The sequence below is a fragment of the Lepisosteus oculatus genome, chromosome 16 (assembly GCF_040954835.1).
Source record: "Lepisosteus oculatus isolate fLepOcu1 chromosome 16, fLepOcu1.hap2, whole genome shotgun sequence".
Lineage (NCBI taxonomy): Eukaryota > Metazoa > Chordata > Actinopteri > Semionotiformes > Lepisosteidae > Lepisosteus > Lepisosteus oculatus.
In genome coordinates this window covers 9,595,206-9,720,615 of record NC_090711.1, presented here as the reverse complement: position 1 = coordinate 9,720,615, position 125,410 = coordinate 9,595,206, and the positions used below count along the sequence as shown (strand labels likewise).

The window sequence follows — 125,410 nt, the reverse complement described above, 5'->3', positions numbered from 1 at the left end:
CTGGATGTTTATGGAAACAATTATTAGGACAAAACCAGAGGATCATCTATGTGGTTATACAGTATAACCTAGACCACGTATAGTGAGCAAGGAGTTAGAAATGAGAGGTCTTCCCTAACCTTGCCTAAGCTAAATTCTTAATGAAAGATTAATACTCAAATTATAGGCTGGCATTCAGGAAAATGCAAGTCTGCGGACTGAGAATTGGTTAATACATAACGGAGATCTCAGATAAGGGGTTATTACTTAAATTGTGGAGATGTCATGAGAGATCTGTAATAGGATTACTCTTCCTAATCTATATCAGTGAACTAGATTGTGGTACAATTAGAAAGATTAGCCAAACTTAAAGATTATACCAAAACAGCAGGATTAGCAAATACTGTAGAAGCAGTAAATGCAATTCAAAAAGGTAAAAGATAAAAATAAAGACTACGAAAACACCTGGCAGGTGACATTTAAAGTAGACGAGATGTACGGTAGGCAATTTTAAATGCAGGTAACAAAAACATACTGTAAATATAGATATAAAATGGGAAACACAGTGAGCTATATGAGGCTACTTATGAAAACGTATGAAACATCTTCTTGACAATGTGGGGAAGCAATAAACAGGCAAACAATTAGGATGTACTGTATAGTTAAAAGAGTAGAACTTACATCAGGGGATGTTATGTTAAAATTGTATCATGCACAATAATAGCTCCATTTAGAATAATGTGTACACATTGGGTCACCATGTTATAGAAAGCATATTGCTGCTCTGCAAACAGTCCAGAGAACAGCACCCAGATAGAGTACATTCTGGCGCTGAAAGTAAAGTCTTGCACAGAATGTTTGAAGGAACTGAATCTTCTTAGTCTTGAAAAGAGATGATTACAAGGGGATCTAATCCAAGTATTCAAAATCTGGAAGTCGACTATGAGAACTGGAGGCACTTAACTTTGCACATGGCTGTGGGAGTCTGGAACAAGCTACCCAGCCGTGTTGTTGAAGATGATACGTAGGTTTCTGTGTGGAAATGGCTGGATGAGCTCATTAGATCAATTAGCAACTAACTACCAAAAAGGCTACGTTGGCCAATTGTTTATAACATCTTGTTTATAGCCTGTCCCATAAACATAAATGCACTGAGTGCACATGTCCCCAAGTAATGAAACACATGAGGAATTGCAATGTGGAAAAGTGCTGCATCCAATGAGTAAAGTAAGCAGTAGCAAGTGACAATTAAGTAAAGTTACAATTAAGCAGCTGACAGCATTCTCAGGTGAAGCCTCCCTAGATCCATCAGACAGTAGATCATCTTGAAAAACACACACTGCCAGAGCCCCATGGTGCTAGTTTTTCTTTTAACTCAGCCCAAGGTTTGCCCCAATGAATGTCTCAATTTCGATGCATCTTACGTTTATTTTTACACTGCCGAAGATAAAAAAAAAGTTTTACATGTGCAGGTCACAAGATGAAATATGAAAATCTTAAGAAGTATGTGATGAATGCTGAAAGAAAACCTGGACATGATGGAGAACTACTGAAAGAAAGGGAAACAGGAGACTTATAAGACTGACGTAGGAGAGCAAATGGAGAATGTCTTCTTATTTTTATTTTTTGTTGGTTTATAAGCCAAACTGTGGTCAATCTTCTATGTTATTATATAATGTACTGCAGGCAGTAGCGATACTGTATGTGTACAGTGTTTAAAAAAGTCTGTGAGGGTGCTGTGAAATTCACTTGTGCTGTGCAGACCAGCTAAACCAAGTGAAAACCTCAAGTTAATATCACCCTGCTACAGCGATGTTAAACCTGATTTGCATAACAGTGCTATGGTCTTGAACAGTGCTAGGAGGAAACTTTTCCACTGCAGAAACAAGCTCCATGAATAAAGGCTGTTTTCCATCCTTTTTTAAACAAAAATCTAGAAAAGGCATTTAACCAAAAAGGTTTAAACAGCCTACAAGTAAACATTTTTCCTTAAATACAGACATTTTAAAACAGAACTGTGGTTACAATTGTTTGCTAGCAACATCATAATTTGAGGATATCATGAAGATGATTTTTAAAATGTTATCTTCATTGTGTTTGCCAAAGTACATTGACAAATATTTGTATCTCTGGAATATTGAAGTAATTGTACTGTGAAAACCTTGTTTTTGAAACAATGTCTACAAATAAAACAGGGGACTTATTGCACTTAGAGTCTTGTGGTGTTAATTAGCTCACATTGAGATCCATATAACCTGAGTTATATACAGTATATACTATAATAAGAGCACTGTTACTAAGTGATACTAAATGGCCTGCAGTTTCAATTGGCCAATAAAAAAGAGTCAATTAAAAATGTTGTCATCCTTGTTTCACACTAATGCTGAATAATTATCTCGCAAGGAAAAAAAAATACATATTGCAGATACAGACAATGAGCTAAGCAGATACTGAACATAGTGAGCAAGAAAACAGATTTCAAAAAGAAAGTTATTTTTGTCTGAGACAGTTTGCTTTGTTAAAGAGGTTGTGTCCTGGTCCTAGCTCCTGTCCTTCCAGTCTTTAAATGCGAATTTGTATCAATTACTGTACACCATTCGGTTAATTTATGACTCCTTAACTTCAAGGCCCAGTGTACAGTATGTTTTCTATACCAAGCAAAGTTCACACCAACAGTGATTACAATCATAAAATCATTTATTCAGCTGGCAGTGTGCAATCTCCTTCAGATACCTAAATTCCTGGGCTCAAACTGATCAAGTTTGCCCAAAGCTTCATTTGGCCTTCAGAGTCAACAACACACAGAGGAAGAGGCACTCAAGAATCTCAGAGACCATTGTTACATAGTTTTTCAGAGATGATTGCATGGAATGGAAATAATTTAATTTTTATTTGCTTACATTATCTGGAATACCTCTTGCGGAATTATTTAAAAAAACTTACTTATATCAGATTTGGAGGTGAGACATGATGTGCACTCCTGCTACCTGATGCTCCCATGATTGGCACCCCTAACTTTGTAACCAGTCTTCAAAGTGTGGGTTGCTGAGTGACACAGTTGCATTGTGAGATCTCACCCTGACCATGATTCGCCTTTAGAATCACCACCACTTAACCCAAGGTGGGTATGAGACAGCTATTAAAAATCAGGCAGTATAGTTCTCTGTATTTTGAATGTTAGCTGGCTCATTGCTCTGGGGAAATGACTTCACTGAGCTTTTTCCAAAGCTCAGAACAAAAAAAAGCCTTTAATTTAATGTTCAATTATGGCATCCATTGGTATTATGGTATCCACTGACTTCACAAGCCTGACAGTGTCCATGCCTGCTCAAGCTGATTTCCAGTTTTTGCTGTTTAGCAAATTTTATTTTTCAAAGCAGAACAAGAGATCAAAACAAAAAGGACAAATCCATGCAAAGAACTGAGCCTCAAATTAAAAAAAAATGGTATGGCTTACACAATGGAAAGTAATTACATATTTTTTTTTAGATAATAAAAGGTGTCTGAACAGGTGCTTTAGTAGAACAAAAAAAAAAACTAGCCTTTTTTCTTTATAATAGCAATTACTGAAAATGAATGCAAACTAGAGCAATCAGAAGGTATCTTAGTCTGCACCCAGCCCCCTAGGTCAGTTAGACTCCGACTCTGACTGTAGATTAGATCTTTCACATTTTCAGAACACAAGAATAAGAAAGTTGTAAATGCAGAAAAGCACAAAATTCAATATCGGACAGACACCAAATGGCGTATGATTTATTGGCTGTGGGGCTTTTACTTGGCAAATTATATTAATTTAACTTCATATTTTTAATTCTGCCATTTCTACTCTTGGTGAATCCTTGTAATATTTTGTGTTCTTTACGTTTTTTCTTTTACGCCTGTGCATCTGTTTCCAGCGACTGTCCTACTTCAAAGCCGAAAGACTCACGCATTTTTATTTTCTTGGTACATTGGCATGAATATTTTTTTCCCAAATTGTTTTGATGAGCTAAGGGCGACACCCAGTGCTTAGACCCTAGAAGACGGCATTACCTCGTGTCACAGAAAAGGGTTAATTTTGTACACGCTACCAATTTACCCGAAATGCATTGCACTTTGCAACGTAGGCAGGTAGGCACCGACAACATGGCTGTTGTCTGATACAACACTCTTAGGGACTTTTTAAAATATAATTAACAGAATTTACCAAGACAGCTTCTTTCCCAGCGAGGGCCTGCGTCGTATTTTTCACTTTGAACTTCGTACCCCAAGTTAAAGGTAAGAAACGTAATTTTTGCTGTAAAAGGAGCATGCTTTCTGTGGGTAATTGTTAGCTTTTGGTAGATACCGGTCTGTTCTCTAAATTAGCGCACATCTTGTGTGCTGAAGGCAGATCAAAGACAATGTACAGTTATAAATGAGTGTTCGTGCTTCATTTACGTGTAGCTTGTCCTCTCCTCTCCTGGAGCAAAATATTTTTTTTGTACTATAATGCTGCGTTTATTTTTTTTTATACCGGTCGCCAATACATACCACGAATTTCCCTATATGAAAATGACATAAAAATGTGATTTACAGGGGTTGCAGGGCTTTTAATAACATTAGTTCTTTATGTATTTTAAGCAGTAACTAATGCACTTGCATTTAATAAAGCCTGTTGGTCTATATTGGAAATGCGGTGTTGTGTAGAATGTTGTTGATTTCATATCCCGTCTATTGCTACTTCAGTGGTAAAAATGTTGCTAGATTTGAATTAAGCGATCCTGAGTTAAACAAATTCTACGATGAACAAAATCGGTTCAAGTCGCTTCCCTCAGTCTGTGGGCAGTAAAATTACATCCATACAAAACGGGTCTACAGGTGTAATCCACCTCTATCGGCGGCTCAGAGTCTTGACAAACCAAACGCTTTTCGACCATTGCTGTCGATTCCATCGCGAGTTGCGGTGGCCGGGATGTTTAATTTATAGGATCGGAGCCGAGGCGCATCTCCCGACAAGCCAAAAAGTCCGTGCGTCATCACCGGAAAGAAACCCGCAAGCACGCCTTAATTTGAGAAAAAAAAATGAAACTTGCTGATCTGTCACTGCTGCGCGAGTGTAATAAGAAGGGACGAGCATCCTTTATTAAACAAATACCAATTTATGTGGGCAATCCTGAAATGGACCTTTAGAGATTTGTTTCTGCTACTTTCGTGGTATTTGTATAAAATCGTTTTTTTTTTGTATTGCTCTGTTTCTGACCGTTTAAAGCTCTAAAAAAGTAAAGGCGACATGAAGGTATCACGTATTACCCATTGCTAGTATTCTTCAGACATACGAACAGGATGCCATGTCCTCAGTACTTTGTGTAACTGCCCATTGATTGGAGAACTCCTGCAAGTGCCTTTATGCTGTAGCAGTCTATTTTCATCTGGTAACTTCCTTCAACGGAGAAATCTCCTCAATACTTTATGCACTGCAATTTGTATCCATAATGAATCACAGTTGCCAACTTTCTTGGCTCTTTAATACTTGAGGGGTTAAAAAGACCTATTTATTTAAAAGGCCTCCTATTTATTATGCAGCATTTTGTAATGTACAGTTACATTGTGTGATGTCGTCTGTTGTAATGTATCATTGAGCCTATCATATGGAGTTTGTATCTTCACTCTGTGCTCACATAGGTTTCCCACAGGTGAAAGACCTACAGTATGTAGGCTAATTGGCTTCTGGGACAATTGCCCTGGGTGTGTCTGTGTGTCCTGCGATGGACTGACGTCCCCCTCCAGTGTGTATCCTGCCTTGTGCCTATTGCTTGCTAGTATAGGCTCCAGCTCCCCTGCAACCCTGAATTGGATGAAAAAATTAAAAGATGATCTAGTTTCCAGAATGAGTAACATTGTATATCATTGAGGAATCTGCTGACCTCCACTTTGTTTTAATGCCAGCTGGTCGTGTTTCCTGTATAGCCACTGCTCATGTTGTGACACCACCTTCATCTGCCCCCTCTGAGCTCCTGTTTCCAGTTGCTTGATGGTCTGCAGGCCAGTGGAGTTTGTTTTCGAAGATAACAGCATATTTTTTTAGAATATGATTGTTTATACATTTTTTTTCTCTTCAGGACAATGGCTAGTCCGAGGACAAGACGCGTTCTGAAGGAAGTCCGAACCCAAGATGAAAACAACGTGAGTTTCGCTTTATGGTCCTTGAAATTATTACAGTCCTAAAATCGCATGTTAAGAATAATATTCACTTTTTCCTGGTACACTAGTGCCCTTTTGCAATTAATGTAATCTGTGAGACGTATGTAAAGGTTTCACTGTGTTGAAGCACGCTAATGTGGTGCACCCAGTAAGAAGCATGCTACACACAGCTATGAAAGGCTTTCTGCTGAGCTCTGAGTGATGGGAGCTGATAGCCTAAGGAGATGCCTTGCTGGTGTACAGATCATAGGAGAGTGAGGATAGTTAAGTTGGGTTCTGTTTAACAAACGAGTACTAACAGTTTGATTCTTCATCTTAAACATTTTAACTTGCTTTAAATTGCTTTATTAATTGTATATTAACTTGCTTTAAATTACACAGTATTTGTAATACGATCAGCAATACCCGTGCACTTCTGCAGAACCTTTCATAAACCAAGTGCTTGTTCTGTCTTGGGTGGATACAAGACAGCTTGGCATTGTTTTGAAATGTGTTATGAAAAGCTCTCTGGAAAGCTGAGCTGAGAGAGTCACCTCCTTTCTCACGGGAGATCACAGGCATTTCTGAGTGCGTGGTACACCTTAGACCAGTGGTTCCTAATCCTGGTCCTGGTGACCCACACACCTGTTGGGTTTGGTTCCGGATGAGTTACACAATCAAGCCCTTCATTTACTTAATAATAAGATTAATCTGGACTGTTCATCCCCAGTTCTTAAACATGCTAAGCTTTATCTGTTGTATTTTGTAAGTGAAATAAAATCCCCAATTTGTGACTAAAAAGAAAATGCAAATAATCAAATGAAGCAACATTTTTAGATCTGTTAAGGCTTCAATTATCTAATTAAGCTGAGAATGGGATGAACACCTGCAAGTGTAAGGGTCAGTAGAGCCAGGACTGGTAATCACTGCTATAGAGACATAAAACAGCCTCCCATGTTACCATAAATGCTTAGTCAGAGCAAGCCCCTTGGAGCACTGCTTGTTAAGCACATCCCAGTTAAGAGATGCCAAGTGATTAGTGGCATCAGTAGCTATAAATGGAATTAACATCCTCAATTTACCACTATTACTTAATGGAGAGTCATGGAAGTTTATGGGTATCTGGGATGATTACTAATGAGACAGCAAAATGGATGTGGCAGAATTTGTAACATCCTTGCATTATATTGGGGGGCAAATAACATTCCCATGTCAACAGGCTGACTTGGTGTTTAGCTTAGATCCCCGAGAAGAAAGGTCGATTTTGCTCATAGATAGCAATGTAGTGTTTCAGAGAGGAGGTTAGGGAAATGCTGTTTTAATGGAGGCTGACCTAATACAGTGCCGGTATCGCAATCACTTCTCCTTTTGCTCCTGCTTTATCCAGACGTGCTTCGAGTGCGGGGCGTTTAACCCCCAGTGGGTGAGCGTGACGTACGGGATCTGGATCTGTCTCGAGTGCTCTGGCAAGCACAGGGGCCTGGGGGTCCACCTCAGGTGAGTCGACCTGCGAGCCGCCTTTTCAGGGGTGTCTCCTGGGCCCGGAGAATAGCAGGAACATTCCGAAGGAAGTTCAAGGGTTCGAGTGGGGAGTTGCGTCAGCGTGTGGGCCTTCTGTTTTTGTTACCTAGTGGTTTTGATATCATTAGTTTGTACCCTCCCAGTAATTAAAACGGAATTGCAACACCATTTTCATATTTCGAGGAGAGCAGGTATTAGCATTGATGAGTGCATTTCAAACCACAGTAAAAGAAAAATGTAACCTGCAAAACCTCTAATTTACATCACAAAATAGATTAAATATCCGGGTATGCGCAGCGCCATGTTCTGCGATTCAGAAGGAGGCAACAGAACTTGCAGTGACATGAAGCGGCGCTAAGACATTGTAAACAAGCTGGCTTGTGAATACATCTCTTTTAATCCAATAGAAATATTGCTCTCGACTTTGTGATGGTTTTGCCAACAAATACTACTTACTGGTTAACCCTGCATGAAATGTCTGCTGCACAGCCTGTACTTATTCACTTGTAATATCGCATTACAATAGTCATTAGAGTGACTAGTGAGCAGGAAGGGCTGCATCACGTCACAGTTCATGGGAAGTGAAATGTGAGTTTGTGACAACATGGCGACTTATAGAACTCTCGCAAAATTCGCGATTCTGTGCTTCATTTGAAATGTGTCATTTTTTGTCACGTCAATTAATTCATTTTGTTACTGAGATTTAATAACTGGTCTGAGAAATTGGGACTCCAGTTCCCCTTTAACACAACTGTCCGGTTACCGCCTTTGCTTGTCGACTCTGTCCAGCTTCGTGCGCTCCGTCACCATGGACAAGTGGAAGGACATTGAGTTGGAAAAGATGAAGATGGGCGGAAATGCCAAGTTCCGCCAGTTCCTGGAGCAGCAGGACGAGTACGACCCATGCTGGACCCTACAGGAAAAGTATAACAGCCGAGTAGCTGCCCTCTTCAGGGACAAGGTAACCTCCCTTCACAGTTCTTCATATGGAAGCTTCATAGCCAGGTTACTGGCCAGCACATGTGCATCCATGACTCTGTACGCTCGCTGATGGTATCTGTAGATAAATCTATAAGCTCTTTAGGGCTGTTTGCCTTGCCAGTTTTACAGATAATATAAAGACAAGAATGATGTAAAATGACATTATTACCGCCAAGTGTCATGACCGAGCTGAACTTTTTTCGTCTTTAACTGTTTTATTTCAGTATATAGATGCATACGTATTCATAAATGAATGCCAAAGCTGATGACAAAAAACATATACTGCTGTCCTCACTTGATGAACTGAGCAAATACTGTAACTGTCTCAGTTCTCCAGTACAATAAATGTCAAACTGCTTTTGTCATGACCAATAACCTAACCTTCTAGAGCATTGCAGTGTGAGTATTTAGTAAAGCCACTGGTTTAATTGATATAGCTAAATGGGAAGCTCCTCCAGTAGAATGAATTGGGGAACTCTGATAGTTTTCACTAAGGAAGGAGAATTAAAATAAATTCCTGTTAAGTAGTTTGCAGTGCAGGATAGTATGGGTTTGTTAACAATGGAGGATCTATGAGTCCCATTGTGCTGTTTATGTTCTCTAAATTAAAAAAAAAAATAGGTCCCTCAGGGAATTCAGTAAACTATTATATGATGCCCATTAATTCCTTATGAGCCCACCAGTATGATCAATTATTAAGTTCTTTGAGGAAGATTAAATGTTGTCATAATGGTCAAATTATTGTTACTGCCCAATTACATTTGATGTAGTTAATTGGTATAGGCTCGGATTTAATATTACCAAGAATTTTTATTTTTCGACTGCCGTGCCCCTTACAGGTGGCCACCTTAGCAGAAGGCAAGGAGTGGTCACTGGAGTCATCCCCTGCCAACAACTGGAGCCCCCCGAAGCCCAAGACAGGCCTCTCCTCTTCTCACCGGTATACAGCCTTTCTGTGCCACAGTGGTCTTGCAAACAAGATAACTTGCCGTATAACAAAGGGGGAGCTCTATCAGCAATGCACACTTCGCCCTGAGAGTTTGACTTTGGCCTTATGTGAAGCTAGGGCGGTAGATAGCAACGTTAACATTTTAACTCAAGAACAAAAATGTGCTTGAAATAGGCATGCCATTCAGCTGAAAAAATCAGATACAACTCACTTGTTAAAGAGGCTTACCTGGCCTCTTGTTCGATGATTAATCTTTTCAATAGTCTCAGAGATCTGCAGTGCCATGATTGACTCGACTGTAAGCACTCAAGGAAAAGCAGAGATTTATTTTCCCTATATGTCACAGCGAAAGGAAAACTGGATTTTGTGAGATGATTAAAAATGAAAACTCTTACCGTTTCTACACTAACAACATTTCTAATTAACTACAATAAATAAGTGTGGTTTACTATGTTAAAACTACAGCAGTTGTAGTACTGGTTTAAAATTAAAAACACTATATGCCGAAATTCCAAAAGAGGTTCCAGTTTTCTTAAAGCTTTGCGCTAGTGGCTGAAATGATGTGCGTTACTTTGCTCTTATAGGAGCTCAGCAGGGACAGCCCAGAACTCTGGCTCTTCATCAGACAAGGCATTTGAAGACTGGCTGGGTGATGATATCAACTCCTACCAGAGGTGAGGCAAGATTCCAGTGAGAGAGGATCTTCATTGGTGAATTCATCCGTCATCCAAGCAGCTTCACCACAGGAAACTATTCCTAGAAAGAGTACCACACAGATAATAGCTGCTCTCCATATCTGCAGAGCTAGCAAAGGCATACAATAGCAGTGCCTATCTGTTTTCAGGGGATTACAGCAACTGTTTTAAACTGTCCTGTGTAATTCTGGTGTCCCATTCAAAATGAATCGCTTTCATTTAGTTGTTTATAATAAAGTATATACTCCTGGGTCATGTTTGTAATAGGATTCTGTACTCTTTATAGGCACAAAAACACCGTAATATATTGGTTGAATTTACAGTGTTTGAACATTAGAACAAGGTGCCTTGTGGCACAAATTTGAAAATTATTTCTGCACATACTGAACTTGGTACGTTCTATCTAGTCTACAAATACAAGATTTATGTCATGTTTTCATTTGTCATGCATTGCTGTAATTGCTTTTCAAACCATTCTAAAAAACATGTTGCAATAGATTAGGAACAGAAGATTAGAAAGCAGGTTTAGAATGCTTTTGCTCTGTTTTGTAAGCTTAAATTAAAAATGTTGAGTTCATGTTCTGTAATATAGTTGAGAATGTTGTTTTTGCAGCTGCCTTAGAAGATTCTGTTTTTTCTGCGTATTCTGAATGTCACGGTATTTGAACATGCTTGTGCACCTTGAGTAAGAACTTGCAGCATGTGCTTGGGACTTACTCATGGTAATACAGACGTCAGGTAATCAATTCATTCCATGTATTCTGTGAAGTATGCATGAATGACAGTTCACTGCAAGCCTGCCTGTCTTGCAGTGGTGGTGGTTACAGCAGTCAGGAGAATCGCTATGTTGGCTTTGGGAACACAGTGACACCCCAGAAAAAAGATGATGATTTCTTCAACAATGCCATGTCCTCCATTTACTCGGTGAGACTCTACTGGAGTTTGAAATGTGGAGTACGGTCTTGCAAGTTGGTCTCGTCGCAGATTTAATTCAATTAATTCAGTTCAGTTTAAGCTTCATTATCACCTGGAAGAAATTTGTTTTACAGCACAATCCGAAACAGTTATTCAAGGACAGATGAACATTACCAACTGAGAAGACGATACAGTAGAGTCTGAGTCTTTTACACCCGTTGACACAAAGGCGTCTCCCCGATGGGAGTAGTGTAAATTCACAATGGAGGGGGTGAGACGCATATACTCTTCTGTACAGCCTTTTATTTGTAAGGGCTATTTAAGTTTATAAACTAAAAATATCACATAGCTGATTTGCACAAAATTGCAGAACTCATCCACACACATTTTGTGCACTTGTTCTGGCTGCGTGGTTAAAGCTATTATGAAAAGAAGGTTCATTCAGTCATCAGCTCCTCAAGTCACTTTACTACAGGACAATGATGATGGACAAGCATTTTTTAGTAGACAATATGTATCATTTATGGACAATTTACATCTTAACGTCAACGAGAAATGAAGAAAACAGAAAATTCTCCAATATTTTATTTAAATACAGTGAATAGAAGACAAAGGCCTGCACTGTTTCATAATTACACCTGAAATAATCTCAGAATTCCTCTTTCTTTAGGGCTGGAGCAGTTTCACTGTTGGAGCAAGCAAGTTTGCGTCAGTTGCGAAAGAAAATGTAAGTATCTTACAAATGACCAAAACAAACGTACTGTACGCCACATGGATCACGTAGACCTAGGATTGACAGGGATGAGAAAAACTGTAATGGGATTTTACTGCAAAATGGGAGGTCAGATGCATTTAGTTTTTAATTACAAATACAGCTATACCAATGGCGACAAGTGTTCTTTGTGCCTCCTCTCCGTTGATGTACAAATACAATGCTTACAGAAGACATGGGAAGGCACAAACACTGCATACTTTGGTGACTGTTAGTGCCCTTTAGTATATACTGTCCATGGAAATGTTTTGTTCATTGTCCCAGTTGTATATAATTGGTGAATACTATTCCTCTCTAACTTTTTTTTTTAACTATCACACAGACATCAAAAATTGCAAACCAGGCAACTCAAAAGGTAATGACACTTAATCATAACTGTTTTTTTAACTTGTTGTAAAAATGTTTTCTTGGGATGTGTCTTCTTTTGCCAAGCAGTGTACTAAGTATGTAATTTATTTCTGTATTTAGAATGTAGGCAGATAAATGTAGGAAAAAAAGACAGTTTTAATTGGATGGGGCATATTCATATACTCGCTTACATTCAGTAAACCATAAATTTATCGTTTGGATAATATAACTGCTTGCAATATGGAGATGTTTTGTATCACTTCTTGTCTTGTTAATCTAGAAACTGAAGGATTAACCAGTATTGGATGGTATATCAGGATAATCATACTTTTATGAAAATCTTTATATTAGAATGGTAGCTTCTTGTTCTTACTGTTTACATGGAAAACAAAACTTTTTTTTGGAACTATAGCTACAAGATGTTAGGAAAAGCAAACGAGATCTTAATGATAATTTAAGACTTTAAGTGTGTTTGATTAAGATATTAGCAGTTCAGGGGGGTAGCTGTGTCAGCATCCATAGGCTGCAAAGGAACAAGTAATAGGTTTATTCCATGCTGAAAAGAGAAGAAACTCTTCTCTTCAGGTGACACCTGAAGAAGGCTCCACAGCCAAAACGTTGTTTTCTTTCTTCTCTTTTCAGCAGGGAATAAACCTATTACTTGTTCCTTTAATTCAGATATGCATAATTTCCTGCCTCACAAAGTCACGTATTTTTAGTTAACTACTTGATAGTGCATTGAGTAATTTGCGGGTCTTATAAGCCCATATTATATCTGCAGATAATTATTGAAGTTTTAAATGTCGTTCCTTTTACTTCTGGCTGCTTTCTCTGTGGATGTAGTTCTGGGGATATAAACCTCCCCCAGAGCCGGTAAAACATTAAAACCTGTCTATGCATGGCTTCCTGTCTGTCTTTCTTCTTTCTACTGTCTTTTTAATAGAGATCGCTGTCTTTATGTGGAGTCCTCTGGGAGTGGTTCTTAAATTCAATGCAGTACAAGTGCCTACATGTGGAAATGGCTTTCAGAACAATATGAATACTTGCTAACTGATAAAAATGAAGTTAAAAAGCTTTGATAAAAGTGAGTCTTGAACTTGGATTCCTTAACTGTCACAAGATAAGACTAAATACCCACTACTCTTCCTGCACTACAGAATTAATAATTAATGGCTACTTTTGAGCAGTACTGAAATAGAAACTCACAGTTGTCAAATGTCTTGGGGTGGGATGATCTATAGATGTTGCACATATGCCCCAAACTGAATAGAAGAGGGGCTGCAAATTCAGTCTGAATTTTTACTGAGGACTGTTAAATGGCAGATGTTTTCACAATTTTTAGATTCAAATGATACCGTTAAGGTTTCAAAAAAAAAAACTTGCGAATGTGTAACTTGGTTCAGGTGTTTAAAATCCTGAAAAGATTTGTGCTAAATTGACTTCTAACAGTTGTTTCTAGATAAGAATTAAGTCCAGGGAAGTGTTTTAAGGACAGAAATTAAAGAGGGTCTTTGGGGCAGAATTGTGGGTGTTTGGAATCAACTAATTGCCTTGTGTAAGCTATTTCACAGAGGATAAAGGAATGCTAATTGGTTCTATAGATCCCTTTGACCTGCTTTTGGCTCAGATACTGTACATCATATCTATATATAGAACATGTATTGGAAATGCAGCTGAAAGAAGATTGAATCTTCTTTTTAGTCATTTTGTAAAGCTGTTTCTGTTAGAACAGCTAAAGGTGTTCACTCGTGTTTACCTTAGCTGGAGACAGGGATGTTGTGATTACACTCAGAAACACTTTGCAAATAACGGAAAATGTGTAGTTATTATTTTCATTCACAGCTATACTCAAAATGCTTTACTGTCTTTCCATCGCTTCTTACTTATTTCTCATCAAATTGTGCTGACATTTTGACACATAAAAGTTTTTTTATAGTGTTTTTAATATAGTCAGGGGCTCAAGTGGAAAAAAATCTTGAAATGCATATGTTATGAAAAAGTAACATTTTTACTATGATTTGCATAAAAATATTAGTACAGAGAGTAAATATTAATGTTTTTAAACAGTATCAAAAAAAGGTGTGATTTTACTCCACTGTGATTTGACATTTATGAGTGTGGAAAGGCATCTCATATGTAATTGTGAAGGAAGAAATGTGACAACATTGTGATACGATTATTTGTGCTATTCTTCAGGGTTACAGAAGGTCAGACATTGTAGTTTAGGATTTTAGTTTATGAATTTCACAAGGCATTCGGATCTCATTGCGAACTGTTGTCTCTAACTGGTTATTAGTGCGCTATAGTAACTTTATAAGTTTGAAATGTTATTTATGTATTTTAATGCTGTTAACCATATGTATTATGCATTAATTTAGTCATGCTGAAGTTTCTGAAAAGTCTAGCAATGCATGTCGGCATGTATCCACCTCCCTCTCGAAATGACGGCAGGGTTCAGCCCTCAGGGCTGCTGTCTCTGGCCCCAGCACTGGCTCCCAACCTGCTGCAAACCTCTAGCTGCTGTTTCTCCAGCAGCTGTGAGTGTGGGCAGTTGCACAGCCGCCTCTAGCACAAACCCACTAATTCGGGAAGGGGGGCTGACATCTTGCCTGGGAATATGGTGGATGTCTGCCTTTTCCAATGTTGCAATGTGAATGATGAAAAGAACCATTCATGCCTTTCCTTTGCTGTTGCAGCAACACATGTTGTTGTAGAACTCTATGCTTTTCTAAAGTTCACTACCTAGTCCTGCAGTCTTGCTCTTCATTTCCCAGCTCTTTCTGATTTCCAAGATAAAAGATCGTTGACATATCTAACATGCCTTTATCGCTATATGAAGCCCACACATATCCCACTATAAGAATGGGGATTAAAATTACCCTTATAGCGACTTGTCTGCTCAGGATGTATTAACATTATTTCAACCTGTTTGCAATTAGTCGTGCTAAGCCTTGTGTTTCTTGAATGAATGCTATGCTGTGGATGGCTGTTGGATTGCGCAGTGTCCTCTGTCCCCAGTCTATGAAAGCTGTAACCTGCCATGCTTCCTGCCAAGCATGTGGGCCTCTCTCTGTGACAGGGGGGCAGTCTGTGTGCAGGGCATAGGTCATGTACTGGGCTGAGAGTTTGCATCAGTGAAGTCGTGCCTGATGCTGATGGAAAATCTATGCTGACATTTAGTAGTGTTACAGGGTTTTAAATTCGTTTATGGTTATTATTTTACACTCAATTGAATTGTTTTCCGTGAAAAGTCTTTACCTATGTTGTCTAACGCACATTGAACAGGATTCTCCATCAGCCGAAGGTTATACAGTATTTTCTTGTGGTTCAATCTCCTTGATCTCTGTGCACTGTTCAAGCTTCTGTCCCTCCATTGTAGAAGCACTGTGTGGGTGCCTGGTCCTGTCTCTGCCTGCAGTGTCAGCTCACTGTCTTTGCTCAGCTTTAAAGTGTACAATTGCTTTCAACCTCTTTCCCTTGAGTCATATGTCTCAGAAAGGTACTGCATGCTTTACATCTGAATTGTGACTGTATTGATGACATATTTTCATCTTTTTTCCCCCCTTTCTTCACTCTGACCAGGCTGCTGAGTTAGGGCAGACTATAAATGAGAATGTTATTAAACCAACGCATGAAAAGGTAACCCTGCCTTTAAAGTTCCAACTAATCTGGTGGCGGGCTTGAAACACAACTGCTTTAGTAAATTAAAATTAATATCCAGATCAGAATGCACTGATAACATTTCCAGATATCCTTCAGATGTTGTTCAAAATAAATGACAGGAAATGAATAATTTCAGACTCAGTTTGCATCTGTGAAAAGTACTAAGTATTAAAATAAATATAATGTATTTAGTAATGCTGAAATTTCTGAAGGGTAAAACAATGCATATCAGCGTGTATTGCATCAATAGATTGTTTCCAACTTAGATTTCAGTAAATGTTTTACGAGTGAAACATTTGCCTTTCATGTTTACTTCTTACAGTGAAAGCTTCAGCTTTCAAGGACAGGTGATGTGTACATGCCTTTGTGCATCTGGGTGTTTTTCCATCCCGATATATCAGACGTACGGTTAAAGAAATGTAGCTAGACCAAGTGGAATTGCAATAGAATAGCATTGAAGCATTGTCTTCATAATCACAAACACCTTTAAATGTGAGTCACCTCTTTTGCAGTTGTTCAACGTTGTTAGCAGAGGCACCTGTGGTGCCTTGCTGTGTCAGTGTGAATGTTGCGAGTTAATGCGTTTCTTCTCACCGGATTAACAGTCATTGTTTGACTTGTTCAGGTAAAAGATGGAAAAATATTAGATGAAGTCACAACTGGCATTACTGGGCTGGCTAATAAGGTAGGGAGGCAGGTCGCTGCCCAGGAGAAGACACCCAGAGCCACGCTCCACATCAGCATGAATTTCAGAAAATGTTTTTTTATTATTGCAAACCAGGGCACAAATGAAAATATAATGGGACTTAAAAAGTGTTACGGAATGTATTTTGAACATTTCCAGCTGGTGCTTTGCCAGGGTTTCCCATGAGATGCATATTTCTTCAGCTTTTTCAAGGATGGGTTCTAAAGTTAGAGTTCTTCATACAGTGAATAACAAGTGTTTGGAACAAGCTGGAGCCATAATGCTCCTTTCCACAGCAGCTTGATGAGGATGAGACACAGCAGTGTGCTGTGTATCTGAGGGTGGGCTAGCTTCTTTTTCAGAATAGGATCCTAATAAAGACCTGCAGTCTTAATCTCTGGGGGGAAAAAAAATACATCATGTTCTTAAAATCTTTTTTGGTTTACAGAATTGCTAGCATTTATCTTGTATTAAATTTCTTCTGTCAACCTGGCTGACATTTTTATCTCTGCTCCATTTGGCTAAAATATGCATACCACAGCATTAGAGTTTTGTGGCACAGTTGACCAATTAGTGTATCATGCAAGATATGCATTATGTATAAAGTTCTTCTGTAATATGTTTTAAGTCCTGCTTTTAATGGATTCTGGAATTTAGTGGATTGTGTGTTCTTATTGGTGTTTTTTTAACTGTATTAGTTTAGCCTAATTGTCCAAACTGTACAGGCAAAGCAGATGTCCATTGTTCTCTGATATGGAGGCTGGCTTGGGTATAGTTTTGTATACATTTTTTTCTGAAAGTACTAATGATAATTTGTCTGCTTTTATTGCTGCATTATAATTATGATGGTAAGTGTAGCAGATTGGTTGTAATCAGATCTAATTAGTAGCTTACCCTGTCTTGTCAGATTTTTATACTCTCAGATTTTAATTGCTTTGCATTGTATATTGTATATTGCTGCATTAAAATGAAACTGCTAAAATTTCCACAGCTGTGTTAAGCTCTGTTACAGCTACATTGTCTTTAACATGGTCTGACCTGTTGCCCATCCTGAGCTGTTGATTAATATGTCTTGTCTGATTGGCGCAACTGGACAGATTTAATGCTAGTGTGTGCAAAAATCAATACTTTTGTTTTAGAAAAATAAATGTATCACCCTGTTGATGAATAAGGAAAAAAACGCTCTGGCTGGTTAAATTGGGTGGTTTAATTTCAAAATTTTGAAATGCCTAACTATATAAAAGATAATTTGTCAGATTTGATAAATATACAGAACACAGCTTACCACAGTGTGATTTTACGTTTCTGTTATACTAGGTTTGTTACAAGCCATCTCTTTCTGACATTTTTTGCTGTCTAACGTGTTTGTCTGCTTGTTATAAAACAAATAGCGTAGTCTTTTGTTCACCTCATTAGGTTGTAGGACCTTGAAGAAGAGTGAGTGTGCCTGTTCATGTTTCTCACAGGAGAATGTCGCTAGTCTTTGTAACTATGTAACTGTGTCTTGAAGGTTCAGGGAGTGGGTACAAAAGGCTGGAAGGATATGACTTCTTTCTTCTCTGGAAAATCGGAAAACCCTGACAGGTAATCCGCTTGTGCCTGCTGTGTGTGGTGTTAAAACTGAAGATTTTGTTTGGCAGTTGCTCGGAGTGCCATATAGACCAGACATCACCAGTTCGAGTCTGGGTAGTGTTGTGAGCCTGCAGTCGAGGATTCCTCTAGTGGTGATGCAGTTGGCCAGGAGCCCCCAGGATTTCCTTAGCCAGCTCTCCTCAGACCTGCTGCACGTCTCAAGGCTTGAAATGATGTTGGCAAGATCCAGATTGCTCTTGACAGCTGGGCGTGTCCTACATAAAGACATAATTCCACTAAACCCTTACATGTTTGGTACAAGTAAATATATCAGTTAATCTGGTTTTTGGAGGTTCTTATATTCTGATTGAATATTTTCTGCAGAAAAGCATTTCTGACGCATGCGTTTAGCGAAGTGAATTCCTGTGAAGTAAACCAATTGCCACTTAACTGTGCGCTCAATGATCTCCAACAGGCCCTCGACAGGAGATAGCTACCAGAACATGGGCTCCTCGGAGGGGTACCAGAACAGCGACCCGGTCGATAAGGACTTCTGGGAATCCTTTGGCAGTGGCTCCAAGACTAAGAAGTCCCCAAGCAGCGACAGCTGGACCATCCCGGACAACAACTCCGCCGGAAAGAAGAGCACGGATAGCTGGGATAACTGGGCCTCGGAAGGGGCCTCCAACAACAAGCACAGCACTGGAGACAGCTGGGAGGCCTGGGAGAACAACTGGGAGAGCGCCGGTGAGGGGAAAGTCAAGAAAACCCCCCCAAGACAGGCCGAAGAAGGCTGGGACAGTACAAAGTGGTAGATTCAGGGCTGCAGCAGCCCGTAGTCTCATAGTCACGGATGTGTTGTCTGTTTGGGAGAAGTTTAAAATGGTGCTAATTGGTATGACTTAGTGCTTCACACTGAATTACAACCTGAACTCTGTTTGATTTGATCTCTTTTGGGGGAAAAAAATGTGTGCACCTCTACCAATGCCTTTTTTTAAATACAAATGCAAAAGTCCTCAAATTTTGTCCCAAAAGAGAAAATATGCTGAATATAAGCACTATTTCATCTGAAGGAAAAAATACAATTATGTGTGCAAGGCTATTTTAAATCCCTATTCCAGTGGGATCGCTACAGTAATGTTTTCAGAGGGCCGACAGCTATGCAGGGTGACCTGTGTGCAGTCAGCCCTGATCATTTTCTGAAGTCTTAAATCACTGCCAATCAGCACTGTTAAACTCATCCCAGAAAATTCAATCTTAAAGCAACAGGCACATACAGCACTTCCTTCCCCCACTATCATCACAACAAGAAGTGTCAGGGTGGACAGTCATATGGCATTCATCTCATCTTCCTGTACTGTACATAGGTAAGGTTGTGTATTTATAAAGTGTGGGCGGATGTGTGTGCATGGTTGTGTGTGTGTGACGTGAGTAAATGATATGTTGGGTAGCTCAGTTTAAGAAATCTAAGGCTTCTGACACTTTAGACTGGATCTTTTTTGCAGGAAGCCATTTTCATGAAGATTTAACGCACAGTTGTCATTGGGGGTGGGGGGGGGTCGGAAATATGTAATCTGGTTAAAGCAAATTTCGAATCAAGCCTCTGGTCACAGCTAGAAGGACATACTGTAGGACAGTGTGCCTGGCCATGCTTTCCCAGCTCTGTGGTTAGAGAGGGCTTAATTTCTCAGCTTTTCTGTTCAGACCTGTACTTTGTGCTTTGGAGCAATTAAATTTTAGACACATGCAGATGGAACCATGGGAAATACAGTCCCCATAAACAGTAGCTGTACAAACCAGAGAGCCGTTCATCTCTTGATGAGCTGGTGATTTTTTAAGAACTGTAAAGACACTATAAAACGTTTATCTTGTATTTACAGCAAGGGCATGTGCCCTTGCTGTATAGCAATGTCAGTGCCGTCACTGTCCATAGGAACATTTCCCGGGGTGTCAGTTGGCTTGTGAAACCCAGTTTCATTTTCCCACTGTGCACAGGTTTGACAGGCTCAGCATTTGAGTGTGCTAACTTTCACAAGTGCTTCAGCAACTCGAGAAAGTTTTGAAATCCACTCCAGTGCTCTCGTTCAGTTGTCGCGTTATTCATCGTAATGTAACTGAGGCCCTAGTGCCTGAGCCAAGTGGTGTTCTAGCACAGGGCAAGAATTTCAAAAAAGGCAAGAACAAGTTTGCACATCGATGCTCACGGTTTTTCACTAAAGAAAAATCAATGAAAGTTGACATTTTGTTTGTAATGATTAAAACAATAAGTGCATTAAAAATTGCTTGTTAATCTTTTTTTAGCAGACAATGTCTGTTCTGCTAATGTTCAAGTTCTGTATTTTTTCCTTTTATCTCAAATTAGTGAGATTACCTTTGGGTCTTATTTTAAAAAATCATGCAATACTTTTTACTTTCATCCTACTGCATAGCACAGCTAGCATGGTAATCATTAAGAGCTGAGACAAAACCTGCACCTTAACTTTAAATAAAGGGCAAACCCTTCCAGTTTTGTTAAGGGTCAGATGAGAACCAATTCAGAAATGTTAAATATGAATTACTTTTCAGCTTCTGTTTTGTTTTTATATCCCATATTGCAATTGCAAAATCGTGTGTTCAGTTTTTCAAATGTAAATGCATTTTGTCTCCAGAACTAAAGTCAAGCATGTTGTTACTGTGAGATGTCAGCGCCTTGCACCCACTACCGTCTTAAGAGTGACGTTCTCTCTCACTGAAGATGGCCTGTCTAGAAGTGGCTTAATGCTTTGTTCTCAGACTATTTGCCTAATTGTACTAATTATGGTTTTCAAGATAGATGCCTTTGGATATTTAGAAAATATTTCAAAATTGCAATACAGAGAAACCTGTTTTAAAGAGGCAAATGCAGGATACAGAGACCGATTTAAATTAGCCATAAAGTGACATCTAAGTATTATTTGAACTTAATATATTGTGTAGGTATCTGACTTATAATGTGGTTGTCAAACATAGGCATGGAATTACCAGAAGAGTCCATATTTATCTGTTATTCTTTGCTGGAAACATGACATTATCCTCTAACCCGTTATTTTTTCAAAAAACTATCTCAGCTGTTTTTTTTTATGCTTGATTTTTGTAAACCTCTGAAGAGTCCGGTGTTTGGGTATTAAGTCTATAGTACACCAAACAAAACCGTAAATATGCTTCTCACGTGGTAGGAACTGCGGGACAAGCTACATATTTTTACTACTTACTAGGTATTTTTTCCTATCTAACAGACGGCGCAATTGGAAATAGTGCTTCTCTTTCCTCTACAGTCTGGAACATCCCCTGACTTCCTTACGTCATTGTTTTTTTTTCCACTTTTCAAGTTAATTCAGGCCAGTCGGTAGGGTTTTTATAGTTAAGAGTTCTAAACCACATTAGTTTCTTCATAGTACTTTATATGGCATATACACTACTAGTTATTTAGAATGCATATTTGGCATTTATGGATTTTAAATGAATAATTTTTATGGGGTAAAATGATCATGGTTTCATAATGGACTGGTCAATTTTAATTAATGTAACATCTATCGAGCTGTAGACTAACTTTGGTATTCTTACTAGGTTTTGACTGGAGCGATACAGCTGTCACAGTCTAAACTGATCTGATAATATTTCAGAGAACATTTTTGCTCCTTAACTACCCTTTATCAATATAGTTAACTGAACTCCACTATTTGTATATGTCTCTCCTTTATCTGGCTTTTAGTATCCCATCTGCTACTCTTAGGCATCCCCTTCACAGAGCAGTTTTAAAGTATGTGGTGGTTGTAGGCAGGTCTGCCAGTGTGTCTGCATTGTTTGGTCAGTCAGTTGTGAATTTCTCTGCCTATCAATCCTCAGCTTACCCATACCTTCAGACTCCATCACTGCATGTACTTGTTCTTTGTCTTTGAAAACAAGTCTTACTTCCGTTTCATTAATCATCTGAAAAAGAAATGTGAACTTCACGTTATTAAAGAGAAAAGATTGGGGAGCACTCTTGAAAAGTATGTCCTCTCTCAGAGATGAGGAAAAGGATCGTTTTAGGAGTGTTTCGATGAATGGGTCTGACGTAGCCAGGCACATTCAGGACTTAGTGATTCTGTGGTATTTGTATACAGTAGTGTACGTTTCCTTCCCTTCATTTGTTTGAATGAATTCAGATGTTTTAACGCTTTCAAGCCTTAAGTGTCCACCCTGCCTCTTTCAGACTGAACCTTGACTGCATTGGTGTTTACAGATAAATTCTGTCAACCTCAACACAGTGTTGTAAGCTTAACATTTCCTTGCATTGCCTACAATCGCATGACAGGTTTTTTGATTCAAGTACTAAGTAGAAATCAATCAAATTTTGCTGTTTTTTGACTTTGGTGCATTGTTCCTTCTCTTCCTTCAAATAATGCCTTTAATTAATAAGTATCAAACATTTTAACCTTTGTAGATTGACTACGAATTTCCTTATGATAATGTTAAATGCCCTAATAACCTTAATGGAATGTCGCTTTTCATTACGCGAGCATGGTTTTATTGCGAATACTTCATCAGGAGACTGAGATAGCAGCTTTGACTTCCAGCATATCCCACATATCCTGTGATTTAAGCCCTTTACCCTTTCATTTCATATTCCAAATTCAATTCCAAAATTTCAAACATGAGGCTGAGGGGGGAAAACTGCACATTTTTAACCTGAATTAAGGGCATCTCTTCAATTCCAACTAAAAGTCAAATAAACCCACTTGGAATGCCAGAGAACACAAAGCTGATGTCTAGTGTCTTGATTGTGCTTTGATGATTTGTCACTTTCACCTGTCAACGAAAGTAATGCTGTTACAGGTATTTTGAACCAGATTTGGTTTTGTTTTTAAGCTGCTGCCTGTTAATTCATCAGTATTCCATTTACTAAAATGCATAAAGCAGGATGTGAGCAGACATGTACGAGAATTCATTCTGAAATACCCCTGCCAAACCCGACAGTTTTCCTTCTTACTTTCTTATCCATTAACTAGCCTATTTCTTAAAATTATATACAGTACAATACATTGATTGAAGACCCTTAAGTTAACTATGTTAATGATATTTATATTCATTGAGGATAAACATCAAATTTTTTGCAGCATTCTTTTATAATTTGTAGTGTATGTTATAACTTGTTTATTACTGGGTTTATAAAATCAGTCTTATTATGTGAAACTAGGTCCCAGGAAAGGACAGATACTTCACCTCTCAGTTTTAAATAAAGATTTACATCTTCCCCTTTCAATCTATTGTAAAATGTAAAGGCCTGGAAGTTGTACATATAGAAGTGTATAGCATATCAAATTATATTTTAGAAATCTAAGCAAATGACAACAATATAAAATGGAGCTTTTTTGGGGAGTAGGTTTAACTCCACTGGGGTTTTCACCCACTGCTAGATGTTGAGTGGATTTACTGGTTGATTCTCAACTCATATGTCTCCTGCTGCTTTCAAGCACTTAGTGGTTTCAAAGTGAAAGAAAGTTTGTTGACGTACCTTGTGAAGTGTCCAGAAACCTTGTAAATGTAGTGTCTGTTATTTCTCTGCAACTTCAGTATTCGGGATTCCCACCCCTCCAGAATCAGCACTGCATACATTCCATGGGTGCCAGGACATTTCTCCATCACTGTGCCGAATTTCTGTGCAATAGTTCTCTGGCCTCAGAAAACCGAGAGTTTTTTTTCTTTACCCTTAACTCATGCAGGGCAAGGAATCACCAAACTGGTGTGCAGCAAAAAGCTCTTGGATTTCTTGCTCTCTGTTATCTCTTGTTTGGGGGAAAAAAAGCTTAATAAAGCTGATATAAATACATTCTGTTTACTGGCTGTCTTTAATAGCATAGCTTACCATGTGAAATTAGTGATTAGTAGTGTGGTACCAAAGTGGTTGCTGTTTGCAATGCAACTGTATCTAGGATGTGAGGTTCAATCCTTTTGCTTGGAGATATTTCTTATTCCATCAAGAAAGTTCGCCTGTGCTCAAGCACAGTTTCTGTGGTTTTTGCCAATATGTACTGCTGCGTACAAAATCAAGGCTGCTGGAAGTTAGAATTCCCTTAAAAATACACAGCAAACTTTTCAGCACCTAAGCCTTAAGTCCTTTGTTACTGACACTTTTTCCTTTTTGTTCATTCTTCTGCACTGCTTTCTCTGGGGAAAGTCAGAGAAATGGACAATGTGGAGTGTGTGTGCAGGATGGAATTGGATGGCGTGGTGAAAGGACAAAGTTTCTGAGCTCTTTCCATGCTACTGAAAGCTGTTACTGGTAGGTTTCTGTTGTGTTGGTCCACAAATGGGTAAAAAGCTTCAAAGATGTGCATCCGGTGAGCAGAATTTGAAGCTGCGTAGCTATGCCCCTAACTATTTTCAACTCCCGTACATTAACACCACTTGGTCAATCCCAGCCAGCTGCAGCTCAGCCTAGACAAAGGGAAAAGGAAATGCAGATGTCTTGGCACCTTGTGTTTATTTGCCATTATGTGAAATAAAGTAAAGAAGCAATATGAGAAATATTGCTTAAATCATTTTGTCCTGAGGATTCGTAAGATTATTTGAAACCGAGACAATGAAGAGTGTAAGATGACTGATGTCGGTAACGCTGGATTTTTCTGCTTCACACCATCATCATTCCATCACTGCAGGCTGGCTGAGGAAAGGAAACCAAAAGAAAACCGTTCTCCCACTGCGACTAGTTTATTCCTGACTGTTCTTGTAATGCTGAATCAGCAGGGCTGTCCTCAGGATCTCTGGTGACTTGTTACCTATTACAGTGACTGTACACCGAGGGACTAGGCAACAGGTTCGGATACTCTGGGTTTCCTTTTTCAGCCTCTTCTGTTGTCAACAGTACAAGTTTCCTGGACCCGACCCCCACCCTCAGGTGCCCTACACCAGGAGGAGGCGCGATGAGCTGCAGTTGTGAATTTGATGTTGCGACGGGAATTTTTCTTGTCATCTTGCACTCTGCAATGGTATCGCTGCTTATGGTTATACAGGCCTTGTGATGTTGAGGCACTTTCTGGTGATTCTATGTATCTACTGAATGACATTGGGAATATCTTAGACTGCATTGTGTAACATTTCATTAGTACAGGGTGCAATACATTTATAACATCATTTACATCGCTTTGATCATTATTTCTAAAACCATATCTCTGCATTTCTTTGGCAAAAATGTAAATAATGAGTTCATGAAAATTGTAGTGAATTGGAATGAAAGAAGGCTAAAAGCATGCATGATCACACCATCATGATAGTTCCATGAATAATAGTCATCTGTATAGTACCAAGATGGCTGAGTGGTTAAGGCATTTAGATTTAAATTCCAGTATACCCAGGTCTGTGAAGGTCTGAACCCTGCTGCTGGAAATGGTTTTGTTATCATCCTCAATAAAGGTCAATCAAGCCTTCATCATCTTTCAATCATGTCATGGGTATGAATGTCATCTTCATAATTGGGTAATTCTGAATTACAAACCCAGAACCCAAACAACCTCAATGAGTTATCAATCTCACCCCTCCTTTTGCTCTGTATTAGTTTCAGTAATCGCAGTAATCTGTAAAAAGGAAGAGTATTCCATTTAGATTGACACTTTTATAATTGTGGTAAGGCATACTGTTCTGATTTCGGAATGATATAGTCTAGTACTGACAGCACACCAAAGACCTTCACAAACATGCTGTAGATGAGATTTACACCTGCTTATGGGACTTTTTGTCTAACACTTGGCCACTGCTTCCACGGTACAGAACTTTTAGAATATATTGGAATGGAATAGAAAACATGAAATGTCATCTTGCAGGTTATGGTACAAAGTAAAAAAATAAATGGACTTTCGCATAACATTGGGGAAATTTACGTTTTAGTTGGACTGAAGTCACTTATGCATAGGTCTCTGGATATGCATAAATCAAATAATTTTACTGTAATTTCTTCTGAATTCTTCAGCTTTTCCACACATTTCATGTTACCAATATCAGCAAGCTTCGCACGTTCCTATTGGTATACCCCCCCGTTGTTCAGCAGAAATATCTCATAAATTGATAAAAATGACACAAAACTTTGTTTCAGGTATAGTTTTTATTCCATTTCTTCTTTAAATATCTTCACAACACTTTCGTAATACAGTAGTTAGTATTCTAGCTTATCAGTCAATAATCAAAGTAAATTAAACAGCAGGATAAAGATGCTCCATGATTTCAATTATAACATCTTAATTATAGTAATCCACCTTCATCAATACCAGCTGTTCAGTAACTCACTATCATAGTGTTCAGACAATGTTAAATTGCCAGCGTCGGGTTTTCACTAACTAATGTGTTGACCAGGATGCAGAGTACGGTATTGTTATGCTACCAGTAAGAAGTTGTGCTCTGACACATACAAGCACAGAGCATCATCAGTGTAACTGCTGGACATCTCAGACTCTTGACCAGTGTCACCTGGACCTCATTGGAGACGTAAGTGAAACGGATACAACATAATCAGATACTGTACATGTAGTTAAAGTCTACCTTGAACTGTTTTTTTAAGTCCATGCCTTTTAATTTCATAATTTTTTTTATTATATTTTGTTTACTTACACTATTCAGATTACATGGTTTTGTGAATTTGGAATTAGTCTTTTCAAGGACTGCTTTTGCTGTGAGAACCTCTTGCTGTGGAGGATATTCTCCAGCTCCAAAAGAGGTTTTACTTTGCATGAGTCATCATATAAAGCACCATCATCACCATCGGGTGATTGTTTTAACAAACCTCTTTGTATACATTTGCCCTTATTTAATTTCTGAATTAATCTGTTTGCTAGGCTGTTGCTTCAGTTTGTGCCTGTTGTCCAATCTTACTATACCGCTAAGACTTCACAGGCTTGTTTCTTCTTTATTACAAGAATATCAGTGGGGACTAGCAGAAACCTGGGAACAGAGATTTGAGCATCATGAGGTTAGTGTGCATAAAGAGTGGAAGAGCTGTAGTCGATTTCGGAGAACGATGAAGGAAGTCCTGAAGAACTCCTACTAAAACATCCAGAAAGCATTGTACTGTAAAATTACACGACTGTTACTGCTGTTGGCTTTTCTTTCACATACAGCAGATAACTATCCTTTTTGTATTTTTAAGAAATGTGTAAAAGGTACAAATTTAGTATAATTATAAGGTAAAAGATAATTCAAGACAAATTTAGCGATACAATTATCACGATACAACAGGAAATACAAAAATATTGCTTTGAGTAACATCTTTAGATTTCATTTACTCTAATTTGGGTTAAACAAAGACTAGCATACACTACATTGTTTTTATACAAAGTATCTTTAGCATAAGATATATTCACAACACATACAAAAATAATCTAAACATAAAATGTGAGCAAATATTTTCAGTGCTTAAAAATAACAATCTTTTTTAAGACTTCAGGTATGGTAGAAATTGCATTTAGGGAATCCCATGAAAACAAGATTGCTGTCTTATAAGGATATCATTATGAATATTATTTCAAATAAATATACTTTCAAAACATTATGTGTTAAAGAAAAAAAGTATTAAAATACATCTACTGTTTAGTTGTTGTTTTTTCATTTTGACTACAATTTGAAAATTGATTTAAAGGCCAAAAAAGCTATAAATGATTAAAAAGTACTGAGAATTATTTAACCCCAATACAACTCCATTTTATACACAGTAAACTTTAGTGTACAAATAGTATCTGATTTAGATTTTTAAAAGAATTGTGTGCTGGATTCTCTTATGCCCAGGGGTGATGAAATATACTTTTATTTCATTTTGTTCTCTCTAATTCTATTTGTGCTTTTATCAGAAATAAATACCTGTTTTGATTAATATGCCTGCAAGTCAATCATTTAATCACTGTCTACATTGGAAGCACTTGCACAGTTACAGGGAGCGCAAATTGCTAAAATACTGAGTGAGATGTTTTTCTTAGTTATATGGTTTGGGCAACTTTTTTAGGTTTGCTGTGAAATATGTCCGCTGTTGTGATTTTTAAACTAAAAAATAGAACAATAGGATATATCATGAAGAGCCTTATTTTCTTTTCAACTAATGAAGACTGTAAATGGGAGTTACAGTAGGTTATATCATACATTTGTATGCTTTTTAACAGTTGGAACCTAAAATGTAATTGTAGAATTAGAGGCACTCGAGTGATTTATACTACAGATACTGTAGATCAGTCAGACTTCCTACTGATGGATGATATCAATTAGCAACACTGGCAAGAAAGTGCATTATAACTGCTTGCTGTACAGATTTTTTATACAAATTAAAAATTGTGCAGATAATTAGATGAGCTCAGCTGGATAGACTTACTGTAAATCGCATTTGTTTAATTAAGGCTAGGATCAGACTGGACACCTTTCTTCTTCCTTCCACCCAGATATTTGAAGGTAGGTGAAAAGCTGATTTAATGGGCAACAGGACCATGTTGTGGATCAGAATGTGTTGCTCCTTCCTCATGGCTCCTGGGTTTGACACCCTTGGGTGTGGAGGTCAAATGGTGTCCACATGTTAACCTCTGAGGTTTTTGCCATGTATATTCCAACTTCCAAAAAATGCTACCTAGGTTTGATTGGCTAGTCTAAATTATCCATTGTCCAGTGATGGACCGCTGTCCTGCCCAGGCTGAGACCCGTCCTGATTTGCATCCTTTTCCTCAGGATACATGGCTATTGATGAATAGAGCATGCTATTTAAAATACCAGCATTTTTATGACTGGGTAAGATGCCAGGTACTTAGGGACTTTTGAAATGTGCAATGGTGCAATCTACTGTAAGATCATTCTAGGTACAGTATGCTTATACTACCAATTTTGAAATGAAACCAGAGGATTTCAGATGTTAATGTTACACAAGAAAAGAACTTGTGATAACTTTTTAATCATTTTGGAAATATGTTGGGTAATTGGAAAAGTCGGTTGTGCATCATAGGAAAAGTTTTCCCTCCACTTTTCTTAAAATTCTGACACTCAAGCAAGAGTGTCACAAACAAATATAGTTTAAATATTATTGAGAATTTACAGCTAGAAAAGCAGAGCAAATTTTGGATTGGAGAACCAAACTTTGAGCTTTAAGTAGCAATTGCAGAGTCTTATTTGTAACTGTGCATAAATGTTACTTTTGTCCTACTGGCATATGTATCAGTGTGCACAATAAAGATCTTGCCACCAGCATTGAAAAGGATGAAGGCGTTGTACACCATATTGTACAGTCATCAACACACACTGTTTCATAGTTCATCTGGCATTAATGACTGTGTTGCAGTTCAAATGAAATCTTTTATGTTTCTGCCTGTCATAGGGCTTTTTAACCCAACAGAAAAGTCTTTGGGAAGTGCAGTCTGTCCAGGTTCAAGGCTGGAACATGAAGTATTCTTGTCCTGGAAACAGAAGAGACAATCAAATCTGTGCAAAGGTGCTTTATGTGTGAATGAAAGTGACAAAATATCCAACAAATAATGAGTTATTTGAAGACTGGTAATCGGCCAGTTACAGGCAGGGATCCAACATTTAACTATTAACCTCACCATGACGCTTACCAGGGAAACCAGCCTGAACACTGACGGATGATATGATTCTCAAATTAGCATTAATACTTTGATTGCTTTATTTTTTCTCTTATAAGGACCAACAGGTTTGTGTCTGTGATTGTCAAGTGGTCATCAGCTGAGTTCCCTGCAGCAGCCTCTGCACCTGAACTGGAACAAGGCCTGGCTTTGACAGGTCCTTCATGAAATCGATTTTGCCTCAATCGACTGCACTAATGGAATATTGCACATTTTCAATGATCACGAATTAACTCACTCTTTCCTCTCAGGTGCTTTACAATTAGCAGCTGATGCAGCGAAAGCAACACTTGAGTATAAAAACCCAAGTGACTTCCCCTCAGAGAGATGGTCATCTTGTAGAAAATGGTCTTCATTTTTGTTTGTTTTGTGCAAAGATGGTCTTGACCAAAGGTAAGCTGTGAATTTAGTGTTTCTGGAGGCATTTGTAATGTGCAATCCAGACAAGCTGGAGTTTCAAGTGTTCATTTTTGTTTTGAGGTGTATGTTAAATATGCCCCTTTAGTACTGTGCATGTACTGTATGGTCCCTCTATGCTGAGTGTGAGAAGTGTAAAACCAAAAGAATGGTATTTTAGGTGTGTGGGCCCTTGATTCATATTCCCTTTCAGTCTGTTACTTGTATTATAGACAGACCTCATTCCTGTTGATGTTTAGTCACAATCCGTGTACTCCTGACCAATATGTATGGTTGGGCAATGCAGGGCAGATTTATTAATCCAACAGACTGAGTAGGGTTGTGTGGACAAGCGTCCTCCTAATACAGTTACATTTTTTCACCTGCATAGACACCCAGGTCCATGAAAAATCTTGCTCCCCCCAGTGGGTCTCACCTCTAGGATCTCTCCTTTGACAGCCCGTGTTGTCACACAGCCCTGGTGGGCCAGGTTCCCCAACAGGCCCTGTGGCCCCCAAGAGACCAGGTTTCCCCGGCTGGCCGGGGTCTCCCCTGGGTCCTGGTGCTCCAGGTTTCGACTCCCCCGGGGGACCTACGCAAACGCAAAAGAGCTCAGACTTGAGGACAGGGGAGGTCCCTTTACCAATATCAGTCTTCTAATACATACACGAGGGAAAAGTAGAATGTGGTGAAGTCTTAATGGCAGAAGGGGGTAATCCGTGGGATAAAAGCAAATGGGGCATAAACCTCTTTTCCACAACATCAAGAATTCAAGGACATCTTCCCCTTAGCACTAATACTGTATGGTAAAATCATGATAAATGGTGATATCATGATACTGTCATATTGTGTGTTTTAAGGATGTGATAATCATGGTTTAAAATCTGTCATGTTTGTATAACTCCTATCTTGTGAACTCGCTTTCCTTTATTTCTAGACCAGAAGTGGATTTCCACAGTCTGGTAAGTGGATTGTGAGGAGGATGTCAGTAAGAAACCTCTGATACTTGTATATTAAGTTTGAGTAGGGAACTGCATAAGCAAAGAGAGATGATATTTTGGCCAAGACTTGGTCTCCTTTCTTTTCCTTTCAGCATGGAATAAACCTTTACCTGTTCCATTATTTATTCATATTTCACATCTTCCACAGGCTTTACAATCTGATATCTTTATACTGTCTAAAATGTCTTGTCTGTTAAAGGCTCCTGTATAGAGTATAGGACGAGTTCAGTTGTGTTGTGTTTTAGAAGGCGATTACTAGACACGCAGTGTCTGTTTTCAGCCGATTAAATCCTCCCTTTTTTCCCTGAGGGGAGTGTCGGATAACTGGAACCAAATCAACAGCTTGACTTCGTCCAATGTTCAAAAATACAGGAATTTCAGATCTCCATAAAGGTTTACAGCACAAATATTTATATATAAATTTAATTTCTTTAATTTTGTGCTTTTTTTGTAATAGAACTACAATGTAGACAATATTTATAGTATGAGTTATACTATCAAGTTTCTTCATGGGGTTTTTCCATAGATTTTATTGTCTTGTTTCAAAATGAGGTGAACTGTGTAGGAGCCTGTATGCTGTCACAGTGAGTGCTGTAATACTGCTTTACTGGGGAACAGTGTTTATGTGCTCTGTGCACAGCTGCTGATGTTACCTGGGAGTCCCCTGGGTCCGTGTGGGCCCTTCACGCTGTCTCCCACACTGCCCTTCTCCCCTGGCTGCCCCGACCTTCCTACGCAAGGCAAGATGAGCACAGATCAACAAACGGGGTTAAAACACCTCTGGAGGGGCATTCACAAAGTTTCAGAAGGTCAAATCACCTAATTTCCATTGCTTCAATTTAGCGTAACATACTGTACCTTCAGTGCACTGACTGAATTGACTGAGCTTTCTCTCCATTACCTGACACCGCAAGACTTTTGCATGTGAATCCAGCTTCTCTTGCCCTGTTTCCTGAAGGTGGGGTCTCAGATTTCAGAATCCGGATTTTCCCCATCAGTTCCCCAGTGATATCATTCTTTTTTTGAAATCTCAAATTCCACTCCCATTGCAGTGAAAGATTTGGGGCAGAAAAGATAGAGGAAAGTCCTGACAATTCTCCTAAGGCCTGCTGCAGTAGACCTTGCCTCACCTTGTTCCCCCGGATAACCTGATTTTCCAGGATCTCCAGTGGTTCCTGGCCGGCCTGGCCTACCCCTGGGCCCTGGGGCTCCCTGAGGTCCGGGGATCCCCGGTTCTCCTGGTGGCCCCACTGGCTCTTCCACGGGGACAGGCTTCTGGCTCATCTCGTTGAGGAACGAGTCCAGCTTCAGCACCTCATCTGCAGAGAAACACCACCTTTCTTGCAGCAGAGCTGTGACACAAACCCGAAATGGAGGCCATCTCCATACGCCCGAGCCTCCGCTGTCGGCTCGCGCAAGCCACGTGTTCCTTCTCAGCCAGCTATGAGTAATCTTGGCTTCGTGTACCAGAAGAAAGGTTACAACAACATGGAGGCTATCAGGCCTATTGTGCGTGATTGATTGCTAGAAATTGATTGATCTGAAGACGGCGATCGGGCACCTTCTTGGACCCTACCAGTAAATCGGTGAATCTGTAACATGATCAGTTCGTTGGCTCTGACAGCTCAGGAGTGATCAATAATGTACATGCCCCCTACTTCCACTCCTAAATTTGTGTAAGTGCCCAGACCTCATGAGCCTCCTGTGGAGAGGTGGGCCAATCACTATGGTCTTCATTTCTGCCTGCCTGCCTGCCACAGAGGGCTGTCGGGCTGGTGCTGAACTCCAGCATTAGTTTTCTCTTTCAAGGAAGGTGAAGGTGTTCTTTGGTTAACTTGTACAGTATAAAAACATTGCGTAGGGTATATGTAAGAACCGTTACAAAAGGAGAGGAGGCCACTTGGCCTATCTGGACCATTTGGTAGGTGGATTAAAAAATATTGGCCGATATTGCCTAAGTTAACTTACTGTGTACCAGTTGCTCGCAGGCTTCAGTAACAAGCTGGTAAACGGTGGCTAAGGACTGTGGCTCCCCCTGCAACACAAAGCAAGCAGGATATAAATGGTCATCTTTGAGGTGAGGGTCATCAGTATAGTGGATTGAGTGTGTCTGACTGATAATTTAATAGTGACACTGTCTTATTGTGCAATTTTGTAGGGCAGCATGGTGGCAAAGTGGTTGGTAATGCTGCCCTGCAGCTATGGGGCCCTGGGTTTAAATTCTGCGGTGCTCTCTGTGTGGAGTTTGTTCGAATTGCCCCTGGTGTGAGTGTGTGCCTTGTGATGGACTGGTGTCCCATCCAGGGTGTACCCTGCCTTGTGCCTGTTACTGGCCAGAATAGGCTCTGGATCCTCTGTGACCCTTTATTGGATAAAGTGGTTAGAAAATGGATGGATGTTACAATATATTTCACAAGCATGAGTTTTTCCTCTCTACTGTAAAAAAAAACATTTTTTTTTTCATTGAATTTCTCTCAGAGGTCTCCCATTCCAGTACTGGCCTGTACTTCTATCATGTAGTAAAAGGAGCTAGGCTGATGATGATTCATTATGTAATGCCCTTTACAAATTGTAGTTTATATTTCATTATAATATTATGGCAATTTTAGAACATATTCAATGTAAGAAATGTTGAAAACTGAGCAGCGCAGTAATGATTTTGAAACATTAAAGGGAAAGAGAGCTCAGTCATTCTGGTGCAAAGTTAATTCACCAGATTCAGAGCAGAGGCATGTTATGGGTCTTAAAAGCTTCTCCTTTCACTGCACATATATCTTCCTTTTTGCAGCTGAAAGGAGAAAGAACAACTCACCTTCTCTCCCTTCTCTCCCTTGTGACCAGAAAGCCCCTGTGAAAGTAAAACACATGCATTTCATGGGCCCTTTGCTGTTTTTCTCTTGTCCCAGGATCTAAGAGCATGGGGAGGCTTAAAAACACATAAAGGCAATTTGGCCCATGCTCCTAAACTGGTTTCTAGCTGCTGTTTGATTGAAGTATCTTTTGTAAAATCCTTTCTTAAATGACCCAGAGGAGTCAGCTTCATCGGTAATTTACCAGAACACTCTCTCTGATTGATGCCTCCTTCTTTTCAGGAAGAGGCGCTTAGACCCAGATTAAATCAAAACTTTGACTTGCCTACCAGCTACAAATTACTGTACTATCACTGTATTAGACAGCAGTTTCTTGGGAGAGGAGTCTTCTATTTACCCAATGGTAAGGGCAGAGATCTCAAGGATTTGCCGTACCCCTGAATAAAGTGCCCAGTTGCTCCAGTCTGCCCAGCTGTATAAATGAGTACCAGCATTGCTGGAGGGGCTTCATCCCTGTGCAGCACTAGAGCCCCGCCCAGTGGTGACCAGGGTGAACTCTGGCCCGATGAGCCAGTGTGGCTCTGGTCTGACCTGTATCACATCTTGGGCCCAGGATGGAAGTGTCCCAGTTGTGCGGTCCAGTGCTTACCGTGGGCCCCACCTGCCCTGGGTGGCCCCTCTCTCCCACTACACCTGGGATACCTGGCATGCCCTGGAATCCCTAGACAGACACAGAGGCCAACATCAGGGCTGAGGGCATGAGAGAATACAGGGAAACGCTTGTCCATTGATGGACAGGGGAGTGTTCATCTTGAATTCAGTTTAACACTGTTCAACAGCAAGAGCTCAGCGGGTGAGAGGCCACACGAACTTTGCTTCAGAGTGTATGAATTTTATGTGTAAAATTTTGTCTTGGGTTTCTTCACAATTGTGCTATTAAGTCATTGGAAAAGCACGTTTTCTTCTGCGTTTTTAGGACTGGAATTTGTTACCTGCAAATGAGATGTAGAGGTATTTAACTGATCAGAAACTTGACCTAAATAAATTTCCTTGATCATTATTTTGCCTGTTTGCTTGACCTGTGCAGACAACTCAGGCACAACTAGTTTAATGTAAATGAGAGCTTTGACGCATGGAAATACCTTACCAGTTTTGTCATTTGTTTTTGCCTGTGCCACATTTTGTGCTTTTTTTTTTAACAAACTCTAGGTACAGTCCAGGAAAGCACATTTCAGCCTTCAAAGGCGAGGTGTTTTAATCTGAATCAGATTATTTTCCCTATGAGCTGACAAGACCTGAGTGCTCTTTCATGCTGTCAAGCATGTGTCTGTACTTACTCTCGGGCCAGAAGGGCCAGGGGATCCTGGACTGCCCTCGGCCCCTCTGATTCCCTGGGGAGACACGAGAGACACCACACATCAGGAAAATCCGAAAGCAGCGCTTCCTTCGCCCTCTTTTCAACACAAAGCAAGAGAGCTCCCCATAACAAAGACAGCATCTGTCACAAGCCCTCAAACAGGCACAATGAAGGCTGAGGCCAAGCTTTCAGCTTCGTCCAGCATACAACATGTTCCGATGTACTCGTGAGCAACACCTCTTGTCCACAAGAGACAGAAGGCTCCCGTACGTGAGACTCTGCCAGACTGGGCCAGAAAGAGCTGGTTTGCTTTGCCCCTGCAGGTTCTGAGTAGTGCAGCTGACATCCCACTACTCTGTCTCTATCAACGCCCATACACTGATGGTGCCAGAGATCACAGGATTTTATCCAGATGTGCTCTATGTTCCATTTTTTTTTTGTCTGAGGCACGGGTTTATGTAGATCTGTTTTAATTTGACAAATCCAGGCGAATTTGATTTCATTTTCATACCAGAAAGTTTTCATGGTGTTAAGTCTCCTATACCCCTCCAATCCCCCACAGGCATCAAGACATTTTTACAATGTGGAATTTAAATCGTAATCATGCTCAGCGAGTGCAAGACAAAGACCCTCTCTAACATATGGTGTAATCATTTGCTCATGAGTGTGATTATGCGATCATCCTGTGCCAATATGAAAACGATGTTGACTTCCACACCCAGGTAAATCGCAGGCGATCACACGTGTTCAGGCGCAAATGGAACATGATTTAAGTGGAGATGTTCCACAAAGCCTAAGTGTAAATACAGTGCTTGTCATTGACATTTTCAAGTATTTCTACTTGTGAAGGTTATGATTCTGAAAAACAGTTGTACAGACCATCTAAAATAATCATTACAAAAATTGCGTGACAGTTACTTTTATTTATCTTTCAAGTTATCTGTTCTGATTATCTTATGCCGCGAAGGAGGAAACAGAATATTTCCTGAAGTGTCACAGCAGTTTGAAGGCTCACCTTAGGGCCTGCGAACCCCTCCCTCCCTTTAGGACCTGGAGGGCCAGGCAATCCCTGAGTAGGGGAAAGAGAAAAACATTGCAATGAATCTAACAGCAACATTACTGCTCTGGTTAGACCTCTGCAGCAGAGCCTGCTTTGTCCAGACCCTGGTTTGGAAACTGTTTGCTGCTGTCTGTGATGTTGGTAAACCAGTAGGTGGCACTCTTCCCCCTGGTCAGAATTTCTAAATCCTCCCAGAGTGGTCATAGGACACTGTGATGCAGGAGGTGCTGCTCTTTGGATGAAACCTCGAACATAGAGTTGGTCCTGACTAGTTGCCCATTCAATTTCCCATGGCATTTTGCATGGGATCTTGCATCCCAGTGCAAGATTAGTGTAATGGCTGAATTCCACTTTGGGCTTGCACAATCTTGTCGTCCTAAAGATCTCCCTTCATTCAACTCCTGTTGGTAAACTGTTGTTAATTGTTAAACTCCTGTCCTCCACAGGTAGGCAAATTGGGTCTCCCCCTTTATGTAAGGCCCCCTGGGTTAATTTGGAAAGACAGAATTGATGAAAACAATTCATTCTTGATTACTATTAATAAAAACAGTGACCAAATGTGTCCAGCTCCCTTAGGCCAGAGCAAGTTCCTGGAGACTGTGCTCAAAATCATATTAAGTGCTAGTGGAATAGAACAAGCAGTGTATTGGTAAGTTTAGACCGCTCAGCTGACGGTATTTTGGTAAGAAAGTATTTTGCTGATTGTTGGCAATCTGTGACATCTGACCTGATCCATCAGCAAAAGGACAATGTTACTGTACCTGGAGTCCAGGCTTTCCAATGTCTCCCTTTTCCCCTCTTTCACCAGGAGGTCCCTTCAAAATATAAAAGGAAGAAAGTAAGATACTACACTGTATTGACTGTGTCGGGGCTGGGGAGGCTGTTTCTGGTGGGCAGCTGGGAGACACAAGACAGGTATTTGATTAGCAGCATAATTATTACAGAATTCTTCACAAATGCAACAGAACTTGCTCAGTGTGGAAGATAACACTTCCAGGCTTCAACCACTTTGGGTTCACTGAAACTTACACTAAAAAAGTAGCCAGGTATCTTTTTCCAGGACTCCCCCAAGACTATGCTTGAAGAAATACTTCCTATTGTCAGTTTTAAATGCAAATAAATGAAGATGTCTGTCGATATAGTATCACACCTGCCAGAGGAACACTTGTCTCCTTACCTTGATACATTAGACAGGCAATAGCCTCACATTCACTAATATTTGGGGCCTGTATTTCCCCTACTAACTGGCTCATGGCAAAGGTGTGTGATTATTTGCGTATAAACCTGTTGAATCTTCAAAGATAACACAATACCTTCTGTGCTGTCTCTCAATTATCTATTACAAATAAGTCTCATGAGGTATCTACTTTACTTCATAATATGGCACTTTGGAGGCATTTGATGTTTGGGTATTTATGGATTTTCCATTTTTTTTATTATTTTGATCACTAATCATATCCAAAGCAAAACGGGGGATGAAAAACACTCTGATCCAGGATGTAGTCAGGATTTGTGCTTCTAATATAGATACTGCAGCTATTGTGGCTCATAAAAATAAAATAAAAACCTCAGTGCAGGAAATGAACATTTGGTCTGAAATCCTACAGAAATCCTAGACCTTAGAAGCAACAAAATGCAGAAGGAAAGACTCTACATGCATCTGATAGAGGAGTCTTAAAGCCAAGATTCCGGGTAAACGAAAAAAGGCCATCAGCCCCGTTAATTGATTAATTGGATTAGGGTGCCTACCGCTCTTCCTCGAACCGTCATCCCCCTGGGTCCCCGGGCCCCCAGGGGGCCGCTTGTCCCCCTTGATCCCAACTTCCCTGGAGGTCCTGCCTCTCCCTGGGAGAAAGGCCACAGTGTAAGAGCACAGGAAAGGGAAAACAAGTGGAGATTAAGCAGCTAATTAAACAATTAAGCCCTGTTGGCATTTTTGGTTGTGAGCAGCTCATCAGTCTAGCAGATCTCAAGCAGCTGGGGGACTGCCCAATGAATCTCTGTAAATCATCAACAGCACGAGACCCTGGGACTGGGTTGGACCAATTGAATTTTTTCTGCTCAGGTATTACACTGATGATGATATAAGGAGATCTACCAACGGACTCTCGATCTCAAAGACCAGACCAGGGGAGTTCTACCAATTAGTAACATGTAGCTTAGGTGTATTTTTTAATCCACAAAAACGCCAACACATTTTTTATTTAAAGCACAAATAATAATAGCCATATGCTAAGTTTCATGAATAATTCCACATTTTGAAGGTGACATTAAAGCTATTAGCTATGCAGATGTTCATATACAAAGTAATTGTTTCAACTATAAAGCACAAAATTAAAATAATTACCTGAGGTGCAAGCAAAAGGAAGTTTGTACTTCAGTACTTTTAGTTTTGTAGCCATATAAAAAAAACAGTGGATGCAGGATGAAGGAACACCAGGCTTCATTTTGCTAGTCAGGTAGTCTCATTTTCAACTTTTCCAGTGTACAGTGAATCTACAAGACTGGACAAAGTGTTGGAGCCCTAAAGAGAACTGACCTTCAGCCCCTGTTCGCCTTTCTCACCTCTCTCACCCCTGGGCCCAGGTTTGCCCTGAGAAAAACAATTAACATAAACCACTATTGAGCACTATATTCTAAACATATTTAGAACAGAGCTGTAAAACACTACAATATATGTTAAACATATATTGTTGCTTTTCTTTTTAGGTAGGCCCATGCTTCAAAAACACTTAATAATAACACCACCAGGTTAATAATAATTTAAAATATCTCTTATAATCCTCAAAATCTGGGACTAGCAGGTGAGTTTATTTACAGCACTGGACTAATAAAGCACAGGATTTAGAAAACACTGACTGGTGGACCTGGAGGCCCAGGGGATCCTGGGATATTGGAGGTGCAGGTACAAGCATAGGCAGGTGGTGGGCAGCCCTCCTCATCCCTCTGCAAAGACAAAATATGTATTAGAGTAGAGCTTCACGAAACAATGCAACTTGGTCAGCACTCAATCAGGCTTGTGTGGGATGTGGCCACCAGTGGGTGGCGCCCTCCTGTTTGGATTGAAAATTGAAGGGGTTACTAGAGACACAGTGATGTAGGAGGTGAGATATGAGACTCCTGCTTGCTTTTGGTTCTAAAGATCCCGGAGTACTGTTTTATTGAGTAGGGGTGCAATCTCAGTGCCCAGGATAAATTTCAATTCAGTTTCTTCTCTTTCAGGGCTACCTGTGCTTCTGTGCTGTTTATAAGATTCTCAAAATACTACAGGCCCTGTATTATTGTTCCTCAGCCTGACCTTCAGCAGTCTCTAGGCAGAAAGGTAAATAAAATAAGTGAATAGGCTTGAAGCTTGTAGCATTTTGATGTGATCTCCCAAAACACTAAACTTCATGGGCTTTTAGAAGAGGTTTGAATAGGGATCTGTGTCAGCATGGGCTGGCTGCATACATGTTTATTTCACATTTCCACACGAGAATTAAAATGATGGAAAAACATTTCAGCTGTTGAGCCTGTTGACTCTTGAAACAGGCTTAAAAGCTGAAACGTTGTGTTTCTCCTATTTACTTTCCAGGGTGGAATAAAGCTTTACTAGTTCCTATTGTCTTTTTAGCCCAGTTTGACATGTTCAATATTTTATGATCTTTTAAAAGCTTGACCCGAATGACACACAGGATTCATAATAGAGTAGGCAACTAAAATTTCCAGTACTCAGTAGAAGTGTTACAGTATTTCAGTTAATCATTTAATTAGACCAGTTAATTGAATTTTTAGAGGAAGCAAAGGTCAGAAGAATGTATAGCCCTGCAGGAATGTAGATGGACAGAGTTCTGCCAGGGGGATATTCAGGGCTGTATGCTGTATATAAGTGCTGTATATTCGTGCCACTTGGAAAGGAACAGAGAGCTTCACAATGAAACACTCACCTTAGCTGGGATATCACAGCAGGTATCCTCAGATGCCCAGGAGGTGTTACAGATGATCTCAAAAGTCTGCAGCTGAAACTGTAAGAAGCAAATCACAGCTGAGTTATTAGAAATCCCAACTATATAAACATAATTAGGGCTTTATATAATAAACACATTGTTAGATTACATTTTATATTTGGACTGTTACTGTAGATATTGTCTGATTTATTACCTTGGTTTTGTTGATATGATTACATACAGTGAGGGAGAGTCACTATAAAAGTTACTATAAAATGATCCACAGTGTCTGAAACTATGAATATTGCACAATCAGCAACTTACTGTGGATGTTTTAGTTATTACATGTTGTTAATCAATACTTCCACACATTTCACTATCGATAGCTTGAATGGTTACTTAATCCATCCATCCATTTACTCACTGCTTCATCCGATCCAGGGTTGCAGGGGAGTCAGAGCCGATCCAGGAAATCAACAGGCACAATGCAGGGCACACACAGACACACACTCACTCACACCGGGCCAGTTTTCCCAGAAGCCAATTAACCTCCCAGTATGCACTTGGACTGTGGGAGGACACTGGAGTACCGGCAGGAAACCTTTACAAACACGTGGAGAACAAATCAACTCCACACAGCTACTGTAGCACCCCAGGGCCAGAACTGAACCCAGGGCCCCAATCCTATGAGGCAGCAATGCTAACTACTGCGCCACAGTGCCGCCTTGGTTACTTGATGCACTTGATTCTTTGCATATAAGTAAAGTACAAGGAAAAGAGTTCCTAAATGGAATGGCAGCTGATTTCATTGTAGAAAAGGCTTCCCACCTTTGTCTAAATTGAAGGCAAAACACTTTTCGTTGTTACTTGTACCGCAGTCACAAGTGAGTCATACAACATGGCAAGGAATGTCAGCGTTGAACAAATTTATTTTTCAGATAATAGTGAATAACTACCAAAAAAATAATACTCGACATGAATGAAACTTCTCTTGTTGTTGTATTATTTTTTAAAATCTCTGTCCATATTAAAATGTTTTTGTGTTTTTTAAATCACAGCGCAGTAAAAATAAGAATCCGTCTTGAAAACAGAAAATAATGATTCCTCAACATCAACCGTAGAACTTTTATTCACGCAGTCTTGTGGAAATTGGGGTATCCTATGGATTCAATGTTCTTGATTCATCAAGTAACTTACCGGCGCAGATCCACTGTGTGGTCCTCTGCTCTTTACCAGTTTGCCCAGCATCTCAAAGCCATTGGTGGGTATTGTGCCCAGAGAGTTAGCTGGGCTCTCAGCGACAGGTTGGCAATCAATATACAGGCTGACACTGAATGGACTCACAGCCAGGTGAACCTGGAAAATGAGGTAGCAACAATCAGTGCTGTCACTAAATGGCAGTGCAGAACAGCTTTGGTATTTGCAGGCAAAAATTATTGAAATGAAAAATTAACATACTGCATGTCTCTCTTTCAGACACAGGAATCGTGGTGGCAATGGATTGGAAATCCTACACCAAAGCCGGCGAGCCCAGAAATGTGTGATACCTCAAAGATACTAGGCGCTACCGTTGACCAAGTCATCTTGGGCCACAGTAAGAAAAATATCTTCTGTCATGCTTAAGACAGACAGTAGTGAGGGGTAAAGTGTAAGGGGCTTGGGTGGCTTAGATGGTTTGAACATGGACCTTTCTGTTTCAATGTCCAGGGTTTGATCCTCATCTGGTTCTGATGACCAAGGAAGTTACCTCATTATCCATTTCTGACAGGTTCCCTTCCATGTTAATATGACTTCAACTATAGTATGTCATCGGCTGGTCCAGTTCAGCACTGACCTTGTGGAAGCTGCCATAAAACAGCTTGCGAACTTGGGCCTGGTCAAAGTTCACTTCCTGAATATCGCCTCTGAAGTCCAAGCTGAAATACTGGATGATTTTTCTCTCGGCTGCAAAATCCATTAAAACATATTAAAAAAACAAAATGATTTAACAAAACAATTGTTGCTGTGGTTAAAAAGGAAAGCATGCAGCTGAGCTAATTGAAAAATTGTAAGTTTAAATTCCTGTAAAAATCATTAGAGCAGGATTCTTCATCTATTTCATCAAAGATATTTCATAATCATTTTCTTGCTGCATCTTTAAAACAACTGTTATCAAGATCTTAGAATGTTTGTCTATGTACAGTATAGTGACTGATTAATGTTTGGATTTTTATATTCATTTATGCAGAGGATGTATTTATGTTTTTCTGAATGTTCTTAATGTAATGGTTATAAAATGGGTCAGAGGCTACGGAGGAGACTGATGAAAAAAGTCCAAATTTCCCTTCCTGTGCTTGGCATACCATTCACTCTGTAATTGGCAGACATTACATGAAGTAAATGGTCATTTTTAAAGCAAAAACAAACCAAGCTTTCTGATAAATAGAAAGGAAATACCTAATGGCATTACAGATGTAATCCATTTTCAGGGTGACTATTTCAGAAAGAGCCATTTCATCCTCACTTTAAACTCTTTCCTAAGATCAGCAAGTCTCAAAACATTTGTCATATACAGTACTTGTCATTGATTTATGGAACAGTCAATACTTTGTATGCATAAAGCTCAAATTTGAATCTTTTTTCTAAATATAAAACTAACACAGGTTCTCATATTTGCCACGGGAAGCTAAATTAAATAGATATTGATTTATAATTGTTTTTTTCAGCCTGAAAAACCTGGTAGCCTGTTTGCACTTGTAGCAAAACAGAACAACATGCATAACTAATTCTGTGTTCAATGTTCTGCTCCTGAAATGGAATTAAGAGTCAATGCTCACGGTCTAGGATGACCCCGATCTTGGGCTGGAAATCCTCGTCTGTCAGCTGCCACACAGCGAAGGGCTCTTTCGGGGTGTCCTGAAGGAGCCTGAGTGTGAAGCTGATGGTGTGTTCAGGAGGAAAGCCTGCAGGGTGGATAAAGCTAAAAAGACCAGGCAAATGAAAACAGGCGAGGAGATACTGTAACTTATTTCTATTCAGACCTGCACTTATCTCAGTGCGATGGCCCCATCTGTCCTCCACATAGACTATACAATAGCAAACTACTGTATATGGATACTTTGGGGTCTTTTATACTCCAGTCCCTGAGAGGTCTAAATATTGGATGTACTGTACGAGAAATGCTGAAAGCCATTACTGCATTTTGAATCCATGTGCAAAAAAGGCTAGGGCAGGGGACAGTCCCATTTAATGTCCATAACAGTAACTGTAAACAGGACAGTTATTAATATTTTGGTTGGAGTTGACTTTTCCATACTGTGTATAAAGATGACCTAAATATCCTGTGAATCTACAGTACTGCTGTTCTTTTCAAAATGGGTTGATCAGCAGTTCAATCTCACCTGGTGCTCTGTGTCAGCTGGACATCTCTGAAGATGCTGTAAGAGGGCAGAGTGTTGAACACAAAGGGCTCAGCAAACACCCCTTCTACAGAGGAGTATGCACTGCTGGTCAGACCAAAGGCCTCCATCATATCGAACCCTGTTAAAGAAATAACGGCACCTCATAGTACGATATATGTAAAACTGAATGGAAGCTGACAATGAGAATTCAGAACCTAGCGACTAACTGGATTACCCTGAAATGTTATTGTATAATTATAATTTTTGGCCTGACAGTATGTTGCCGTAGCTACACATCTGTTATTCTTCTTTCAAGAATTCCAGAGCCAAATTGCCTCCTTTTATTACTGTTATGTATCCCAGTTGCTTTATTCTATATCCCAGTTTTCTTGACTGGTCTCTTTGGCATTGCACTAGGCAACCTATTTACATTTATCTTGAGCGTATAAAGTTTACTTTCACTGATCTATTGAACTGTAATAGAAAACAAATTAACAATAATGATCCCAGTAACGTATGCATCAAACAAAACATTTTTAGTGCTAAGTATACTGGGAATTGTAACTTGGGAAGCTAGGATGAGTAAATGATAATAGAAGAAAAATAAAAATTGGCGTGCTCCTACCTTTTAGAAATGTATTTCTAATGGTCACCTCAGGGCACACTAAATAAGAGGACAGACAACGTAAGATGTATTTGTAAAATTTGGGAAAATATTTCAGTTACAAAATACAACAGTTAAAGCTCCAGCATGTTTAAGAACCTGGGAACAAACAGGTCAAATTTGTCTCATTAAGTCAGTGAAAGGTTTGACTCTGTACAGTAACTGGTGAATGGGCTGAAAGAAAACGCAGCAGGCGTGTGGGTCACCAGGACCAGCACTGGGGAGCCCTGTGCCAGGAATATGGACTGGGAGAAGGATATAAATTCCTCCTGAAGCCCACCTTCATTCGGACGAGGAGAGGACCTGGACGGGGGAGCCAGTTTCACAGGTCCAGAGGGTCCAGTGGCTGTGTGGACATAACATTAGGACTGAGAGTCAGGGGCAGACTCAGTGCCTCCCTGGTATTGAAATCAACAATAGTGGGCATAAAAGATGGCAACTTTGATCCATATTACTGTTTCTAGCGTACTGTATTGAGTGTCTTTCCCTGTGGCCCACCTTCCAGATAAGTGACTGTATAAGATACAGTCTTATCTTAATAATGTAAGGGTCAAACATCTACCCAATAGAATAAATATAAAAAGCTGTACATCAGTTTCTATCAGGTTAACTGCAACACTATATCCTGTCACTATATCCTTGTCTCCCTTCTAAAGTACTGCATTCTACAGTGAGAATTTGAGAGACATACAAATATGCAGTATCGTCTATCTGGCACATCCTGGTCTTGAGTTCCAGTGAAAGGAAAGCACGGATGGTTACCTGTGAAGTGCAGCACGGTGACCGGCGTGCCCTCCACCTGTTGGACCTGGGTGTACACACTGATCTGGTACACCTCCTCAGGCCGCAGGCCGGTGAAGCAGTGGCTGCTGGACGAGCTGTCCAGTTTCTGCTCCTCCATCGTCTTGTCTTAAAAAGACGTGTACACAAAGTCAAGACACGACAGAAATCCTTTAAAGCAGTCTCTGCCCCACTTTTACGTCCTGATCATACACTGTATGGGGCATGCAGAAGCCGAGGCATCTACTGTACCTTTCAGAGACTGGATAACTATTCTGTATCCAGTAGCAGCGCCGTGGGGCTTCCAGGAAACGCAGAGGCTGGATTGCTCTGACTTATAGACGTTCAGACTGCTGACTCGCAAGCTCGCTGTGCACAAAAGAAAATTAAACCGCACTTGGTGATACTCAAATAAGGACGTCAAATCTAGCAATGCAGGACCACACTAGAAATGTGCGTACAAAATCATACAGTACAACTCACAATTCCCAAACCACTGGATTCCAAACCATGTTCTTTTGTTCCAAGGGTAGGAGGTTGACACTAACATGTTCTTGCAAATCCCATCTTATTGTCTCTGACCATATTTACAACATGGCTGTAGGAACGAAATAATTACTTGTTACCTATTCAGCCACCTAATTCTAATTGCCCCCTTATAGGTGTTAAGTAAATTAAGTAATCACTTATTATTTCATATACATTGATTCTAAAGTATTTATTTTTTCTTCATATACTAATGTGTCCCAAACACTGAATAGATGAATATAAACCCTTCTGGTTGAAAAGACTAGTGTCAGTTAAACAGGGGCATCACAGTACAAAATTGTAATTCCCCTAATTATACAGGGGTTCAGCAACTGTTTCGTGGAACTGTTGGCCCCTGATCTGAATATTGTGACCTGGCCTTTTTGAGATTGATCAACACAATCTCTGAGGAATAGACTGCTGATCTAGAATATTGTGACTCGGCCTTTTCGGAAAGATCAACATCGTCTTGAAGTCACTGCAGTGACTCTTTACTTTAATAAACCCATGAAAAAAAATTGATCGATAGGAACAGGTAGATTCCCTTGCTCCGTGTTATTTTAAGCTCTCTTTCCAGGCCTGTGCTGTATGGAACCAGACATGTCAGAGATCAGAAGGATTTTCTACTTACATGTTTTCCCGTGTGCTGAGGCACTCCCTCCCTCTCTGTTCCTGTACATGGCAGTGACCAGAACACTGTATTTGGTGTCTGGGAGCAGCGACCTGAGTCGAACACTGTTCTCTTTCCCAGGGACAGACAGCTAGAAATGCAGGTCAGAGAACGTCAGGTTCAAAGCTCATCTTTTGGGGATCTGAAACTGCAACTCCGAAACAATGGCTAACAATGTATTCAAAAATCAGAGCAAGGTTAAGATGTGATTCAAGCCACAAACCAGGCTTCTACTATATAAACCTCCAGAGACATTACAAAATGTTGGAGGGGACATCATACCAGACGGAAATTGACTCTTTTTCCAGAGGCAAGAAAGTTTGAACAAATACAGGTGTGAAATAGATGAGGGAAAATTTATCTCAAACGAGGGCCATTCCAAAGTTAAACCTCAAGGTCAAAATATCTTGATTTAAATATCACCTGCTGCACTTACGGTCTCTTCAATGGGTTCTCCTTTCATTGCAGTATAGACCACGTGGTACTCAGAAACATGAGCATTGGGGTGTTCCCATCTCACCAACAGGCTGTTCACTGTCTCCCCCTCTATTACAACATTGGAAGGACCACCTCCAGAAACTAAAGACAGATAACACGGCAGAATCATTTGATCTTATTGTTTTAGAATGACTGACTGTTTCAAAGCAAGGTTCTAGTGGTGGAAAGCATCAGGATCTTTTGGTTTTAATTTCAGATGCTTTTTCAGTTATAATAGTGTCCAACAGGAGTGTCAATGTGTCCAGTTAGCATCCAGTGTAGCATCAACCTGACCTTCTGATTGCCTTTGAAAAGGGGTTTCGAAGTATGTTTTCAGCATGTCTTTCTTATCAGAATATATTGAGTACTAGGACATCTTATCTTATTAATTGTGCTTCAATTCATGCCCATGAGCACATATCCTATTTCCCTAACCATTAGGCCTGAATCTATGCAGCTCATTGAACATGATTTTGATTAGGACTCTTAATCTGTTTCTCCAGGGTTACCAGGTCCATTGATAATTTTATACACTAAGTTTTTCTTGTGTTTTCTTGTGCCCAGGGCCACCGGCCCTACTCCGTATTCTGTCTGCATCCTGGAGTGTTACCAAGACAAAGTGTTCCTTCAGCGTTCAAAGGCACAGATCAAAGACTTGTGGCGCTACCACATCTTTAAATCCCGCAACTGTCACGATTTACACCGAAGGGTGTGAGTAAACCATGTAATAAAAGGCCGCAGTAACATGAATAGCTTGAATTCCGTCCAGTGCTAAAACACTCCCTCCACCGCAGCGCAGTGGCAGGGAGCCTGGAGGAACAGAGGTGGAATTGTCCAGTTCAGAAGGGAGTACCAGCTACAGAAAACAGCCTGCAGCGCAGTGGACAGCGCCTGGGTAGAGCATCTGCTTACAAAGCAGAAAAACGGGAGATCCCTTCAAATTCCCTCAGAGGGCATTTTGTGTCCAACAGGAATGCTGCCCTGATGGGAAACTGAAGGAATTTGCAGCAACTGGCACTGATACCCTAAAGGATTTTGCCTCAGCAAGAGCTGAGACTTGTGGGTGGATAGTGGAAGTAACGTGTGGCCCCGAGCGAGCCAGCGAGTGAGCGGCCCTGCTCTACTCACAGGTGCTGTAGCGGGTGGCCACCGCCTCGCTCTGCGCCCCGTCGGCGTACAGCGCGGACAGGGAGATCTGGTACTCGGCATTCGCCTCCACAGCCTCCAGCACCGCCGACTCGCTGCCCCCGCCCACCACAAGCTGAAACGCAGGAGGCGCGTCACAAAAGCTTGCCCAGGTGAGTCTTTCCCAGCGTGGGCTCCGGGACAAATTCAAAAACATCTCCTCACCTTTAAATATTCGTTATTCCAATCAACAGAGTCTACTCAAGGAAAAGCCTGTAGGATGCTTTCACTCAGTTGATAAAAAGCCTTCATTCTACTTCACAATCTTTTAAAAGAACATAGTTGTGCTCATTTACCCAAATGTTGTAATTAGTTATTCCCATATTTCGGTAATGTTCCTTTGTGGCAGGCCAGCTGTACTGAGGATAGTAGTTTCAGACCTGCAACTAGATGTCGTTAAGGCCTCTAATGTTTGTACAGTATATAGGTTTACATGAGGTGTATTGTCTAGTTAGTTAATTGGTGAGGGAATGAGAACTACATTTTCACATGGGGCTAAATTAGACTGCTGCAGGTTTATAAGGGGCTTCTGGTGGTAGTTGGGTTGGTATAGTGCAAGTATTGGTCTTGTGTATACAGCAGATTGTGTGTAATAAAGACTCCCTTGCAAGATACCTTTACTGAACATTGTGCTTTTTCGTGTGCTCGGGCCTCACAAGCTGCAGATCTTCTGAACAGTGTTTTCTGATCTGTGTTATGAAGCCGGCCGTACCCTGTGACTGAACTGATCAAGAATCCAGAGGGTGGCGGGGCACCCAGAACGGAGGCTGTCTAACCTGGTTCAGTTTCCCCCCGCTGAGAGAGATCCACTTGAGCAGGTAGGAGATGACATCATCGGCCGCCGGCTTCCACTGCACCTTGATGTCGCTGCCAGTGAAGCCGACGACCCTCAGCTCAGAGGGCGAGGGCACTCTCACTGCACAGACACAGTCAGTGAGAACGCCAAACAGTTTTAGGACAAGACGAGACCCTAAAACTGGAAACAAACTGCTTCCCAGCGTAGTTCCAAATGTATTCGTTCAGAATGACATTCAGCCTAATTACTATTATCTTGTTATTAGTATCCACATACCCTGTGAAATAAACTCTCTGGGAAATAAGATACCTTGCAGTACAATACACCCAAGTATTATTTGGTATGACTAGTTCATCTGGCTGCAATATTCTCAAAGCAGTGGAGAAACTGTCTGTTCTCAAATGCAGTTGATTGCTGAATCAAAAGAGCAGTAATCAGAATATGTAATGTGTGTTCTATTGTGTAAACTGGTGAAATAAACTGAGTTAATTTTATGTTTTTCAGGCTAATGATGTTTGCTGAATAAGTACTAAATGTGACTATACTAATTGCACTTCCTAGGTGGGCAAAGAAATTTCTGTTATTCCAGCTGAACTAGTTTTAATCATCTGTTTCAGTGACTGGGGTTCATACTTCTCTCTATAGCATTTTTACTTAGACACCATATTTTAATCTTCATCTCTGGATCACTTACAACCTGACGATCCACGCAGCCTCAGTGTCCAGCTTTGTTCCCCAAAATAACAGACAAAATGTGACCTACTGTACTCTTTCACAGCTAGTCTCTTCAAGAATTAAGTCAAAATGTATACTCATTGCTACTTTTTGATCTCAATAGGAAAAATCATATTTTTAAACGCTACCAATGGTTCAGGTGTCTGAACCACATAACTCCTCAGAATTAGGAATGTCAAATTGAATAACCTCCAGCCTGCCCCTAACAATTTTAAAAATTAAAGGAATACCCGAGTAAAGCAGACATTTCTTTTAAAATAGAAAGTGTGCAGTAGCTTACAGGTGGTGATGTTGCCAGTGATCGGCATGGAAAGCCCCTCTTCATACACTGAGCGCACAGCCACCACGTAGTTAGACAACGAGGAGAGGTTCCTGAGGAGGAGGGCAGTTGTGCCCGAAACGTCCACCTTGAGGAGGAAAGAAGTTGAAATGGTGAAGTAGATCTTCAAGCGGAGAGAGCAATGTACTTGCCACTCATACATGACTTCCACAGTGAGACTGACTGGGATTCACTCCCAGAGCCTTAGTGTACTTCAAGATTCTTGGTGATAATAACTTATCTGTGGTGTTTTTTCAATAACATGATATATATATTTTTCATCCACCTAGAAAACAAGATCTTGTATTAACTTAACTTAATTAGATGAAGAATCGATTCCAATGCTTTGATGAATACTATATATTTGATTCATGACAAATCAATGTAACAAAGTACAGCTCCATTTATCAATTCCCCCACTGTCTAGTAGCTTCATCCAATTCAGTATTGTAGGGAAGCTGGCGCCTGACCGAGCAAGCAATGGCTGTAAAGCAAGATACACCCTGTACAGGATGCCAGTCCATCGCAGGGCACAAACTGACAGAACCACAAGCATGTAAACACTTATATCAGGGCCTGCTAACTTCCCAGTTGACATTACCTCTGCCATATACCACACAGCTTGGACAGCCTCAGTTGATTTGGATAATAATAATAATTATTATAATAATAATTGCTTACACTTATATAGCGCTTTTCTGGACACTCCACTCAAAGCGCTTTACAGGTAATGGGGACTCCCCTCCACCACCACCAATGTGCAGCATCCACCTGGATGATGCGACGGCAGCCATAGTGCGCCAGAACGCTCACCACACACCTGCTATCAGTGGGGAGGAGAGCAGAGTGATGTAGCCAATTCATAGATGGGGATTATTAGGAGGCCATGACTGGTAAGGGCCAATGGGAAATTTGGCCAGGACACCGGGGTTACACCCCTACTCTTTTCGAGAAACGCCCTGGGATTTTTAATGACCACAGAGAGTCAGGACCTCGGTTTTATGTCTCATCCGAGGGACGGCGCCTGTTTACAGTGTAGTGTCCCCGTCACTATACTGAGGCATTAGGACCCACATGGACCGCAGGGTGAGTGCCCCCTGCTGGCCCCACTAACACCTCTTCCAGCAGCAACCTGAATAGGCTGCTGTTTGCATTATCAGAACTGTACCAGAATGCAAACATTTCAAATGCTAGTTAATGTTGGCCATGAAGTCAATGCTCTTATCTGAGATGTCGCAAAGGGGAAGGAACAGAACAACATCACTGCCCAGAATCCAGCGGGCAGAGCTGATACTCACTTGTTTGACATCACTGCCGTGATTGGTGCTGTAGGTGAGCTGGTGCCCAGGCACCCTGTCTGAAGCAGGCACCCAGCTCACACTGATGGAGCTGTGGCTGACCTGGGGGAAGAGTAGCTTCACAGGGGGGCTGAGTGGCTCTGCAAGGAGGAAGGAAGAGCTTCAGGACAGGAACTCACAAGTCTACGGGATAATACTCCTTCACACGATTTGAGTCATAAGAACTTCAGGACATGTTACAAATGGGAAGAAGCCATTAATCCTCAAAGGTGTAGATGACTATGCTGTCTATTTTGAGAATGTACTCACAGTCCTTGAAATGATGGTGCAGAAATATTTGCAGTTTGACCATGAATTTTTGTCTTGGTTTCTTTAAATTAGCAACTACTAAAGAGCTGGTAAAACTGTTCAAATGAATGATAGGCCCAGTTAAGAGTGAGGCAGTCAACTAAAATGAAAATAACTGCAAGGCTTGAATTTGTTAGCATTCGAAATCACAATCGGAAACATCTAATACACAGTAACCATTAACAGAACCGTCAAGACATCCAGGAACAAAAGTAATTGCAGCTCCTCCATGTGTACTCACGTGTTGCTGCCATGGCAGTGATGGGATCGCTGGGGTCCTCGTTATAAAGGGCATACAGAGTTATAGAGTAGTCTGTCGAAGGCTGCAGGCCAGAAATCTCAACATCTGTCTGTTCTGCACCGAACTTCACCTGTCAGTTCCCATGGAAACACAAGGCTCTTAATGTCTTTCAGCAGCATATTGGATGTAGGATGATGTTGTCCAAACAGCACTGATGACAGACTAGACTTATCTGAAGCTCTACTGTTTCCACTTTCTAACAGCGTCTGGTACTGTAGGCCTGCAAAATCTGTCTGAAGGCCGCAAGAATGAAGAGATTCACGTTAACACAAACAGTTGCCACAAAAAGCAGAATTGCAAGAGGCATTCAGCATAGTGACTGCAGGTATTTATCGAGGCTGTACCACCTGCCAACCTGCATGTGAGTCTCAGTTGGTGTCTCCGAGCTCCATAAGTACTGCTATGATCAGGGAGAGGCAGACTCCATTTAAGAGATGGGAACCTCTTAAATCTCTGCATCTTCTCCACGGAAAGATGAAAAGATTGTTCTTTGAGGCATTTAGATCTGTCTTCCCTTGTGAGCTGCATGAAATCATGATTTGGTTGTTCTGGGAGCAGGATAGGATGCTATTTCCTGAGGTGATTTAAGTTGAAAATTTCTGTAAATTAATCCTTAATTGAAATGTTCTTAATCAGCACTTTATCATAGAAGAATCTGATCCATCTGACAAGAGTGGAAATGTATTTTTTCAGACATGCCTATGAAAAACCATCCATGCATTTTCGTACTGCTTTATACAGTACACATACTGTACCTATGAAAAGCCATTGTAATTTAGATTCACTCAGTGGTGTTACTGGAATATCCTGCCACCCAAAGCCTGCAATTTTATAACCCTTTAATTTTAGCCCCATGCTTTATAAATACAATATTTTTGACTACAGATATAAATCATCTAATCAGTTCAAGCAGCTCTGTTTCCATCTGACATTGAATGTAGCAAACGGCAAAGTTGCCTTGCCCCTTGACCTTTGACCTACCTCTTTGGCATCATCAGGCTCTCCATCAGCCAGTGCGGAATAGAGCACCATGTACTGAGTGGCGCCCTGAGCCGGCTGCCAGCGCACCCGCAGGCTGTTGTGAGATGTGGAGTAGATCTGCAGGTACTGCGGAGGCACCAGTGGCACTGGAATGGCAGAGGCAGGGTAGGAGTTAGGAGAACACTGCTTTCTCCAGGCAACAGGACTAAGCCTAAAAGAAGGTCATCTTCATTTGTCAGGCTACGGCAGTCTTCTTTGACCCTGGGCCCTGGCTCCAGTATTTCACAATTGTCAAAATCATGTCAACTTTAATTGGTTCAGCTGAGGAGAGGAGAATTTAGTAAAAATTAGGGTTAGACCCATCCAGAGGTGTGGCAGTGACACCACTCCCCTAAAATCTACATGGATATTTGATCACTCTACGGTCACTCACACCTTCTAGACTTCATCCTGGATTAATTGCATTGGCCAAACACTGATGCTACACCTCTGTTGACTCATTCCCATCAGGTAGTGGTTTTAGACACGTACATGTTGTCACCGATCCACGAAGGCCACTGCCAACGCTGTTGTCGTAAACGGGGAAGACTGAGATGTGATACTCTGTCTGAGAGGACAGGCCCTCCAGCAGGACACTGGACACTGTGCCATTCAGCACCACCTACAAAACATCCCATTAACAGGCTGCTGAGCCGGAAATAAAGGAAACGTGTCAATTATAGTTTTGGCATTTCAGGGAAATTCCCAAAATGCAGACTACTTTAAGTAATACTTGTATTGTTTTTGTTTTTTTACTAAATAAAATTTAAAATAGTTTAGAATACAATATATTCTCCAAACATTCATTGCTTCAACAAAACATGGGTGGGATGGAGGTAAAAGCAGTATATATAAAATGCAAATTAAAAGATGAAAACAATTCTGAAGGAAAAACCTGTCTAAATCTAACTATAAATATTTATGCTGCTTTCTGACAAAAATGCCCAGAACACCTGGTTCTAAATTACAGGAATGTAAGGGATTTACACACATTATACAACTAACTGACTACAGAATACAGAGAAAAGTCAGTTATATTTACACACACAGTAAATCTTCCTGTAGAGTACATAATACAACTGAAACAACATACCATATCACTCATAATATGTGAAATCCAGATTAAGCACTGGTTTGTAATAGAGCCACTCGACATCTGGTTTTGTAATAGTAACTGGTGTGACTGGTGTATCAAAACACAGTGCTATTGTGAAATCTGAAGACACATTGCTGTAACTCTTGTGTTTTTTTTAATCTTTTTAACAGTGTTCCAAACTTGAAACAAAAAAACTGTCCTCCGGCAGCATTTTAACGTTTCAGCAATTTATTGTGAGAAAAGTCAGTTTTTACATATATATTATATATTCAAACTAAGCGCACAAGTCTTGGCGTGTGTTTAAAATGATCCATTAGTAATGTATCTGTGACCAGGCTGTAACGAGATTAAAAAGTAGATTATGGGCCTTTGTTCACTGTCAAAACTCACACAATGATCCAGAGTAAGGATGGAGATTGCTGTTCTGCAATGTACAATGGTGTAAATGTTGGTCAGAGTCCGACTTTTCCACCAGAGCGACGTCACCAATGAAGGACTAACCTCCTGCGGGTTCTCTCCTTCTGCACTGTGATAGACGACTCTGTATTTGTGCACTGGCCTGGACGGTGGACTCCAGCTCATCCTGAACTCCCGAGACTTCACTTCGGAGAAGAGCAGGTTTGTGGGCCCAGGAAAAGTCTCTTCTGCAGCCTGGGTAGGTTTCTCCGTCACTGCAACACAGGAACGCATTGGGTCAAGGGGGGCTGTCTCTTGAGCCTTGTTATCATATGGGAGAGCAGAACAGGGGGTAGGTGCGTGGAGCTGCATGGCAAAATCCAGCCAACCATTTTCAATAGCATCTTAATCCAATATGGGGTTGTAGCAAGACCGATACTGTATGTGGTATAAAATCTTTTTGCATATGCATTCACTGCAGTTTTGTTAACATAAGAAGCAAGTACATATAAACACAAAAGATCTACCATGTGTTGCTTAAAGAATACTAATCCCCACTTCTATACAGGAGAGCCATAAGTTTCAGGTACATGGGCTTGTGTGATTTTAATTCAAATTATGGTGGGGGGGGTATTCATTTGTAACATTTTTTCAGTAGGTCAGTGGTACATGGGGCTGGTCAGCTGTGAAAAATCACCAAAAATGATGTTCCACCCTTTTTTGGCAGCTCCAAAGAGCATTCTCAAAGAGTAGTTCACACAGTGTCTGTTTTCTGCTACCTCTCATATATTGGATATTAGAATGGGCAAAACATCATAGACAACACTACAGAAAGGGGGCAGTGGCTTATCCAGCACAACCTGGGATTCAAGAATGAACTCCCACCCGTGACAATATGTACTGTATGACAGGTAGATATTGAGATTCACATTCACATTGCCCAGCTGTTACTATACCACCAGAAACTGAAGAACAAGGTGTTTATGTATGGTAGGAGATGGCATTCACTGTAAAAACATTGTCTTGTCAATGCAAACCTTTCCCAAGTTTAAGCTTTCTAGTAACACCTGTAATAAATTCAAAGTACAAAAAATGCTCTAAAGAGGGCCTCCAACCCTGGCTATAAATTTTTTCAGCCTATTGACAGAATAGGACAGCCCACTAAATAACCCAGCACTTAAAGTGAAACATACTGTAACACTTAAATCAGTCACTTCCAAATGTGCTGGATAAGATACATGAACCTGTACCATTTCTTACAGTATGTTCTCATGTTGTCAACACAGAGAAGAATTGCTGTTCTTCTAGGAAGAAACCCTACCCTTTGCTTTGCTTTTGTCCTCGATCCTCAGACACAGAGTGCGGCTCAGCTTGTCCACCAGCTTTCGGAGAAGAGGGAAGTCGTTCACATTGAAGACATTGAGCTCAACGGGCTCCGAGGCGATCTGCTTCAGCTCAGCCTCGTCTGCGTTCTTCACCCCTGCACAGCAGATTCAGTTTGGAAAAATACACTTCAAAAACGGATCACCAGTATAGGGATTATGTTAAACGGTAAGGACAGTAAGAGCAGTAACTCTTTACAGCTCAGAGAAATGCACTTCCGCACCAATTAAATATGTTTATTGTTATATTCAATTATTATATTGAAAGTTTTTATTTCTCTCAGTTGCCCAGTTGACATATGACTGCAGGGATACTAATGTATATATTGGCGTTCTGTATCTTAAATGAAATATTTCACTAAAATGCTTTATTAAAATGATCAATAATTTATTATCAATATCATTGACAAATATGCATTGCTTAACAACATTTATTACACTTAAAATAATAAATAACCTTGTTTCTGATATGGAAACAAATGCATTATAAAGCCATATGCATACAGTATGCTGTATATATACACATACTGTAATTTAGAAAGAGAGATTTACCTAAACAGGAAGGGGGACTTTTTGATGAACACACCTGACAAACGTTCTTTCTGCATTTTATTTTTCAGCATTGAATTAACCTTTACTTGTTCCCAATTTTAGTTAGCAAGTTAGTTTGACTCGCAGACAGTAATTTATTGAAGTTTCACCTGCAAATGTCCTGCAAAAAGCCTTTGTAATAGCAACTGTAATAGTAATGAAAACCTGATTACAACCAGATGGTATCACTCTTGTTATCTAGATCTGCCTTATTTTTGTTTTATGATTCATCTCTAGATAATTCCTGCACAGTCCTTTGGACCTTTTCTCTATTTCTTTTCCACGCACAGCAATCCCAAACCTTACTTATGAAACTTACTTATGAGTGGACAAAAACGCTTTTAGTTCTGTTGTTAATAATATTTATAATCATACACAGGTACAGTATGTCAATTGGAGGAAATTGTTAAAACGACAGACTTGAAAGGTGCAAGCAGACCTGGCTCTAGGGCATGTCTTACCCACGGTGATGATCTCAACCCCAGCTTGCTTCAGCGTCCTAGCCGCAAAGATGGCATCGTCCTGGGACTTGCCATCAGTGAGCAGAACGACAAACTTAGCAGAGTCCAGCCGGGCTCCAGATCCCACCTGAAGATTCTCTTTCAGGACGTGCATCAAAGCCTGACCTAGCCGAAAGTATTTATATACAGTGAGACCCAAAATGACCCGTCCGGCCCATTTGGTAGTTAGTAGTATTTAATGGATCCAAGTCTGCTGTTTCTTGACAGAAACCAAGGAATCGAGCTTTATGAACATGGCTAGGTAGCTTGTTCCAGACTCCCACAACCCTTTATGTAAATATGTGTCTCCTGTTTTTGGATTTAAATGCATTTCCAAGGAGTTTCCTCTTGTGCCCTTGGGTTTGTGTCCCACTGTTCATTCTGAAGAAATCCACTGAGTTAATGTTGACAATGATTTTGAAAACTTTTACCAGGTCTCCTATCAGTCATCTCTGTTCAAGACTAAAAAGTTCCAGTTCCTCCAACCTGTCAGTGAAGGAAATTTCTTAAGGCCCAGAATGTATCTGGTTGTTCTTATCTGGACTGCTTCCAGAGCTGCAATATATATTTACTCTAACAGAGTGAGCAAAAGTGTAGACAATATTCTCCTGGGGTCTTACTTATTACTTATTTGTATTACACAAAAGATGTGTCTACATAAACACCAAAGTCTTTCTGAGACATTTCCTCTGAGAACAAACAGACAGTGGGCTCCTCAGACTGCTCTTGCAGCGCAAAGAAGAAATACAGTGTAAAACCATTAAGGGTATCTTTCCATGGACATAGAATATAGCACAGTTTCTCCCATGTTTAACTTTCCCCATTTCAATTCTGTAGTGCCCGGAGTCATAAAAGAGTATGAAAACTACATTTCCCAGATGGCCACAGCGTATTAAGGCCAATGGGATGTCTGCCCTGAATTAACTGAGCACAGGTGCTGTCAATGAAGGATTGTGCTAAATGTATATAAGGGGGAGGGGGCAAGGAAGTGCAAATCTGAGTTCAGATTTGGTGGCTCTGTTATATTTTGGTTCTTGACTAAGGAAAGAATTACTTTCAAAAGGAGTAAGTTGTTGAGGAAAAATAGTTTTGTTTTGTGGAAAAGCTGGCGAGTGGATTAGCCACCCAAACAGTTCCAGAAAAGCAGGGGAAAAGGACTAGCAGAGCTCTAGTAGAAGGAGCAGGTTCTCTTGTTTTTGGGCTGAAGTCTAAAAGAGTTATTTTCAAGAGTTAATAAGAAGAGAAAATACTGAAGACTGAGGTGCAGCTGCTGGCGCAGGCCTCACTGGCTGAGTGAATGAGCAGTCACAAACACCAAAGAGCATGTGAGCTCTCTAAAAAGCAATCTCAAAGGCACATTCTAGTTCAGCCAGCTGCCTGGAAGAGCGGAACTGCGGATCTAGTGCCACGCTTGTTCATGTGTAGTCAGTGCTATGTGAGCTTCCAGAATAAATGTGCTTTTAAAACTTGCTCTTCCACACAGATTTTGAATAACCAAGTGTTGAAAAAGCAATTGCTTTTTAAGTGATTAAGTGAATAGAAGAGTGTTATTTTAAATAGGACTTGGGCAGTAAAATAACACCTGTGTGTAACTTCTGTATTGAAACTCTGTTGCCCTGCACTAGTTAATGTCACTAGTAAAGTATAACACCACTGCACATTATTATGCTGAAGTATGTATTCGTTATGCAATATTAAAATGAGCAGTATTGCATATGATCTTCTGCCACGCAACAATCAGCTGCCAAGCACAATACTCAAACAGTCAAAGCGATCATTTGCTTTCAGACATCCAACAGCTACAAGTACTTTTCCATCCTTCAAAGTGTGGTTTTGCCCTGTAACTTTCATGAACAAAGGAATCAGACAAAACAAACGTATTGCAGGCTGCTATTGGCTCCAGGCTTTAGATCGGTCAACGGGTTTAAGGGCGCTAGACGTGAAAAATAAGAAATACTTGGGGGCGTAAATGTCTGGCAGAGTCACCTCTCTAAGAATGTACCCTTCCCAAAGATTGAGTCATTTTCAAAAGCTGGGAGCCAAACAGTTGAGATGTTCAGACAGGGAAAAACTGATTTATGTTGAAGCAGCAATTTCATAGCTTCTAGAATTTTGCCTTTAAGGGATTGAATTGTAGACTGTAAGACAATACTATTGCTGGGCTATTTGCTGGCTTTTTGTGTTGCCATTCCTTATTGAGTTTTTGCATTTGTTTGTGAAAGCTCAGCGATGTCTGGGTTCCACTATACCTAAAGCTACTAACCTGGAGTGCTTTATAAAATCCTGAATAGATCAGCAGCTAAAGAAGTGTAAATGTTTTAAATTTCAGACAACTAATCCACTAATTAATTCAATTAAGTGATAGGAAGTTCAGAAAGCCTGAGAGACAGATGTGACAAGGAGTCCTGATCTGCTATTGCAATGAAGTCCATGGCTCCTGACATGTTCTTCAATGGTCCCCATAAGAGCAATTGTTTCCATTTATTTCTTTGAGTGAACTAGACGCTTTCCTCACCTCACTAGGATGAGACCTCACTGAACAGGTCTAAAACCCCACCAGCAAGCAAGTCTTAAAGCCATTTCACTGTACCAGTTAGCATGCCAATGGTATAACAATGAACTGTCACACGGTTGGAAGATACAGTGTGCTATTAATAAAATAGTTCACTTTATGTTTAGGATTTTCACAATCTTCACAAAGATTGTTGTGCTACTGTGAATTAAAAATAAATGTCCTACTATAATTGTATGTATTTAATATTTTAATATTTTATTGAGTGAAGTAAGTCAGTTAATGCCCAAACTGGGCTAACAGCACTCTTTTAACAGGATCAGTAGTAATGGAACTATACAAACAGTCACAGATGAAGCAGTAAAGCCAGTGACTGAGCTTGGAGTCCCTAACTGAAGGATAAAAAGTGGAGATGCAAAATCGGAGACAGAAAAGTAAAGCTACCTGTGAAAGTGTTTCCTCCTTTGTATCGGAAGTTCCTCACAGCCTCGACCAGCTGGTCTTTGGTGGTGAAGTTATTCAGGTTCCACTCTGTGCGTGGATCTCCACTGTACTGAGACAGTGCTGGAGGACAAGAGCAGTACGAGAAAGAGCTGCATTACCTACAGTACATGTGCACAGATTGTTAGACCCCAAATATCTAACATAAGAGAAAAGCACCTGTGATCCCTTCACGAGCAAATTTGATGAATATGCTGTTTGGACAGCACCCTGCTCAGTGTTGTCTACTGGGCCTAAACCAGCAAAGATCACCGACTTCTTTTCTCAAATATAATATCAAAAAGTTCGATTACATTCGTGTGGTGTAGTGATGATGAAGCCATTATAAATGTAGTGTGCTCTATTGGTAAGAGCAGAACTGATTACCACAGTTCAGGCAGCCCCCTACATCAATACATGATATCCCCACACCCCCACCAAAAGTGATTATCAATTTTGATAATGCTCTTTGTTTCATGGGTTGCTAAAGGTACCAGTATAATATGCAAAATAATTGTTTCTTCAGTTCAAGACACAACAGTCAAGAAGTCAATAATTCCAAAATTAAAATATAATTAACATTTAAATTCACAAAAAAATGCTTTGAATACTCATTATGTAGCAGAACAATAGTAACAGCACTGGGATTCACACACCTGAAAGAACAGGAGCAGAATTTTTAACACCGTGTTGATCAGTGACAGGCAGTATCGCAACTTTGTTCTAATTTATTTTTTTTGTTGTGATATGTAGCGGTTTGTTACACCTGCTCAGAAAGTGTGCAAGATGTTGATGAAATGAAAAAAACATTCTGACCAAGGAGTATATACTGTACAGTATTATGGTTCAGCATTGCGCATGTATTGTCTTTTTTCATCTCTCATGATGACATCACTGTTGACGTATATTGAGTGGGTGTTTAAATGTTGGGTGTATGTTTAAATTATACATTATTCCCGTAACTCTTGTAGACACCTCAGGTTAAAACCCCTGCCATAGTGGGACAAAAAGTTAATTTTACAGACTTCATAGGGTTTGCACATTTTCTAAGGCTCTCTTGAGGCCTTCCCGGGTAGGTTAAAGTAAAAAGACATTCGGAATGGATTTCTTATACCACCACCTACCTATCCTTGTTTTGTCACTGGCAATGTTGAATGGTGTGATGAGGTTTTCTAAAAAGTCTCGCACCCGTTTGAAATTTGTCCGTCCGATACTCCAGGAGCCATCGACCAGCAGAACAACGTCTGCTGGGGCTGTGGTCTCACAGAAAAATGTTTTCTTTGCTGGAGGAGGACAGGCGATACAAAGAAATAAATGAAGAAATACATCACGTGCAAGTTAATCTCAGAATGCTTAAGATTCAGCTGCCCCGTGTGCAATTGTCGGAAAGGCAATGGTTGTGATGTTTTTTATAGGAAAGCCTGTCTGATGCTGAAATTTCCAACAAGAGCCATATCATATCCTCCCACTACTTCTCTCTCCTGTGAACGCTCTGCGACTCACAGGGGGAAAGCTGGAGGAGGACTCAAGCACAGCGAAACACTGTGGAATAACTGGCAATTCCAAATTGGGTAGGTGTGAGCGAAAATGTGCGATTCCTGAAATTCAGTCAAAAATAATTAACTAGAACTTAAAAATCGACCTTTTATGCTGGATGCAATTCAAACCTGAGACCACTTACTATCTGCTATACCAAATATTGGGTCTATAACTAAGCATTCATGGATTTCAAGTTGTACAGTCATTTTATCTGGGCCTCTGTAACATCCCCCTACTCTATTTAACAAATTAAAGTCATTTATCAGATGTTTTTTTCTAACCAAATCTACAGAACTGAGGTGAGGTGCATTTCATCAGAGCAGAGGAAAGCTTGCTCCAGTGAGTCAGTAGCAGTCCTTTACCTGAAACTCTAGACTACCCAGGCTCCTTATTACAGCTTCTGCGCCCTAAAACTACATTATACTGCAGCTTCACAGCTCTTCATTCACCTTGCAAACAAATCTCTGTACAACACATTCCTTTGCTGCAGGCGGGTCTGGCTTATGCAATGCCTGGATAAAAAATGACCTCACTGCAGGAGAATGCTGAATATTCCAAGAGAGGATATCTGGGAACACAGTGAAGTGGCATTTCTGCCCTGGAGCTCTTAGGAGAATGTTCACATATCGGAATACCTGGATTTATAAATAGTATTTTCCTGTGGTTAAACTAAGTCACTAGTGAAATATACATGCTACTGTACATATACTGTAGCTTTTCTTTAATACCTTTACATACAGTATTTAAGAGAGGATTAAATGCACCTTCAGTCACCCAGACGATTATTAACGAAAACAAATGCTGTGATTTGATCAAAATGTTTAGTTGTCTAAAATGGTGTTTCTGAACACTAAGTTGTCTTCACCATAGGAAAGGTGCTCCAACATGGAGACCACACCTGTCTCGGGGCGGGTAGGCACTGTCTTTGCTGGCGCATCTTTGCGGGAGTTCTCCTTCTCCGCTTGTTGATGGCTCTGCTTCTCTCCGGCGTCGGGGGTTCGAGAGCGATCCTTCTTCCCGCCCTTGGAGCGCTTCCTCACAGGTCCGTCATCTGCGCTGGCTACAGAGGGGCCACCAGGCAGGAAGGCGAGAAGTCGTGTGAGAGGCACTCAGACTTGGCCAGTGTTTTCTGCTGTCGTTTCTGAGACGAACAATACCATGGTGCAGCCAGCTTTCTTGGCCAGAAAGCATCTTTAGTTCAAGCATGGCATTATTATCTGGGCTTGGCAGGATTCACAGATTATATACTTGCCGCACACAAAACAATCATATGATATACTGTACTGTAGGTCATTGTTTTGTTCAAGTCAGCTTTGACTCCTGCTCGTTATTATCAGAATTGAACCAGAGGCTGGGGGAGCTTCTTCAGCTGCTCTTGATAACTTTTGATTTGTTAGCTGTTTATTTTGGGTGCGTTTGTGTGTCTGTAGTTGAAACGTCAAATCAAAGCAGTATTTCATCACAGTGGGAGAGAATCATCTTTTTATCCTTTTGAAAAAAGGGGAATGACGAATGGTTGCATTTTCTGAAAAGTAGTTAACAATTCATTATGAAAATTAACATACATTTGTTCACATGTATATAGCTGGACACTATACCGGGACATTCTAAGGAACATTACTCGCCCAGTGACCTAACAGCACTGTCCCGCCTGAAAATTATACCACAATTTTCAAGTCACCGTATCCGAAACCCTAACCATCACTCTGTGAAGAAACAAATAGTGATTTTTTAATGTAAAGTCTGAACTAAATAATAAATAAAAATATTAATTATCCCGGAGTTTGCTACATGATATTCCACCAGTACGTCACAACTTTATTTACTGATATCTACAGTATCAGTTTGCAATTAAAAAGTTGATTATTATGTGTAAAACAATTGTGTTATTAAGAATAATCCAGATTCAGACATGTTATGTGATGTTATTTTTATGCAGTAACTAAACAGTAACTAAATCACTATATAAGAGGAAAAGGAATTAGTGATATTTCTCTTTTTGTATTTAATACATGTACTTTCACTGGATAGCAATGCTTTAGGGCACATGTTCATTCCTGAGCCTAAAGCAGTACCTTGACACCTAGATTATATAGTAATAGGGGATGTGTCAATCACAGCCACTCATCCATCACTGCTGCGATTTGTTCTAATCATCAATCTGTCACTCTTGCAAGCCAGTGGGAGCAACAGAAGAGAGCGTTCTGGAAAAGGCTCCAAGACACAGTGACAGACACTGACTCACAGGCTCACAACGAAAAAAGCGGACACCAAGCATCAAACACTAAAGCGTATAATTTTGTGTTTCTTTTCCCCAGTTGTGGGAATATACTGTATCAAGGAATGCCTATTCTATTCTTACAGGCTTATTGCAATTCTCAGTATATGACTGTAGCGAAAATGCAGCATTTACACCAAGGAAGGCTCTGCGGAATCCAAAAAGGACTTATAATTAATTATTAAATTAATGTAATTCTACTAAGAGAAATTTAATTTCAAAATTCCCTGGGCCCGAAGCAAAATATTTTTTTTTAAATCAAATGTATTTTTTAAATCAAAGGAATTCATTTTTGATGCAGTTTGGACACAATGGGCAGAGATGGGGATTGTCGGGGAAGCAGTTTGTCGCTGACTAGTTACTGGTTGCAAAGTGAGATTCTTTATTTTTCATTATGTAATTCACTGTTAACCCCCCCCTCCAGCATTTTTCATTTAAATTTTTAATTACATTTAATTTTTTTAATATATTGTTTATAGTCAACAGAATAATACTGCCTCTGGGAAAACAGATTAGTGATGCTTTCTAGGAGTAGTATTACTAGACTGTTCGTTGCACTCTGTGAATCTTCTGATGCTGAAGACAGCGACTAGCTGGCAGACTCCCAGTGCTGGGCTCCAGGCGGCACTGCGAGGGACACTGGGCCTACCTGCCTCTGAGGACTCCCTGACAGCGGTAGCAGTGGACTGCAGGACTTGCGTGGAGTTGACTGCTGTTGAGCCTCCAGAGCCACCAAGCCCCTTTCTTCTTGTGTCTCGGGCTTCACTGCGGTTTCTGGACTCCTCTCTCAGCCTGTCAACTGCCAGAGCAACAACAGCTTCTGAGGACAGCAGCATGTTTTCTATGAGCACTTACGGTCCATAATTACATGTGTCAGCTTATTCAACACTTTCCACCTTTTCAACAGTCTAAACCTCTGTGAATATCTTGCTGTTCTTGGTGCACAAATCTTGACTTGTAATATAATTGCCCGTAATAGTGTCAATAATATAGTGGCAGGCATTACTGTGGGCAACATGGTAAAATATATAGTAATTATAATCCCATCCATTCATTTTCAAACCACATCTTCCAAACTCAGGGTCATCAGGGAGACAGAGCCTATTCCAGTGTGCTGGGATGTCAGTGTATCACAAGGCACACTGATGCAGACACAGACACACACACTCTGACCAGGACCAATTTGATCTAATTAACTAATTAACCTACCAGTTTGAATAGGAGAACATTCAGACTGCTCACAGACAGCACCCCAGGTCCCGAACTGAACCCAAGACCCCAGCATTGGGACCCCAGCAAGACCACTCCATCATCATAGCAGCCTTACAGCTTTAATGTTTTGATTTCTTCTTGGCACAAGAGAGCAGGTGCAAACATGAGTATGAGGAACAGGTCATATAAATAAGGCCGTGTTCCACGGTCATAAAGAAGCAGAGACTCCCTCAACACAAATCTAACCAGGAGTCCAATAAAAACAGTTCTATTCAATAAACAAATCCTGATTTATGTACAGTGACCAAAGTACTTCATATTTTCTAAATGGATGATCAGGTGGACCAATTTGCAGACCTCAATTACCAGTTGCCTGCAGTTTTCACAGAGCTCTCTGACCTTAACTATGATGAAAATGCTTTGTGTCCTTTTACTGTATACCCCAGGGAGACATTAAACCTTCGGAGGACTCTGTACAGCTCCTGAGACTACCACTGCCCTCCTAAAGAGCAGAATGATATTGTAGATTTCGATTTTCTGAAATTTATTTAAAGCAATCTTTAGAAGTGAGAATAAATGTGAACTTATTGTTTTCTGGAATTCACTTATTCACAGTATGGAAAATATTATTTTGTTCTCTGCAATTATGATTATACAGATTACAGTATAATATTATTAGACATTTTAAGTGAAACACATTATCCAATTTGTAACTCAATCTGCTGTATGATGTTTTTTTTTCCCAATTTCATCTGGGGTATGAATAAATCTGGAGGGCACTGTATACATGATAATTTGGAACAAATATCCACTGTTTTGAAACACAATATATATTTTACAATACAATATTTTGTTAGTGTGGCGAACTGAAAGTACCAAAATGATCACACACCAGGATGAAGTTTATAATCATGTTAAGAGTATACGATCATATTTTCTCCATTTACCTACTGTCCTGAATTCCACAAACTCCTTTTACAATTTCACTTTAAGAGCAATGCTCACACAATAAGATAGTCTGCCAACTAAACTGGAGGAAAAGCAAAGGAACCTATTTACTTAATTCTATGTAATTTGAGGTGTTTGTTTTGTCTTAGTGTGTTTCTGAAAACAAAACAAAAGAGTTATAAAGATAGTGGGGTTAGACAGATAGGCTTGCACTTTAATTCCTGTGCCTTCTGGGTGTTTTGGCCTGAATTATTGTTATTGCTTTCCAGAAGCACACAAAACATGCCAAAGAAATACATCTTGAAACTACATTTTAGATGTATACTATATAATGCAAAATAGAGGAACAGTCAGAAATACAAATGAACATTTACTGAATACATTTATAATAAGACTACATACATTTTATGGCTTTTCATTCATATACTGTAACACTATTTATATATATATCATATAACACATAAATATGACAAATAACATATCAACACATATTTATGTGAAATTCTCATTATATTCGCAATGTAAAAATACTGCATACTGTACATAGAGTATTGGTTCTGAAATATACCTGAAGCATTTAATTTTATATAACCTTATACTGTATGGCAATATGCACTGCAATGCCCTAAAAGGGAATGTTGTCTATACTGGCCTGAAAGCAAAAGAACCTGAGTAAAATTTTAAAACTCTTCCATTTTCCTTTTATTCCAGAGAGGTATAATAAAAAATAAATTGAGTATTTATTGGGTATTCCTGACTCTTACCCTAGCTAAGCCCAAAACAATGTTCATTGAGGACACCACTGAACATGAGATTTCTATTAATATACTACTTGACAAACAAGTCAAGGTTTCTGACTGTTATTGTCATTGGCTGAAGTATATTTTCCCCTGAAATGGGTAGAAGGTGGTATTGATATTTTATAGGTCGACTGACCCTAACCCTAACCTTCCCAATCCTTAGCTAGGGTTAGGGTTAGAATTCCCTCAAACCGTACACAAGTTCTGATGGCATGGCTGTATTTCAGGACTGAAAAGAAATGTAGGAAAAGTGGTATTTCTAAGTTAGCTTCACATTTGTTTTCTTCCATATATGGCTTTGTGCACTGCAATGCCTATAAGGGAATGTTGTCTATATTGCCCTAATAGCAAAAGTTTGAAAGAAACTGAGTAGTATTTTCAAACTCTTGCATTTGCCTTTCATTCCAGAGAGGCATATTATCAAATAAATTGAGTATTTATTGGGTATTCCTGACTCTTACCCTAGCTAAGCCCAAAACAATGCTCATCGAGGACAACATTCAACGTGAGATTTCCCTTATCAGATTTCTTAACAAAAAACAAAATTTAAGCATTGATGATGTTTTCTCATTCGTTTGGGGAGGTTTCTATGTCAGTTCTGACTGTTATTGTCATTTGGTGAAGTATATTTTCCCCTGAAATGGGTAGAAGGTGGTATTGATATTTTAAAGGTCAACTGAACCCTAACCCTAACCTTCCCAATCCTTAGCTAGGGTTAGGGTTAGAATTCCCTCAAACCGTACACAAGTTCTGATGGCATGGCTGTATTTCAGGACTGAAAAGAAATGTAGGAAAAGTGGTATTTCTAAGTTAGCTTCACATTTTTTTTCTTCCATATATGGCTTTGTGCACTGCAATGCCTATAAGGGAATGTTGTCTATATTGCCCTAATAGCAAAAGTTTGAAAGAAACTGAGTAGTATTTTCAAACTCTTGCATTTGCCTTTCATTCCAGAGAGGCATATTATCAAATAAATTGAGTATTTATTGGGTATTCCTGACTCTTACCCTAGCTAAGCCCAAAACAATGCTCATCGAGGACAACATTCAACGTGAGATTTCCCTTATCAGATTTCTTAACAAAAAAACAAAATTTAAGCATTGATGATGTTTTCTCATTCGTTTGGGGAGGTTTCTATGTCAGTTCTGACTGTTATTGTCATTTGGTGAAGTATATTTTCCCCTGAAATGGGTAGAAGGTGGTATTGATATTTTAAAGGTCGACTGAACCCTAACCCTAACCTTCCCAATCCTTAGCTAGGGTTAGGGTTAGAATTCCCTCAAACCGTACACAAGTTCTGATGGCATAGCTGTATTTCAGGACTGAAAAGAAATGTAGGAAAAGTGGTATTTCTAAGTTAGCTTCACATTTTTTTTCTTCCATATATGGCTTTGTGCACTGCAATGCCTAAAAGGGAATGTTGTCTATATTGCCCTAATAGCAAAAGTTTGAAAGAAACTGAGTAGTATTTTCAAACTCTTGCATTTGCCTTTCATTCCAGAGAGGCATATTATCAAATAAATTGAGTATTTATTGGGTATTCCTGACTCTTACCCTAGCTAAGCCCAAAACAATGCTCATCGAGGACAACATTCAACGTGAGATTTCCCTTATCAGATTTCTTAACAAAAAACAAAATTTAAGCATTGATGATGTTTTCTCATTCGTTTGGGGAGGTTTCGATGTCAGTTCTGACTGTTATTGTCATTTGGTGAAGTATATTTTCCCCTGAAATGGGTAGAAGGTGGTATTGATATTTTAAAGGTCGACTGAACCCTAACCCTAACCTTCCCAATCCTTAGCTAGGGTTAGGGTTAGAATTCCCTCAAACCGTACACAAGTTCTGATGGCATGGCTGTATTTCAGGACTGAAAAGAAATGTAGGAAAAGTGGTATTTCTAAGTTAGCTTCACATTTTTTTTCTTCCATATATGGCTTTGTGCACTGCAATGCCTATAAGGGAATGTTGTCTATATTGCCCTAATAGCAAAAGTTTGAAAGAAACTGAGAAGTATTTTCAAACTCTTGCATTTGCCTTTCATTCCAGAGAGGCATATTATCAAATAAATTGAGTATTTATTGGGTATTCCTGACTCTTACCCTAGCTAAGCCCAAAACAATGCTCATCGAGGACAACATTCAACGTGAGATTTCCCTTATCAGATTTCTTAACAAAAAACAAAATTTAAGCATTGATGATGTTTTCTCATTCGTTTGGGGAGGTTTCTATGTCAGTTCTGACTGTTATTGTCATTTGGTGAAGTATATTTTCCCCTGAAATGGGTAGAAGGTGGTATTGATATTTTAAAGGTCGACTGAACCCTAACCCTAACCTTCCCAATCCTTAGCTAGGGTTAGGGTTAGAATTCCCTCAAACCTTACACAAGTTCTGATGGCATGGCTGTATTTCAGGATTGAAAAGAAATGTAGGAAAAGTGGTATTTCTAAGTTAGCTTCACATTTTTTTTCTTCCATATATGGCTTTGTGCACTGCAATGCCTATAAGGGAATGTTGTCTATATTGCCCTAATAGCAAAAGTTTGAAAGAAACTGAGTAGTATTTTCAAACTCTTGCATTTGCCTTTCATTCCAGAGAGGCATATTATCAAATAAATTGAGTATTTATTGGGTATTCCTGACTCTTACCCTAGCTAAGCCCAAAACAATGCTCATCGAGGACAACATTCAACGTGAGATTTCCCTTATCAGATTTCTTAACAAAAAACAAAATTTAAGCATTGATGATGTTTTCTCATTCGTTTGGGGAGGTTTCTATGTCAGTTCTGACTGTTATTGTCATTTGGTGAAGTATATTTTCCCCTGAAATGGGTAGAAGGTGGTATTGATATTTTAAAGGTCGACTGAACCCTAACCCTAACCTTCCCAATCCTTAGCTAGGGTTAGGGTTAGAATTCCCTCAAACCGTACACAAGTTCTGATGGCATGGCTGTATTTCAGGACTGAAAAGAAATGTAGGAAAAGTGGTATTTCTAAGTTAGCTTCACATTTTTTTTCTTCCATATATGGCTTTGTGCACTGCAATGCCTATAAGGGAATGTTGTCTATATTGCCCTAATAGCAAAAGTTTGAAAGAAACTGAGTAGTATTTTCAAACTCTTGCATTTGCCTTTCATTCCAGAGAGGCATATTATCAAATAAATTGAGTATTTATTGGGTATTCCTGACTCTTACCCTAGCTAAGCCCAAAACAATGCTCATCGAGGACAACATTCAACGTGAGATTTCCCTTATCAGATTTCTTAACAAAAAACAAAATTTAAGCATTGATGATGTTTTCTCATTCGTTTGGGGAGGTTTCTATGTCAGTTCTGACTGTTATTGTCATTTGGTGAAGTATATTTTCCCCTGAAATGGGTAGAAGGTGGTATTGATATTTTAAAGGTCGACTGAACCCTAACCCTAACCTTCCCAATCCTTAGCTAGGGTTAGGGTTAGAATTCCCTCAAACCGTACACAAGTTCTGATGGTATGGCTGTATTTCAGGACTGAAAAGAAATGTAGGAAAAGTGGTATTTCTAAGTTAGCTTCACATTTTTTTTCTTCCATATATGGCTTTGTGCACTGCAATGCCTATAAGGGAATGTTGTCTATATTGCCCTAATAGCAAAAGTTTGAAAGAAACTGAGAAGTATTTTCAAACTCTTGCATTTGCCTTTCATTCCAGAGAGGCATATTATCAAATAAATTGAGTATTTATTGGGTATTCCTGACTCTTACCCTAGCTAAGCCCAAAACAATGCTCATCGAGGACAACATTCAACGTGAGATTTCCCTTATCAGATTTCTTAACAAAAAACAAAATTTAAGCATTGATGATGTTTTCTCATTCGTTTGGGGAGGTTTCTATGTCAGTTCTGACTGTTATTGTCATTTGGTGAAGTATATTTTCCCCTGAAATGGGTAGAAGGTGGTATTGATATTTTAAAGGTCGACTGAACCCTAACCCTAACCTTCCCAATCCTTAGCTAGGGTTAGGGTTAGAATTCCCTCAAACCTTACACAAGTTCTGATGGCATGGCTGTATTTCAGGACTGAAAAGAAATGTAGGAAAAGTGGTATTTCTAAGTTAGCTTCACATTTTTTTTCTTCCATATATGGCTTTGTGCACTGCAATGCTTATAAGGGAATGTTGTCTATATTGCCCTAATAGCAAAAGTTTGAAAGAAACTGAGTAGTATTTTCAAACTCTTGCATTTGCCTTTCATTCCAGAGAGGCATATTATCAAATAAATTGAGTATTTATTGGGTATTCCAGACTCTTACCCTAGCTAAGCCCAAAACAATGCTCATCGAGGACAACATTCAACGTGAGATTTCCCTTATCAGATTTCTTAACAAAAAACAAAATTTAAGCATTGATGATGTTTTCTCATTCGTTTGGGGAGGTTTCTATGTCAGTTCTGACTGTTATTGTCATTTGGTGAAGTATATTTTCCCCTGAAATGGGTAGAAGGTGGTATTGATATTTTAAAGGTCGACTGAACCCTAACCCTAACCTTCCCAATCCTTAGCTAGGGTTAGGGTTAGAATTCCCTCAAACCGTACACAAGTTCTGATGGCATAGCTGTATTTCAGGACTGAAAAGAAATGTAGGAAAAGTGGTATTTCTAAGTTAGCTTCACATTTTTTTTCTTCCATATATGGCTTTGTGCACTGCAATGCCTATAAGGGAATGTTGTCTATATTGCCCTAATAGCAAAAGTTTGAAAGAAACTGAGAAGTATTTTCAAACTCTTGCATTTGCCTTTCATTCCAGAGAGGCATATTATCAAATAAATTGAGTATTTATTGGGTATTCCTGACTCTTACCCTAGCTAAGCCCAAAACAATGCTCATCGAGGACAACATTCAACGTGAGATTTCCCTTATCAGATTTCTTAACAAAAAAACAAAATTTAAGCATTGATGATGTTTTCTCATTCGTTTGGGGAGGTTTCTATGTCAGTTCTGACTGTTATTGTCATTTGGTGAAGTATATTTTCCCCTGAAATGGGTAGAAGGTGGTATTGATATTTTAAAGGTCGACTGAACCCTAACCCTAACCTTCCCAATCCTTAGCTAGGGTTAGGTTTAGAATTCCCTCAAACCGTACACAAGTTCTGATGGCATAGCTGTATTTCAGGACTGAAAAGAAATGTAGGAAAAGTGGTATTTCTAAGTTAGCTTCACATTTTTTTTCTTCCATATATGGCTTTGTGCACTGCAATGCCTATAAGGGAATGTTGTCTATATTGCCCTAATAGCAAAAGTTTGAAAGAAACTGAGTAGTATTTTCAAACTCTTGCATTTGCCTTTCATTCCAGAGAGGCATATTATCAAATAAATTGAGTATTTATTGGGTATTCCAGACTCTTACCCTAGCTAAGCCCAAAACAATGCTCATCGAGGACAACATTCAACGTGAGATTTCCCTTATCAGATTTCTTAACAAAAAACAAAATTTAAGCATTGATGATGTTTTCTCATTCGTTTGGGGAGGTTTCTATGTCAGTTCTGACTGTTATTGTCATTTGGTGAAGTATATTTTCCCCTGAAATGGGTAGAAGGTGGTATTGATATTTTAAAGGTCGACTGAACCCTAACCCTAACCTTCCCAATCCTTAGCTAGGGTTAGGGTTAGAATTCCCTCAAACCGTACACAAGTTCTGATGGCATGGCTGTATTTCAGGACTGAAAAGAAATGTAGGAAAAGTGGTATTTCTAAGTTAGCTTCACATTTTTTTTCTTCCATATATGGCTTTGTGCACTGCAATGCCTATAAGGGAATGTTGTCTATATTGCCCTAATAGCAAAAGTTTGAAAGAAACTGAGTAGTATTTTCAAACTCTTGCATTTGCCTTTCATTCCAGAGAGGCATATTATCAAATAAATTGAGTATTTATTGGGTATTCCTGACTCTTACCCTAGCTAAGCCCAAAACAATGCTCATCGAGGACAACATTCAACGTGAGATTTCCCTTATCAGATTTCTTAACAAAAAACAAAATTTAAGCATTGATGATGTTTTCTCATTCGTTTGGGGAGGTTTCTATGTCAGTTCTGACTGTTATTGTCATTTGGTGAAGTATATTTTCCCCTGAAATGGGTAGAAGGTGGTATTGATATTTTAAAGGTCGACTGAACCCTAACCCTAACCTTCCCAATCCTTAGCAAGGGTTAGGGTTAGAATTCCCTCAAACCGTACACAAGTTCTGATGGCATGGCTGTATTTCAGGACTGAAAAGAAATGTAGGAAAAGTGGTATTTCTAAGTTAGCTTCACATTTTTTTTCTTCCATATATGGCTTTGTGCACTGCAATGCCTATAAGGGAATGTTGTCTATATTGCCCTAATAGCAAAAGTTTGAAAGAAACTGAGTAGTATTTTCAAACTCTTGCATTTGCCTTTCATTCCAGAGAGGCATATTATCAAATAAATTGAGTATTTATTGGGTATTCCTGACTCTTACCCTAGCTAAGCCCAAAACAATGCTCATCGAGGACAACATTCAACGTGAGATTTCCCTTATCAGATTTCTTAACAAAAAAACAAAATTTAAGCATTGATGATGTTTTCTCATTCGTTTGGGGAGGTTTCTATGTCAGTTCTGACTGTTATTGTCATTTGGTGAAGTATATTTTCCCCTGAAATGGGTAGAAGGTGGTATTGATATTTTAAAGGTCGACTGAACCCTAACCCTAACCTTCCCAATCCTTAGCTAGGGTTAGGGTTAGAATTCCCTCAAACCGTACACAAGTTCTGATGGCATAGCTGTATTTCAGGACTGAAAAGAAATGTAGGAAAAGTGGTATTTCTAAGTTAGCTTCACATTTTTTTTCTTCCATATATGGCTTTGTGCACTGCAATGCCTATAAGGGAATGTTGTCTATATTGCCCTAATAGCAAAAGTTTGAAAGAAACTGAGTAGTATTTTCAAACTCTTGCATTTGCCTTTCATTCCAGAGAGGCATATTATCAAATAAATTGAGTATTTATTGGGTATTCCTGACTCTTACCCTAGCTAAGCCCAAAACAATGCTCATCGAGGACAACATTCAACGTGAGATTTCCCTTATCAGATTTCTTAACAAAAAACAAAATTTAAGCATTGATGATGTTTTCTCATTCGTTTGGGGAGGTTTCTATGTCAGTTCTGACTGTTATTGTCATTTGGTGAAGTATATTTTCCCCTGAAATGGGTAGAAGGTGGTATTGATATTTTAAAGGTCGACTGAACCCTAACCCTAACCTTCCCAATCCTTAGCTAGGGTTAGGGTTAGAATTCCCTCAAACCGTACACAAGTTCTGATGGCATGGCTGTATTTCAGGACTGAAAAGAAATGTAGGAAAAGTGGTATTTCTAAGTTAGCTTCACATTTTTTTTCTTCCATATATGGCTTTGTGCACTGCAATGCCTATAAGGGAATGTTGTCTATATTGCCCTAATAGCAAAAGTTTGAAAGAAACTGAGTAGTATTTTCAAACTCTTGCATTTGCCTTTCATTCCAGAGAGGCATATTATCAAATAAATTGAGTATTTATTGGGTATTCCTGACTCTTACCCTAGCTAAGCCCAAAACAATGCTCATCGAGGACAACATTCAACGTGAGATTTCCCTTATCAGATTTCTTAACAAAAAAACAAAATTTAAGCATTGATGATGTTTTCTCATTCGTTTGGGGAGGTTTCTATGTCAGTTCTGACTGTTATTGTCATTTGGTGAAGTATATTTTCCCCTGAAATGGGTAGAAGGTGGTATTGATATTTTAAAGGTCGACTGACCCTAACCCTAACCTTCCCAATCCTTAGCTAGGGTTAGGGTTAGAATTCCCTCAAACCGTACACAAGTTCTGATGGCATAGCTGTATTTCAGGACTGAAAAGAAATGTAGGAAAAGTGGTATTTCTAAGTTAGCTTCACATTTTTTTTCTTCCATATATGGCTTTGTGCACTGCAATGCCTATAAGGGAATGTTGTCTATATTGCCCTAATAGCAAAAGTTTGAAAGAAACTGAGTAGTATTTTCAAACTCTTGCATTTGCCTTTCATTCCAGAGAGGCATATTATCAAATAAATTGAGTATTTATTGGGTATTCCTGACTCTTACCCTAGCTAAGCCCAAAACAATGCTCATCGAGGACAACATTCAACGTGAGATTTCCCTTATCAGATTTCTTAACAAAAAACAAAATTTAAGCATTGATGATGTTTTCTCATTCGTTTGGGGAGGTTTCTATGTCAGTTCTGACTGTTATTGTCATTTGGTGAAGTATATTTTCCCCTGAAATGGGTAGAAGGTGGTATTGATATTTTAAAGGTCGACTGAACCCTAACCCTAACCTTCCCAATCCTTAGCTAGGGTTAGGGTTAGAATTCCCTCAAACCGTACACAAGTTCTGATGGCATGGCTGTATTTCAGGACTGAAAAGAAATGTAGGAAAAGTGGTATTTCTAAGTTAGCTTCACATTTTTTTTCTTCCATATATGGCTTTGTGCACTGCAATGCCTATAAGGGAATGTTGTCTATATTGCCCTAATAGCAAAAGTTTGAAAGAAACTGAGAAGTATTTTCAAACTCTTGCATTTGCCTTTCATTCCAGAGAGGCATATTATCAAATAAATTGAGTATTTATTGGGTATTCCTGACTCTTACCCTAGCTAAGCCCAAAACAAGGCTCATCGAGGACAACATTCAACGTGAGATTTCCCTTATCAGATTTCTTAACAAAAAACAAAATTTAAGCATTGATGATGTTTTCTCATTCGTTTGGGGAGGTTTCTATGTCAGTTCTGACTGTTATTGTCATTTGGTGAAGTATATTTTCCCCTGAAATGGGTAGAAGGTGGTATTGATATTTTAAAGGTCGACTGAACCCTAACCCTAACCTTCCCAATCCTTAGCTAGGGTTAGGGTTAGAATTCCCTCAAACCGTACACAAGTTCTGATGGCATGGCTGTATTTCAGGACTGAAAAGAAATGTAGGAAAAGTGGTATTTCTAAGTTAGCTTCACATTTTTTTTCTTCCATATATGGCTTTGTGCACTGCAATGCCTATAAGGGAATGTTGTCTATATTGCCCTAATAGCAAAAGTTTGAAAGAAACTGAGTAGTATTTTCAAACTCTTGCATTTGCCTTTCATTCCAGAGAGGCATATTATCAAATAAATTGAGTATTTATTGGGTATTCCTGACTCTTACCCTAGCTAAGCCCAAAACAATGCTCATCGAGGACAACATTCAACGTGAGATTTCCCTTATCAGATTTCTTAACAAAAAAACAAAATTTAAGCATTGATGATGTTTTCTCATTCGTTTGGGGAGGTTTCTATGTCAGTTCTGACTGTTATTGTCATTTGGTGAAGTATATTTTCCCCTGAAATGGGTAGAAGGTGGTATTGATATTTTAAAGGTCGACTGACCCTAACCCTAACCTTCCCAATCCTTAGCTAGGGTTAGGGTTAGAATTCCCTCAAACCGTACACAAGTTCTGATGGCATAGCTGTATTTCAGGACTGAAAAGAAATGTAGGAAAAGTGGTATTTCTAAGTTAGCTTCACATTTTTTTTCTTCCATATATGGCTTTGTGCACTGCAATGCCTATAAGGGAATGTTGTCTATATTGCCCTAATAGCAAAAGTTTGAAAGAAACTGAGTAGTATTTTCAAACTCTTGCATTTGCCTTTCATTCCAGAGAGGCATATTATCAAATAAATTGAGTATTTATTGGGTATTCCTGACTCTTACCCTAGCTAAGCCCAAAACAATGCTCATCGAGGACAACATTCAACGTGAGATTTCCCTTATCAGATTTCTTAACAAAAAACAAAATTTAAGCATTGATGATGTTTTCTCATTCGTTTGGGGAGGTTTCTATGTCAGTTCTGACTGTTATTGTCATTTGGTGAAGTATATTTTCCCCTGAAATGGGTAGAAGGTGGTATTGATATTTTAAAGGTCGACTGAACCCTAACCCTAACCTTCCCAATCCTTAGCTAGGGTTAGGGTTAGAATTCCCTCAAACCGTACACAAGTTCTGATGGCATGGCTGTATTTCAGGACTGAAAAGAAATGTAGGAAAAGTGGTATTTCTAAGTTAGCTTCACATTTTTTTTCTTCCATATATGGCTTTGTGCACTGCAATGCCTATAAGGGAATGTTGTCTATATTGCCCTAATAGCAAAAGTTTGAAAGAAACTGAGAAGTATTTTCAAACTCTTGCATTTGCCTTTCATTCCAGAGAGGCATATTATCAAATAAATTGAGTATTTATTGGGTATTCCTGACTCTTACCCTAGCTAAGCCCAAAACAATGCTCATCGAGGACAACATTCAACGTGAGATTTCCCTTATCAGATTTCTTAACAAAAAACAAAATTTAAGCATTGATGATGTTTTCTCATTCGTTTGGGGAGGTTTCTATGTCAGTTCTGACTGTTATTGTCATTTGGTGAAGTATATTTTCCCCTGAAATGGGTAGAAGGTGGTATTGATATTTTAAAGGTCGACTGAACCCTAACCCTAACCTTCCCAATCCTTAGCTAGGGTTAGGGTTAGAATTCCCTCAAACCGTACACAAGTTCTGATGGCATAGCTGTATTTCAGGACTGAAAAGAAATGTAGGAAAAGTGGTATTTCTAAGTTAGCTTCACATTTTTTTTCTTCCATATATGGCTTTGTGCACTGCAATGCCTATAAGGGAATGTTGTCTATATTGCCCTAATAGCAAAAGTTTGAAAGAAACTGAGAAGTATTTTCAAACTCTTGCATTTGCCTTTCATTCCAGAGAGGCATATTATCAAATAAATTGAGTATTTATTGGGTATTCCTGACTCTTACCCTAGCTAAGCCCAAAACAATGCTCATCGAGGACAACATTCAACGTGAGATTTCCCTTATCAGATTTCTTAACAAAAAAACAAAATTTAAGCATTGATGATGTTTTCTCATTCGTTTGGGGAGGTTTCTATGTCAGTTCTGACTGTTATTGTCATTTGGTGAAGTATATTTTCCCCTGAAATGGGTAGAAGGTGGTATTGATATTTTAAAGGTCGACTGAACCCTAACCCTAACCTTCCCAATCCTTAGCTAGGGTTAGGTTTAGAATTCCCTCAAACCGTACACAAGTTCTGATGGCATAGCTGTATTTCAGGACTGAAAAGAAATGTAGGAAAAGTGGTATTTCTAAGTTAGCTTCACATTTTTTTTCTTCCATATATGGCTTTGTGCACTGCAATGCCTATAAGGGAATGTTGTCTATATTGCCCTAATAGCAAAAGTTTGAAAGAAACTGAGTAGTATTTTCAAACTCTTGCATTTGCCTTTCATTCCAGAGAGGCATATCAAATAAATTGAGTATTTATTGGGTATTCCAGACTCTTACCCTAGCTAAGCCCAAAACAATGCTCATCGAGGACAACATTCAACGTGAGATTTCCCTTATCAGATTTCTTAACAAAAAACAAAATTTAAGCATTGATGATGTTTTCTCATTCGTTTGGGGAGGTTTCTATGTCAGTTCTGACTGTTATTGTCATTTGGTGAAGTATATTTTCCCCTGAAATGGGTAGAAGGTGGTATTGATATTTTAAAGGTCGACTGAACCCTAACCCTAACCTTCCCAATCCTTAGCTAGGGTTAGGGTTAGAATTCCCTCAAACCGTACACAAGTTCTGATGGCATGGCTGTATTTCAGGACTGAAAAGAAATGTAGGAAAAGTGGTATTTCTAAGTTAGCTTCACATTTTTTTTCTTCCATATATGGCTTTGTGCACTGCAATGCCTATAAGGGAATGATGTCTATATTGCCCTAATAGCAAAAGTTTGAAAGAAACTGAGTAGTATTTTCAAACTCTTGCATTTGCCTTTCATTCCAGAGAGGCATATTATCAAATAAATTGAGTATTTATTGGGTATTCCTGACTCTTACCCTAGCTAAGCCCAAAACAATGCTCATCGAGGACAACATTCAACGTGAGATTTCCCTTATCAGATTTCTTAACAAAAAACAAAATTTAAGCATTGATGATGTTTTCTCATTCGTTTGGGGAGGTTTCTATGTCAGTTCTGACTGTTATTGTCATTTGGTGAAGTATATTTTCCCCTGAAATGGGTAGAAGGTGGTATTGATATTTTAAAGGTCGACTGAACCCTAACCCTAACCTTCCCAATCCTTAGCTAGTGTTAGGGTTACAATTCCCTCAAACCGTACACAAGTTCTGATGGCATGGCTGTATTTCAGGACTGAAAAGAAATGTAGGAAAAGTGGTATTTCTAAGTTAGCTTCACATTTTTTTTCTTCCATATATGGCTTTGTGCACTGCAATGCCTATAAGGGAATGTTGTCTATATTGCCCTAATAGCAAAAGTTTGAAAGAAACTGAGTAGTATTTTCAAACTCTTGCATTTGCCTTTCATTCCAGAGAGGCATATTATCAAATAAATTGAGTATTTATTGGGTATTCCTGACTCTTACCCTAGCTAAGCCCAAAACAATGCTCATCGAGGACAACATTCAACGTGAGATTTCCCTTATCAGATTTCTTAACAAAAAACAAAATTTAAGCATTGATGATGTTTTCTCATTCGTTTGGGGAGGTTTCTATGTCAGTTCTGACTGTTATTGTCATTTGGTGAAGTATATTTTCCCCTGAAATGGGTAGAAGGTGGTATTGATATTTTGATATTTTAAAGGTCGACTGAACCCTAACCCTAACCTTCCCAATCCTTAGCAAGTGTTAGGGTTACAATTCCCTCAAACCGTACACAAGTTCTGATGGCATGGCTGTATTTCAGGACTGAAAAGAAATGTAGGAAAAGTGGTATTTCTAAGTTAGCTTCACATTTTTTTTCTTCCATATATGGCTTTGTGCACTGCAATGCCTATAAGGGAATGTTGTCTATATTGCCCTAATAGCAAAAGTTTGAAAGAAACTGAGTAGTATTTTCAAACTCTTGCATTTGCCTTTCATTCCAGAGAGGCATATTATCAAATAAATTGAGTATTTATTGGGTATTCCTGACTCTTACCCTAGCTAAGCCCAAAACAATGCTCATCGAGGACAACGTTCAACGTGAGATTTCCCTTATCAGATTTCTTAACAAAAAACAAAATTTAAGCATTGATGATGTTTTCTCATTCGTTTGGGGAGGTTTCGATGTCAGTTCTGACTGTTATTGTCATTTGGTGAAGTATATTTTCCCCTGAAATGGGTAGAAGGTGGTATTGATATTTTAAAGGTCGACTGAACCCTAACCCTAACCTTCCCAATCCTTAGCTAGGGTTAGGGTTAGAATTCCCTCAAACCGTACACAAGTTCTGATGGCATGGCTGTATTTCAGGACTGAAAAGAAATGTAGGAAAAGTGGTATTTCTAAGTTAGCTTCACATTTTTTTTCTTCCATATATGGCTTTGTGCACTGCAATGCCTATAAGGGAATGTTGTCTATATTGCCCTAATAGCAAAAGTTTGAAAGAAACTGAGTAGTATTTTCAAACTCTTGCATTTGCCTTTCATTCCAGAGAGGCATATTATCAAATAAATTGAGTATTTATTGGGTATTCCTGACTCTTAGATTCAATTCCTGGAGCACTACCTGAGGCGAGTTTGGACATTCTCCCTGCATTTGCGTGGTTTTCCTCCGGGTGCTCCCCTATTCTCCCACAGTCTAAAACCATACTGGGAGGTTAATTGGCTTCTGGCAGAATCTGGCCCTGGGGTGACTGTCTCCGTGTGTGTGCCCTTCAATGGACTGGCATCCCGTCCAGGCTGTACTCCGCCAGCTTGCCGAGGTTAACGAGAATAACGAGGCTTTGGCGCTCTTACTGGATAAAGAGGTTTGAATAGAGATAGAAGGAAGGATGGATAAAGGTTGGTGCTGAGCTTTGGCCTTACTGGTGAAGCTGCGCTTGGCAAAGAGGCGCTCCTGGGTGCCGTTGAGCAGGAATATCTGCAGCGTGTACTCCTGCGCGGCGACGAGGCCGGCCACAGTGGCCTTTGCGCTGCTGGTCGTCAGCATCATCTCGTGCTCTGTCTCAGCTTTCAAAGGGCCAACATGGGGGGCAAAGAAACAGAACAAACAGGAGATGACTCGGTCTGTGTCGTGCAGTCATACAAGCATCCTGGGAACAAGCAGATCTGTTTTCGGCACAGGGTCTGGGTCCGCAGTACAAGGCGTTCTTCAGAGGACTCTTTCTTCAGAGGCTGGTTAAACAGTGGCTCAACAAGACAGCTGGCTCAAGCAGGGAGTCTGACTTGCTTGTCCAACCCCCTCAGTGGACAGATCATTAAGTCTGTTACTAATTCATCCCAGTTTTGATCAGGGATTTGTGTTAGCATTCTTATTTTCCTGAATGGAAAGTGTCGGTGGAATTTGTTCTAACTTAACTGCAAGCCTACTGTATATAACTGCTAAAAGAAACCACGAGAAACATCTTACTTTCCTAGGCAGCCACCATGCTAATTTGTGCTAATAATGTTTGTTTGTGTGCTTTGAACTTCCCTTTCCTTTTGATCTCACTCTCACTGTAACATCTCCCTGCCATAATTTTGCCTGTCGCCACAGATCCATGTGACAGTGACAGAGGGGGGAGCATGAAAGATGCACAGGAACTCATTCAGAATCTAAAGAACAGCAGTTCTTTCAGTAAAATATGGTACAGCATATGGAATTGTGAAAAGAGCTTATGAAAAGCTCTCTGCAGTCCTGCATTGGACTAAGCTGCTATTGAAGACTCCTTGGACGAATACTAATTTGCTCTCACCATTTCACAGCACTAGAAAGCAGAAACAGCCTAGAGTTAAGTCTGCTTCATGCATATTAAGTCAAAGTCAGGAGGCACAGACAGATGTGTTACTCTCATTTTTGCTCATGAGCATGGCATAGCTATACTTTGACCAGTGAAATGGGCTCATGCATAATTATTATAAGGAACAACTTTCAGGGTTATGGTGTTTTTAAGAGCAAGCAAAAGTTCCTGTGGATCATGGGTAATGTGACAATTGATTAGCTGTGACCATTTCAGAATGAGAGAATGCATAATCATAAAAAAACATCTAATTCTGTTTAGCTTATGAGCTTTTTAGCCTTCCGTTCAGAGTTATGTTGCTTTTTAACAATAAGCAGTAGCTATAAACTGCTATCCGTGCCTGATAACTTTAACATTATTAACACTATTGGTTTTTCTTTGCTCTGCAAAGTGACCCCGGCTACAGTAGACAAATGCTGAAAGGTAAAGAGGCGAGAACAAGTCTGAAAATCATCTGAAAATAATTAAATACAGCATTGACTGACAAAATATTAGTGAAGAACTCCAAAACATCTATTATGCTGTCCCTTGGTAACTGACAAAAAAAGTCTACAGGTAGATGTATATGTCATGAATGACAAGCTGCTATTCATAATTAATTGATATCATAAGAAATTATAATGTACATTTCTAATTAAGTTATCTCTAATTACTATTTTGTTATTGAAGTGAAACATGTATGTATTGTACATATCCAGCACTACAAGGCTTAACTGCATTGTGGAAGGAATTAGAGTAAATCCTGGTTTGCCTTTACCCAAATGTATAGTAAGACAGAAGAAAGCTGACCAGCTTTAACAGCTGTAGTAATTTATTTCTTTCTACAAGGTGTTATGTGTCACATCTAAAGACAAGATCAACACTCACAGTGTGAATTCAACTTTCGTCACATATGAAAAGATGGAACACACATTCACAAACACATCATAAAACAGGACAAACATAAGAGCTGGGAAACCCTTGCAGTGTGGCTATGCTGCAGGGCAGACCCTGCTCATGTTGCTGTACTTACTGAGCTCAACAGAAACTGAATCTGCAAGACTGTACTCCCACAACAGTTATCAATAATTAAGTATATATATGTACTTAATTAGTTACTTCTGTTGTATAGTATTGCTGCTTAAGGGATGTTTTAAAGATCCAGTTTTTAAGATTAAGCCTGTTTTTGAAGTGGTTTGGAGGCCTGTGCTTTTCTTCCCTCTGTCTCCCTGGAAGGCTGGGCTCAGGCCTGCCCAGACAGGGCTGAGGTACTGGGAAACTGGCTGCGTGCCTATCAATCGTCATTCCCCCACAAGAGAGGCTGCTCGCTCACACCACCTGCGGGTCACAGAGCAGTCTGGAGCTGACTCAATGGGGAAAGAATTTCAGGAAACCTTGTCTGTCTCACTGGAGGTGAGGGGCAGGGGAATGGAATGGCTTCCAGTCGTAGCTCTTAGCAAAAAAAAAGAAACAAGTTAAAAAAATAAAACAAGTAAAACGCATGTTGTGCTATTTTTAATCAGCCCTGATCCAAGCTTCTCCGTTTGAACCCTACCCTTCTGTTTCGCCATGATTAATCCCTCCTGCCTCTACAAGAAGTGAGCTGTCTTTCCGCTGAGCCACTCTGTAACATCTAAATAATCCTGCAGTGCTGGATTTCCATCACCGTGGGGAAGAGCTAAGTCTCACGTCAGCTAAGTGTACAGTCCTTCTACCCACCACAGTAGTGATGGATCCCGAGATGCATCTGTAGGGCATATGAAACATCCTTCATGGTGTTCCCTCAGAGTGGGAAAGCGCACAGCACTTTAGACTGCAAGGGCAGGGAACTACTCTGGGGCACAGTTCCGCTTGCAGTGCAAGGTGGAATTAGAGAGGGTCACTGCATTTAACAACATAGAGGCCAGCTCTTCAAACTCAAACATTCATAGAGCGTTGAGCTTCCCAAGCTGGCAGTGCACAGGTAGCTGAAAGCTGCCCAGGGCAGGTTCTGGATTAGTCCTGGCTCTTTCTGCTCTCGGCGAGAGTGCTCCCTGTGACTTCACAGGCGTCCCGCTGTAGGCAGGGGCCAGATCTCTCGTCCAGGGCTGTACAGTCTGAGGAGTGTTTAAAGATAAAGAGCTCGAAGGTGGGCCAAGTCAGAGGAATGCACTCGCTGTCTATGGTGGCAGGGCGTGTAGCTAGGAATCGCGAGTGGAAACTGATGATCCAATATTTGAATATCTGATTATAAAATACCCTGATTTGATTTGAACATGCCCAAAATGCAGTGATGGTAGCATTAGTTGGTTTTTGAATTCTTTCTGAACAGCACTGGAGCAGTTCTTTATTCTGAGGTAAATGCATGTCAATGACAGGGTCCTGCTCTTCCTTGTGTTGACATGACTCATAGCTTGACGTAAGATGTATTTAAAGGATTTTCTTTTGTATGTGGTAGAAAATGACAACTGCAAGAAAATCAGAAAATAAAAGAAAAAATCCATATCTGTCCTTCCCCATTCGGCTTTTCCGTGTAAACTCTTTAAAGGGAAAGTTCAGTTCAGACCTGAACTATAGTGAATTGCAGTTCAAAACTATTAGGTTCTTGTATGAGCATGCTGCTAAATATCTCTGTAATGCCCCTTTGCCACAAGAAATTGGTCCAATCAATGTTCCTCCCTGTCTTCCCTGGTTTCTCAGAAAAGGGGAGTTGCTTTTATGGACAATTTCTGACACATTGTGCCCACTGCAGTGTCCAAAGACACACTAAACTCAAGGTTTACTTTGTATGATCTTTGATCACAGACAGCTCCTTTGGTCACTGGTCCTGGGTGAAGGGCACAAGTGAGCAGACCCTCTGGTGAAGCCTGGTGAAGTCTCTCCCTCCATCCACCTCTTCTCCTACCTGATAGTGGCTTCACTCGGACCCTGTAGCCCTGAACTGGTCCCTCCGCCTCCTTCCACTTCATCTGCAGGCGGTCTTCCGATAGCACAGTCAGCTTCAGCCTCCCTGGGAAAGAGCACACCAGACCTGAGCCACACATTTTGGACAGCCAGGAATAAAAAATTACTACCCCTCCATCCTTTACTGTGTGAGCTCTAGCCTTCCCATTATGTACTAAACTGCATGTACTTCAAAATATAATGTAAGAAAATGTACACACAGCTTGTAGATACAGTACAGTTTTCTGGCGTTATTACTACAGTTTTAGCTCTATTTAGATTTAAACAAAGTATAGGACCTAACACAATATGTATTATTGGTCAGCATGATAAAATCCCTTTCCTTCTCTTCTGCCTCAGCAGAGAACAGGAATCAGAGTACTGAGTGTCCCACAACAGTTAAAGCGTGGGTTCTGCAATGAATGAGCTAGACTGTGCATCAGAAATACACCAGGTCCAGTTCAGGACCCTGACCAACCAGAAGACAGATGGACAGGGAGATGGGCAGTTGGTATAATACAATGCTGCATTCACAAAGGCAGAAGCAGGTGAAGGGCAATTGAGGCAGGCGGTGTAGCTGGACAGTGGCGGTCTTGACAAATGTATGGTCTTGACTATGCACCACTGTATGTGTGCTTCTGTGCGCCAGGCGGACAGCGGTGGAGCTCTGAGTGCAGCATGGAGAAGGGTAATTAACAACAGGCAGCGGGAGAGCCTCCCCTATCTGCAGAGCAGACACTGCCTTGTACCACCTGCCTCGCCTCCCTGTGCCCCATGTCAGACAGGCATACATCATGAGGAGTACACATGCCCAGGTAACCCAGCTATGTCAGGGCAGCTGCGCTACAATGCCCCCCAGATATGAAGGATGAAGGATACTGGGTGACCCAGTGCCGTGCTGACGCAGAGTGAGAGGACACATGGAAAAGAGAGAACCCCATCTTGAAAGACACCCACTTCAATATTATAGAAAACAACAAATGTATGTTGGAATACATTCGCAAAATGCAATGCCAAATTACACATAAAAGAAAAAGTATTTAAATTATTATCACTTCAGATATTCTGTGTATATTTCAGGCACACATTCAAATATGTTAAAATATGTGTGCAATACATGACAATAGTAATAGTGACACAGTGATACAATTTTAGGATAACACATCACCATCTCTCATATTGGATTTAATCCCAGCCATTACTGTCACATTAACTGTTAACTGCACCTGCAAATTCACTTAGTGAAATACATTAAGGATATTGCCTGGATAGTATGGAAAGTTACTAATGTTTATCAAATAGAATTGTTATTTAGATTACATACTGTAGAGCACCATACTCAAAGATCCTCTTTAACGATTCATCAAGATTCATTCATTCTTGCCATATCATCACGTCATGTCATTTATCAAACCTCTTTATACCGTACGGTGTCGCGGGAAGCCGGAGCCTACCCACAAGGCAGGGTACACCCTAGACAGGGCGCCAGTCCATCACTAGGACGTAATACAGCCCTGCTTGTCAAAGGTAAGCAGTCATTGCTGCCGTCAAGGCGCAGATCTGTGGGAGTGAGAGGCCGTGTTCCATGTGAGGTCAAAGTGGAAAGATGGCGTAAGCGAGAGATCTGCATTTCAGTTCAAAGAGCCGAAGGAGCAAGTAAGTCGGCAAAAATAGATAAAAAATCAAAGCCCTCTGAGGCTTTTTTTGTGAAATCCTTGGGGCAAAGTCTTGGAAGCAGAAAGTTCCACTGTTCTACCCAGGAAAAAAAAGTCAATCCCATCGTTGTTTGCAGCTCATTTGCAATATTTCCAGTTGTTGCTCCCTGTGCCCAAGAGCAACAATCTCCCCCTTTCACGTACAGCTCTTGTGGCCTAGTGATCATCAACAGCAGCCATCCAGCTGGGTGCCTTGTCAAGGTCATGTTTTGTTCTGCTGTAAATTAATAATCATGAAGAAGTCCGCACAGGAAATATATTTGTGGAAAGGTTAGGGAGAAGTAAGATGCAGTGGCAAACTGACCGAAGCAGACAGAGGGAGTATGAATGAACTGTTGTGTCTTGTCCATTTGTGAGACATCAGTAGCTTCAGCCTTCATTTTTCCTGGAACCATTACACAGTGCTGAGTGTGTGTTAATAGCACACTGGCAGCAAATGAAAGGAAACGGCTTCTTTAATTGTGTCTTTGTCTGAAAGGGTAACAATAATTCCATTTCAAACCCAGGCATGACTAGAATCCTCATATATCAAACTTACAGGGATTCGGATGTTTTAAGGCAAAAGGCATCAATAAATAAGAAAAATGTCCAAATTTTCCTTTATATAAATCATCTTAATCAATGCTTCATACAATATATATATTTTACATTTATACTGAAACCTTCCAAATTATCATGAGCACCAATACAGCTGCTAAACACTTATTTACATGTGAGAAGGTTCTGTATGTAGCAATCAAATAATATTACTCCAAGAGCACCACAAAAGCAAAAAATGTGCAGTGTATTTTTCCACCTCTGTGATAAACACACTTTGACTCTGCCAATCTTCATTTCCACATTTCCTTCATCCCAAGGACAAACTGATCTTTGCATGCCTCCCAGGAGTAAACTGCAATTGATATGAACGCAACTTTGTTTTCAAAGATATTAGTAACCAAATGTCTGTGAAAAATATGAACTGAAATTTCAACAGCTCAAGCCTCAAACTACGTGAAGTGAATCAAAGCTTGGAAAAGGTCTGATTTCAACATCTATGATTGGACAATAAACCAAAGCAATTTAAGTTCATTAAACAGAATCTGGTCATATTTGAAAGAGTATGGATGCAAATCCAACTGACCCAGCTAAATTACAATAAACACTTGCTCTCATAACATCATAGAAATCACTGAAATAATCATAGGATGGACATTACGGGTGTCCTGAGCGACCTATATTCACTATTATATTTTATACAGTTTTTGTCAGCTTGCTTGATTGTCCTCACTTCATTTTCACTTTCTTCGACTGAGGTGAGGGGGATGTTATGTTATCGGGAAGGCGATCACCATACTCATGGTATTTTTAGTAGATCTGGTTGACCCAAAAGCACTACACAATAACGTTCAATGCTTTTTGTCTCGATATTGTGGTTGTTTTTACAGTGTCAGTTATTGCGATGGAAAAGAATCAGTCATAAGACTGTCAAAGTGCCTTAAGCCAGCAATTCTGAAAATACCGAGTAAGCATTCCATGGAAGGCATCCAAATGTACTCCCCCATCTTTGGCAGAACAGCATCTGCAAACGCCACAGTATTTTCTATCTCCTGCCTCAGACAATGTGAAATTACTGGACGTCCTATGTGAGAGAAAACAGTATTTCTCCACCTGTTGCTCTTCTGCAGATGAAAGTGAGGCCCCTGCTGTGCTCTTACGTTCACCACAGATATAAGTATTTCCCTTAAACAATGATAGAGTGTTCTGATTGATAGCACCAGACCTTATACAGTAGTTTAGACTGCAAACATTGGTACGACTACTGTATATAGACTCCACACAGACCGATGCCCGACTGTATCTAAACCCTGGTCCCTGAGCTGTAAGACAGCAGTGCTAGCACACACTCTACCATGTCAATGAAAATATCAAATCAAGTCATAACCTAAATAGCATGCTTCCCTGTTTCTGGGGTGCAATTATAAATGTATTTCAACTGTAGTACAACAAAATTGCACCAAAGCAAAGTCACAAACCTTGATTTGCAATAGCATAAATACCGTATGTAAACCCATCAAAATAATTAAAACATTGTCTCAAGAAACGTCTTTATGTAGACATTTTTTTCCATTAGACAGATATGTTGCACATTTATTATGACAGTAGCTCAAGTCTTAATGCAGGAGGATTGATTTGGAGCACTGCCAGACACATTTTAATAAAATACTCTGAAACGGAAAAAATCATTTGCATTCGTAAGGCGAGTTCCTATCAATGTACAATGAAAGCACATAGGAACAATTAACCTCTCGTGGGAGGAAAAACAAAACAGCAAAGTTAAATAAGAGCAACTCAAACCTTCTGTGTGCAGATAAGCTACAGTTTGAGATCTTTTTATATAAAAGTTGTGTAATTGTACACACTGACCATGTCTGCACTTGATTTTTTAAAACAATAACATTTTTGGTGTTTCACACCAAACTGTGTAAACTTGTGCTGTCCTGACCTGGCCTCCCAGGCAGGTTTAGGCTGATTGGAGTCTGGCATCCTTTCTTTTAAAATGAAGGTAAAAAATTCAACTGAAGACAAAATCTCTACTCTTGTGGTCATAATCATAAACTGTTTTCCTCCACAAATTCCTCCACAAAGGATTGTTCTGCAAAAGGAAAAGACATTTGGCAGCCTGAAAAAAGCACAGGTGGAGATTCTCCCATGCAGCTGACACTTTCAGGCCTGTGATACCGTAATACTGTGTTGGGTTTTTTTTTCTATAGGCGAAATGTCTATAGAAAAGAGACATTTCTCAGAGATCTCAATGTTTCTGTATTACACCAGTCACTTACAATTGTTTACTTATGACAAGCTCAGACATGGAAACTATGTGGAAGTGCCTGTAAAACAGGAGACAGGAGACAATTCTTTACACAAAGGGTTGTGGGAGTCTGGCACAGACTATCCAGCCAAATTGTTAAAGCTACACCCTGGCCTCTTTCAAAAAGTGACTGGATGAGATCTCCGGATCAATTAGTTACTTCCAAACGTGCTGAGTGGCCTCCTCTTGTTAGAAACTCTTATTATGTTCTTATCTTATAATACTTTCATGTCATTTATTTGTGTGTATTTTCATATTCCTTGTTACTTTTTCTCAAACAAAAGACTAAAGCTTTCTAAATTTATAACTTAATTACATAACTTACATAACTATATAGAGAACCTTTATGTTGATTCAAAACTTATGAATTCTTCAAATTCCTTTCATTCTGGCGTGCAAAACACTCTGGGTTTTGGTATGGGAGACTTCTCAGTAGCTTAATCAAGCCCTTAATTGAATTTATAACTGTCTGAGATCTTTTTTGCTGATATCAGCTCTTAGAAACAGCAAGAGATTTCTAGTTATCTTCAAAACAACTTACTGTAGAAACTTTATAAAACCAGACATATATTTTAGTTGCAATTAAGCCCATAATTCTTTGAGTTTTATTTAAAATCAAGCAACTGAGCATTTTGCAAAAGTACATTTATTTCTTGCATGAAGTCTTCTGATTTGTTAAAGTAACACAAGACACTGCTGTAACTTTCTTTGCTGTGACAAAGTTCTGTAAGGAATTTGTAAGACATAGGGTAAAAATTAAAATTAGCATCAGGAATCACACATCAGCATCAGGCTGTGCAATTTCAGACCACAGACCACTTGAATATCTTAATCAGGAAATATATCCAGCTGTATTTGGTGCAGCTCAAATGGTCATACCGTACAGTACTTCAGTAGCAGACGCACGTTTCTGTGCTCATTCATCACACCGTTATAACAATAGTTTATTGACTTTTCTGGCACTTTTCATCCAAAGGATTTCACATATAGAATGTCACCCTCATCATAGAGTACACCTCTGAGGTGAAGGACCCACCTGATGAACCTGGTGAGCACTTCTGCGCCAGTGACCCCACTTCACTGTATGTCCAAGGAAGCAGTGAGAAATCATTCCACTAATCTAGAGCGAAATGTAGGCAGGCCAGATTGAGCACATCCAGTGTGGAATGCCAATACATGAGGGTTAATGCTCTTACTCTTACAACCAGTGCCATGAAATCTTTTTTAGTTAAGACCTTGGTTGGACGTCTCATCCAAAGGACGGGGGCTTATAACCGAGGCGCTACTCTTCACTGTATGTGGGTTTTCATCAGTGGAGGGTGGAGGCAAATACCTGAGTTTCTCTATGCAGTCTCACATATATAGCTGTAAAACTATCACTTCACACTAAGGAAAGGTATATCAAATATTAATATATTATATAGAGAGAATATAAATAGTTCATTTTAATTGTTGCTAAAAACATGTATTTTATATTTTTACCTTCGAGTGTGATTGTCTCCCTGCCCACCCTGCAGTGTGCTCACACAGGCCCTTGTCGGCGAGGGCATAGCTCATGAGACAGGATGAGCTGCTGCTGACGTACCTTGGCACTGAATTGTCATGGCGAGGAACACAACTATGGTGAAGCAAGTGATCAGGAAGAAGCTGCTGGCTGCCATTGGGAAGGTGCACTCCGGTAGGCCTGTGAGGGGAAAAGCAGAAAATCAGGACTGGCACATAGCTCATATTTTACTCCACTTTGCTCAAAGATCACATTTTAATTCAGCTCATGCAAGGGACTGGCATCCTGTCCAAGATGTATCCTGCCTTGCGCCTGTTGTCTTCAGAGATAGGCTCCCCCAGGCCCCTGTACTAGATAGAGTGGTTAGAACATAGATGTATGGAATTGGCTATAAACCCATTTCACATTTGCAGGACACCTTGGAAGGGTTTTTAGATCATGGCAAAATTCCCCACTTAAATTGCCCCCTTGGGCATGAATAATGTATTTTGAATGGATTTGAAACAAGCTCTGTGTGTTGCATCTTAAAAATGGCAAGCACTGGTGAGTTAGTGCCAGAAAGGAAGGCCAGCCGGCGAAAGATATCCACTTTGTACTCTGAAATAAAGAGGCCGAGACAGATGCTTCACAATAACGATAAGACCTTCCAGCATACTGTGTTTTTAAGAGAACAAATCATACAAACCCCAGTTCGGAACACATACATTTACGCATTGTCAGAATTTTTACTTTTATTTTTATGTTTACTTTGGGATTTTTGCTCTTTTTTCTCTCTAGGATGTCAAGGTGGATAGCACTGCAGCCTCCCACCTCCAGGAGCCTGGGTTCGATTGTTGTATTATCTTCCCTTTAATTTCCTTCCACTTGTTAGGAAGCATTGTAGCTATACTGCAGCTCGTTTACACTTACTGTAGTTTCTCTAAGGGGAAACCCCTGAGAAATTTCAAGCAGCTGAAAAATCTGGTACTTTAAGCTAATGGGCCGGGAGCTGTTCGATACCTCAAACTCTATAGCAGGCACTATAAAAACGCAGAAGGAATGCTCCTAATACTTGTAATTAGTAGAGGCATTAAACTTAATTACAAGCTGTATAGGGGGTGATTCTACAACACCTGTTTGTAGTCATTGTGTTATGGGTTCACAACAAGGTGCAACAAGATGGAACATGAGCTCAGAGACAGACATCCTCACCTTTAACAAGAGACATTTCTCGTAAGGGTCCTGTTTCCAAACCTTCTCAACAGTTCGCCAAAATCAGGCTCACGAGTGGACAAACTAAGTAGAAATCTTTTGTAAATGAATCTTTCACACCTACACTGGCTAACCAAAATAATAGCTTTGGCAAATTTAAAGCCCACAGGGTCTAGGGAACATTGTGATCTATACCTGAGCAGCAGGTATAGGTACTGTAGGTAGACAGCGTATCACGTTTATAGAAGTTACCATCAACAGTCTACAATAACATTCATAAGGCAGCTGGTACATTAGCATTCATATTGATCCAACACATGCTATGATCTTAACTTTGACAAATTGTAAGTATTATTAATAGTTTTGTACATTTAGTGTCCTTTTGAGCAATTGTCACAAACAGTTATTAATGTTATTTAAGTACCTCTTGGTGAAGGTGATGTGCATTGTACAAAATACTTTAAAGAAGGTGTGACCAGATTATTTTAGGTAAGATTTGATAGTATACTGTAGATCCGGGCAGTTTGGAAGTCAGACAGATAGTCTGAGCTTTGACTATGCAGAATTAATGCTCTATGGGCAATAAGATGAATTACCTGCAGTCTGCTCTTTTAAACAGGTTTTTATTCATTTTAAAAGTGCTTTCTATTAAAGTCAGGACATGCTCATGCTGATAAGACAAAACCCTTGTAACTGTACTCTGACTGCTGTTCCGGTGTGACTGTCCACTTGTACTGTAGCACGTAAAAAAGGATTGGTGGTGTTTTTAAAAGGACTTCAGTCCAAAGTTTCTTTATTTCCAGACACATTATTTCAGGAGACCTTGACAGTGAAGGGTTCTGAAAATTACAGTACATATCATATAAAAGGGGAGGTCTTTTGTTATCCTGCCTTTAAGAGCTATTTATCCTTAATTAGACATTGAATTATTATTATTGTCGGAAGTTGAAAACCTCAGAAATCCCCTTGCACAATCCATGCTGGAATGTTTCCATCACCCTGGGGACCCTGAGCCTGAATTAATCCAGCAGTGTCTGAAATCCAAGATAGGAGCTTGTGATACATGCAGATAAATGCTCAACGTGCAAAGTGATTTTAAACACAGTTCAGAAGAAATATTAGAATAACCCTAAAGACTGAAAGCACAAATGTGTGGTAAAACTGAAGCTCGGTGAGAATTCACTTCTGATCATCTGAAGGTGGATCTTAAATCCAGGTCAGCATGGCAACACAACGCAAAAAGTGTGATATCTGCATCAGTTCCCACTTCTGCGATAGGATCCTTTATGACATTTACCAAATATTATAAAGGTTTTGTAATCAATAATATAATTATTATTTACACATTTTATTGAAAATTAATTATCAACAATTAACGATTGATTCGATCATTATAATTTTTAATTCATTACTTTCTCTGAGAAATACAATGAGGATTATCTTTGCTGACAGACAGCAGTAAAACAACTTACTTGCTTATGCTCTGTCTGCAGGAGGTAAATACTGCTGGTTCTTAAGTGATGGCAGAGACAGGACCAGAAGCCACACAGGATGTTAATGTGATTTCTGTCACTAGATCCAGGGCTGACTGCAGTTTTGCAGACAAATGTGTGATCATATTTATCACGTTCTGAAATATTGATCATATTTATCATGTTAGGATTATAAAACCCATGGAAACTGTCACTTGAATGTATAGATATTTACATTTTGATCAAAAGCGGACCAGTCTCCATCACCTCTACTGTACATATGACCCTAGCTCCATGGACAAGTCATATTATATCAGTGGTGTCATCAGATACAAATGTCATTTTTCTCTCAGATGCCCAGTGGTTTCCAAAATCACTGATTCTGCCGGCAGGGCTTGACAGGCAGCCCCCTCACCTGTGGTACAATAATCTACTCCTCTCTCAGCTGCACAGAGAAGGGAGGTGACTAGGAAAGAGCTTCGTGTCTGTGCTTGTCATCCCAAGAACCCAAGCAGCCCATGAGCAGGCAGCCAGGATCACAGTGAATTCCACTGACAGAGAGAGCACTATTGTGGTTCATTATCCCATTCCAAACAGATGTGTCACTGCTCCTCTAAAGGATGTGCCAAAGATATCATTAAGGCAAGTAACTGTTCCTTGAGGGGAAGAAATCTGTCTAATCTTGAGTGAAGAGATCCATAACTCCATGACCACAGTTTATCCACAATGACAGTCTTCTCCCTGAGGAGATGTAAAAGGCATGACGGAGTTTGGGCATTTAGCGAGTAGCAAGGACATCGACACTGGGCACTTTGAAATAGTGGATCAGCAATGGTACGAACAATAGGACCTCCAGTGGGATCAACTGAAAAGGTGGAGTTATCATCACACCTGCCTATGCAATACATAAAACACTGAAGGCTGAATGAGAACAGTGATTCTACAATGTCATTCTGAGATTCTGCTGATGATTCAGGCGTCCACTTTGGTTACATGAGATCTCAAGCTGTAGTGTTGGCGAATCTAGTCACCACTTAATAACTTTCCCTGTAATATACAGTACATGCAAGTGCATTGTTGTGGACATCAGCAATTAATGAATCACTGCCGAGAGACATCAGTGTAGCATCACATCTTCTCTGGGTTACTTTGGAAATGTTATTGAGAGCCAATGAAGATGTTTTAGAATGGGAGTCAGAGAGCCAATGCAAACTGCAACGCAATTAAACTTTTTTTTTCTCACTGGGTTGCCATGGATTCATTACCAGACACCAAAAAATGTTACTTGAGAATTATTTACTACGCAGCATTTTGAAAGCACTCGGGATAAAGGCTGTCTTGGTTATCTCTTATGTAAGATGAGGTTTATTTTTAATTGAGCACAAAAGAAGATTCTAAAATCCATGCCATTGAAATGTTTCTTTTCTAATTTCAACAGATGTTGATGTTGAAATGAACACATGCAATGATATAGCAATGAAATTCATTGACTTATCTGGATCTGATCGGTTGAAAAGCAAACGACCATTTTATTTACAAGTATGTCCAATTCTGGTTTGTCTTCATCTTTTTTTGTTGTTGTTGCTCTTAATTCAAAGCCAGAAAGAAACATTTTTTAATTAAAAGTTGGTCACTGCATACTTCCGTATACTAAAAAAAGAAAGCATTTTTTGATGTGGTACCCATTATATCATTGTTTTTTTGCAAATGGTGAATATCTGTTTTTGTACGGTGTTTAAAACCATGTTTAGAAGTAACCTTAAAAACTACTTCCATCATTACTTTTATTAGTAATACTAATAATAATGCAGCTTAAATTATCAAAAAGTAGTTGAAATTGTTGGTCGTTTTCATAATATTTACCATTGTACTAGATTTAAAAAAAATGAGACCACGTACAAAAACCACAGAAATACAGAACAGTGATGTTATTTTCTATATACAGTTCAGTAGTTGGCCGAATATATTGTACAGAAAATCCGTTTTTGCCCATAGACATACTGCAGATTCACAGAGCCTACATGGTACTCTATTTTAATAACGAATGTAAATATAAAAATGACGACAATTTATTTAAAAAAAAGTATTTTAAAAGAAAAGGAAAAGTTGGAGGTGCGCTGTTTACCAAGGGCGTATGTCCAAAAACCATGACGACCCGAAGTACGGTGCAGTTACCTAACCCACAACTCCCAAGTTCCTACCTGTGGAAATTAATCGGAGGGTGAGGACTCAAAATCTCACCAACTATTACTCATCTTAAACTATACACGCTATGCAAAGAAGAAAGCTTTCGCTGGCATGAAAACGTATTAAAAGCAAACCAACTTTGTTCCTTTTTCTAGCTGATATCGGTAGTTTTTGTTTTTCTGTACATTCACTGGAGCTGCAGTACATGATCTCTGTTCTGAAATGACCGTGTATTCTTTAGAAGCTACTTTTTCTTCTTCGGAATCATGCTGGAAAAGGGCACAAAAAAGAAACAAAAAAAAAACAACTCCACAGTAAAATTAAGTAAAGTCCACCAACCTGAAGGTGAGCGTCTCTTTTTAGTGTATTTCCTTCACTGGGGTACCATCAGTGCATTGCAACGCTGTCATGATACAACGCCTGCGACGCTTCGCAGCGAGCGAGTTTCTATCGGTGTGTATAAACTTGATATTCGACACCCTACTGTACAGGCAGTAACGTGGGCGAAGGAAGAAAGACGCATATTCTTAAATTCGCACATGGGCGGAGTATTTTTGGGAGGACTTTATATTCTCCCAAGCAAAATGTGTCAATTTGCGAGCATCAATAACTGCCAGCAACGTGTTTTTTTCTGGTCTTTTCTACAATTTATCTGTGATTGTCTACTTCCCTTAGAAGGCTGACCCTTTATCTGGCCTGTGATTATAAAATTCACGCAAAACGCCTGTAGGCGATTATCGCCGTATGTCTGAGTGCTCCATGCCCTGAAGACAAGTTTACTGTTTTATGCGCAATGAAACCCTCATGCAGATTTTTGCCGTGACACCGTGAAGACACAGGTAGTTTCAGGTAGTTTTAGCTTTTATTATCGTTTTAGCTTTATTATAGTTTAATTATGGGAAGCATTTAACTTCTAGCGATTTTGAAATCTATTGTTGACAAGGTTTCTAACAAGTATGCTATTTCATGATAACGGGAAACAACTTGCTTGTCTTTTGGTATATTTCTCCAGGATACGTTTTATTAAGCAATATTAGCACTTATATTACTAATACTTATCATTATTTATATATTTAATAATGCATTATTACAATTATTTTGAAATGGTCATGACGGCACTCTAACAATGGAGCCTTTAAGCGATACATTTGTGGTTCATAGTCCTTAGAAAGGAAATGTAATGAAGGGGCTCATAAGTAAGCAATTTAGGACTTAGTCCCAGTTTGCCCTTTCAAGGTTGATGAGTTTTTCTTGTTACAGGGGTTAATTCATTCTATGTAAGTTAAAATAAGTAGCTGTCAGCAGACGCAAAGCAACAGTTTCACTTGTTAATGTGTCAGAACCGATGCATTTTTGTACATTTGTGAAAACCAGTAACACCAATATGCAAAGATAACACTTGACCTGGAATGTGTCTGAAGGCAAATTTTAATAGACTTCATTTTGTGAAAATGTTACAGCTCAACCTGAATTCTCCATACATTGTACGATTGGATATTTATTTCTATCAGGATCATCTCACGAGATCAACATCTGGTTTTCAGAAGCATCCCAAAAACAGAAGGGATTCAATCACTGTTTAGAATCACAGATCATAAATCGCGTTAGATAAAACGCTGTGTATACAATTTCATTACAGAAATAAGATTAGAGGCGATTATGTAATAATCTTATGTGAAGTTTAACTGTGTATCTTAAATGAGCTTAATCTCTGATCATATCATGAGAATCTGATTGCAGAGGGGCTATTTCTTGTACTGAAATTATGCTTCCTGTTTTCCAGCCTGAGGCAGTTCATCACTCCCTAAATCGAGAACAGTTTAAGGAAGAGATAAAAAGCTGCAGTAAATCAGTCTTATATCTGTACCCACATGCCGATCACTTGAGAACAGTGTAACACGACTTCACAATGTGATCAGAGACAGAAGCTATGACATCATTCTCAGGTTAGATCATTCAGCCCTCGTACCACAGGAAGCTGCTGTGTGTGTCTCTCATTTGGGCTGTACGGATCGGGTACTGGTAGCGTGTCTGCGATTCATCTCTTGAGTCTCTTGCACACAGAACCCTCAACAAATCATCCACATTGCCATATTGTCAGATAGTTTTTTTTACCGAACAAGGTGATTTATCTGTGTTTTTCCCGGATATAATAAACTTCAAAAGATTTGTCCAACCTATCCCTGGGGCGGAGCGGTGGCTCTGTGGCTAAGGATCTGCGCCTGTGGCTGGAAGGTTGCTGGTTCATATCCTGCAGCTGGCAGAGGAATCCTACTCCTCTGTGCCCTTAACCCTAACTGCTCCAGGGGTGCCGTATAAATGGCTGACCCTGTGTTCTGACCCCAAGCTTCTCACTCCCTGCCCATGTGTCTCATGGAGAGTAAGTTGGGGTATGCAAAAAGACAAATTCCTACTACAAGAAATTGTATATGGCCAATAAGGTGATCTTATCTTTATTCTTTGAATATGACAGACCAATAAAAGCATGCTAGTTTGTACTCTCCAGAGCTTCATCCTTATAAAGGCATGGGAGAAAACTGCCGAGTTGGTAACAAGAGCTGTAAAAGAATATATTTTCACACAAAAAACATCTTGTAAAGGCATCGGCGTGGACCACAGGACGTGCTCTAAGGAGATCACCACTTCGAAGCTCATGAGTGCTATTAGGGATGAGTTCATTTGCCCAACAGCGACCCCATGTGGCTGATTCAGGATCTACTGTCGCCTCAGTTTCACTCCTTGCACTTTTTTAATAAGGAGAAGAGCCTGGTAGAGCACGTTTTGCAGGATCTGTATAGATATTATATCTCTCCTGTTCTGCCGTGAGAGTAGTGGCTCAAGCTGATAAACGATTCACAATTCCAAACTGGGGAACATAAAAAAAGAAACTACTAATAACCCCCAGGTTCAAATTAAGCATTTTGTGATTATTTCGAAACTGTGTGGTATAAAATCGAAAATCAATCGGAGATTCCTGATTTATATTTAAAGAGTGTGAAAATGTCACAGAGGCCCGTGCAGTTCCTACTAACAATCAGATCATGAGTTCATTAATTCTTGAAAATTTCGCTTGAACGTCCAGCTCCCTTAGGGATTTGAAGAGGTAGCAGCCAGAGTCAGAAGACAACACTCTCTTGATGAAATGGCCAGTATACTGTATATACAGTCCACCTGGTGCACACAGGCTTCATCACGGAGTCACCACCTGTCTAAAGTGCTGCTTCACTCCAGAGATTCCATCACTTCTACAACCAAGATGCGAGGGCCAGTCATGATGAGCCTACTGAGGGTCTTGTAATCCAGGTCGAGGACACACACTCCATTGACCTGGAACACAAACTGCCCAGCCTGGGGATCAGATATAGAAACACAATACACTGGTTAAGGCACACAGGATCATATGAAAAAGTTATAAAACAGAGCCCATTCTGCCCTCCCTGCCTTTCTTACCCGGTCTTTGCTCAGTTTTATGATAAAGCACCTGCAGGATTATAATAGTGACAATTCAAACAGCCTTACACGTACTGTAGACTCTAGTAACCGAAGGTTGTGCAGAGAAGATTGCGAAGAGTATGAGCTGTATTGTTGCATTGTCTACCTGGATTCAACTGTAAGTTCTCTACACCAGCAAGTGTAGAGAAAAATATCCCCAGATTATTGTGAGCAGGGCATTTTAAAACACAAGAGACTGGCTCCTAGCTGGTTATTGCAGTTACCAATTTAGCATTGTCTGCTTCCTCTTTGCCAAGGAATTAAAACATTTCAGCACCAGTGTTGATCAGGAACAAGTATGAGTTAGAGTGGATTCGGCTCTGCCTGTTTCACAGTCAGGTGTTTTTGGGACTTCCCCCCAGATATTCCCCTGGCACCCCAAAATTCTGGATGGGGAAGGATTACCTTTATCCCTGCAGCAGCTGCAGGACTTCCAGGGTCCACAGCCTGGACGTGACAGGGACTCTCCCCTCGGACCACAAAGCCCCAGCCGACTGCGTCTCCTACAATCTTCAAAGACACGCACCTCTCTGAGCAAGAGTGCAATCTGTTTCTGGGCGCCAAACTGGTGGACACTGAACTGAGCTGCTGAAGACACAGCTGACCTCCTGTACACTGAATAACTATTCTCCATGTCGAGATACAACCACACTGTTACACATCATTGCCAGAAATCAGAAGACAAGCAAGGTCCAGTGCTTGACCGAGTGGATTCTGCTGATTGAGGTGCTGCTGTAAGTGGTACTGATGGGCCAGCAAGCAGCACTCTGCCCCCTGGTCCTCAGGCAAATGCCAGACCAATGCCTGCATGTGGTGACAAAAGTCACTGGGTCAGAGGATTTGCCAATTAACTTTTTGAAGTTTGGGCTGCCTGTCACTTGTTGACAGCTACCGTGGAGCAACACTTTGTTAAACAAGGGGAAGACAAACTGGACAGATGGTGTTTGCTAACTGGCCTGGCAACTACACAGCTACAGCACAGATTTTCTGAAGCCAGACGCTTAGTGCACAGCAGTTACAATGACTTAGTTGTGAAAGCAGAAACAAAAAGGAAGAGAGTGGCTCTCAGCTGGTCCCTGAATTATTAGAAATTGGTTGCAACCAAAATAGGTGACAAAGGAGACTAAGGCAGGACAGACACCTGGTTCAGCGCTGCTCAAGTGAATTTAAGAGCTTTTCAATGTGGCTTCTTTAAGATGTGAGACCCAATGAAACTGAAGAAAACCAAAACTGCTATTTCGTTACCAGCAGTCTTTCCAGGGCTTGAATGATCCTATTTACATTCTGGGTGTTAATCCTAGGATGCCACACGTTTATTAGAATGAAATGTGTTCATGGCTCCTGCTGCATTAAAGAATGTTTTATCACCTTTCAAACTACCTTGTTGCTAAGCAACGGCAGGTGAAGATTGGTTTTGCAGAAAGTGTTCTGAATGGTGCTTTGACAGCTTCATGAACAATATATAAATCAGGCAAAACACGATTCGACAGGACCTTTTAAACGCAGAGCCCACTGAACACCTTGCCTGAATAATTACATCGTTCAAGATGACATGTAGATGGGTAAAAAGTACCTACTCAGCCCAATATATACAGGTAATGTTCTGTTCCCAGAAACAGTCATGTACACTGTACCCAACATCAGAATCCTAAAATGGCAGGCATACAGTGAAACTGTACATAATAAATGTCTTGTGGTATGCAGTAAGATGAAATGTGAAAGAACATTTAAGCACAGATAGGTCATCCACAGAAAAAACTAGGTCTTTTCTGCTGGAGAGGATGTTCCAATTAGAACAGTATATAACCATAATGTTAATAATAATAATAATAATAATAATAATAATAATAATAATAATAATCATCATCATCTCAGGTTAGCTGTTACCCGGTAATGAGGAGCACAGGGATTATACTCCCAGGTGTAGACATTTTCAGAAACCAAAAGTATATATACAGTACAGTACTTGGAAAGCATTTCAAATAGAAGGCATTACTGTCAATATCTCACACTACTCACTGTGATACTCTTCCTCATGTAAGGAGCTCCAGCGTCCATTAACTCCTCTATTGTTACCTTTTTCTTCAGCACTAGAAAGAGAAAGTTTTCTTACTACTGAGAGAATTTCCTAAGTAACCAATGCATATAAGAAATACTTATTTTAGTTACAAGTATATACTGTACTGCAGGTCTTGTATGGGATGAAAAGAAAAACATATTTCAGGTTTTTCTTCCGTCTGACAAGTCATCATCCTGATCATTGTTGTTTCCACATCTGTAGTATAAAGTTAATCTAAACCTGAGGTGTTCGTGATTGATCTAGGCTGTCAGAAACCAGTTCCGTGTCACCAGTCTGTATTTTATCCAATTCAATGGGTATCCACCTATTTTCTAACCACTTTACCCAGTGCAGGGTCGTGGAGGTGCCGGAGCCTGTCCCAGTAAGCAATAAGTACAAGACAGGATAGAACCTGGACCTGACACCAGTCTATTACAGAGCACCCACAGTCAGAAAGACAGACACGCACACACTCACACCAGGAGCCAATTAACCTACCAGCCTGTCTTTGGACTATGGCAGGAAACCAGAGCACCCAGAGGAAACCCCTCACAAACCTGGGGAGAACATGCAGACTCCACACAGATAGCACCCCAGGAATTAAACCCAGGGCCTCAGCACTGAGAGGCAGCAATGCTAAACACTGTGCCATCATGCCTCCCAGGTTCATCCATTATGACACTAAAAGAATCTACAATGTCTTCTCAAGTAGCAGTGCTGTTTCACAAAGAAAACACCAAACAGCGGATGGTACGTTATCTGTAGAGAAGAGAAACAAGAATCTAGTAACCATCAAACTCGTAATAAGAGAGTAATCAGTGCTGACCTGATTTAGGATTGCACTTCACCGGAGCTGCGTTGTTGAAGCTGGGAGGGATGGAAAAGTAGCCACCTGCTCCTCCTGACAGTGAGGTCGTGCTGCTTCTCCGCACTGCTGACACCAGTTTGATCTCCTTATTGGGCTGAACTGTGTGGAGGAACAGAGACACACTCTTCAGCACCCATTTCCCTTGGGAGAGTGGAATAGTTACACAGTTAGTGGCTTAGTTCCTATAAATGAAGGCAATACACACTCAAACTCACAATCCCCTCATGTTATTCTTTCACTTACAGATCCCATGTCTGTAATGCCCCAAGAACCTGTCATGTTCACACGAGGAATATAGTATACAGCACACAGTCACTGCATGATGGCTTTTTTGGTCTATGACAGCTCCTAAGCACCACCTGCAATGGTACGATAAGGGTCGGTGCCCACTTGTGTTAAACGCAGAAAGAGATCCTCCACAGGCCTATGGTACAGTATACTGTCATGGCTTCTCTGTGCACAGCTTTCACAATGCAACTTTTTTAGCCCTTATAAGCTGTGCATGTTAAGGAGGAGGCCCATGATGCCCAGGTAGGTACAGTGCTTATAGAAGGCCTACACCCCCTTTCAAAAGTAACACATTTTGTGGCCTAATAGCCTGTGAGTCTTCGGGCAGCCCAAATGAAGTGGGCGTGAGCAGGCGGACGCGCTGACCTGACAGGAAGCTGGTGTTGCCCTCCTCGGGGGCAGTCTTGCGGAGGGTGAAGGGGCTGTCCGAAGCCTCCTCCTGCCCCAGCGGCGCCCCCCGGCTCTCGCTCTCGCTCAGCAGCTCCGCCAGGCGGCGGCGGCGGCGGAAGTTGATGCAGAACTGGTACAGCAGGCCGCTGTCAAAGAAGTGGTGCCTGAGGGCCACTGTAGGGAAACAGGGGGCAGCGCAGAACTGACTCCCAGGCCTCAGGAAGAAAGGGACTTGGCGCAGGCCGGAACTGCACTGTTTCTTTCGGATCGTTCATTTTGGGATCGCTACACTGCCGTTGGCTGATCAAGGGAGACAAACTGAAGAGATGCCTCTTGTTTTTTGAGCCCGGTCCCAGACAAATCTCACAGGACACATGAATGAGAATGACTAAGACCTGACAGACTGCTTTAGGACGGATAACAAACAAGTCTTTGCCTTTTGAAACGGGCCTCGTCTTCTGCCACCCTGCTGCTCTGGCCCTGGGCTGCCAGCTTACCGTGCTGAACGATGCCGTGGTCCAGCAGGGTGCGGCACAGATCCACACCCTCCCTCCTGTTGGGGATCTCTCCGCTGTGCAGCAGCCAGTCGATCATCTCAAAGCCAGGAAAGGCCCTCTGATACTTCACCCCTTTCTCCTCGTGCTCCTTCATGATGGAGTCCTTGCCTGCGACCAGGCTGGTGGGATTAGACACACCACAGGTAAAGCATCTCAGGGCACTTTGTGCTCCATAGAAGGCCGAACTTCCAATTTGCTGGAGGTTACAGTATTTCCAGACGTATGCAATGAAAGTCAAGCTCAAAAAACCATAGGCTTGAAAAGCAGAAAGCTCAAATATGTTTCACAGAAATATAATTTGGGAGGAATGGGCTCTGTTTTGGAACAACACACACTTTGTAAGCTGCCCTTGGAAGTCTTAAATATTTACTCATGAGCCCTGGAAATTCTGAGGCACTTCAGCTGTTCAGAATCTCCTCTCCACCTGTTCAGCTCCATTAATCGTAAGCACAAGAGTGCGAATTCCTGAGGTGAACACACAAGGTGTTTTTCAACACCTCCCTGGCCTCTTAAAGTATGTCTCTTAAAGCAGGAGAAAATGAAATCTATATTTTTAACAAAAAAAATCAGTTGTCTATGATTAGGTCTAAGCTAGAGTTTATTGGAAGTTTGAATTTTTTTTCCACTGAAGCAAAAGGTTTCAAAATCAATTTCACTGATCTGGGAACAAATATATAGCAGCTTATTTCTCAGTGGATCCTCTGACATAGGCCTCTCCCCACACACACACACAACTTGAAGGAATCAAGAACCGAACACATTCACAGGTTCATGAGGAATAATGACACCCAATCAGAAAACATGTTAAGAATATTTATTGATTAAATTAGGCATAAAGAGTTTTGGCTTAACCCACATGACAGGAAAGTTAGGACCACCATGCGGACTGATTTTAGCCAAGGGGCAGCTGCGAAAGCAGAGTAGATGAACATGAGGAAGAGTGGGGCAGACTGTGATTTTTATAACATTTTCAGAAGTAATATCATAGATGGAGGCACCACAAAAGGGGGCTATTTTGGGCTATTTTGATGGATAGTTCCTCCCAATTTTGTGTTACCATGAAAACATGCAACTTCACATAAGGTGCCTAGTATGGAACTGAGCCCAGGACCCCAGAGCAGTGAATCAGCAACATCAACCACCATGTCACTAGGCTAACCATTGATATCCCACATCCCTTATTAAAAATCCCAATTTATTCAAGTCGGCTGCTTGGCTTTCCCGCCCAATACAATACACAGCTCTTGTTTCACTGGGTAGCGTCTGTGTCTCTTGTTCATCCCAGCCAGGAAAGCATCCCCAGGTCATACTGAACAACGGTGGGTAGCTGTGAGCGGACATGGAGATCAAAGGCAGCTGTGCAGAAATTCCAAAGAAGTGTAAATGGACTTTTACCGCTCGTAAAGGCTCTGTCCTCTCATGAACACCTTCACCTCCGTGTTGAAAGGAGAGGTCCCGTCATCTTTGCGAAAGCGGTACAACAGCTTAGCATCCTTGTATTCAGAATGCCTGTCACACACTGTGTGGAGAAGAGGACAAAAACACCGTCAGAGGACAGACAGGGCCCTGCGATCATAGAAATCCACTATGTGGGGGAGAGCAGCAATTAGTGCACCAGCCAGAGAAAAAGATCAGTCAAGGGAGCTTTTTTAGAGCCTCCTTATAACTAAATACACACTGAGAATGAACAAAACACTGTGAAGAAGTGGCTTTAAGTGATGCCAGTTCTTATAAAAAAATCTAATTGCAGTTTCCCTAAATCAACCAGAAAGATACGGAGCAGCGCATTCTTTTAAACTGTGGCAGCAGTTTCACTCCTGAGTGGGAGAAAAAAAAGCAAGTGTCTGAGGCCTGAACAGGCTGAATTAATTGCTTATTTTCCAGGTGTGGCTGAGCTGCAGATACTGGCCAAGCACGGTATCTTATTTATACTGCGCTGGGCCAAACAGCTCTTAGGGGGAGAATGTGCCTTGTGCAATGTGTGTTGTGCCAACACGAAGCGAGACTAAATAATAGAAAACAGAGAATGAAGCTTCGAATGTGCAAGAAAAAAAAAAGAATTTGTCACTAAACATGAGCTACTGTAGTTTTTAGTTAAGAAATGTCTTAATTAAATAAACAGATTTATTATGCATTAGCATCAAAATACAGTATATGCATAGCATATACAATAATTATTAAATGTGATATATTTTCATTTTCATAAGTCAGGACATCATTATACTACAGTATGACCGCATAAATATCATACAAGATGTATGAATATAAGGGGAGCTGAAAGTGTGGTAGTATGAGACAAGTAGATTGGATTTGTTTTATTGTGCTCTTATGCCCTGATTGTCTTTCTACGTGTTGTCCATGACCTTGTGCTGCATGAGTGCAGCAATGATACAAGTACATCTCCTCCAGAGCCTCCCCTCTCGTTCAGCCTCTCCTGAGGAAAAGCACTTGAAATACAACATTACGTCGCTGTTTAGCTGGGGTCCAGTGTGAAAAATAACATTAAAGATGAGATGTAATAGCTGCAGCTACTATATTATAAATTGCATTTGATGTCTTTTATCTATCTTCTATCTCCTTATTAGTAGTAGCAGTTAGTAGTAGCAGCAGTAGCGCAGTAGTATAATTATTGTTACTACCACTACTAGCTCAGAATGCACCTTTTTCCAAGTTTTACATTAAGTGTAAATGCAAAGGAAGCAAAAGACTAAAATACAGTACAGAATATATGTTTTACATTAAAGAGACGGACATTGATCAACCTGCTATTCATCATAAAGCAGGGCACAGCTGCTGTTTTGTCTACATGGTCAACCTAGCTTTTTGAATAATTAATTAATATTATAATGTAATAATTATGTTATTATTAAAATGTATAAGTTGATGTTTTAAATGTTAAAATCATGAATCATGTATTTTGGGGTTATTTCATATCTTATGTTTCCTGTCTGTAATAATTCTCATGACTACTTTGTCCTGCTCAGACAGTTAGATTCCCATAGCCCTGAGATTTTGACATCCAGATGTTCAGTCCAACCAGCACTTCATCTTTCACTCTAATATCTCGATAGCCTTACACAGCATTTAAAATTGTAACGGAACAGTTCTTTCCGGACCCTATGCGGACGACACAATCCGGGGAAAAGTGAGAAAAACTGGGGAGAAAAGTCATGCAGGAGACGGGAATGAGGACAGGGGGGCGTGTCCATGGTGCGCTGGTGCACGGGGGAGGTGTGGCCGAGGCAAACAATCCAAAGATAATCCAGACGGGGAATCCCAAAAACGGGCAAAGTCCAAAGCCAGGCGTTCCATCAGGAACAGGCGGGTTAAAACCAGGAACCGGGTCGGAACCGGCAGGGGGAACAGGAACAGAGACTTAAAAACATGACGGAACCAGACGCATCAGGACCCGGGCTCGCATGATATGGGAATCAGATGCAGAGCCCCGAACTGACCGAGTGTCTGGCTTTTAAGGGGGACAGGAAGGAAGCTGGAACAAGAGGCGGGTGCACAAAATTAGGTGAAAAGAGCCGGAGCGCCCTTAAGGAGGAGGGACTCCAATCGTGACAAAAATGTCCCACCACTCCCTGCTGGCTCTGGGAATTATTTAGGGGGCACCACTGAAACTCTTGGAAAACAAGTCAAGTAGGAATTGGGAAACCCTGAGGAGGAATAAGAGCCGAGACACACGCGTTTCACGCAGAGAACAAAGCGCAAGGATGTGAAGACACTTGCTCAAGACTGACACACAGCAGGTCAGCTGGCAAGCTGGGCCGCAGCTGAGAAGCTGAGGAACCACTGCGCCTTTCTTCCCGAGTATAACCCCTGTGCCTTAAAGGTGTCTGAGGGGAGGCTCACCTCACACACCTTTGAGCAACCCCAACATAGTGAACGAGGGTGCAACGCAGAAAGAACGCACCAATCTTGTGTGTCTGGAAAACTCCAGTCCGAGCTCTGATCTGGCCTTGAAACAAAGACAGGCAGAAAAAGAAAGCTGGTAAGAAAACACAGTTAGAAACTAGAGGAGGCTGTTTGGCCCAGTCGCTCATTTGATTGGTAGCGGCTCATTGATCCGAAGATCTCATTTGGCTGCTGCTTGGAAATGTAATACCAAACCCTTACACTTATATAGCTCTTTACTGGACTCTCCACTCAAAGTGCTTTAGAAGTAAAGGGAACTCTCCTCCACCACGACCAATGTGCAGCCCCCACCTGGATGATGCTACGACAGCCATAGTGCACCAGTACGCTCCCCACACACCGCCTATCACTGGGAGGGAGCGCAGAATCATGAAGCCAGTTCAGAGATGGGGAGGCCATGATTGGTCAAGGCCAGGAGGAGACTTGGCCAGGATACCAGGGAAACACCCCTACCCTTTTTGAGAAACACCCTGGGATTTTTAATGACCACAGAGAGTTAGGACCTCGGTTTTATGTCTCTCCCTAAGAATGGCGCCTTTTTACAGTACAGTGTCCCCGTCACTATACTGGGGCATTAGGACCCACACAGACTGCAGGGTGAGCACCCCCTACAGGCCTCCCTTACACCTCTTCCAGCAGCAGCCTTAGCTTTCCTATGAGGTCTCCCAACCAGGTACTGGCCAGGCTCACACCTACTGAGCTTCAGTGGGTAGCCAGTTGTGAGTTGCAGGGTGGTATAGGTGCTGGTTGAAATTTGCTTCAACAACGTGGCCGGGCAGTGTGCTTCACACACCCATCTTCGGGGTCTCGTGGGTGTCGGGTACGGACCCTTTGAAACGATGAAAGATTGACAAACGAGCCAAAACAAGTGAAACAAGAAAGCAATAAAGGACATGTCTGTAAGGCAACTGTCTGTGGTGAAAGGAGAATACAGTACTTTACGTCCTGTGATGTGGAAGCTTCACTGTGCAGTAAAAAGGCTGGACAGGCGCATGTTATTGCACTGAAAGCACTGTACCGTGGTGCACAATGTCATGGGCCATTAGATGCTGCATGAGGCGGACAGCTGTCTCCCGGTCAGGAGCTTCCTTGTGAGCTATGAGCCAGTCGATGGCTTCCTTGGCAACAAAGCAGTTGGGGTAGGTGCGCAGGTAGCACCGCCTGTCTTTGATAAGCTTGCCATCATGCAGCCGGAGCCTGGGACAGAGCAGAAGGAGAAAAGAAGAATAGTTGTGAAACAGGGGGGAATGTGGGATAATGTCTGACTGATGCTGCCAACACAGAATTCCTTCATTCCTTCAAACACCTTTACCACCTACGTACTGGATACACTATGAACATTGTTTCCCTCTCCTTCAGGTCCTTATTTTCTCACTAGACAAACATATATATATATATGAGAATTGTAAAAGATATAAGTGTGTGTAATGTTTAACACAGAAAAGAGACACCCAATGGGATATTTAAAAATCAAATGTCATTTTTAATTAAAGCCATTTATGCAACTGTCTATTTTGTCTACCAAACCATAAAACATATGCAATATTTTATCAGTTTAACAAATTTTAAACACATTTTTTTAATTAAAATGGGACACTGCTAGTTCAGGCGACATCACCGGCATAGAGCCACATGTTTCACAAATAGCATGCGTTGTTGTGCAGTAAAAGCAGTTTAGAAGCCTTGGGCACAGTTGGTTAGACTGTTAAAAGGCATGCAGGAGAGCAACGAGTGAATAAGTGAACAAGTGAACTGCAGAAGTATTCACAGAGCACATTTTCTGGCCGTATACTTTCGGCGAAACAGTGAATAGTCAGAACATAATATTTAATGCTTATTTCTGCTCTTAATTAAGCATGTCCCGGTCACAATATCGATGCTGTTGGACGTGTCTTAGCGCAATACTGAAAATGCGCAAGAGCTGTAGTTTGCGTCTAGTAGGGTCGCTGAGGGTAAAAATCTTTGATCTTTTACTGGAGATGTGCGCTTCAAAAGCAAGGTGGTGTTCTTACAGTAGGTACAGCTGCTCCCTTATGTTCGTATTACATGCGCAAAACCTTAATGATCACTACTTTCGCAAAGTTTGTTAGGAACAGACGGTGCCTTTAGGCAACAAGATATACTGTAGTACGAGCACACAACATTGTTGACAAAGAGTTCATTCCTAGGCTGTATCTACATAAGGTTTATTTAAAAAAACAGGGGTATCCCAACATGTATTCGCTACAATAATCAGAGAGCATAGCTCACAAAATCGGCAAAAACTTACATTCCTCATCAGGTAAAGTCTATAGCAATACTAGCTGACTGGTTTCCGTGTCTAAAACAATGGTTTTCTGTTAAATAATAAAGCGGCAATACTATGCAAGGGGAAAGATCATTTATTTTTACCTGAGCTGCTCTCCGGCTATCATCACCTCGGCTTTATATTGCCTTTCTGCAGCTTTTTTCTTCACATAATTCCCGACGTTCTCCATTTGCCCTCGTTAACTCTTGAAGGACAACCCCTTTAAAAGCCGGACTGAAGGGCAGCTTTATTTAGTAAACACTACAGCACGCTCCCTGGTCCTCCAGCTCAGTCACCTGTTCTGGCGTCTTCAGAATATAAACAAAAAACCCACAGTGTATATCAATCAGGGTGTAGCTTATGGTTTTAGTACGTTCATGTGTAATACTTCACTCCTGAAAACCTGTCTCCCTCCCCGTATCCGACAGCGGCACCAAGCCTCTCTTACCGGCTCTCAATCGCGCTGGCTCCGGACCCGGTTGCCGAATCTCAACGAACTCGCTGCGGTGGTTCTTTGGGTCAGTGTGCGCTACTGTTGCAACGCAATTCACGACCCGTGCTCTGCTCGGAACTGGTGGTTTCCATACCAAGCGCCTTGAAAGGGGTTATTACAGCACAGTGATGCGCCTGATGCGCGGAACACAGCGTGCTGTCCTGTCTTGGACCACTTTTAATCGTCCCTATCCGAGCCTCTCAAATCGCTCCGCGAATTAAGGTGGTTGAACCACGACGCACGCTGTCAAAATGTTAAAAATTTTACAGCGTTAACATGTCAGTACCTTGTGCTCAAAAGCAAATAACGATGATTTTATTTTGCCTGTGCTCTACAGCCCCTGTTTTTACTGCACACGATCGCCACGGACAACAACTCTAACGGTTTTAAAACTCTAATGCTTTGAACTATTTTAATTTAAATATTTAGCCGCAAACCCGGATAATTTAATCTAAATGTTACCTCACCGTCAATATATTTGCAGAGGCATTAAATAAATGACATTTATAAAAGAGTGTTTTTTTTATTTCAGGAGATAAGGGTGAACACTTCTGCATGTCTGGATATTAATTGGAATCACCGTTAATTCTGTGATTTATTTTTTTGCTTTTGATTTTTTTTTATTTTAGGAAACGTTGTTCCGTAATGTTCATTTCATTATTGTTTTACTGCCCAAGTAGCATAATGGACGTTGAAAAACAAATGTTTACGGGTGATTTTTGAGGACAGGGAAAGGTGTAATCAAGCGGACATTAAACTGCTACTACTGTATCTCTCTGGTTTTAATTAGTTTCTTGCTAAATTATACTCAGTCTAATAATAAACATTTTACTATACATACTATAAACGTTCCCTCCGTTTTGTAGCAATATGAGAAGAGCCAGCTTGTCAAGTGGATGGCAGCCCAATATTTAGAAGAACAGAGGAAACATCAATGTTGTGGAAGGGCTGCTAATTAAAAGTAACTTGAAATGAATATATTCGTTACCAGTCCATTATTAAAAATACTTCTCGACAAAAACGTATAAATGTTTATGAACCGATGATATTAAAACAGATGCTCCCACTTCATAAAGAAGCTGCAATTGAAAGACTGAAACATTAAGAGTATCTGTTCACATAGTTTAACAAGTAACTCAGAACAATAGAGTATATGAACACTAAAAATGTAAAACCTTAAAGTTATTATAATATTCTTCATTTCAGCTCACAATTACCTGCAGATGAATGAATTCTATACTATCTACCCCTACAACAGCATGTACAGTAAGCTACACCATTAAAAAAAGTGAAACCACACCATTAAATCCACTGCAGGCCTTTATTTTAATATATATACAGTATATCAGGAAGTAATAAATAACACTTATATGTACCAGTCCAACCAGTAACAAGGAATATTCTCTCATTCTAGTGAAACTGGTCTGTATTGAACTGAAGCTCTGTCACCCCATCCACTACAGTTATGAGCGTCCCATTTGGGAAGTATCAGTCTAGTCCTCTTAATCCACCTCTTCAATGGTGGGCCCCTGGGAGGCATTCCCTGAGCCTGTCCGTGCTTGGCTATCACAGCCTCCTGCTGGCATGCCTCCTTGCATCCCTCCCTGGTACAGCTTGGTGATGATGGGGTTGCACACTTTCTCCAGCTCTTTCAGCTGGTGCTCGTACTCCTCCTTCTCTGCCAGCTGGTTGTTCTCCAGCCAGACAATGGTTTGGTTGCATTTCTCAACAACCTTCTTCTTGTCCTCCTCGCTGATCTTGCCTTTCATGTTTTCATCCTCCACACTGCTCTTCATGTTGAAGGCGTAGGACTCCAGGGCATTCTTGGCAGCGATCTTCTCCCTCTGGGCATCGTCGTCTGCTTTGTACCTCTCGGCGTCCTGCACCATCTTCTCAATTTCCTCTTTGCTCAGCCGGCCCTTGTCATTGGTGATGGTGATCTTGTTCTCTTTGCCAGTGCTTTTGTCCACTGCAGACACGTTCAGAATGCCATTGGCGTCAACGTCAAAGGTCACCTCGATCTGTGGCACCCCTCGTGGGGCAGGGGGGATACCCGTCAGCTCAAACTTGCCCAGAAGGTTGTTGTCCTTGGTCATGGCTCTTTCCCCTTCGTACACCTGGATCAGGACACCAGGCTGGTTGTCTGAGTAAGTAGTGAAGGTCTGGGTTTGCTTGGTGGGAATGGTAGTGTTGCGCTTAATGAGGGCTGTCATGACTCCTCCTGCAGTCTCGATGCCCAACGACAGTGGAGCCACGTCCAGCAGCAGTAAGTCTTGCACATTCTCAGAGGTGTCCCCCATGAGGATGGCTGCCTGCACAGCTGCACCATAGGCCACAGCCTCATCGGGGTTGATGCTCTTGTTCAGCTCCCTGCCATTGAAGAAGTCCTGCAGCAGTTTCTGGATCCTGGGGATGCGAGTGGAGCCTCCAACAAGGACGATGTAATGGATTTGAGACTTGTCCATCTTGGCATCTCTGAGTGCCTTCTCAACCGGCTCCAGGGTCCCTCTGAAAAGGTCGGAGTTCATCTCCTCAAAACGAGCCCTGGTAATAGAGGTGTAGAAGTCGATGCCTTCATACAGAGAGTCGATTTCGATGCTGGCCTGAGAGCTGGAGGACAGGGTTCTCTTGGCTTTCTCACATGTGGTGCGCAGTCTCCTCAGTGCTCTTTTGCTCTGGCTGATGTCCTTCTTGTATTTCCTCTTGAACTCTTCCACAAAGTGGTTGACCATGCAGTTGTCAAAGTCCTCCCCACCCAGGTGTGTGTCCCCTGCCGTGGCCTTGACCTCAAAGATCCCATCCTCGATGGTAAGGATGGACACGTCAAAGGTGCCGCCACCCAGGTCAAAGATCAAAACGTTGCGCTCTCCTCTCTTGCCCTTATCCAGCCCGTAAGCGATGGCAGCTGCTGTGGGCTCATTGATGATTCTCAGCACATTCAGTCCAGCAATAACGCCGGCGTCTTTGGTCGCCTGGCGCTGGGAGTCATTGAAGTAGGCAGGAACGGTGATGACGGCATTGGAGACTTTCTGTCCCAGGTACGCCTCGGCAATCTCCTTCATCTTAGTCAGGACCATAGAGGAGATCTCTTCTGGGTAGAAGGTCTTATTCTCTCCTTTGTACTCCACCTGCACCTTGGGCTTGCCTCCATCACTGATCACCTTGAAGGGCCAGTGCTTCATATCCGACTGCACAACAGGGTCTTCGTACTTCCTGCCAATCAGCCGCTTCGCATCAAAGATGGTGTTATTGGGGTTCATGGCCACCTGGTTCTTGGCTGCATCTCCAATGAGCCTCTCCGTGTCAGTGAAGGCCACATAGCTCGGGGTGGTGCTGTTGCCCTGGTCGTTGGCGATGATCTCCACCTTGCCATGCTGGAACACCCCCACACAGGAGTAGGTGGTGCCCAGGTCGATCCCAATAGACACTCCCTTTGGTGCAGACATCTTTCCGTGTGTCTACAGAACAAATAAACCACACATTTTCTCTGATACACATTTAACTGCTCAGTTATGAATACATCAGATACTGTAGTTCAAATAATTTCTGCTGGAATGTTTGATTTTTAAACTCTCCACATGAAAATTAAAGTATAAAAGTCTCATTCAGGCTATGAGGTGCAGGTTTTTCTCATAAAGTGGAGTAACAAGGACAGCAGTCCCCCAAGACATCATTTTACCCCATTATTACATGTTTTTTTCACCTTTCCAGTACACTTTGTAAAGTATACAAGAAGTGCAACACATTAATTCTAAAAATCAGCACTTTCTTTCCTTACACATCATGTATCTTTTCAGCTTTAGCAATTTAGATTTTTGCACATTTGTAAAGTTCAGTCACATTATCTAATAATTGAACCAAAATAATATTAGATTAATCTTTGTTTTAAATGTTGAAACATTTGTTTCCTAACTGATCAAATAACTTTCTAGACGTGTTACATTACTTTTCAACAGCTATGTAAACTATGTGCTGTTTATGTGTCAACTTACATTTTAACAAAAAGAATGTATCAAGTTATTTTGCAAACGCAGGACACAGTCTGTAGTGTTACAATATTTTAAGTTTGTACACATTAACGAAACACAAATGTTGAAAAACGATGCAGCAAACATCAGCTTAAAATGTCACACGTTTACACGCATTGCGGTTCACCTATAACGAGATTAGGGAGATGCTCCGATGATTGTCGGAAAAACCCGATTCTCGCTCGGCGTTCCGTCCGTGTGATCGTTCACTGTTCTCAGCGCTGCCCGGTGCGGCTCAGCCACCCTTTTTATTCACTTGCCACTTGAGTTTCAGAACTCTCTAGTGAAGTCGCAGCCAATCAGAGGGGGGCTTTACGTTTACATTAACTGCAGTTGCTAAGGCCCCCCTTCCAACCTCAAACCAGGGGGAGGCAGAACCTTCTAGACGGAGCTGGGAGTTGCTAGTTGGGAGTCAGAGCGGTTTATCGACTTACCGACTCTCGTACACAAGATTGCCTCACTGGGGTCGAGGTGTGCAAAGAGCACACAATGTTGTCGATGCACTTGACTGGCGCCAGATCCGCTGTAGTACTATCACTGTAATATCAACAGTTGTTTTTGTCCAAGAGGTGACTTGTTGTATAGGAGGTTAATAAAAGTATTATAAAGCGGGAGGCAAAAAACAGCAACTGCAGAAATATGAATTAGGGTAGCACGGGGCTTGAATAAGTGGATTTAGTAGCAAATGCAATGCAAACAAAGTAGCAAATGAAATGAAAACAATAAATATTTAGATACTTAGATGAAACTCACAACTGGGCAAATACCTGGATGTTTGATGTTGACAACTGCAGAGTATTATATATAACTTATAAGCCAGTAGCAAAAACATTAATTATGCAGCATATGCAAAAACGACAAAACACCTGGTTTGAAGAGGCTGCTGATGAAAAACATTATTTACGCTGACACATCCCTTACAGCTTCTTGACAATGGGAAGAAGCAATAAAAATGCAAATACATTTTTCGTATTTAATGTTTAAAGCGCGGAATTTAAATGGAGACGTCAAAATTGTGCAATGCACTACCAAGACCTTATTTAGAATATTGTGAATAGTTTGATTGACACAAAACGCTACAAAACGCTTTGCAATCGTGGAATTAGTCCATCTAAGAGCGGAAAGGGACATTCTGGGATTTAGGAATATACTGTACAACACTGAAAGGCTAAATGCGCTGATTTTGTTTTTTGTCAGAAAAAAACTACCCTGAGGGCCTGATCCAAGTATTCAAAATCCTTCAAGGCTGAGTGCCGTTCTGTCGTTACTTATCCCTAGAAATTCATTTTCTTAACAATTTATTCCGTTTGTATATCAGCATTTTAAATTTTAATAACCTGCAAAAACTCTTTTGTCCAAAAAATCCTTTCTTGCGTATTAAGAAAATCTATGGATTGTAGATATTTTAAATATTCAACGAATTATTAATGGTATGACTTATTTATGTATTTATTCATTATATTCCAAAACCAAGGAATAAATGATCGTACTGAGTAGCCTTTTTATCCGCACATCTCGGAACCTGGTAATGTGTTCTTCTACTTATGGGTGAATCGGGGGTATATTTTATTGTGACACTTACTTCCGGTTCTGCACTTCCAACATGGCAAGCAGGAGAAGCTCGGAGAAAAGCCGTACCGGGACAGATAAATATTCAGTATTACTGCCCACTTACAATGAAAGGGAGAACTTACCATTAATTGTGTGGCTTTTAGTGAAATACTTCGGAGAAAGGCAAGTACTTATAACTTAAATGTCTTCTATGTGTTTGTTGAAGATTAACTACCACTTACTGATGAGCTGTCATTATCTCTGTCAGTGTAAATAAGCAGAAATACTGTGCTAACGTGACAATCGATACTTTTTATGTACCTTGTACTTTCTACTAAAAAATATGCGAGACACTGAAAAAGAAAGGTGTATCGTTGCCCATTCAGAACGTGTCTTGAGTTCGCAGTAGGTTTTTCAGTGTGCCTATATAAATTATTCATTGACTGGTGTTATTAATTTGAATGCAGCAGATCATTTATATTAAATTAGGTTCTTGTTCTCGTAGTATTGTCAATGGCCGTTTATGTGTCTCCTGTAGGAGCATTTTCTTAATTTTCCGAGCAAATCTTTTGGAGAAAATATGTTTTACTGCCATTAAATATGCGTTCTCTGCAAAAGCCCCCCCACTCTGGAGGGAGAGAGTTAAAACGGTGGACGTCTCTTGACTAACTTGCAAATTTACATCACAGACCTCTTCAATTACTTGGCTGGGGTAGACGTCCTCCACCTCAAGAATAGGTCCCAATTTAAGTTCTAAATCAAAGCTGCCAATAGCATGCAGAAGACAAATAAATGTGTTCCTTTCGTGGGTTATGTAATGCTTGGTGCAGCACTGACGAAGTTTAAAAAGCCTGAAACATTTTGCGTAATGTCTGTTAAGGATTATATTATTTTTTATTACAGTGAGTGCAACTATGAGATCATTATAATTGATGATGGAAGTCCTGATGGGACACTGGAGATGGCAGATCAGTTGCAGAAGATATATGGTTCAGATAAAATAGTAAGTGGAGCTATGGTAGACATGGGTCTAACAGATTGTGTACACGGTATACATGTTGGTGCTGGTCGCTTTAATTAACACGCCTATTGTGTGTGAACTCACGTGTAATTTTATTTTAGTGCTAATGATTATTTTCATCCTCCTTTCTTTGTTTACACCATTCTCTGTCTTCTAATAGTGGTCATGATCCTAGACATTTACATATGTTTTTCAGCATAGATGGTGAATGTTAAACAATGTGTTCAATGTACACAGACAAAAAAGCACAATTGTATGTGTGGTTGATTAAGATCACACTTTAGATTAATACAGGAAAATAGATTATTCCAAAGGGTTCACAATTTTGTTCTCAACAGTAAGCAGCAGATACATGGAATATGGGTCTAGAATAGGTTTGGGAATTTGTCTTCACAGTTATTTCACAATTTTTGACCTCTGTGAAGTTTTTGTGCTGTATCTTGTATTGTTCTGTTTGTCTTTGGTTAATGTTGTAATGGAATATAAAGTCACCTTACAATCATCCGTCATAAAATATGGAGCATAACAGCGAGCACAGAGTAATTAGAACATGGAGCACAGAGATACAGAAGTGGTTCTCTTGTCATTTTAGGAGATAAGTGTGTCAGCTGCTACTGTAGGAAGAACTTAATTCAGATGGACTTCCTAGGAGGAGTTTAAAATCTCCTTTCACTATTATTAGTTGAAATTGTGCAAGCAGGTGAAAAATACTGTCTGAATTTGAAAAAGTCATCATCAAATCAGATGGCAGTTTGGCAAGTGCAACTCAAGCTCTTAGATCGTGGGTTCAAGCCTGTTTCATGTCACTGCTGAGAGTAGAGTTAGATTATTCTGCCAGGGCAGTCAGTGATACAGTAGAGCCTGCGGCCTCCTGGGCACTTGCAGGATTGTGGTGGTGTTACTGCAGGGGTTGTGTCTCTTCTCCTGCTGGCGCTGAACCTCCAGTACTGGAGTGCACTGACTGTGTCGCGTTCGAAGAAGAGTGGTTCGAAGTTATGCAGGTCGGAGGAGTCAGTATGCCCTTCCTCATTCTCCCCTATGTGCGGCTGCAGGGTTTGTGGCTACAAGCCAAGAAAAACCCATCACTGATTATACCACAAAATTGTGTGGGTATGACAAAAACAACTGGCAATTATAAATGTATAACTAAGTGTGCTTATGAGAAGAATAGCTTTCTTCTCTGGCAAGTGAATCAGTCTTGTCATATTACACAAGCTTGTAATTAATCAATGAAATGCTCATGGAGTTTCTCCAGTCTTGCAATCTCTGAATTTCTTTTTGTTTTGTCTTGACAGCTTCTTCGACCTAGAGCAAAGAAACTGGGATTAGGTAAGGCATTCTCATGCTGGTGGCTAGTGATAGTAGTTTATAGACTTCTGTGAAGAGACTCTTCTCCTAAGGATCAATGTATTACATTCATTCCAAACATTTGTGATGCAGAACATTTGTTGTCAGTAATGAAGAATTTAAAAGGATAATGTTCACTTTGCATTCATTGATTGTAACATGGTATTTGACTTTTTGTGCAGGGACAGCTTACATTCATGGAATTCAGCACGCTACTGGGAATTACATCATAATTATGGATGCTGATCTCTCCCACCATGTAAGTTGTTGTCTGTAAGAGAAGCTTTTAAGCTCAGTTAGTTTTCAGTTTAAAAGAATGTAGATCCTTTTACCTGATGATTTCATATTTTTTTGCATAGAATTTTAAAAGAAACCATCGATTCTAATACTGATATAGTAGTTGAAGTGGACAATTCCATGAAAGTAACCCATTCACATCTAAAGTTGTTTCTTCTCTGTTAGGTCATATAATTGTAATTAAGAAGTTCAGTCAGTTTAATGATAACAGAATAGCTTAAAAGCGTATGTTGTGGGCTGAAGTTGAACTGAAAACCAAAATCACTGCATATACTGTAACAACAACATTTTGTAAATTAATTTTTATTTTTGTTTCTTCCTTCACTCAGCCAAAATTCATTCCAGAATTTATACGGTAAGTTATGACTTGTTTGTCGTTCATACAACTGTTTTCTGTTATCATAATATATGACGAAGAACTTTAGAAATTTACAAAATCATCTTTTAGTGCTGTGTAATTACTAACAAGCGACTGACCTGTTTGAGTATGATAATAGAATGTCCCCTTAATCACTAAAAATGCTCCTCTCCACATGTCAAAGGTCAAAACGTCCTGCACCATTCTGGGATTGGAGTAACACAGTGATTATCTACTTTTTCAGATTTCCCTTGTTCTTCTGAGCATGCTCAGAAGTAGTTGTGTAGACTTACAGTTCAGGTCACCTGCAGCTAAATAACCGAATGAAAACGGGATCAGCCCTATGGGTCTTGCTCAGCACCTCTGCCAGTTTAAGCCACACTGTTTCATGCTTGTTTTCAGTCTAATGGCAGACCTCTGCTCGGTTGTCTGACTTGTTTATTATTGGGTGTCCTTGAATTGTAAGAAGTGGTTAGAAAATGATTGAATGAAGAGGAAGGCTGTTTTAACACCTCTATCTATTGCTGTTTTAGAAAGCAGAAAGAGGGAAATTACGATCTTGTTTCTGGGACTCGCTACAAAGGAGATGGAGGGGTATACGGTTGGGATCTCCGAAGAAAACTCATCAGGTAGCTGAAAATGTCTGAAAAATCTGGATAAATTTATTAGTGGTTTTGTGAGGAAGCAAATCTGGCATGAGATGCCAGTGGTAACCAGGTGGTATTTTCATCCAGAAAAGATGAGTTGGCACGTTGTATGATCTACATAAGTGTGAATGTTACATTTGCAGACAAAGTATGTGCTTTAGTCTTTAATCTACTTGATGTTGTGTGTAAGTGTTGTAAGTGGACAAACATCATTGCAAAGTGGTATGATATGAATATTGGTATAAAAAATGATGGTATGGCATAAAAACTTCAATGTAAATTATCTTTATGCTGCGGCTCTCCACAAACTGAGGGGTTTAAAACGCGTATTGCAGAAGAAGAAAATGCTTGTTTCACTTACACACCAGAAGAGTTTGCACAAGTCACCCTTAATAAAGGACTGATCAGTCATGTACCACAAAGTAACATAATGTTTGTGACGTGAAATTACCTGGTCTGGTTCTGTGAGGGGGCTGGCAAGATCAGTGCATCATTCTCAAGCCCTGTAAGTTTACTTACTGATTTGACTAGCTTCAGTCTGGTGTGTGTTTTTGGTCATTAACCCTTGAAAAGCCTTCACCACTAAGCCACAAAGACCAATACTAATTCTTGGTTTCGGCTTTGGTTTCCGAGGAAAAAAAGAAAAGCTTGATTCTTTTATCATGCTATGGGATATTCTGCTAAAATATTACCCCTTTTTTATATGTTTACACAGATTTTTTAACGTGTTAAACAAGGAAAACGTTTTTGTGACAAAAGAATGAACAGTATCAAAACAACAATTACTGAAACAAGTCGTATTAGGAATTAAAAATAATTTAAAGGGCATTTTAGAATTTCAGCTACTCCTTATGGCAGCTTAAGTTCTGGCCTCCTCTTCCTTTTGCAGTCGTGGTGCAAACTTTGTGACGCAGGTCCTGTTGAGGCCTGGGGCATCAGATTTAACGGGCAGCTTCAGGTGAGTGTGGCATTTGTGGGTCTGCTGTGGCCGCGTTAGCAGGATAAAGGACAGTATTTGAGTTCAAAGTGAAAGTGGAATTGAATCACTGAATAAAGCTAGTGTACTATATGTATGTTACTGTGGTAGCAACACAATTGTTAATAATAATGTTATTGTATAGACTGTGTCAATGACTTGAAACACCCAGTTGTGTGGTGGTTAGTACTGCTGTTTCACTAGTTTCATTCTAGCCCAGGACATCTGTGTGGGGCTGCTTGTTTTCTGACCTCTCACCGAACAGATTTGATTGTGTTTCTAAATTGTCCCTTTTTCCATGGCTCTGCAGTAGACTGGCAACCTCTTTGAGGTTGTTTCAGTTCCACTCTGTGCTCTAAGCTTCATGGAAGGTCCGAGCGTTTCTTGAGTCTAGGAAACCACTTTCATGCTAGTGTCAAAAGGCCTGAAAGGTTTTGACAAATCAGTCCAGAAGGTTCCAATTTTAAGTGCCTCAACCAGAAAAGTCATTAGCTCCAAGCTCAGGCTGAGCTCCATGATCCAGATGTCACTGCAAGTTCTGGTTCTGTCACATCACTAACAAGTGCACTGCTGGCACAGTTCCATCTGGGAAAAGGGATGGGAATAGTCATCAGGATACATTAAGCTCAAAGTGGCTTTCTTTTGATATTAGCCCTTCTAATGTTCTTGAATGAAGTGAAGTTCCTTCTCCAACCTCCCTTAAAATCTAAGGGGCGGAACGGTGGCTCTGTGGCTAAGGATCTGCGCCTGTGGCTGGAAGGTTGCCGGTTCAAATCCCACGGCCGGCAGAGGAATCCTACTTCGTTGGGCCCCTGAGCAAGGCCCTTAACCCCAGATGCTCCAGGGGCACTGTACAATGGCTGACCCTGTGCTCTGACCCCAAGCTTCTCTCCCTGTCTGTGTGTCTGTGTCTCCATGGAGAAAAGCTGGGGTATGTGAAAAGACAAATTCCTAATGCAAGAAATTGTATATGGCTAATAAAGTGATCTTATCTTATCTAAATCTTTGGGTCTTCAGTTATCTTCCTTCCTGTTAATGCACGACCACATTCCTGTTTATTTTGTTGTTGGTGCTGTTAAACGTTTTAAAATGGCTTTGCCTGTCCATGCCAGGTTGTATAAGAAGGAGGTCCTAGAGAGGCTGGTGGAGAAGTGTGTCTCGAAGGGCTATGTATTTCAAATGGAGATGATTGTCAGAGCCCGACAACTGGGATACACTATTGGAGAGGTAGGGCATTCTTCGCTGGCCTGCAGACACTCTTTTTCATTCGTCGTTATCCTGGCCAGATTGAGCAGTGGTGCTGCTCCTGGCAAGGGATTTCTTTGAATTTCAAGTTTCATTGAATTAAGAAGTTAAACCGATAGCAGTTTGTGATTTAAATAATAAGGAAATAATGTGATTTTTTTCTTTTAAAAAATAAAATAAGAGCCATTTTCCCTAAAAGCAACTAAACTCTTCTGGCAGGGTGATGTATCTTTGTATTTTACGTTGTCCCTTCTCAGTTATGTTATTAAAATTTTGGTTCTGTAAACGTGATAAAGATACGCCCCCTTATTTTTACACTGATTGTACTGTAACACTTTGATTTTCTGTTACATTCGATTTGACATACGACATGTCTTTTTTTTTTAATAGGTTCCAATTTCATTTGTGGATCGTGTTTACGGTGAATCCAAACTCGGAGGAAACGAAATTGTCTCCTTTCTAAAAGGGCTGTTAACACTGTTTGCCACCACTTAAGGTTCAGTTCCATTTCTATTGTAACCTCTTAAGAATGTTAAAGAAATCTTTAAAGTTCTGTGTTGAAGAAGACTATTGTTCTCATGTACAGTATATTGTTCTGGTCTGCAATCCCATTATGTGGAGGAGTTACAAATTAATTTGTTCAGCATTAGCTGAAGAACTGTACTGAACCAAATGGGATCTGCACAGGAGCTGAAATGCAGTTGGTTTTAGTTACATGTTCCCCTGTTGAAATGCATAAAGCTGCACCTTTCCAAAATAGATGGCTAAGCTCCTGATTTCCTATAACTAATATTTGTTTGTCATACATTAATGTAGGGATTTAACTTCTTTGAATTTCACAAATGAGTGTATGGGCAGTTACAAATTGTTATGCTGAGTTATGTAGATGAAGTGATTCCGCATTATGATGCAACAAACTATTGCCTAATGCATAAGATGAACCATAGATAAAACCTAATTTCATAGTACGACAAAGGTATTTTTGAAACCTGTTTGTTATTAATTCTAATTGTTGGGTACTGATTATTGTGCAATAAATACATAATCACATGCTGAAAACAATACAGAAGATATCCGTTTTCCTCTTTCGGCAGAACAATTAGAAATTAGTAGCCAACGGTTTATCAGTAAGAATTTAAATGTTTATATGTAACAGAATAATTAACTGGTCATTTGCAGGTGCCCTTCTCTTGTCTATTTCACTTTCTTGTTTTGTCTCCCTTTCTTACATCCAATTGCAGCATAATGGAAAACTCTTGATTATCATTGTCCTTGCTTTCACTCCATTCCTTTAAAAAACATTCCAGTGATGATGCAGGTAATGCAGAGAAAGAAAAAGGTCATAATTGACAGCTTAACTAGTTAGGTTTGCATTAATAAAAAAGCAGTTGTGAATTTGCCTGCATTTTGCCAGGCCGTTTTATTTTCAGATGTGTTCTGTAAATTTATAATACTGTGACATGAGGATCTTTAGATAGCTTTCTATCAGACTGATGTGAATGAGAGAGGTCTCTTGTGTAGGCCATGTTCCAGAAACTGCAGTTTCTTTGACTATTGATACCACCTTGCATAGGAAAAGCAAGATACGAAATGGGAGATAGCATACAGTATCTGCTGGGTTTTGTTCCCACTAATCAATGTAATCGGATAATTTTCATAAATAAGCATATTTGTAGATATTTTTACTTTGATATCATAGAAAATTGTATCAAGTCATAATATAGTACCTACAGAAGTTTCTGACACTGGAGAGAAATAGTAAATTAATGCAGTTAATTAGGTGGAGTGCCAGAGGACACTGTGGCCCAGCAGGGGTGATCCTGTTTGACACCCCTGGTCTGAAAGGTAATTGATTACAGCTTTGAACGGATAATGACTGGAAAGACGTATACCTTAAGTGCAGGGCTTTGCCAATTGCCGTTGCGTCACAGGTCAGGTTCATAGAGAGCCCACACATGTTGTAGGAGCGGTCTTTACTATCCCCCGTAGAACAGCTGCATCTTTACTTGATTAACAAGCAAAGCAAATTCCTTCCGGTGCTGTTAGTCAATGCTCAGAAAAAGCTCGTTATGCTGGTGCACACCTGGTTAACATTTCAAAGACCAGCTGTTTTCTCTTTATTCTGCGGAATATGGCCACTGTAGTACACTTTGAAAACCCTAGAAAGCAAATGGAAGTGTATCCCACAAATCAAGTGTATTTTTTCCTCAAGCTTGTAAAAACAATAAATATTTTTCATATGATACAATCTGTTAATTGCTTAGTTTTTTTTTTTATTTTGTCTAATCTGTTAGTAACAAGAACATGATGCCAACACCTCAGACCTGAACATTTGTTGTGGACTTTGTATTCTAAAATAAATTATTTGTAAATTTACCCAAATGTATGCAAGTTTCTCTACATATACTCATATCAGCCAATATGTCGTGTTGTGGTAGCTAATCTGTAGAATGTACCAATCCCTTCAATTTGTCAATTTGTCATTTAATTTAATGCACTACAAAAAAAACAGAATTATGGGGAATAACTGTTAATGTAAAACAAAGTGTAAATGTGAGATCACCACAGAAATATGATTCTGCATGAAGAAAAGTGTAGAACAGTGGAATATGCCAGGACTTTTTCCACACACTTTTTTTTTACTATTTCTTTTTTAAAATCTTACTACACTTCCAAATTATAGATTGGCTTGATCTGTAATCTTCTGAGATACCGTCTTGGATGGAAATGTATTCAGTAACCTCTAACTTATTATATATTCCTTCAGACATCTCCCAGTGAAGTTGATGTACTGTAGTTACTTAGATCACTAGCCAGGTAGATACAGTTGAATGTTTATTGGTCTTCATCACATTACAGATTACTGTGATTGCAATTCTATGATGCTGTTATTTCCCATGGTGTCGGAATACTTTGTTAAATGGCCAGTGAATACATCACAAAAGATACTATGACAATATAAAAAAGAGATGGCACTGTGGTATTATTAGTAATAACACTGAAAAATAATAATTACACATGTCTGTCTTCTGATAATATTTACCTCTCATACATGCTGTGGCATTGCCATTATATTGGTTGCTTATTTAAATATTTTTTCTAAGATATAAATGAAGCTTTTAAAAAAAAAGTGTCATAAATTGTTAGTGTAAAACACAGACATAGCCTGTCCTCTGCTGGTGGAGAGTTGAACTGCAGCTCTGGATGTCTCCTTTCCTCTAGGACAGACCTCTCTCCCCTTTGCTCCCTTTTCGTGTCTGAAGCTCATGTATTCAGCAGGAAAAGCACACTTGTCCTCCTTTGCCATACTGTGCCCAGACCCCTTGCCTGTCTGGTTTCTTACCCCAGGGGTGGTTGTTCTCTTGCCCTCTGCATTGTCTGGAACAGTACGCACAGGCTCTCTCTCTGCACCACTTTTATTCCCACCTCTTTGCTATCTTGCTCCTCTGGACTCTCTGTTCAGATCCAGTGGTTCACTGTCTCTCTCCCCTCTTCCCCTCCTCCAGTCTTGCTGTCTTGGCCTCCTCCTGCCTCACTCTCTTCATCTGCCCTGGCCAACCTTCCACATCACCCATAAGTTCCAGGGAAGATCCAGGTGATTGTCTTAAGATTTGCTCCTCAACGGTGGGTCCAACATTGGGAGCTGGAGAGCAAGGAGGGGAACCTTTGCAGCATTAGACGATCAGAGAGAGAGAGAGAGAGAGTGTCTTTATTATCCCCAAGGAGCAATTTGGTTTACATCAGCAGCCAATATAAAGAGCACACAACCAAATGATGCACATAAATATGAATAAGAGAGTCATCTGGTACAAATGAGAACTTAAACCTGGTTGTTTTTAGACTGGGAAATCTGTGCCTGCATTCTGAGGGGAGTAATTGCGATTTATTATACAAAAGGTGGGCTCTAGGATGGAATAAGCTTTATACTCATAACTGATAGATGCAGGAGAGGGCTGAAAGATCTGCACCAGTGGCTTTCTGACGTAGTTTGACAACACTCCCCAGTTTGTTCTTACTGCTCAGATTCAGATTCCCAAACCACCAGATCAGGGAAAAACCTACATCCAGCAGTGTAATTTGGGAGTTGGAGGCAAGAATCTCAAAACCGGAGAGCACCGTCGATGTGGAGGCACTGTAGACTTTCTAATGAAAGATTTGCACACAGGTTTGAGTCTCTGTGTAGAAACCTTTACGAGAGCTGAATGAATAAGAGCTTTCCTGTGTTCTTAAAAAAAAGTTCACACCTCAAATAATGTGGGTCACGTGGTACCAAAGGTATGGTACCACTACATCTATGATAAAATGCCTTGCTGAATAAATGACACTGCAATTTTACTGCTTATAAAATTTGAA

The 125,410-nt window shown here is 40.2% G+C and overlaps 5 protein-coding genes across 16 annotated transcripts; 2 read left to right on the top strand and 3 right to left on the bottom strand.

Annotated features, from left to right (window-relative positions):
- The first annotated feature begins 4,065 nt into the window (after window positions 1–4,065).
- On the top strand, window positions 4,066–24,051 carry arfgap1 (ADP-ribosylation factor GTPase activating protein 1). 8 transcript variants are annotated; one of them, XM_069179646.1, is made up of 14 exons: window positions 4,066–4,236; window positions 6,060–6,123; window positions 7,508–7,617; window positions 8,431–8,602; window positions 9,462–9,562; window positions 10,156–10,245; window positions 11,079–11,190; window positions 11,852–11,908; window positions 12,276–12,308; window positions 13,145–13,174; window positions 15,884–15,940; window positions 16,590–16,649; window positions 18,160–18,233; window positions 18,697–24,051. In XM_069179646.1, the coding sequence occupies exons 2-14, from the start codon at window positions 6,064–6,066 to the stop codon at window positions 19,034–19,036; spliced, it is 1,296 nt and encodes a 431-aa protein (XP_069035747.1). In that variant the 5' UTR covers window positions 4,066–4,236; window positions 6,060–6,063; the 3' UTR covers window positions 19,037–24,051. The 8 variants fall into 8 exon arrangements, with proteins under 8 accessions (XP_069035747.1, XP_069035748.1, XP_069035750.1 ...); XM_069179647.1 differs by lacking the exon at window positions 13,145–13,174; XM_069179649.1 differs by lacking the exon at window positions 16,590–16,649 and having other exon boundaries at window positions 18,166–18,233.
- A 2,249-nt stretch (window positions 24,052–26,300) lies between these two features.
- On the bottom strand, window positions 26,301–95,735 carry LOC102687511 (collagen alpha-1(XX) chain). 3 transcript variants are annotated; one of them, XM_069179402.1, is made up of 42 exons: window positions 95,572–95,735; window positions 90,464–90,562; window positions 84,275–84,379; window positions 80,498–80,641; window positions 64,293–64,442; window positions 62,231–62,425; window positions 60,951–61,109; window positions 59,791–59,910; window positions 56,796–56,960; window positions 55,683–55,841; window positions 54,467–54,636; window positions 53,362–53,491; window positions 52,831–52,976; window positions 51,790–51,919; window positions 51,201–51,340; window positions 49,864–49,990; window positions 48,829–48,968; window positions 47,996–48,128; window positions 46,827–46,969; window positions 46,352–46,481; window positions 45,445–45,561; window positions 45,175–45,321; window positions 44,693–44,758; window positions 44,374–44,412; window positions 43,749–43,887; window positions 43,185–43,327; window positions 42,203–42,312; window positions 41,566–41,724; window positions 40,369–40,446; window positions 39,302–39,388; window positions 38,982–39,035; window positions 38,192–38,287; window positions 37,204–37,257; window positions 36,398–36,451; window positions 35,363–35,416; window positions 34,675–34,746; window positions 34,028–34,063; window positions 33,184–33,250; window positions 32,346–32,534; window positions 31,869–31,946; window positions 30,651–30,806; window positions 26,301–29,632 (listed from the first exon to the last, which is right to left on the bottom strand). In XM_069179402.1, exons 2-42 carry the CDS (start codon window positions 90,537–90,539, stop codon window positions 29,604–29,606), a joined length of 4,686 nt encoding a protein of 1,561 aa, XP_069035503.1. In that variant the 5' UTR covers window positions 90,540–90,562; window positions 95,572–95,735; the 3' UTR covers window positions 26,301–29,603. The 3 variants fall into 3 exon arrangements, with proteins under 3 accessions (XP_069035503.1, XP_069035505.1, XP_069035504.1); XM_069179404.1 differs by having other exon boundaries at window positions 62,264–62,425; XM_069179403.1 differs by having other exon boundaries at window positions 90,464–90,551.
- Window positions 95,736–96,642: 907 nt separating this feature from the next.
- Window positions 96,643–109,770, bottom strand: LOC102696535 (DEP domain-containing mTOR-interacting protein). Of its 3 annotated transcripts, none has more exons than XM_015364764.2 (9): window positions 109,543–109,770; window positions 107,826–108,004; window positions 104,282–104,405; window positions 102,827–103,005; window positions 102,306–102,503; window positions 101,610–101,750; window positions 100,744–100,814; window positions 99,130–99,234; window positions 96,643–98,580 (listed from the first exon to the last, which is right to left on the bottom strand). In XM_015364764.2, exons 2-9 carry the CDS (start codon window positions 107,860–107,862, stop codon window positions 98,455–98,457), a joined length of 981 nt encoding a protein of 326 aa, XP_015220250.2. In that variant the 5' UTR covers window positions 107,863–108,004; window positions 109,543–109,770; the 3' UTR covers window positions 96,643–98,454. The 3 variants fall into 3 exon arrangements, with proteins under 3 accessions (XP_015220250.2, XP_006639558.2, XP_069035681.1); XM_006639495.3 differs by lacking the exon at window positions 109,543–109,770 and adding an exon at window positions 109,199–109,358; XM_069179580.1 differs by lacking the exon at window positions 109,543–109,770 and adding an exon at window positions 109,199–109,358 and having other exon boundaries at window positions 98,491–98,580; window positions 99,130–99,227.
- Window positions 109,771–111,030: 1,260 nt separating this feature from the next.
- On the bottom strand, window positions 111,031–113,827 carry LOC102687718 (heat shock 70 kDa protein-like). The gene is made up of 2 exons (XM_069179575.1): window positions 113,743–113,827; window positions 111,031–113,045 (listed from the first exon to the last, which is right to left on the bottom strand). The coding sequence occupies exon 2, from the start codon at window positions 113,031–113,033 to the stop codon at window positions 111,090–111,092; it is 1,944 nt and encodes a 647-aa protein (XP_069035676.1). The 5' UTR covers window positions 113,034–113,045; window positions 113,743–113,827; the 3' UTR covers window positions 111,031–111,089.
- A 1,355-nt stretch (window positions 113,828–115,182) lies between these two features.
- On the top strand, window positions 115,183–123,433 carry dpm1 (dolichyl-phosphate mannosyltransferase subunit 1, catalytic). The gene is made up of 9 exons (XM_006639496.3): window positions 115,183–115,349; window positions 116,070–116,169; window positions 117,483–117,516; window positions 117,717–117,793; window positions 118,161–118,186; window positions 118,723–118,818; window positions 119,726–119,794; window positions 120,925–121,039; window positions 121,448–123,433. The coding sequence occupies exons 1-9, from the start codon at window positions 115,219–115,221 to the stop codon at window positions 121,550–121,552; spliced, it is 753 nt and encodes a 250-aa protein (XP_006639559.1). The 5' UTR covers window positions 115,183–115,218; the 3' UTR covers window positions 121,553–123,433.
- The last annotated feature ends 1,977 nt before the right edge of the window (window positions 123,434–125,410 follow it).

Bases quoted from the DNA above. Each gene is read 5' to 3' on its own strand.
- arfgap1 (XM_069179646.1), top strand. From the start codon at position 6,064: ATGGCTAGTCCGAGGACAAGACGCGTTCTGAAGGAAGTCCGAACCCAA. The intron at 12,309-13,144 runs GTAATGACACTT...CTGTGGATGTAG, and splicing joins CAAACCAGGCAACTCAAAAG to TTCTGGGGATATAAACCTCC. The intron at 13,175-15,883 runs GTAAAACATTAA...CACTCTGACCAG, and splicing joins ATAAACCTCCCCCAGAGCCG to GCTGCTGAGTTAGGGCAGAC.
- LOC102687511 (XM_069179402.1), bottom strand. From the start codon at position 90,539: ATGGCAGCCAGCAGCTTCTTCCTGATCACTTGCTTCACCATAGTTGTG. The intron at 46,970-47,995 runs GTGAGTAGAGCA...ATCTGTCTTTAG, and splicing joins GGCCACCCGCTACAGCACCT to TTTCTGGAGGTGGTCCTTCC. The intron at 43,888-44,373 runs GTAGGAGCACGC...TTTCTTTAACAG, and splicing joins TAGAAATACATTTCTAAAAG to GGTTCGATATGATGGAGGCC.
- LOC102696535 (XM_006639495.3), bottom strand. From the start codon at position 109,284: ATGGAGAACGTCGGGAATTATGTGAAGAAAAAAGCTGCAGAAAGGCAA. The intron at 101,751-102,305 runs GTCAGCGCGTCC...TCCTCCACACAG, and splicing joins CAACACCAGCTTCCTGTCAG to TTCAGCCCAATAAGGAGATC. The intron at 98,581-99,129 runs GTAATCCTTCCC...TCTGATCCCCAG, and splicing joins CAGCTGCTGCAGGGATAAAG to GCTGGGCAGTTTGTGTTCCA.
- LOC102687718 (XM_069179575.1), bottom strand. From the start codon at position 113,033: ATGTCTGCACCAAAGGGAGTGTCTATTGGGATCGACCTGGGCACCACC.
- dpm1 (XM_006639496.3), top strand. From the start codon at position 115,219: ATGGCAAGCAGGAGAAGCTCGGAGAAAAGCCGTACCGGGACAGATAAA. The intron at 115,350-116,069 runs GCAAGTACTTAT...TTTTTATTACAG, and splicing joins GTGAAATACTTCGGAGAAAG to TGAGTGCAACTATGAGATCA. The intron at 116,170-117,482 runs GTAAGTGGAGCT...TTGTCTTGACAG, and splicing joins TATATGGTTCAGATAAAATA to CTTCTTCGACCTAGAGCAAA.